Below are 124,508 nucleotides of genomic sequence, written 5' to 3'. Positions count from 1 at the left end.
GACGTTCGGCGCCGCTTTCCCGTAAGCCTAAAAGTTTGACAATGGTGTTTGGATAGTCGGTGGAATCACGCTCGACATTCCAAACACCATCGTCAAACTTCTAGGCTTACGGGAAAGCGGCACCGAACGTCCGTCCTACACGTTTACATGTTTAAAACGTCTGCCTCAACCTCTCTAGTATTAAAAAATATTTTTGTTGTTACAAACTGGAACTTCAATTATTAAATCTTTCACACATATTTAATTCTTTTTCTTTTATTAATTTTGCAATTTGCTTTATCAAATTAATTAAAATGAAAAATGTTTGTAAGTATTTATAAATGAAAATAAATTTATAAAGTAATAAATGAAAGAAGCACAAATATACTTAAATTCAATAGATTAAAAGACATAATTAATTTTTATAAATACCTTGTGTTTCTAATGAATAAAATGCTTCAATATTAAATATAATATAACTCAATAGTGTAAAAATCCCACACATAATGTAATTTAAAAGATCCCAGATAAATGTAGAAAACCAGAATATAAATCTGTTTACACCACTTATTATCTGTAAATGTTTTGCTTTACTTGAATTTTCTTTTATTACAAAAATTACAAAACTTGCCATAACAAATGATAAACCAAAAATGGTGTTTTGTGTGTATTGAAAAGCGTCTGTATTATATTCATTAATACTGACAGTCTGTAAAATATAAATTATAAAATAGCATTATTACAAATAACTAAAAAATGTATATGATTATACATGGCAATCAAATGAAAAATTTAATCACAAAAAGTATGCCTGACTGACCAACAGGTTAACCTTTTATCTCAATATGCTAAAAATTGTATAAAATCCCTCTGGCATATTGAAGCAGTGAAGAGTCTATAATAAAAAATCGACTTTGCCAAATACAGTTGTTGTTCCTGTGGTGTGAAAATGGATGAATTATGAAAACTTTGTTTTTTCTTCAGGTGAATTTTAATTATATGCTTACAAAGGTTGCAAGTCACGTTTGAGCAGCAAGGAGTAATCACTTTGAGCAATTTCTTTAGTATAAGTGAATATTTTTATTTATTAATTAATTTATTTACACTTTCAAATTTCTCCCTTGAGTCTACAGTAAATAAATGTTTGAAATTTAAATGTTTTTTCATAACATGTAGCAGCATAGTAACAAGGACAGCCATGGCAATGCCAAATCTAGCCTTCACAAGTAAACTTTTCATTTGATCACTCTGTATTTATTAAATTTATTAAAAATCTTTTATAATAATGACCAGAAATCTAATTTAGGCTTTTCCATACATTAAATAATAATAAACATAAATTTTTCAAACTAAGAATTTTTACCTTTTCACTTAGAGTTCTTGGTAATGGATGATTTATTGTTGTAATATGATAGTGAGAACTACCAAGTGTACTAACCAGTATGGCATTTTGTAATGCTGATAGAGATATTGCTGGTGAATGGTATGCTTGATTATTAAATAATGCTGTTACATTAATAATATCTGAATTTTGATCACAATAAAATTCAGCTGCTATAATGAAGTGAAGAGTGAAATTACTTAAATCTGTATTGGCGACATTTAATAAATAATCCATCAGATTGGTGTCAATTTTGTATACATTATTTTCTTTACTTAGAATTATCTGGTAATTGTTGGCAATAACTTCAATAAGTTTGTTTGAACAATTTACAGAATACGGTATGTAAGTTCTTCCAAAATTTTTCAATGTTAGTTCAAGTGGTGGTGCATGAGTTATATCAGGAATATATTTAATAATTGAAATTGTTGCAATAATCATTAAAACAGGGATGAAAAGTTGAGTAGCCGTAATCCATTTATTTCGAAATGTGTTCAATATTTTCTTTAAAAACAGCGCTCTTAGTTGTTGCATGTAGAGCATATATTTTACATTATATTTTGATACTGAAATATCTGAAAATAAAAATAATTAAAGAAATATCAATAGCAATAATGTTTTAAAAAAAAATTATTTGAATCTTTAAGATTTTAAGTAATTATTTTACATTGTTAAAAACTTTATGTAATCCAGAAAAAAAAAATTATTTGATATTTATTAAGGATAAAATTGTCATAAATAATGATTTAAATTTTATTGTTAGAATGATTTCAGAAAATTAAATGTCAATACCAAAAAAGTGATATAACTTTAATAACTTTTAAAACATTCCTTTAAAAATTATATCTAGAAACTTCACTGAAACTTAAACCATTTGGTATTTAAAAATTATTTAGTTAGAAGTTACTAAAATCATTTTTGTTTTAAATCTGTGTACTCTAAAAATAGTCTTGATGTTTTTATGATCTAGAATACTCAAATGACTAATCAGAATTACCATAGTTCAAGTTAATCAAAATATCAAATAAACTTGTTAGACTAGATGTTGCTGTTTGGAGATTAGGAAAACTGGTTAGACTTGCATAATTGGTTACGTGACAAAGGAACAAAGATTGCACAAAAGACAATATTTCTATTTGACTCAAGGAAGGTCAGTGTTAAAAAGGGGAGAGTAAAACAAGGTCACCATCACCAACAGTTCCCAAAAAAGTCAACAGTGCCACCAAGCTTTTATTACACAATAGGAAGAACATTTACAAACATCATTGCAACGCGATGCGATGTATGTATCAATATTATACAATATTTAACAATAATTTCAATCATTAATTCTAACAAAACTTACGATTTATAAAAGAAAATAGGTAGCTTGATAGTAAGATAGACAGAAAACAGAGAGAGGGAAAATGAGAAAGATGAGTAAATAATATGTTATAAGTGTACACATTTTTATTTTATAACTACCATATTTTCATGTATATAACCCACAGCAATGTATAATCCACACATACTCTGTAGAAAATTGTTACAATGAAGATATTTATAGTCTGTTCTACAAAAGCAGACATTGAACCTTCATGATTGCAATTTGAAATTGGCAGATAACTTACGCAATTTCGAAGTATATGTCAACATATGGCCCATGGATTACCGTATTAGCCCGAATATAACTCAATATTTTTCGACCATTTATTTTCCGTTAAAAAATCGACTCACGCTAAATTTGGGGTTTAAGTAATGGAATGTAATATAAACAAGGACGTTTTCCTACAGAGGTTGCCTGTGTTATTAGCTATACAGTAGAGCGTCGTTTATCCAAAATCTGGTTATCCGAAACGTCTGTTATCTGAAAGCATTCCAGTCGGCAAATTTAAATTTTCGCTAGTGCTATGGCGCTGCAATCTTCGGCTATTTCTTGGGTTACTCAAATATTTTACGTTTTTGATACTAAATTAACATCTGAAGTATAATTTTTTATTGTTTTTATATTTTTCAATATATTTATTTTGTTTGTACAAAATAAAAAAATAATTTTTAACGATACAATAGTCTTCGTTAGGCTTAACATCGACGAAAATTCAACGCGAAGCGACACGCAACGGAGAAAAATTTCAACATGGGATAAATTAATATATTTTTTCGTACATGATTCGTTATCCGAAAAATAAGTTATCCGAACCACCCCAGTCCCCAATTGATTCGGATAAACGACGCTCTACTGTAATTACATAAATAAATGCTTATCTGATTGAATTTTACTTTCTTTGAATTCTTTTATGAGTATTATTTTTTTTCTAAATATCTTTATGAAAATTTTAGAGTCGCGTTAAATTCGGGGTCGCGTTATATTTGGGCTAATACGGGTATATGCTTGAAAATATAATGTTAAATAAATTTTCTTTTTTCTATAAAATTTTGGTATATTGAATTTTAAAATTACAAATTTTTTAATTTAACTAGTTTACTTTAAACAAATAATTTATAACATTAAAATTACCAATACATGCAGTATTTTTATCTTCATATAAGGTATTTGCCAAATAATTGATTTTCAGTTTTGATTCTTCTTTTAAAAAAGGATTTATTCCTATTGAAGAGTATTCATCAACTCTGTAATCAAATTAATTCAGGTTACATAAGTACTTAATTAAATATACAAACTAATAAAAATAAAAATAATTATTTTTAATTAAAAATCATTATGCTATTTATTCATCAACAATATTTTCAAAGATATATAATAAAAGTCTCTGTATAAAACAAATTTTAACTCATTTACAACTAATGATAACAATGATGTTCTTTTAAATTTGAATCTAAAATAAATTAACTATAAAAGTATAAAATTAAACTTTTACAACTGTTTTATGATCAACATTTCTAACTGAATGCACTTGATAAAACACATGCAATTTAATTGAAGTAAATAAGAATTTCCACATAGTTTCAATGTTTAGTACTATTCAGGAACCCAGAATTTTGTATACATGTGTGCAACATCAAAATTTCATTGTTAAAAATTTTCTTTACTAAACTTATAATTTCTGTTTTATTTCATTTTTTATTTTGAAGAATGAATATCGTTAAAAGTTGTTGTGTACAAGTTAATATGTTTGAGATTCTAGCAAGTTCTTTAGTTTGATATTTTCATCTTTTCAACAGGAAATTCAAACTACAGTAATAAATGTACTGTGTTTTATGGCATATAAGACACAACTTTTATTCAAACAAATGACAAAAAAAAAAGGCTTGAATGAAAAAAAAGGCACAATTGCATCTAATGTGTAGTTGTAATTGTGAGGTTGACGATAGGAATGGTTCCAATTCAGGCAAACAGAGGGGCAAGGATAACATGGGTATGACAGGCACTGAGACAGATTCCATGGTTACAATACCTGTTTTATTAAAAGTTTATTTTATGGTTTTATGTGAAGTCTTCACTACATTTACATATTTACTATACATATCTAAAATATAATTTACACTTTACTTCATTCATATTTAATACAAATTTGTATCACTGATATAAAAATTAGTAAATGTCTGTATTATAAATATTTCAGTATATCCATTTAAACTTGAAGTAAATGATAGAGAAAGGCAAATATGATGAAAAAAGAAAATATGATATTTTTTAATTTGTTGACATTTTAAAGAAATATAGTGATAATTTTCAATGAATAGATATTATTGCTGTATTTATGGCTTTTATCATTTTGTTCAAATTTAGGATCTCTTCATTATAGTAAATAGTTTACTCAAATTAAAAATACTATAAATCTACTAACTTTTTATTTTTTAATTACACTTAATACTTACAAAATTAGTTAAATAATCATTGATATTAATATACAAGAAACCACATTACAGAAACTCTTGTAAAGCAGAAACAAAATAATTTGAACTTGAAACATTATTTACTAATAAAAATTTTTTCTGAACATTTCACTAAACTAAATTAAAATTTGTTCTACAGATAATTCTTGTTAATAAACTGTATCAAAGTATTAATATTGATTTAGCTTTATTCTGTATATTATTGTTTATTTTATTATTTTATATATGTATATATGTAATTTCAGGTACTAAATTAAATTTCCTATAGTTAATTAATGCATAATTTTATGAATTTAAGAATAATTTGATATATAGTGGGTGATCGGTTAATGAACAAATCGGATAACAAACACCCCACAGAACAAACACAGAAGAAGTGACATAAACTAATGAATACCGATTGGTCTTCCCTTGTCTTCAAGCAACAATTTGAAACTTTTTGGAGTGCAGGAGTCGATATCAACGCTCAAACCGGTATATACCGATCGGATAGTATTCCTCCGAACTTTGAAACTCTCCCTTGTAATTCCAGCCTTTTATTTTTCTGACAAAAACAATTCTTTTATGTATTTGAGAGACTGTCGAAGAGATACTTGTTAAGTTTTGCATCTGTTTTTTCTTTTTGAAAGGTGAGAGTATAATAGCAAAGGTAGAGAGTGGACAGAAGATGCCTAATGTTGCTGGGCAGTATGGCTTGAACAGGTCTACAGTAGGCCGCAGTTCAATATTATTTAAGAAAGATACTGTATAATCAAGAAGACTCAAGCAGCTAAAGGAGTAACAAAAATCACATCTGAGAAATAAAGAGCATTGAAGAGTTCATAATGGAACCTGAAATGGATCTGACGACAGAAGAACGCCAAGAAACTCGGCGAGATATGTTTTCTTCTGAAAAAGAGGATTAATGTTGATATCTGCTATTAAAGATCTTTTGAAGAAGTGGGAGGATATCTGAACAACGGTCTTAGAATGGCATCCAAACCAGGTTGAGGCTTGGGGATTTCTACAATCGCAATGCTATTAATTACTTCTGAAAAATCCTGAAGAAGAGAGAAAAGCAATCAACATTAGACAGATTCTTTAACCCTTTAAAATGGAAAAAACATGACTAATAAAAATGCAAGACTGTTTATGAATGTATTTTCATTATTACATATAAATAAACGTAGTAAGAAAGTATATATTTTTTATTTTTGGGGTCTTTAGAACAAATTAATTAAATTCCCATCAAAACCTATGGTAAATCGATAATCGGTTAACGAACAATTCGGATAGCGAACAAAGTCTAGGAACGGATTATGTTTGTAAACCGATCATCCACTGTATCTTAAAATCTAAGCATAGAAAAGATACTTTTCTATTACATACTTGAGAAAAACTTCTTCCATAGTTGTAATTGAAGCACCATAACTTGATATATTAAGTTCTTTTTTATTTTTTTCAAGTTCATTAAAAAGTTTTTCAAAATTCATTCCACTTTTACGAGGTAAGCAAAATTTAAGTTCGGCTGCAGTACTGATTTTCAGTTCAGAATCTGGAACAGTTTCATAAACTAAATTGCATATTTTCTCAGAAATACAGTTTGGTTCTTTTACTACAGTTAAATTATATCCTCCACCTGAAATTAAGATATATTTTAATGAATTCTTGATTTTAAAAGGCCAAAAACAAAATTTTGATAAATATGGTAGTTTAACTAATCATTTTTCATAAAATGTTATATTTAAAAATGTTTTTGATATTATTATTAATCATTTGAGATTATAGAAATACCTAAATATATCTATAGTTTAAATTTAAATAAATCTCTAAATCTCTAAATTTAGAGATTATTGCCAAAGATGTAAAAAAGGAATTCAATGCATTATTACAAGGTATTGGTAAGATCCTTGAAGAATACAAGCTCCATATCTATAGTTTAAATTTAAATAAATCTCTAAATTTAAATATATTAAATAAACTATCATTTAAAATTTAAACAATATATATAGAATAGTTTTCTAGTAATTAATACAAAAATAATGGATCACTGGACTCTTAAATCAACTAAAATTATATTTATTTTTACAAATTTCAATACTGTCTTACTGATTTAGCCCTTAATCACCTGGCTTCTCAATTACCCAGCTTACCCTAGAGCAGCGGTTGGCAACCTATTCCACATGTGCCACCTAGTGAGATGTGAAAGAATTTTGAGTGGCATGCCAATTGTGCATAAAATTAAAAACTTCAAACTATGAACCAAATATTGATGTGTTAGTTTCTAAAATTGAACCACAAGGGAGTTGCTATTGTTTAAATATTGTAATTTTGTAATAATATCATAGTGTGTATTTTATAGTTAAATAAAAATGTGTTAATGTGCAATAAATTTTATAATTTTATTTTAGTGGCACGCATAGTGTCCAATATTTTCAATTACATGTTTTGTGGCACACCAATGCATTTGGGTTGCCAACCACTGCCCCAGAGTAATTGGATACGAGCTTCCCTTCCTGTGAAAATGTTCATGTCACTCATTCTATTTTCTTGTTTACTTGGGTTTTATGTCTGTGCACAATATTGCATGTTAGTGCACCTTATTATTTGCCTGTCTGCCTGCCTCCAAAAAAAAATCAATATCAAAGGGCACTAGGTCATGTCATTCATTTATTCATTGCCTTTAGATAGACTTTGAGCCTGCATAATCTCAGTAATCTGGCACTCTTTTTAATCTGTCATCCTTCTATGCAAGGAATGGCCAGATTAGAAGAGTCTAGTGTAGTACACCAACTTGAAGTGTTGTTTGAATTTGATTTCAAGTCTCCTTTGACCTTGTATGCTAAGGAACAAGGAATGTGAACTCTATGGGGTAAACTAATAGAAAATGGTTCAGTATTGGGTTTGATTTGCAGCTTGTATTCTCCAAGGATCCTACCAATACCTTGTAATAGTGCATTGAATTCCTTTTTTACATCTTTGGCAATACTATTTGCTCCTGAGATTACTCCAATTTGTTGTACCAACTCCAGATTTGTGACATTGTCTTTCCCTAGTGGGGGTTGGTGTAAGTTGTATATATAATAGATAGTTTGGCATACTGATTTTTGACATAGTGAGAATATAGTTTCTTCTTGGTTGTGCACCTTTAGTGTTGTGAGCCCACGAAGTTTTGGGCACAAACTGGGGGAAAAATTAACCTAAAGGAATTGTTAAATTAGTTCAGAAAATAAACATCCCAATAGAAACCTTATCAATTAGGCCTGTGTTTAGCACAAAACCATCCAAGTTGTCCTTTTACCAAATAGAGGCTTTTTTTGAGCATGCAATATTTTGAAAAATGGCCTTTCCTCTTGCATTGGTAACCGGTGGTATTTTTTGCTGTGCTTAGGCATCATTTGCTCTTCTCTCCTCCACACTAAAACACTTCCCTGCCATGTCTTGCCTTGACTTCAGAAAGACTTTTATGTGTCGAGTATACCATAAGATAATCAAGGGTACTTTTTGAACCAAACTACTTTCTGTGAAAAACATTTTTCATACCCACAGATGACATACAATTCATGCTTGGCTAGTTCATTTCATTTAGTTGTTTTTCCTCTCCTCAGAATGCATGACTATTTTTGATGCTTTCTCTAATGTGAGTTTATCATCAAGTAAAGCTTTGTCAAGCTTGAATTTTTTGTCTACCATGCCAACAATGATTCTATTCCAGATGAATTCCTCTCTTGGGTTTCCATAGTTGCAGCTTTCAGCAAAGTTGTGTAGTACTGTTATAAAGTTGCAAGCAGATTTGCCCAGTAAAGCCACAAGTGAAGCCATGCTCTTTCATAGATGATTTTTGTTTTAGGTGTGGAATATTTGTCAAATCTATTTATAACTATGTCAAAAATTCTGTGAGTCTGAAAGTTAGGAGTATTTTGTCTGCTTTCTCTCCTTGGATAAACTAATGTGTTTGACTGTTCTTTGGCCATTTGGTTGAGTGTCAATGCAAATTGGAATCTTTCAATTTTTTTTTTTTGTCTATCTAGACCAGTTCATTGGCAAGTTAAAGCTGAACATTTCTGGAGCAGCAATATTGTATGAAGACAGTGTTGCCATTGTCTAGGTTTGCTAAACAATATTTTCCTGATGTTATTTTGTGGATACTGGGCACTAATGCTAGTTTTGTTTTGTGTTTTTCTCTACTTTACCTGTGCCACAATATTGTATTATTACATAGAACTAATATCACTTGGAAGTCCACCTGGATGCAGGGGTTGGTTGATAACCAACCCTGGCATCCAGGTGGACTTCCAAGAGACAGACCTCCTACATTACAAATCTAAACCACATCTACTTAAACATCTAGAACAAGTCAAAATTTACAAGACCACCTGCCATAAACTATTGCGACATTGACTCCTTCTCCAATGCCTGGAAATCTTTCTACAAAATATAAATCCTCTCCTTTCTTCTTACATCACATACCCCTTCCCCCTACAGATATGTTTGGTTATCCCGTGTCTTCTCAGCACTTTATTGCCCAATGATGCCCATTTAACACAGGCAAAAACATTTGCACTTTGTGTATAATTTTCTCACTGATTTGTTAGGTTTTTGCAGTATATTTTTGTCAAACTCAAGACTAATAGGAACTAATCAGTACCTACAGAGGTTGATCACAAGATTTTAAATAGGACACTACCAACCTATTTTCCCAAATATTTGCACAAGAGAAAAAAGTGAGAACAATTCTATAAATTAAATGATTAACCCTTGAAAAAAAAAGAATAAATTTTAAATTATATCAATTACAATATTTATCAGCTTACCAAACTTTCCTTTTAGAAAAAGAGAAGTTCCACAACATTTAATTTCACCATTTGCCATTATAGCAATCCTATCACCAAGAATATCAGCTTCTTCCATAAAATGTGTTGTTAGTAATATGGTACGTGTTTTTTTCTCCTCCAGGAGAAGATCCCAAATAAACCTACGTGCAAAAGGATCCATCCCAGATGTTGGTTCATCTAACATCACAATCTGAAATACATTAAAATTAAGTGAATACATAATTTTGTATTATTATGAATATTTATCATACTATGTAAACATTCTATAAAATTATTTATTAAAACTGTAATATGAAATACTGTAAGGTCTCTTTTTATGCGGATTANATACATCACCAAACGATCGCCTAAATATCAGGCTATAATACGGCTAATTAAATGATTGGAATAAAGTAATTTGACACTAGAGGTAGACGTTAGGCGCCATCTCTTAAGTAAATTAATAATTAAATAAATAAATCAATAAATAAATTTAGAATCTTCTGGAATAAAAGAACTGGCCCGGCGATATTTAGGCGATCGTTTGGTGATGTATTTACTACTCGGGCTATGAGTTGTTGATATTTATATACTGTTTACTGTTGTAATTATGATATTTATGAATTAAAAACTTTTGTTTCATGGACAATATCAGCTTTGCTGTGATATTATAATCTCTTATCATTGTCGTTATATTGGCACTAATAAAGTTTCATTCAATTCCAATGCTTCCTTCTTGGTGAATAACATTTTTTGTCAATAAGTATAGATTTATTTAACTTCCTTACTTTGTTTCTTTTTGCACAAGGGAAATCTTGAAAAATTTCCTTAAATTCAGTAAAACTCTCTCAATGGGCCCTCTCTAAAGCAAACTCCTTCCCATAATGAGCAATTTTCAAGACACAGTATAAAAAAATTTTGTAATTTTATTACAATTAATCTCTCTTAAGCAGACATTCTTCATTATGGACATGGACACGTGAAATACACTATGACTGATGTCTTGAGCTCTCTTAAGAGAGACAACAGATTCTCATAGAGTCAACTTTCGTGTTTAAAGTTTCTACAGTTGAAGTCAAATTGATTCCAAAACCTTGAAACTGTACTCCCTGTTGAGTTCTTAAAATTGATTTGACTGCATAATAAAAGTTCTATAGAAAATGATCTGAAGGAAGGTGCTATGGTGTGAGTTGTGGTGTAAAAAACAGGGACCAACAGTGACCTTGTTCACATAAAACTGGTAATAAAGATTATTGTCTTATTTTTAATTGTCATTTGTTACATATTTGGCAACAAGGATCAAGGTTGGACTAAGAACCAGTGTTTTGGCTCAATTGTAAAAATGACAAGAAATGTTAGGCTTACAGAGGAAGAATAACTGGTAAGACATATGGAACATTTTTGTAAATAGTCTAACTTCAAAAATTAAAATATTGAAGAATGTTCTGAGTTAACATTGAACATATGGAACATTTTAATTTTGTCACTTTTGAAAAAGATAAACAGGAGTGAGAAGACTATCTCTTTCAGTTTGAGAGGGTATGTAAGGTGAAATTTTTAGGCAGAATTAGTCAGAGATTGTGTCAGGTCAGACAAGACTTGTTATTAGCATTTTTGAAGCTGATTTATTCAATAACAAAGGTTACTAATCTTTAAACTATGCAATCCAAATACAACAGTTTTTATTATAGAATATCTTCTATTAACTAAAATAGTATCTTATATTTGTTATTTTTCTCTATTTGCATCATTGTATATCCTTGAAGTAATTTGCACTGATATACAAGTCTGTTTTGTTGTAACAGTTCTTGAATGGTAGATTGTTGGCCATCTCATGATGGAGTCACTAATGTCATGTGATAAAGCTTCATCTAATAAGTATTAATATAAATCTATTAATATAATTTTTATAATCCAAGTTTCTATGCAATATTCTCAATGTTGCATGTGTTCTTTTAAGTGCCATGCACAAATGTTTTTACAATGAACTTCCAATAATGTATTAGAGACTTTATAATTAAATAAAAGTTTACCTTTGATCCACCAATTAATGCAATTCCAACTGATAATTTTCTTTTCATTCCACCAGAAAGATGTTTCGCCATTGTATCCTGTTTGCTTGTCAAATCAAGTTTTTGAAGCACATTACATATCTCATCCTTAATGTCACATTTTTGATAATTTTTTAACTAAAAATAATTAAAAAACATTTATCTCCTATTGAGAAAAAAACTTAAATTTTACTTTAAAATTCAAATACAGTATAAAATATTAAAAATATATTTTTTAAAATTAATTTATATTGATGATATAGCATGGATATGAATGAAAGATAACTAGATAGCTTCAATATCTGAGTAGTTATAATGTATAATTTAGTTACAATATTTCATTTAATATTTAAACAAGTTTAAAAAGTAAATAAAGCTTTACAATCAAAATGTATAATTTTATTTTCTGCTTTTTACAATTACAGTAATACCTCAACTTACACCACCCCGACTTATGCGAACCCGGAGTTACGCGATTTTCAAATCTCGTCGATTCGTCTTTTGTTTGAGCGCCACACAACTTTCCATTACTCACTCCCCCCCACACTATTGTTCAGCTTACATGTTCGGATGTGTCGAATGGAATCGACATATACTGTAGCTACAATTTATTTTGTGTTATTTATTTCTGTTTGTTATATCTATGGAGACTTGAGAAAGTCTACTATGTCATCCAAACAAAGTAGAACTGATTCTTCTGCATCAAACAAGAAAAGAAAAACTTTATCTTTGGAATGTAAAATTAACATTATTAAAGACTTTAATACATAAATGAAAATTTGTGAATTGGCAAAGAAGTTTGATCTACCGGATTCGATGGTCAGAACAATTATAAAAGGTAAAGAAAAAATTCTCAAAGCTGTGAAAAATGTTCAATCTTTAAATTCAAACATCATTCATAAATGTCACGGTAGTATTGCTGAGATAGAAACAATGTTAAAATTATGGTGTGGTAATCAAGTAAATAATTGTATAATAATATAATTTGTTATACATATGTATTATCTAAGATTTTATTAAACATTTTTTTTTTCTAAATTATTGTTTTCTTTAGTCTCCNCTGAGATAGAAACAATGTTAAAATTATGGTGTGGTAATCAAGTAAATAATTGTATAATAATATAATTTGTTATACATATGTATTATCTAAGATTTTATTAAACATTTTTTTTTTCTAAATTATTGTTTTCTTTAGTCTCCGGCCCCAATTAAAAATTATTTGTATGTATTTATATGCAAAATTATACTTACACGAATTCGACTTATGCGGTTATCGCTCGATCCCACCTATCGCGTAAGTTCAGGGTATTACTGTATTTTTGAATAACAGGACCTTAACTTAGTGTTTGTTCATAAGTTATTCTAAAGAAAAAACTTGTAGCAAAAATACCATTTACTACAAGAAAAAAATAAGAACATTTCATCTTAATTTTACATAAAGAACAAAGAAACAAATATGTGTACTTCTGTAATAGCAACATAAAATTAATTTTTTGTGGTTTAAATCAGGAAAACAATGAATCAAATGTGTCAAATAAAAATATGTGATATAAAATGATAATAAAATAAAAATAAAATCTCTTTACAGAGATAAAATAAAATCCTCAAAAGAGTCAATGGTTAATGGAACTATAACTTCAAACCAAATAATTATTTGAAAATTCTAAAAGTGGTAACAATTGCAGTTAACTTGATTATTATAAAAATAGATATGAATACTTAAAATAATTTTCTAAAGTATTTTTGTTTTTTCTTTAAAAACTGACAAAACTAAATAAGTATTTTTCTTTTTTGTTTTTTTTTGGGTGTACTTACAATATTGTTGCTTACTATTTTTTTTAAGTTTATAAATTTTAAGTAATCTTTAGGAAAAAAAAATTACTGAAGCTTAAGGAGAAGAAAAATACAATGCTGCCACAAACAAAAACCAGAGATACAAACAAAATTTCCCTTTTATTTATATGACTATGTCTACCATAAAAAAAGAAAACAATTTTTTATAATATTTTTAATAATGAATTACTTAATTCTATATTTTTTTATCTCAATGAAAATGCTTTTATATTCAAACTCAATAAATATTATAAATATTTATTACATATTGTTAGTAATAATAATATATTTTAAATTTACCTTACAAAAGAATTGTAAATGTTCCTTCACTGTAAGTTCTTCAAACAAAACATTGTTCTGTGGACAAATACCTAAACTGGTATGCACCATGTTTGAATCAGTAACAATATCATAATTATTAATTACAGCTGTTCCAGATGTTGGTGGAAAAAGTCCTAGAAATATATAACATATTTGACATGAATTTTTAGACTATCGAATCTGAATTAATTAAAAATATATATTTTATGAATTTAATAAATAATTTTATTAATATGATTTTATTTTTCATTGATACTACTATTCTCCATCATTTATTTATTCCAAAATTATGCAAGAAATATTCATAATTTTTATTAATTTAAGAATTTAAAAAAACTAAAAATGACTTTTCTGATAAGAAGTCTCTTATCTAAATTTGTATGCTATTAAAATGTTTATATGTAGAGATCATATAAAAAAAATGATTTAAAAATTGTAAATATAAATAGGTAAATGAAAAAAGAACAACCTGTGTTCAGTTAATCTTTTAACTTTTGAAAACTTTCAATGCAAAACTTTTTATAATTATAGTTTATGATAATATCTTTCAATATTTCAGGTTATTGTTATTTTTTATTTAATTATTTTTAACTCTTTCTACTCTGTAAATTATACAAGGGTTTTTTTCCATACCCATCATGGGTTTGGCCAGGTCCCCAATGGGGTCAACCAGTTGGTGGGAGACGGCTCGACATACTGGAACAGAATATCTGTAAAAAATTTCTGAAGTTTCTCAATCACTTGGATTCAATCATGGATCCTCCATAGCTGTAGGATGAAGCTATAACTATCTCAGTCATTCAGTTGTCCTTTCAATATTTCAAATTATTTTTGTTACTCTTATTCATTTTTATCAAAAGAACTTAAGCTTATTTTCTAAGATAAGTAATCATATTTAAATATATTTACCAGTCAAGATTGAAATAGTTGTACTTTTACCAGCTCCATTATGGCCTAGTAATGCAGTAATATTTCCTTCATACATATTTAATGAAATATTCTTCACTGCATATGTTTTCCCTTTATTATACATCTTAAAAAATATAAAAAGATTTATAAATGTTTTCCAAATATTGAAACAATATCTACTGAAAGAAGAAATAATTATTAGGATAATGAAATGCATCAAGTTTTATATAAATCTTTATTAAAACAAAACAAAATATAAAATTTTATATTTATAATATATAATGTGCATGTATTGGAGGTTTATAGATGCTTACATTAGAAATATTAGAATTTTCCTGTAGATCAAATTATTTAAAAACCAATCTTGCTTTCACTTAATATTTGTGATTTATATAGATTAAGTTTAAACTTAAGATAAGCACTTAAGTTTCTTGTGATTATAGCAAAATAATAAATAATTGTACATTTTAATATCTTAGTTGTATTAGTATCTCAGTAAACATCCATTTTTTAAGTGTAATATTTTAGGGAAAAACATCCTAAAGCTGAACATATAAAGAGCACCATGTTGTAAAATTCATGCAATAAATCAGAAATCTTGATTAAGATCTGCAATTGTATGTAATAATATAAAATGATATCATTTAATTAATGTAACATTGTTGCTAAATAGCTGCAGCTCATTGGTAGCACTGCATAACTGTAGCATATCTTTTTAAATATAGGGGGAGTCCTCATTTTATGAGTATTCATTATCTGAGTCTCCATAGTGAAATGGTCAAAAAATTGAGGAACATCACTTAAAATTTCCCTGCACTTATAAGGTTTTCTTGGCAGGTGGTAACTTCCTTTTGCACTAAGTGATATAAGTGCACATTGATACATATCACCATACACAAAATGCATTATTGTTCATGTGTTTGTTCTTTCGATTTCAGTTCTGGCTGGTTTTCTGTTTCATTTTCTGATTTTCTTATTGAAATTATGCCAATAAAGCATAGCAAAACTGATGATGGAGTTCCTAAAAGGAAACATGCTTCATACTGTCTAGATGTTAAAATAGATTTAATTAATTGAAAAAAGAAAGGAAAATGTATAATTGATATTTCTCACGCCCTTAACATTCCTGAGATTACAGTTCATACAATTATTAAGAAAGCCTCAGATTTGGAAGTTAAGGCTACGCCATTCTGAAGTAAAATTGACAAACTGAGGAATGATGTAATGGAGATAATGGAGAAGCATCTAGCAACATAGGATTGAAGATCTCTATCAACAACATATACCTATAAACAGTGGCGTAGCGTGGGTGTCAGCCGCCCGGGGTGGAGGAAAATTTCGACCCCCTTATTTAGGTATCTCAATTTAAAAGACTAAAATTCAGTTTCATCACAGAATAAGTAATGAAAAATTCCATGCTAGTGTTGCTACCTTATTAAAATCGCTAACCCTGGCAGCAGGTGATGTTTGTTCAAGTAGAAGTTCCTGACGTATGCATATGTCATCTTGCAATGCGAAGAATAATGTATGCTGGTTTTAAATCAGTTACAGTTAGTGACTAGGGAGACTTGGATAGGAGTAACACAAGTGACCTAGCTGTATTGGATGTTGGAGGTGTATATATATACGAATAAATCGTACAAGAAAAGAAAAAAAAACGGTCAACTGGTTGCGCATAATATCCCCGGATGGAGAGTCAATTCCCAGACTATCCTGATGGATGGTAACACTATTCCGTGCTCATTTCAATCGGTCCAAATCATAGGTGGATAAAATATGAAATAAAATGGTTCGAATTCTTACAAGATATTATTATTATTTATTGTGAAATTTTTCTTCCCCCGAAAACATAATTTTTCCGCCCCCTAAAAAATGCTGCCCAGGGCGGGCCGCCCCTGCTGCCCCCACTACACTACGCTACTGCCTATAAACATCCCTAATCTAAGAAAAGCTTTATGCGAAGTTATTCAAAATGAGATGGGAGAAAAAGAGGCAGTGAAAGCTAAGAATTTTTCTGGATCAAAATGTTAATTTTGTCATTTTCAAAAACATTATAGATTAAAAACATTAAAATTCATAAATAAATTGCTACTGCTGATATAGAAGCAACTGGAGATTTTCCAGCTAAATTGAAGACTATAGTTGATGAGAGAGGATACAGTCCAAAACAAATGTTGAATGCTGACGAAACCAGATTATATTGAATACATATGCCGTCTTGAACAAATATATCTATAAAAGAATAATCTGTTCCAGGCTTCAAGGCATCAAAACATCAAATCACTCTGCTTCTTGGTGGAAATGCAAATTGGGACAAAAAGTTTAAACCCTTGCTAATTTTTCAAAGTGAAAATCCTCAAGCTTTAAAAAATGTGGCAAAATCTTTGCTTCCAGTAATTGGAAGTTGCATCGAAAAGCATAGATGACTAGAGAAATATTTCTTGATTGGTTTGTAAATTATTTTGTTTATATCAAGAAAATACTGTAAAGAGGAAAATCTTGAATTTAAAATGATTTTACTTTTACACGATGACTCTGCTCATTATATTGACTTCATTTGTTTGTCCTAATGTAATATCCCTCCGAGAACTACATCAATTGTACTGTACAATCCATGGGCAAAGATGTAATCACAGTTTTCAAGACATATTATTTATGTTATGTTTTTAAAAAATTAATTGCTGAAACAGATGTACCCAATAAAAATAGCATGCAAAGTTTTGGAAGGATTTTAATGTTTTTCACTGTGTTAAACTTATTGATCAAGCTTAGAAGGACACTTCGCATTGTTTAATGAATGCATTTTGGAAGAATTTATATCATGAAATAGTTCATTCATTTAAAAATTTAATGTTTTTCAGATTTATACAGAAATTGTTAATCTTGCTAGAGGTGCAGGATTCAATGATGTTAAAAAATTATTCAATATTTATGGTTTGCCATTAACAAATAAGGAGTTAGCAGAGTTAGATAAGCATACAATCAAAAAAATCAAAGACAGTGATGAGAACTTGGATAAAATTCCCAATGAAAACAAGCTGTCCATTGATGGTTTACATGACACATTTGTAAGTGTGATGAAATCATGAATTATTTTCTAAAAATGATTGATCCAGTTTACAAGTGGGAAGAAAAATTTGTGTGTGGGATGAAAGACTTATTATCTAAATATATAAAATAACTTGTCCTGACTGACTGACTGAGTGATTGACTGATTGATTCATCATCACCCAGAGAAAACTGCTGAACCTAAAGAGGTGAAATTTTGTATACAGTTAGGGTATGTCATGAAAACGCACACTAAGAAGGGATTTTTTGAAATTACCCTGCGGGGGAGAGGGAAAGGATTAAGGCTTAACCTGAAGAATGGCTTCTACTGTACTATTTTACATGCAATTTTTTGTTTTCAACTATGTTTAGTCTTCATTGAGTACTTACGTGTATTAAATTGATAACATTTCAGACATTGTTATAAATATTTTTATATACTTTGATTTTTTAACCAATTGTTCAAACCATTTTAAATTCAAATTTGTTATTGCAATATTGGTTCAATTATAGAACAATTGTAAACGTTCCAGAAAATAGATTAAATTGAAAATAGTTAATTTGATTCTCAGCAATTCTCATCATTCTCAGCGGTAGGTGTTATATATGACAATTACTATGGTTGTTGAAATAATGAATATAAATGAAGTTTGCTTGCAAAATCCATGCGTGCGAAGTCGCGGGTAACCGCTAGTCTTGTTATAAAATAATATTAAATGAAAAAATAAATTGCAGGAAACAGCATGCTTTAGATTCGTTTTTCAAATATCAAAACTCAGCAGTCAGTGAAAATGATGAAACATAACCAGGCCCTTCTAAAATTCCGTTATAATTAATATTTATAAATAATTTCTAATATTCAATTAAATTAATAATAAATATTTTACATATGTGTAAACAGGGATAATAAAGATTTATTTTCACGTTTTTCATTTGGTTTTGCTTTATTGAAGTCGACCAAGACAAAACCTTTCTCACTTGTTTCTAGACATTTACACACAAGTACGTACTCATGTATAAATGGCTAGAAACAAGTGAGAAAGGTTTTGTCTTAGTCATCTTAAAATAGTTCTAGCTCCAAATGCATAGAAGTTTATTGAAGTCCCAATTAAACATTTTTTTATGTGATTTTCTATGAACTTATGATCCCCACTTTACATAGATTCACTTAAAATGGTAACTTTTTGGTCCTAGTTAGGCATATTAAATGAAAACCCCCTGTATAAGCATATTAGGAAATTTTATGAACAACAATGCTAAAGAATTAATATTTTTATTAACATATATAGTATTTAGTATGCTCAATCTTTATTTTCAATAGATATTTCAAAAGTATATGATTAAAAATACAAGATCACTTTCAACTTTAGCAGTGGAATTGTTCACTAGACTGTTTCAAATTGCTCTCAGTGGTTGAGTTAATGCATAGTCAATAAATTGTTTGAGTGACAAACGAGTGAAAAAAAGCTATGCTTCCTTTAACAAAACCTGTACAAAACTTTTCAAGTAAATATCTTGTAAAATTACAAAAAAGCAGTAATTTGTTTTTATTTATGTTTACCTTTGAAAGTTCTTTAATTTGAATTCCCATTTTTTTATTTATAGGATCAGGTTCTATAAAAGTATTGGATGCAGCAGCATCTTTGTGAATGAATTTTATCTCTGATGGTTTAACTTTACCAGTCCAATAACTTTTCTGTAATCAAAATTAAACAATTGCATTACTAAATTTTTACAAAAGTAAAATCTAGTTTTATAAATTTTTACATATTAAAGATATGCTCAATTTAATGAAAATAGCTTTCAATTAAAATGCTATTTATATGAATAATATATTGAAATAGCTTAAAATAATTATGAACTAAAACATATTTATTTCCCTAAAACCCTTATTTTTAATTCTAATATAATCAATTATTAACTTATAAATAGTTATTACTCTAAAACAATATCAGATAATAAAAGGGGACAATTATCAAAATTATTTTAATATAGTCATTTTTTCATTTGTCAATATAAATATATAACATAGTTAAAAATTTCTTTAATTTATAAGCAAAAATGTTTTAATATTTGACAAAATTATGCTAAAAGATGATTATGTAAAAAAATTATTTCATATAGTATCTTATATCTTATAATCAGGATTAGATTAAGACTTTTAGAGGCCCTAAGCAATTGCTTATTTTGCCTAATGGTTAATCCAGTAATGCTTATAATTAAAAGTAACTCTTTTGCGTCATTTTCTATAAAACAAAAACAAACTAAACAGTAATACATAATAATACAATAAAAAATTTTAGGAAATAGCATCACTATACTAGAAAAAGAAACATAATATGAGATAGTATAATGTAAGTAATGTCAGAAACATTACCTACTGTCCATATTAAAAAAATCAATTCAGAAACATCTGAAACACATTTTATACATATGTTTGCTATATTTGATAATTCCAATATTAAATGTTAAAAATCAAAAAAGAAATAGTTTTAAATTCTACTAATCTGATTATTAAATTCTACTAATCTGATTCTACTAATTATTAGCATTAGAATTTGTTTATCAGCTTAGCTGTCTATGTTCAGAACAGAAATGGCCAACTTCAGAATAACTGTGGGCCAGAAATTAATAAGTGCATTATTGAAGGGTAAAACCTTCAAATTTCGTAAGCTCTATATCTTAAGAACTGGAATTAGATAAGATGTTGCTGAAACTGTTATATTCAAAATTTAACGTTTATTTTAGAATAACCATAAAACAAAATAATTTTTAAATATTATCAATTTATGTTATTTTTAATAACAATGTTGTGAGAACTCTTAAAATTCAGAAAGTTATCCAAAGAGCAACTATGTCAAACATAAACTCACACAGTCCCATCCTACTTGTGATTGATGGGTAAATTAATTTGATACTAGTTTTATTTTATAGCAAAAATATTATATCAAATCAGAACTATTAGTTTCCAGAAGGAAATTTTGATTTTTTAGCATGGTTTGGTGAAAATCTATAATACAAAGCATGAAATGAATGTAGTATATAAGACTCATATTTAAACTTTTCAACAATAAAATTGATAAACTATGACTATCAAGTGTTACACAACTGAAATCTTTTTAGCATAAGAATAAATTAAATCATTTTAAATAACTCACAAATTCATGGATCTCTATGCAATATATGCCTAGATTTTCCTTCCTAGTTATCAATTGATTGTAATTATAGGCTATTGCACCAGCTTTTGTAATGTGAAACTATTTGATTTACTGGAGATACATTAAACTGATATTAAAATTAAAAAATGTAAGGTGGGGCAGATCTGCCTATTAGTTGATCATCACTGTTATAGAACATAAAATATATTTAACAGAAAAATAAAATTTGTTATAAGGTGTGTTCTAATAAGAGGAGTTGACAGCTAGATGACTGAGCAGTTAAGCTGGAGACCTAGAAACTAATGAATGAGTTAAAAACCTCCAGGAATTTTTCATGGAGTAATCCATCCCAGATATGTTGGTAGCTCAACCCTCACCACCCAATCACCTCTGTGGTCTGGCTGAACATATGACAAGCCTGCTAAAAAAAGCCTTCTTAGTGTCCACAGAGTAGAAAGAGTAAAAAAATTGTAACAAGAAACACTAATACTGAAATTTCTAACATTAATAGCTTAAAATATCAAAATTCTGAAATTATAGCATAATTTATAATCTGACAGGAAATTTTCCAACAAAAGAAAGTCCTGACAAGCTGATTTGATTAATCTTCCTGAAAATAAAAGTTCATCTTTATTTTTGTTAGGACTAATAATATACTACTTATCTTTTGCATTTTTTAATTTATTTTTAAAAATTTTTAAATTACATAATTTTATTTACTTAAAAATCTTAAAAATATTCCATGATAAATAAATTTTATATATTTAAATGAAGTTTTATACTGTAATTATATTAATTTAATTTATTTATTATCTTCATCATATCACACATAGTCCAAGCAGTTTGAATTCAATTCAATTGTAAATTTAACTTTATATTTTCAAATTATATTTGTTTCTCATCAAAACTTTTACATTAGTAATTATTGAGATTTTATGTTAAAAATATCACGTTCTTTACAAAAAAAATCTAGCCTAAATCCTAAAAATATGTAACAAATTTTCAAATGTATATATAGAGTATTATAATTTTCACTCAAATTAAGATTGAATAAAATTTCTGATTGTTTCCTTTAATCAATTTGATGTTTAAATATTATGTAGAAAATCATTTAGAATAATATATACAGATTAACATTCCAGAAAATACCTTATATTCTAGAAAAAAATTACAATCTAAGTTTAATTTTATATTAATAAAAAATGCTAGATTACGGAAATAAATTAATTATTGATAAGAGTAAAATGAAAGTTCTTTATGAGGTTTATTATTTATACCAAGTATAATAATAAATTATTTAGATTTTAATTTTCTAAATGTTTCTGAACTTGTCATGAATTTGCATCATTAAGGTTTTAATCATGCCAAGAGATTTACATATTCATATTTTCTTGTATTAGTTATCTCATCTTATCAAAATATTATCATGTATTAAAATTTCACAATGTCAGAGTTTTGAATTTGAAAATTCTAAACTAAAGTCTAACAAAAGTTATCAAGATATTTCTAATTTATATATCCATATCATTAGAAACCATAAATTTCAAATGAATTTCTAATTATTAACTTTCTAAAAGTTTAAAAATATAATACAATAGTTATTTTAAAAATTTATTATTCTATTATTCTTCTTGCATTTAAACATTCTTTTTGGAAGTCATAGTATTATTAAAAATCCATTGTTCATCAATTGCTTTTAAAAGATTACATTAAAAGAAGTAGCAGTTGATTACTTAACTGTAAAAAAAAAGTAATAAGATTGAGGAATCCCATATTCTCCAGGACAAACTGCATCAATATACCAAGTAATTATAAGATGACAAACAGTATCAAAAAGCATCATTCCCATTACTTCAATTAGTGTTATTGTATCATCTGGTGAAGCTGTAGAACTAAGATATTTCCACTGAGCTCCAGCACCTAAATATTATAATCAAATAAATTAATTTTTTTTAATTAAGCAAATTTATAATATTTGTAATAATGATATACTCTTAATTATATAATAATGGAAAATATATCAAACAACTATTTATGCTAAAAATTAAACATATAAATTCTTTTGTAATATTCAGAGGAAAGAATATTTTTCAAATAAAAATTTATAGCATACTACATTAAAAAAGTCTCATATATTCATGTGTTTAACCCACATGTAGTTATCTGTGTCTGAAATATTTTGAAAAGTGGATGCAGATTATGCAATGGGACAGGTTATATATCAATTTTAAATTGTAATTATAAATTCATGCCTACAAAGCAATGACTGCTTTAAGTCTATTTCATAGACACTAATGGACATACACACCGCCATTAGTGTCTATAACTTGTGATAATGCAAAGGCTTTATCTTCATTCTAGCAATTTTTTGCAGGATATTCACCATTACTAATTATACACAAGAAAATATAGTAATTTCTTTTTCAGTTCGTAATTATATTTTCTATTCAACTCATAATTATATTGAAATTTTAAGAAATAACAATAATATGATATTGTCAGAAAAATAAATTAGTAAGCTGCTATTTAATATTATAAAAATTAGTATAATCTGATTCTACTAATTATTAGCATTAGAATTTGTTTATCAGCTTAGCTGTCTATGTTCAGAACAGAAATGGCCAACTTCAGAATAACTGTGGGCCAGAAATTAATAAGTGCATTATTGAAGGGTAAAACCTTCAAATTTCGTAAGCTCTATATCTTAAGAACTGGAATTAGATAAGATGTTGCTGAAACTGTTATATTCAAAATTTAACGTTTATTTTAGAATAACCATAAAACAAAATAATTTTTAAATATTATCAATTTATGTTATTTTTAATAACAATGTTGTGAGAACTCTTAAAATTCAGAAAGTTATCCAAAGAGCAACTATGTCAAACATAAACTCACACAGTCCCATCCTACTTGTGATTGATGGGTAAATTAATTTGATACTAGTTTTATTTTATAGCAAAAATATTATATCAAATCAGAACTATTAGTTTCCAGAAGGAAATTTTGATTTTTTAGCATGGTTTGGTGAAAATCTATAATACAAAGCATGAAATGAATGTAGTATATAAGACTCATATTTAAACTTTTCAACAATAAAATTGATAAACTATGACTATCAAGTGTTACACAACTGAAATCTTTTTAGCATAAGAATAAATTAAATCATTTTAAATAACTCACAAATTCATGGATCTCTATGCAATATATGCCTAGATTTTCCTTCCTAGTTATCAATTGATTGTAATTATAGGCTATTGCACCAGCTTTTGTAATGTGAAACTATTTGATTTACTGGAGATACATTAAACTGATATTAAAATTAAAAAATGTAAGGTGGGGCAGATCTGCCTATTAGTTGATCATCACTGTTATAGAACATAAAATATATTTAACAGAAAAATAAAATTTGTTATAAGGTGTGTTCTAATAAGAGGAGTTGACAGCTAGATGACTGAGCAGTTAAGCTGGAGACCTAGAAACTAATGAATGAGTTAAAAACCTCCAGGAATTTTTCATGGAGTAATCCATCCCAGATATGTTGGTAGCTCAACCCTCACCACCCAATCACCTCTGTGGTATGGCTGAACATATGACAAGCCTGCTAAAAAAAGCCTTCTTAGTGTCCACAGAGTAGAAAGAGTAAAAAAATTGTAACAAGAAACACTAATACTGAAATTTCTAACATTAATAGCTTAAAATATCAAAATTNAAAGTAATCAGTAAAATATAAAAATTATATTAATTTATGTTTTTGTTTACCTGTTCCTTCCCACATAGCTAATATCATGCATCCAAAAGACATTGCTGTATTTGAAATTAAACATAATGATATTTTCACAGAATAAGCAAGTGTATTATAATGGAAATATATACCAAAATATGGCATAAATGTAAAAAAAAATATTATTCCTGTTACAGCCGAAGAAATACTTGCTGGAAAAAAAAAATCAAATTAGGATTATTAAATATTAAATTGATTTTCTGCTTTAAAAAATTTAATATTTCTTGTGTACTAATATTTTCTTTAAGCTTAAAATATACCATATTGGCTTGAATATTAGTTGATGTTTTAATCCAGTTTTAAAAGGGCATAAACTTGCTCTCAACCTATATACAAGCCTCAACTTATATTGGAGTCTGATTAAAATTTTCTTCAATTTCATTAACTATCTGTGGTATGCATTGTATAGAGTTAACATGATGGTAAAATCAGTGTATCAACTGTTTATTAATGCTAAATGCAGACAAATTGTGACCTATCATGTTGCAGCCCACAAATTATAGATAGGAATTAAGTGTTTGGTACAATTATAAATATTTGATTGTTAAGAAACAATAAACTAAACTAAGCTGATTGCTTTTATTGTATTCAACAGAATCAGCCAATTTTGATAAATTGTACAAAAATTTTATTTTGGTAACATTTTTATTTTACTCCTAGTGTCTCTGCTATTAAGTGTCAAAAATTGAAGGAAGGTTGATGAAAATTTACTGCAAAACTTATTCCGTGTAAAGTGTAAATTTCTAATGTAATTATAATGTATCTCAATATGATTATAGTCAAACCTTGGGTTTCAAACTTAATTCATAATTTAAATAGCACATCATCAATGATTCATATTGTGACACAAGACAATCTCAGCACTACTAACTTCCGAATTGTCCTGTTATTGATTGGTTGAGCCATCAACTTTCTTTAACATAGGAAGTATAGGGAGTTGACCATTGGTGGCCAGCTCTGCCAAGTAGCTAGTTTGGCAATTCAGTTACTGTACAGCAACCGGGCAAAAAAGAGTTCAAAATTTTGTTCGTAAACCAAATTGTTTGAAAAGCAGTGTTCAAAACCTGAGGTTTGACTGAATGTTTTAGACTTTATAAAATATATTTTAGACAGTTAAAAAAACTAATGACAATAAAACTTCTGATGAAGATAAGAGTAATGAAGTATTGTTTCAATGACTTTCTAAACTTTTTAATGCAAACCACTAACTTTTTTGCATGCAAATAAAATTAATAATAAAAGTTTGACTTATAGTCACATCTTTTTTTTTTTCAAAAAGTAAAGATGCCAAAATTGGGAGTAAACTTATATTTGGGATTGACTTATATTTAGGCTAATATGTTAATCAATGCAATAACTAATTAAATAAATGAAAATTTTATCAATTACAGATATCATCAGCTTTATGAAAGTTCACTTTATGCCACTTTACTTTTACAAAAGACTTACATTAGTACTTGTTTTCACTAACTTAAAAGAAAACCTAGGAAAAAAAATAAAAATAATGTTTAGTATTTGCTTTGCAGCAAGTCATTTAGAAGCTCTGTGTGCCCAAGCAATGAGCAGAAAGATGAATTTCCATAGTCCTTCTCCAGAAACTGCAATAAATCATCCAGAATATACAAGGGCATCAGTCCCATACCAGGAATAAATCATTGGGAGCTAGAGGGGCAAATTGAAAAAATTATGACTGGTATTTTTATTTTTTTTCAGCCAGCACTAGGTCTCTTAGCTAAAAGGTAAATAACAGTAGCCCTCATGTGTTACGATTCTGTTTTTAAGTTTGATGGCACCATTTACCAGCAGAAGAGTGGTGTACCAATGGGTACTACTGTCAGGCGACCTCTGTGAAATGGTCGTCAGACGCCTCGAGAGTAAGGCTCTCCCGCCTTTCCTTTCTAACCTCCTAATATGTAAAAGATACGTAGACAACATTCTTATCATATGAAGAGAGATCCCTGACATGACATCCTTCATCAGAACCATCAACAACAACCCTTTCGGTCTGATGGTTGAACTAGAGCAGACTAGTACAGAGGAGGTCGATTTTCTAGACATTGGAATAAAAATAGTAGGACCCAACATCCACGTGGCCGTATACCACAAACCCACAGCCACCCCCACGTACATACCAGCCGATTCTTGTGACCCTTTCCCATACAAGGCAGCCACCTTTAGAGCTCTGGTAGAAAGGGCATTCTCACACTCATCCACCAAGCAAGCCCTGACAACCGAATTAGCCCGCATCAGGAAGACAGCAACTGAGCACGGGTTTCCGAACATGACATGCTGCTTAATAGAATGATACCAATGCTGGAAACACGCCCTGACTGCAGGTAACATTGCCGACCCACAGCAAGACGGTTTGGCACGAGTCCCCATCACATTTAACCCATACCTTAAGACAGTACATAGGAGGATAGCCAGAGAACACGGGATACGGTTGGCATACAGATGTCCCACAATTTTCCGTATTCCGTGGAATGATAAAGACCCTCCCAATCGCACCAGACTTCCCGGAGTCTATTCTATCCCAATCAGGGACAACAGGAAGAACGAAGACTTGTTATAAATCGGCTTGACCAAACGTTCCTTGAACACCCGCCTACGTGAACACCAGGCAGATATCTGACACGGGAGACTAACCACAGCATTGGCCACCTATGCGTCGGATCCCGAAATCGAAGCGCGATTTGAAAAAGCTACTGTTATCATCAACACACCCCACCAAGAGCATCTAAGGTGGCTAGAGGCTGCGGCTATCTACAACGCTGGTCGGCTAACCATGTGCGTTAACCGGAAGGAAGATCTGACTCTGTCTCTGGCAATCACTGTTGGATGCCAACCCACCACTTCCTCCCCCACCGTGCGACCGCACATGTCAGAAAAGACCTACCCTGTCGGAATTGACACCCGATCCCAACAAATAGTATACACTCTGTCCAGGGAATTCCAATTGACCTGAAGAAGAGCAAAGAGATCGCTCGAAAACGTTTGTCAACAGCAATATATAGTATATACGCGTTACGCACCGATTACAGGTTCCGGATAGTGTAGTGTACGTTTCACCCTGGTGCTGAAAGTGGAATAGTTTCTGTATTTAATTGATATTATATTCTTAAAACTTTAAAAAAAGAAGTTTTAAGTTGCTGAATTGGTAATTTTTAATTAAAAATAAAAATTAAAGGTAAACTCTGAGCAGGAACCTCATCAATATCAATATTACCACATAATATTCATATCAAAATATCAAATAATCACATAATATCAAAAAAAGATTCTTTTATTCATTTTGGTACATTTTGGCTACAAAAATATATTTCAGGTCAGTAAACCTAGCCAGCCCCCTTCAGACCATTTTAAAGAATCTTTTTTGTCTTCTGAGTTATGTCTTTCCCATTAAAATCAGTATTAATAAAGTTCTTGCTCAGGGTTTACCTTTAAATTTTATTTTTAACTAATAAACGGAGTATAGTTATACCAGAAAAATTACTAGAATAATTTGAATGTTTTTAAAAACCATCAGAAATGTTTAAAAATTAATATAGTAATTTAATTATTAAACCAACCTTTATAAAACAGTGTGCTAAGCAAGAATGCCAAACTAATTGATGAAAAACTGTAGCATATTAAAAATGAATAAATTAACATTACATCAGAATTATCCAATACAGCAATACTTGCAGGTAATCGTGAACAAAGTAAAACTGTTATTAATGCTGAATTTAATGCTAAAATAATAGTATATTTTATGAAAAAGGCAGTCCAATGTAACCAAGCAGATAACCCCATCATTTTTAATGATTCCTAGAAAGGAAATAAATATCACAAAATTTAAATTATAAATATTTATTATTATTTAATTTAACTCTACTTAAAATCATAATTTTGTTAGTTTTAAAAAAATACAGCTACCATTCTAAAAAGCTTTCTCACCTTAATTCTTAATTCTTTTTCATGTACTATATTTTCCACAACATTCATAATCGGATAAATATAACTAAACATAAGAACAATTGGAAGAAAAAATCTTAAAGCCAATAAAAAATTATCATCATTATAAGGAGGAAAAGGGTACTGTTGTAATTTAATATTGATAATTCCAGTTGTATTCAAATTAATATGTTTAAAAACATCACTGTAACTTTCTATAATAGAATTAGCTAATACATTCTGTAATGCTAAAAATCCTTGAGATGCATATCCTGAAATAAGTAAATTATTTAAATAAGTTTGTAAAATTTTAAACCTAAATATAATACATGAGCAGTGATTATTATTTTTAAAAGTGAAATTTAAAAAATACATGAAAATTTGATTACTGAATAACTACAAAAAGGAAATCTTTATTTTCTAATTTTCAATAGTATTTCATCAAAAATTATAATTTAAAAATACAAATTTATTTGCACTTGTATGACAATTGATGATAAAATTATTGAAATCAATTAACTATACATGAAAATATCTCAAAATTTCATAATTAAAACTTTAAAATAGTATGCAAATTAAAATTAATATTAAAAAATATCTCTTTTATTTAAAGTCTACAAGAATTTTTTATATTAAATATTGCAGTGATAGCTTGCACTTTCAATGACTCTAACTTCAAACACTTCAGAGTTTGAATGCTATATTTGACAAAGATTTGCTTTGGAGTTAAAACAACACTTCAAAGTTCAAACTGTGCATGCAATGAAAAAATGTATTCAAAGTATAAATGCAATCTCTTATGCAACCAAGTCATTTCTCTTTCTTGCATTACACTTATATGTTTCAGTGCTGTTTATGCTTACTTTTGGGGTTTTTGGTTAGATATATTGTGTGTTATTTGTCAATTTTAACAATTTCTTCCTGCAATTTTTTTCATGAACAGCTTTTGGGCACTCCATATGTTTTGTACCCTTTATTTCAAAATTTCCTGAATGGAACTTTTTAAAGCATATTTGACAAATTCAAAATTTACGAACATCTTCCCCATGCATATTACAAATTTTGTTTTACTGTTTGTATGGTGTCATAGCCTTTCCAAAACGCATAAGGCTGATATGCTTTTTATAAGAAGACATTTCAACTTGATTTTATTCAAACAAAATGTAAAATAAAAAGATTAAAATAAGCTTCTAAACAAAAATCACAATCTCACTTTGTCACAATTTAACACATTATTAATTTATCATCATTTTTGTATATCAAATTAAATTGTTGGTTACAAGGCCTTTGTTTATAAACTTCTAGAATGTTCCATTACCCATTATTGACTGGAGGAGCAATAAACCTAGCGGGAGAGGAGAAAGAGGTATATATTGATTTGTGGTTGAGAGTGTGAAGCTTTTTTAGTTTTGGGAAGAATATGAAAATGACCAGTGACACGGGACTGTGCAAAGGAAGAGTTACGGAAGTCAACAAACTCTGCTCCAATCGACGAGATGACCAGGAGAAGACATTGATTATGTGACACGAAAATTTTAGGAACTTCACATACTAATGCCTCCACTCCCATTTTTTTGATTGTCTACAGATGGTAGGATTGTCATGTAAGAAAATTCATGGATTAGAAAAATATATAATTGTCTCAAAAAGACAAAATGTCAGAGCATAACAAGAACATAAAGTGTTGTAATATTTGAATACCATCTGAATATCATGTATATTGGATTTGATGTTAACTCAACTTTATGTTGAGAAACATGAGAGCGCAAATATCTATAAGCACCACCAGAGGGTCTTGTGAGTGGTGACATCAGCTACATCGAGAAAGTCTCATTCTTCTTTTCTCTCTGGACCTATGAGATCCAACAGCTTTGACCTGACACACACTATAGTGCCTGACAAACATACCTAACAAACACATCAGTTGTATGAAGTTCAATTTCTGCCACAACAACAAAGTAAGACAGGAGTTTCAGTGGATAGTTTTGTCATGTGACAAAAGTAAAAATGGCCACTATCTTTGGAGATGAAAATATGTCAATATATTGTTCAATGTTACTTGAAAACAGCAGTGGAACTACAATGGAGCAAAGCAGTTTGTCCAACTCAGGGTCCAGAGTCAACAGGGCCCAAATGTGTCAAGCAACAAGCTATGATTCATGATCAAAATGATTCCTCCTTTTCTGAGGAGTGGTGTAGGGAAGTGGGATCTGCATTAGAATTTTGAACCAAAGTCAGAAGTTGTTCCACCGCTTCCTGAAAATGTAGTTCTATTGCTTACAGCATGTATATGTACAGTACTATGGGTACATTTACAGGTAATGTCAACAAATAGCATTGATGTGTGTTCAACAGAATTAACCGCAAAAACAATCAAAATAGTTAACTGCTATGCACTAAAGCAATGAAGATGTGGGTTTCTCTCTCAGGATCAAACTTATAATCACATAGTATGGCTTCATGACTGATTCCACTTCTTCAGATGAGTAACACTAACACATTATGCAATTGTACATAGACATCTTCCTGAAACCAAAAACACAACAAAAGTTGTGTTTTATGGCGAGTTCCACAATGTATCTATATTTGTTTTATTGTTATAATTAGCAAATTTATCATTTGTACGTATTCTGTTTCTCTGTTCAATTAACTCTATCCCTTCCTATTGTTGTTCTTTTGGCGAGTTTTGGGCTAAAAGGAGAATCAACATATGCCACCAATTTTTTGGCATTCTTGATCAGGAAGAACAAACAGAGGAGCACATGGCAACACAGGAGAAGGAGCATGAGAAAGAAGTCTACATGGTGAGGATGTAGAAGATTAATGCTCGAAATTTGTGATTGAAGACATAAAAAAGGAAGTTATGAGTAAACTGCTTATCTCGACTAAGGAGAACCACATGGTGAGGTTAAGTTTTCTTTGTTAACTGTGGTCAACACCTTAAGTGCCCAACTTGCAGGACAAGAGAAAGGGGATCCCATACTAACACAATTTTCTTCTCTTCCTTCTTTATTTTAAGTAATATTAGTGTTAATTTAAAATAAGTTACTTTCAATCAGTAATATAAAATGATTGAAATGGATTGTCCACGAACTGGCCTCACGAGTCATTTTTGTCGGGATTTCAAAACAAGCAGTGTAAAGTAAAGGACAAAGGAATGATAGGGTATTGTAAGTTAAAGTTAAAGGAAAATTGATATTGTTATCGTATTTCTGAAAAAAGGTAGTTTAATGTATATTGTTTCTTACACATGATGTCCAATAACCTGCATCACCACAATTTAACAGCTATCACATTCTCAAACTTTTCATGCCAAAGAACAAACTTAGAATTATATTCCATGATCAATGCTATTTTAACTTTTGCTGTATGACAAAACTACCCAATGAAATTCCCAATTGCATTGCATTGCATTGTGGTAGAATTTGAGCTTCACGCAATTAATGTGTTTATTATAACACAACTTTCAAATTATCATCACCCAAACAGATCACTTTGTATATTGGATTACAATGTAAAATTAATCTGATATTTATTACAAAATAGAATTATTTTAGAACATTTCAAAATTTAATTTAAATGAATATTTACTGTATGTGCTTATACATTTTTAAAATATACTGGTATGCAAAATTAATTTACCTGGATCACCTCCTGTAGAAAAATTCTTAGCTCTTGGACCTGGAGTTTGATAAGTGGGAAAGATTCTGAAGTTTTCCAAGATCTACTTGGTTCTCCAATGGTGTTTATTAATCCTTTAGGAATAGCTCTTGGACGTATCTGAAATTAATTAATTAAATGTTATAAATTCAATATGATAATTATTATTTTATTTCTAATTAATTTTAATATCATATATTAATTGGATATTATTTTTTATAATATGTGGATTTCTCCAAAATAACACTTTTTATTTTATTTTGTTGGTCTATGACATCAGAAGTGTTCACATGAAAGTATGTATACTGACAAAAGGAAACACACAAAATTATGTAACAACAATATTTTTTCACATATGATAAACAAGGTTCTTTCAGATTCCAACTCCTTGGTCACAAAAAATATAATACAGCTTATGTTAACAATAAAAAACGAGAAATGACAATTGGTATGTGGTTTGCAACATATGTGTACTGATAATATTAAAAAACAACTAAAACTAAGGCTTATATACTATCTTAAAACTAGGAAAGAAGGAAGATAATAGGTGTGAGGCCGGTACATCAACCTCCCTCCGATGGGAAACTGGCTGTCAGGTTAAAGCCAATAAATTAGTGACATATTTTGTAAACAGGACCGGTATAGCCGAGGAACGGGATGCAAGATGATTTAATCATTGCATTCCAGACCTAATTGACAGATCCTTGATTGTACATCGTGAGAGCAAGAGAGGGGTCATCCGCTGGGGTAACTTTGGACGGTCACCTTACAGAGAGTTCAAAGCGGGACCTGATGACACTCCTGTGGAGTTGGTGGCGGCTGGGACAGCTGCGTCTTCTCCAGGACAGAAAAACTCACATTAGAGTAAAACTTTCGACCCCGCGGCCTGAATCGCGTCCCTGGCAACAGACAAGGGACCAATGAAGCGTCAGGGGACCACCGTTCAGACCAACCAAAACCTCAGGATTTTGAATAAAAATGATATAAAAGCCCAAAATCCCAAGGACACAAGAGGTTAGGAGTAGAATACTCGGTCCTGTAGACTGATACCCAGAACTCCCTCCAGAATACTGAAGACGAAAGGAAAGACCCCAAATGCTACATGAGTGCAACAAAGGAAATGGAGACTTAACTTCCCGGCAAGGACTTCTAACTACCCAACCTCCAGCCACACCTTACCCATGAAGACAAACTTTCTCTGAATACAAAAAACTCATCATCAAAGACGAACTTTTCTTCAGTGGGACAACTTCCAACGAGACAGCAATAATACCTCCATTGTAAGCATGTTTTGTCTAAATAAATGCGTTAATTTTGTAAAGATGGTCTGCATGTGAGTCTTCTTTATCTCAAAGTAAACCACTATCCCATACATAAAAAGGCTAAATCCTGACAGATCGTGGACAAAGCGAGTGTCATAACCTTTCACCTTAAGGATGATCTCTGAGGCAAGTGGCATCGGTGCACATCAATCACCCCACATTGACCCCATATTGGTGTCATGGTCACAGTTCCTCATATAGGTATAGAGAAAAAATATGTAAAAATAAGGATTAGCAAAAAGTTGGGTACCCGGGCTTTTTAGTAATTCACAACTTAGATAGGATGCCAATTTTAGTTTCCTTGGGAAGAAAAATGGTTTCTCGTTATCAATCTTACTTTGGCATCTTGTATGGACTTCTGCAGCTATCATAACCATGATAGAGTTACTCTTTAGTCTTTCAGATCCTCTTCTTGTTTCCAGTCATTACCAATCTGCGACCTGAAGCACAACCTTTCACGTCATTTCGTGTTGACATCTAAGCCAAGAGTGACCATGTCTCCAGTCCTTAGCCCTTGGGGTCTCTTTCCTTTCTTTTTGTTCTAAGAATTGGTCATCACCACCCAAGGGAAAGGATTAGAAAAGAAAATTCTAGAAGAAATATGTTAAATATATCACTTATGTGTTTACAGATGGAGACTAGGATACCTTACAAGTAAGTATAAATCATACATGACTACTTTGATCCGTTTCAAAGTCACACTGAACCAAAAAAGTGGGGGGCTTGATAGAGATGCCATCCCATGGTCATTTATTCTTTAGAAAAATAAAAATACAAACAAACGACATATAACACAAATCATTGCCACACATATAGGTAATGACAAGAGAGAAATTTAACACTCCCCCTCAATGATTTGTCCTATTTTGCTTTCAGTCAAGTCCAAGTTGTCTAGCACATTTAATGTGTTTTCCAGTACAAACTGGTTTTGTTAAAATGTTTAGGTTGGTAGGGCAGTATATAATACATACATTCCTATTCTTCACTTCATTTCTTATAAAAAGATTTTTGACATCAATATGCTTCGTACATTAACTCACACAATCATTCTCCGCCACTTTCATACAACTTTGGTTATCCTCATACATAGTTACTTTCTTATTGACGGTTTCCCCAAGGTCCAGAAACACTCGCTTCAGCCAAGCAGCCTCCTGGGTAACTTCACAAAGTGCAATGTACTCAGCTTCAGTCGAGGACAGTGTCACATTGCTTTGCTTTTTACTGTACCAGGATACAGAACTGTCTTGATATTTAAAGACATCCTGTATGCAACTTTTGATCTGTGTTATCATCTGCCCAGTCTGAGTTGATGAAACATTCCAGTGTGGTTCTGGTGTTGCTCTTCTCACCCAATTTCAGCTTCCAATCACCTGTTCCCTTCAGATATCAAAACACCCTCTTCACCTCATTCCAGTTGGTTGCTGTTGGTTCTTTAGTATATTGGGCGAGGATAGAAACTGCTGCCAATATATCTGGGTGTGTTAGTTGCTAGGTACAGTAAACTACCTATACCCTTGAGGTATAGTTTGTTACTTTCCATTCTTAGTCTCCTCTCTTTAATTTTGAAATATCCAGGATCAAGGGGAATCTTGCTGGTTTTTGAACCTTGGAGTTTAAATTATACTAGTTTGTCAGTTATAAAATGGTTTTGATTTAGATGGAATACTCCATCACCATCTCGATCAAATTTGATTCCAAAGTAATGATTGATATTTCCGAGGTTTTTCATGTGGAAATATTTATTAGTTTTTACTTCAAGCCAATCTAATGCTTCTTTGATGCTGTTGATGCTTGAGGTTGAGGCTGCGATTACATCATCAACATGTACAATGATGTACATTGTTTCATAGCACCTTTTTCCGGTGTACAGACAAGGGTCATTTATGCTTTGTGTAAAGCCACATTCAGTCAGTACTTCATGCAACTTTCTGTTCCACTCAGTAGCTCTCCCTGCTTCAATCCATAAAGGTTCTCACAAGCTTGCAAACTTTACTCGGTTCCTCTGTGTCATAGCCTTTAGGTTGCTGCATGTATAGTACACTGTGTGGTGTAGGTTGCCATTCAAGAAAGCTGTCTTAATGTCATAGTAATTCACATGCATTTTACATTTAGCTGCTAAAGTGAGCAAGATCCTAAGAGTTGTTGGCTCGGCCACTGAAGCAAACACCTGGTCATAATCCTCCCCATATTTTTGATTGAAGCCTTATGCCACCAGACAGGCTTTGCTTTGTATCTTGTCAGTTTACCATGTTAATCATCAGAGCCGTAACTAGGCAGGTGCAACAGGTGCACCCGCACAGGGCCTACTTGGAAGGGGGCCCCAAACTGCAGTTCACAAGAAATTATATTTTTAAATTTTAAATTTTACCGCCTTTCTACAGCGCGGTTTGGCGATTATATTTTGCCTTACTTAGACCCTAGATGTCTGCTCACCAGTGTTCCCAACTGTGGCGACTTTTAGAGGGACGTAGTGAGGTAGCGGAGATCTCACAAGGGAACTGTCGGAGTGTCTTCTAATAAATTTTAATAAAATTTAGTTAATAACTAAGTTAAAAGTATACAAACTCTATTTTAAATTTGTAGCATTCACTAAAAGTGTTGATCAGAGTTATTAGCAATCAAATGTTGCACTACTTTATAGTAGTTTAACACAGTTATGCAAATTTTTAGAAGTGAAAGGGTCGCGGAGGAAGACGGCGATATTACATTTAGAATAAATTCTGGAATTTTCAAAAATGGTTGAAGAATTAATAAAATTTTGTATACTTTTAACATAATTATTAACTAAATTTTATTAATTCTTCTCCCATTTTTGAAAATTCCAGAATTTATTCTAAATGTAATATCGCCGTCTTCCTCCGCGACCCTTTCACTTCTAAAAATTTGCATAATTGTGCTAAACTACTATAAAGTAGTGCAACATTTGATTGCTAATAACTCTGATCAACACTTTTAGTGAATGCTACAAATTTAAAATAGAGTTTGTATACATTTAACGTAGTTATTAACTAAATTTTATTAAAATTTATTAGAAGACACTCCGACAGTTCCCTTGTCAGTCAAATCAGCCAAAAGTAGCGACTTTTGATATTTTTTTAATTTATTTTTTGAGAAATTTAAATTTATGTTTATAGTTTTCAAATTTACAGATTTTTCTCTAGTTTATAGACCTTTCTGGCAACCACTAGTCTAATATTATTACGATACACAAACTGCATTTCTAGATTTTTCTACAGTGTGCAAAGCTGTAAATGTAACATTTTGTAACAAAAATAAATCTACCNGGTCTCCCCGCGTTTTAGGGACGCAAACTATACGTTGTATTACTTGGTTTAATAAATTGTAAATTTTCCTTATGTTATATCTGGCCTCCTCGTTTACTCGTATATCGCCTGTCATCTCACCGACGCGCTCCTCCCTCCACCACTCGACCCGTTACAACGGGAAAAAGAACCCTTAAACCACCCATCCTGACAGTGAAAGGGTTTAACAACCTGTTGCCGGATCGGGAGACCTACCCCCCCTTCCGGTGGTTTCACACTATTATCATATACTGTATTTCAGTTATTCAACATAATTTATTTATCATGAGGCAACTGAAATTCAATGATAAATGAGACAAAAATGTATACATTATAGATGTACATACAAAAATAATTAGGAAAAAAAAAATAGGCTATTTACTTTAGTGTGTGATCTGCTCCAAGATTGTACATTTATTACTGTATGGATGTTGATCAATAGTAAAAATATTACTATTGATCAACATTCAGTTATTAAATCTTATTTCATATTATTTTATACAATGCATCAAATTTCAATTGAATAATGTTATTGTATTAAATTAGAAAATATAGGAAAATGGACTTTATTTCAAATATAAGTTATATAAATGTTATTTAATTTATAGTAATTAAATTTTATATAATACCTTTACTTGTACATTGCATCCAAAGAAAGTATTGTTCACTTCATTAGGAAAGACAACACTTCCAAATACAAGAGGTGCTGCTGAATGATCAGATAAATAGACTTTTTCTAAAATATTTTCTGTCTTAAATCCTTTAAATAAAATATAAAACTATTTTAGATGAATACAATTTTTATCTTTAGTTCAGAAAGATTTTCAAAGGATAATTATTAAGCTAGTTTATAAATCGAGAATTATTTGTTTTATTAATAAAGATCTGTATCTCCACCATTATAAAAAATTTTTAACTTTTTAAAAATTAAATATAATGAAAAGTACACTGATTTAATGGAGCAGTATCCATTCTAATATTATATAAATAAATTATATAATATTTTGAGATCTTGCATTTATTTTGGAAAAATAATATATAAAGAAATTAAAATTATAATCAAATAAGCAAAAAGTTATTCACAATGACAGGCTGCAATTTTTAATCATATGTTTAATTTATTTAATTTAAAATATATGCTCTCAATCTCAAATTAGTAGTGTCTTGCCCCTGTATGGTATATAATACTTTTCCTAATAACAACAGAGTCATGCCATTCACCTATGTAACTTGGTTTTGGGGAAAGTTTTGAATAGTCATCATAGACTTCTGGTGTAAATTGGAAGTCACATGATTTCAATTCAAAAATATATACATATAAAAGAATATTAGTTGGGGCCTCCTGCCACCAAGCCTTCCATATCTCGTCTCAACTTTCATCACTCTAACACTGTTCTAAGGAAGGACAGATAAACAATGACAGTGGGAATTTATAGGTCTACAATTTTTCAAAATTGCAGCCCAATTCTTCTTATAAAAGAAATGTTTGAAATTTTATTGCTTTACCTTTAATACGTAATCCTTTTAATTTATTTTTGACATTTTTCATTATTTCAACAACATGAGAACTAGTCGGGGTAAAATATACCACGCCTGATGTATCTGTTGATGGAGTTAGATTAGCTGGAAGAGAATCTACAGAAAAACTTTCATATACAGTTGGTTCATGAATATACAATGACTTAATTTCTCCACGCATCCATAAGACGAGTGCTGAGAAAAGTAATGGTATAATAAGCTCCAATAAAGTCACAAAAGGGTGTCTGTATTGTTGAATAAAGTTTTTCCATAGTAAAATATACAGATGGTTGAGTTTTATGGAAAACCCTTTTGCAATTAATTTCATTATGAAGTTTATTAGTCAATCTGTAAAAATAAGGCTGTACTATAGATTACCACCTATGGAATTTCGGGACTTTGAGTATATATTTGAACTCAGGGGACCGAGATGAGTTCAACGGTACCCTACTTTTGAAACGGAGACGAAAAATAAGAAAGTTATCATATTTACAATTGATTACCTTTCACAGTGCTTTTTTTAATGGTTTGCAGACTTTATCGCAAGATGGCGGTACTACCAACTACGGTGTCGTCTGCTTAATTTTCTTTTTTTTTTCTATTTAGGTTAGTTATTTATTTTAATTTAATTTTATTTATTTAACTAAGTTATGTTATTTAAGTTAGTTAACTTAATTGAATAACTTAACCTAAGTTATTTATTTAATTAGTTTGGTTTGCACATTTTCACCGCTAGGTGACGTTGCTTCCAATTACGGTATCGTCTGCTTAATTTTCTATTTTTTACGCAGCAATTTTTTCAAAATGAACTTACTTAAGCTAACAATAGAAGTAGTCAAAGATAAGGAAACATGTATCGAGTGGTTTACAAGATCAAAGTCTCCTTCGTAAAGCAAAAAAAGTGTAATAGATGCGGAGAGTGAATGAAATTAAAAGTGTTCACCGAAGAGAAACATAAAGGCAAAGGATGGGGACGGCTGCGATGCCAGAAGCACGAACAGCAACAACAAATCACTGCTGGTACTTTCTTTAAGCAAGTCAGAATCTCTCCACAAAAAGCAGTCATTCTAAGCTGTCATTTCTTGCCTTTCACAGTGCATTCCACGCCATTTCAGATTTTACCGCCACCTAGCGGTGACGGTAATCTCCCGGAGGGATAGGTTAGGTTTGTTGGACAAGACGCGAAAGCGGCGCGTAGAACTAGCCGACCGCGAGCGATAGCGAGCGTGTCGGCGGCTGAGGGGCCGTAGGCCCCGAGGTCGAGAAGCGCGGGGGCGTGCGAAAAGGACTTAACTCCAACTGCAGACGATCAGTGTGCTCGTGGATCAACATCTGCCTCTGTTGAAGGTATATACGGCCGACTTGCCGGACTACCTGTTAAATACGCGATAGGCTTAGCGGAGAGAGCGACGCGACTCCCGATCATCGCGCGATATCCGGAAAAAAGTACGATAACTTTCTTATTTTTCGTCTCCGGTCCAAAAGTAGGGTATCGTTGAACTCGTTTCGGTCCCCTCAGTGCAGATATATACTCAAAGTCCCGAAATTCCATATGTGGTAATCTATAGTATGTCCAAAAATAGAATTAAAAAATTTGTTTATATGAAAAATTATGTTATTCAATGGACTCGGTCGTGATGTATTTTTAATTCATTAATATGTCAAAGCGTTCGGGAAACCAGTATATTTTTAACNCTTCGAATATTTCTGGCTCTTCCCGTTTCTATTGCTTCGTGCAAGAGCAGTTTTAGCAAGTTAAACTTAATAAATAATTATTTAAGATCAACTAACAGACAAGAACGATTATCCAATATTTCTATTATTTCAATAGAATACAATATCGTTAAAAATATTAATTATGATGGTGTAATTAATGAATTTGCTGAAATGAAAGCCAGAAAAATTCAAATTAAAACGAATCTTATTAAAAATCTATTGTAATGTATTTGTTTTATTATTTTTCCTAAACCAAATAAATTAAGGGGCCTAAATGCAAATTCTTGCACAGGGCACAGGAATGACTAGTTACGGCTCTGTTAATCATGTTTAATTTTATATATCCACTTGCTTCCAACATTTGCTTCTGGTGGTGGTTTGGCCAACACTCATGTTCCATTTTTCTTGTGTGCACAAATCTCTGCATCCATTGCCTTTATCCACTCATTTGCATCTTTTCCATTGACAGTTTCATCATAGGTTTTCAGTTCAGAAAAACCATACTTTGCATTGCCTCAATCAACCTGTCTGGGGATGACCTTTTTTGTTTCTTGTTGAGTGACGGAGTGGCAGATTGTCCTCAGATTACTTGTTAAAGATGGCTTTTTCATTTGGGTTAACTTCCACTTCACTTTTGCTGTCATCTTCACTGTGGTAATGTGGGAGGGATGAATTGTTGGTTGAGCCCATGTTGTCAGGTGGATCTCCTTCTATGAAGACAACATTACAACTTATCTTGATTTTCTTGGTTATGATATCCAGCAATCGATATGCCTTGCTGCCATTTTCATATCCCACAAATCTTGTATCATTGCCTTTACATCCAATTTCTTTCTTACTCCAAAAGGAACTCTTGTGTAAGCAACACATCCAAAACAGCAGAATTACTCAATGTTTGGCTTCTTACCTTGCCATTTCTCATATGGTGTCATTGGGTCCTTTTTCAATGGTAATCTGTTCTGGATATGATTTGCCCATTAATGCCTCACCCAGTAGCATTTTCCTAATCCTGCATTGTGCAGCATTGTTCTTACCATCTCACAAAGAAACTGATTTTTCTGTTCTGCCTTGCCATTCTGTTGAGGGCAATCTGGAGCTGTGGTCTGAACTTTAATACCTTGTTCCTTGAAAAATTTACACAGGTCTTTATTCATGTACTCAGTCCCTCTATCAGATCAGAACTTTTTCATCTTGCGTCCCATTTGTGTTTCAACATAGTTTAATTTACATATTCCTTTATTTTTACATTAGCCTTAGACTTGTGCTTCAACAGATAAACTTTGTATAACAACTATAATCATCTATAATCATTATGTAATATCTATTTCCACAGGGGTTCTCACTTGCATGGGACCATACAAGTCACTGTGCAATAGCTCAAGCTTTGTACTACTTCTATTCATAGATTCTTTTGGAAATGGTTTCCACTGCATTTTATTTTTCAAGCAACTTTTGCATCCCACAGTGCATCCACACTCATTAATTGTTACACCCTCAACACTTTCGGCAGCCATATAATGCATTACAGATGGATCACAGTGGCCACATCTCAAGTGTCACAGATGCATACACTGCTTCTTGGGCATGGATAACACTTGTAAGGCATTGTGTTGGCTCAACATAAATGAAGCTCAGACTTTGCATGTGTCTTGCCATCTCGTTTTATGTAGCATTGCATTGTTTTGTTGTCGAAACACACATCATAACCTCTTTGCATCATTTTTAAGACCGACAATAAATTCCCATTTAGTTGTGGTACACATTCAACACATTATCTAACTTTAACTTGCCATTTGAACTACCTTCATCACAAACTAGTTTACCATGTCCAATTCCACTTGCGGGCACTTCTCTTCCATCAGCCACATGAGCAATTTCACTGTTGTTGTTGTTCAATTTTCTAAAGAAGTTCCTGTTGTTTGTCATGTCAGCTGTTGCTGCTGAATCAACATACCTAATGGCATATTTTGTGTGCTCACGCATGCAGAGTGGCATTTGTATGTTTCATCATTGTCCAATAGATCAGACTCTTCCTGGACTTCAGTTAATTTTAATTTGTGCTCTTTCTTTTTCTTTCCTCTGCCCAATCCAAGACAGTCCCTTTTCAAATGGGAATCCCACAATAGTAACATCCAGTTTTCTGTTTACGGACCATTGTTTTCAAAGCTGTGGCTTCATCCATATTCATGGTATGTCCAAACAATTTTCTTGATTGCTTCTCATACACTTCCATGATCTTAATAAAGAGTGAAGTTTGTATCTGCTCTTGCCTCAAGAGCAGTCATTAATGTATTATAATTATCAGGCAAACTTCCCAACATAAGAATTCCCATGAGTCTGTCACTCATTTGTTCTCCCAAAGCAGTTAACTCATCTACTAAGTCCTCTATAGTACTTAAATGTCTTTCCATACCCTGCCTAGCCCAGAATCTGTTACTTATTAATCAGCTACACCCTTCCTCTATATGTTGTATAACTAGCATCCGCTAAGCATCTAAACTGACTTCTGTATACAGCTTTGCAAATAACATCAATAAATAAACAGGTATTGTTTATTGTTAAATTTGTAGTAGTGTCTCCATCCCAAGTCTGAAGCAACTACAAACACGACCGCTCGCATGGAAAACTGAAAGAAATGACCATCCAGGTTTTTGTGCCTGTCCTTAAAGACACAATGGTGTCAGTCCTGACAAACTAGTCATCACAAATGTGGTGTCAACCCTTCGGTCCCGTGAAGCATAGGGGCACTTCGGCATTGTCACAAAATAATGAGCATCTCAATCAGCTTGTCTGTGAGAATTGTCAAATTACAATCAGGAAAAAGATAGGTAGAGCTGAATGTTCACCTCCAAGCATTGCCAAGTTGATATTGGCAACATTGGGGGATATTGGGGGGAGTAACACCTTGGCGTATTATTAATTACTAATCTGCGCCGGGTGTCGCCGATGTCAGAACTCTGATATGGCACCATGAAGAAGAAGAAGGGGGGATATTGCAAAGTTTGTGCCAGATGAGTACCACAGATGTTTACACAGTAACAGAGAGACTATTGAATACAAATGTATCAGAATCTGCTGAACCAATATAAAGCTCAAGGAGAGATTTCCTTGATTGCAACATCACAGGTGATGAGATGTTGTGTCACCACTATAGCCTGAGAGTAAATAATAGTCCATGGAGTGTTGACATGCAAATTTCTCAGCTAAGAAAAAAGTTCAAGATACAGCTATCAGTAGGTAAAGAAATATACAATCTTTTGAAATAGGAAAGGCTTTTTCTTTCTATGTTTCCTGGAATCTGAACAATTGATCAATTCTGACTGCTACAATGTGAGGCTGACTAAGCTAAAGGCCTGAATTTCTAGAGACAGGCCAGAGAAGAAAATAATCTTTTGCTTGCAACGTGGTAATACCAGGCCCTGTACTAGTTTGAAGATCATACAGAATGTTGAAATTTGGCTGGACTATTCTACTACATTCACTATATAGTTTGGATTTGGCACCTTCTCACTTACGTCTGTTGGGGCCAATGAGAAATGGATTATGCAAGAAGAAACATTTTCTGACAATGATGATGGCAATTTCATCATAGCTGTGAAAAGTTCACTTCTATTGATTTTTACAAACAGCATACAATCTTTTGTTCATCTCTGCCATAATTGTATTCAATAAGTTGTTTCATTATTTCATTCCCTTGTATATTTATATCCATTGTTTAATAAATATTTTTGATGCATAATTCATGAATTTCTGTTAGCTTCAACTAGATAAAATACATAATTCAAGAGTAAATGAAAACTCACCAGTCACAAAGATCATAGCTTTAAACAGCAGAATAAATTTGAAATTTGAGAAAGAAAAATGTTAGAATAAATAAAAAGAGTTATCATTGTAAAGTATTCAAAAACTTTTTGTGTTATTGGTTCAAATGATTACTTTCTATGTAAGAAATGGGTATAATGTTTAAAAACTACAAATATTAAAAATAAATAAATACTGTACATTTTAAGAGTAAAAATGATTATATAAGATTTCTGCACTGAATTGTTAAATAGTTAATATCTTCCAAAATCAGTTTAAGTCATTCTTACAAAGATTTTGACCAATTCTACAGAGCACTGCAATAAATTTGATACTTCTCTCTAAGATAAATATTTTTTAAGATCTCACTTATTAGTTCTAATAACACAATGGCTGTTTGCAAAGATAATCTTGCATAACATCTTAATTTAAACTAGATAATGGCAAAATATTCCTTAATTACTATTACTTTAATGAATAGAGATAAATATTTTTGCAAATGTGCAATATGTTTTTATACGGAGTTGATAAGAAACATTTTGAGACATTGAAATTTTGCAACAATTTAGTGTGAGGTTCACTGAATCATTAGCCAGTAGAAAATGGGTTCTATTGGATTTGCCACCTTAATAGAGTATACAAAGAATTTTGTAATTTATTTTTGTAGTTGATTTTGAGAGAGTAAAAATATTTCATATAGTTCAGTCTATAAGTAACTTTTGGCAGAAATTAAATTCCAATTTTTAGTTCTAAATTAACTTTTTCTGTTTAATACCTTATTCCATGAGTACTGCAGATTGTCTGCTAATATAATTGAGCTGAAATTTGAAAAAAATTTGTTTTATTTGATTCCAAATTGGCATATAATGAATTAAAATTAAATTAAATTATAACAGGCACTTAGAAATAACTGAATAATGTAATAAGCTAAATTTTAAAATAGACTTTTTAATCATTCTATTTCAAGGACTTTTAAAAACTTTAAAATTTGAATGTAATATCTTTCTTCTACATAATAATATTTTTGTTCTATTGTGAAATCCGGAAATTTTTTGCCGACTATTTGTCGATTAATTGTCCCGTATTTGCTTAAAATCTAATTAAATTTTCCTTTAACTTATAGTGGAACCTAACGGGAAAAAAACTTTTCGTTTACATTCGACATAAACATCCGTTCAATTCGAAACTACTCCCACATTCCAACGCCAAAGTTGATAGTTGGCATGGTCCCGGGAACAACTCTGACCCATCTACATACCTTTTACCTCACAACAATCAATCACGTGACCATTCTCCCACGCCGAACTTATAAAAACCCCTTCCTTCCCCTTCTCGGGGGAGTCGTACCAGAGCAGGTGCCGGAAGAAGACCAATTTCAAATAGTGTCCTTTTTGTCTAGTGAACTTCCCTAAATCCAGGATTCAAATAGTTAAACAGTGACCTTTCCTACATCAGTGAACTTTCCTAGAAGAGAAATTTTCCTAATTCAAAGAGTAGCGTGGATAACAGATCAAGAGGTATGGAAACAAATATTGTAAGCTCTCTCTCGGTCTCCCCGCGTTTTAGGGACGCAAACTATACGTTGTATTACTTGGTTTAATAAATTGTAAATTTTCCTTATGTTATATCTGGCCTCCTCGTTTACTCGTATATCGCCTGTCATCTCACCGACGCGCTCCTCCCTCCACCACTCGACCCGTTACAACGGGAAAAAGAACCCTTAAACCACCCATCCTGACAGTGAAAGGGTTTAACAACCTGTTGCCGGATCGGGAGACCTACCCCCCCTTCCGGTGGTTTCACACTATTATCATATACTGTATTTCAGTTATTCAACATAATTTATTTATCATGAGGCAACTGAAATTCAATGATAAATGAGACAAAAATGTATACATTATAGATGTACATACAAAAATAATTAGGAAAAAAAAAATAGGCTATTTACTTTAGTGTGTGATCTGCTCCAAGATTGTACATTTATTACTGTATGGATGTTGATCAATAGTAAAAATATTACTATTGATCAACATTCAGTTATTAAATCTTATTTCATATTATTTTATACAATGCATCAAATTTCAATTGAATAATGTTATTGTATTAAATTAGAAAATATAGGAAAATGGACTTTATTTCAAATATAAGTTATATAAATGTTATTTAATTTATAGTAATTAAATTTTATATAATACCTTTACTTGTACATTGCATCCAAAGAAAGTATTGTTCACTTCATTAGGAAAGACAACACTTCCAAATACAAGAGGTGCTGCTGAATGATCAGATAAATAGACTTTTTCTAAAATATTTTCTGTCTTAAATCCTTTAAATAAAATATAAAACTATTTTAGATGAATACAATTTTTATCTTTAGTTCAGAAAGATTTTCAAAGGATAATTATTAAGCTAGTTTATAAATCGAGAATTATTTGTTTTATTAATAAAGATCTGTATCTCCACCATTATAAAAAATTTTTAACTTTTTAAAAATTAAATATAATAATAAAAAAAAAAACGAGCAATTATTTATTGTAACATTGTCACAATGCCGGATGGCAATTTTTAATCATATGTTTAATTTATTTAATTTAAAATATATGCTCTCCACCTCAAATTAATAATAAAAGAAACGAGCAATTATTTATTGTGACATCGTCACAATACCGGGCTACAATTTTAATCATATGTTTAATTTATTTAATTTAAAATANACAGTATGTATTGTATATAGAAGAGTGAATGCAAAATATGAGTTCCTATATTGCAGTTTTAAAAATAACCCTTTTGTATCACTGGCATTAATGCATTTATTTTGGAAAAATAATATATAAAGAAATTAAAATTATAATCAAATAAGCAAAAAGTTATTCACAATGACAGGCTGCAATTTTTAATCATATGTTTAATTTATTTAATTTAAAATATATGCTCTCAATCTCAAATTAGTAGTGTCTTGCCCCTGTATGGTATATAATACTTTTCCTAATAACAACAGAGTCATGCCATTCACCTATGTAACTTGGTTTTGGGGAAAGTTTTGAATAGTCATCATAGACTTCTGGTGTAAATTGGAAGTCACATGATTTCAATTCAAAAATATATACATATAAAAGAATATTAGTTGGGGCCTCCTGCCACCAAGCCTTCCATATCTCGTCTCAACTTTCATCACTCTAACACTGTTCTAAGGAAGGACAGATAAACAATGACAGTGGGAATTTATAGGTCTACAATTTTTCAAAATTGCAGCCCAATTCTTCTTATAAAAGAAATGTTTGAAATTTTATTGCTTTACCTTTAATACGTAATCCTTTTAATTTATTTTTGACATTTTTCATTATTTCAACAACATGAGAACTAGTCGGGGTAAAATATACCACGCCTGATGTATCTGTTGATGGAGTTAGATTAGCTGGAAGAGAATCTACAGAAAAACTTTCATATACAGTTGGTTCATGAATATACAATGACTTAATTTCTCCACGCATCCATAAGACGAGTGCTGAGAAAAGTAATGGTATAATAAGCTCCAATAAAGTCACAAAAGGGTGTCTGTATTGTTGAATAAAGTTTTTCCATAGTAAAATATACAGATGGTTGAGTTTTATGGAAAACCCTTTTGCAATTAATTTCATTATGAAGTTTATTAGTCAATCTGTAAAAATAAGGCTGTACTATAGATTACCACCTATGGAATTTCGGGACTTTGAGTATATATTTGAACTCAGGGGACCGAGATGAGTTCAACGGTACCCTACTTTTGAAACGGAGACGAAAAATAAGAAAGTTATCATATTTACAATTGATTACCTTTCACAGTGCTTTTTTTAATGGTTTGCAGACTTTATCGCAAGATGGCGGTACTACCAACTACGGTGTCGTCTGCTTAATTTTCTTTTTTTTTTCTATTTAGGTTAGTTATTTATTTTAATTTAATTTTATTTATTTAACTAAGTTATGTTATTTAAGTTAGTTAACTTAATTGAATAACTTAACCTAAGTTATTTATTTAATTAGTTTGGTTTGCACATTTTCACCGCTAGGTGACGTTGCTTCCAATTACGGTATCGTCTGCTTAATTTTCTATTTTTTACGCAGCAATTTTTTCAAAATGAACTTACTTAAGCTAACAATAGAAGTAGTCAAAGATAAGGAAACATGTATCGAGTGGTTTACAAGATCAAAGTCTCCTTCGTAAAGCAAAAAAAGTGTAATAGATGCGGAGAGTGAATGAAATTAAAAGTGTTCACCGAAGAGAAACATAAAGGCAAAGGATGGGGACGGCTGCGATGCCAGAAGCACGAACAGCAACAACAAATCACTGCTGGTACTTTCTTTAAGCAAGTCAGAATCTCTCCACAAAAAGCAGTCATTCTAAGCTGTCATTTCTTGCCTTTCACAGTGCATTCCACGCCATTTCAGATTTTACCGCCACCTAGCGGTGACGGTAATCTCCCGGAGGGATAGGTTAGGTTTGTTGGACAAGACGCGAAAGCGGCGCGTAGAACTAGCCGACCGCGAGCGATAGCGAGCGTGTCGGCGGCTGAGGGGCCGTAGGCCCCGAGGTCGAGAAGCGCGGGGGCGTGCGAAAAGGACTTAACTCCAACTGCAGACGATCAGTGTGCTCGTGGATCAACATCTGCCTCTGTTGAAGGTATATACGGCCGACTTGCCGGACTACCTGTTAAATACGCGATAGGCTTAGCGGAGAGAGCGACGCGACTCCCGATCATCGCGCGATATCCGGAAAAAAGTACGATAACTTTCTTATTTTTCGTCTCCGGTCCAAAAGTAGGGTATCGTTGAACTCGTTTCGGTCCCCTCAGTGCAGATATATACTCAAAGTCCCGAAATTCCATATGTGGTAATCTATAGTATGTCCAAAAATAGAATTAAAAAATTTGTTTATATGAAAAATTATGTTATATTTATAAATCTTTTTATGATAAAAATTATAATTGAATAATTATTAAAAAATTACAAAAGATTAAAACTTAAACTCTTCTCTAATTCAATCTACTAAATTATGCTCAATATTAAGTGAAGCAGTCAGTTTGTCATGTTGAGTAAATGTCCACAGAAAAACAATTGGTTGCTTATCATTACAGCTATTGTACTTTATAAAAATACTGAAATTTTATATTAAAATTTTTTATTTAAAGATGTCAAAGTCAAATCTGAATAACTTAATTAATACATTCAATTAAACCATCACAAAAACATAAATAAATCTCTACACTTTTCTGCTTTCTTAATTCCAAGCATTTTTATACTCTCAGCTCATCATTAGGAATACAAATACTATTAATTTGAGTCGGTCTAAAAATATAGCAGTTATCAGTCTCGAAAAGTGGGAAAAAAGTGCGCCTTGCAGTCGACAACACGGGCGTTGCTAAAGCAGGGCAGTTGGAGCAAACTGCTCCAGGCGCACGAATTATGAGGATGCCAAGTTAGAAAGGGAGAAATAAAACCTGTAAAAACATTTGTAAAAAAAGAAAAATTCGATTTGCCAGAATTTCTATAAAATATACAAAAAATAAAAAAAAAAATATTTTTTTAGATAAATAAACCTAAACGAAATATCAACGAGAAGGCAATGCGTACAAAAATGGTCGTTGCGAATTGGAAGTTTTTTCAATAATTAACGGTTATTTTGGGAGTAAGGCTGTGTACACATTAGACATTTTGTGTTGCGTTAAACGCGCGTTAGCAGCGACACACCGCGCGTTAGCTCGACGTTCGACGACCGTTTTCACTGGCTCAGTTTGGAAATGGACGTGAAAGTAATTGCTTGTGTGTGCCTCCTCCATCGTCGCTATAAAAGACGATGGCAGAGGCAAAGAGAATTTTGGGTGCACCCAATATTACGAGATAGGTTGAAGTATGGAATGCTTGTGACGTTGTATCCAAAACTAAGACAATGTGAACCCAAGTTTTTTAATTCTTTTAGAATATCTATAAAATAATTTGACGATGGCTAGTCTCTTAGATTTCATCAATAAATAGATCAGTATCAAAAAGAACGTTCTCCATTTCGGCCAACATGCGTCCACTCTACCCGAAAACGCGCGATCGAATGTACAATAACATGGCAGCACATGTATCTCAAAACGCGCGGCTGACGCTCGCGAAGCGCGGGTTCTAAGAAAAATCTATCAACGCGCGTTTGAGTATGTATACCTTTGCAGAACTCTTGGTTCTTTAAAACGCACGTTTATAAACGCCTAATGTGTACACTGCCTAATTCTTATTTGACTGTTTTCTTAAAACAAATCGAATATTTCGGGTAAATTTTTCGATCGCGATGAAGTGTTCCAAATCGGACAAATCCTGAAAAATTTCGTTGTATAGAACTCTAAGTGCGAATAAATTAAAGTTTTGATTGAACTTTTGAAACTCTGTGCTAATTTATTATGCGACAAAGTTTCTACGGCCATTTAGAGAAGATAAAAATATATAATTTTTAACAAATTTTCGTAATTACCTTATGCTTGCTGAAAAATATTTATTTATAGCGTTACACACGTTTTCAACCTAAAATTTGTAGGCCATCATCATGTGTAACATCGTATCGAACAACTTTTTAATTAAATGAAACATTTCACAGTGGAACGTTCAAACACATAATTTAAACGCATGAATTTAAAATAAAGAATACAGAAACGTAAAATAAAATAAATAAGTAACAAAAAATAGAAAAATAATAATGCTGACAGAAATTAACATAAAAATAATAAAATAATAAAGATACAGTATGTATTGTATATAGAAGAGTGAATGCAAAATATGAGTTCCTATATTGCAGTTTTAAAAATAACCCTTTTGTATCACTGGCATTAATGCAACCATCAATTAATTTATTTTTATAAATTTCAATTTTTTCTTTGCTCATTGCCAATGTGGGAAAATGTAGAACATTAATGGTATCAGCCTCATTCCATTTAACTGTAGAGTCTTCTAGTTGTGCCATTTTGGACAATATGGTGTGTTGCAAAGCCTTTTTTCAATGCCGTATTTTTGTTCATTGAGTCAAAACGGCTAGTTTCCATTTTGTGATAACAATATAGTCTTTTTTTATTCCCAATTGCTGGTTCTCAAATGGTATTTTCAATACGCCTGTTTTTTTCTTATCTTAGTTTATTTTAGTTTGTCACATCTTCAGCATGGAAATTCAACATTAAAAAAAATTTACAATATAGAAACTCTTAGTTCTCATCCACTCTTCTATATTGACGGCCGGATCGCCGAGAGGTCGAGGCGGCAGGCTGTGGGGGATTCGGGTTCAAATCTGGATGAGTCGATTAATCCCAGGAATTTTTCGGGGGTGGTCCATCCAGATACGTCGGGCCTCATTGTTGGCCTAGCCGAACCCATAATAGACTTGCTAAAAGAGGCCTTTTTAGTACCCACAGGGCAGAAATAGTTAAATAATATGCCTACATACTGTATCTTACTTATTTATTATTTTTGTTAATTGCTGTCAGTATTTTTATTTATTTATTTTTGTTACTTATTTATCTTTAATTTATTTCATTTTACGTTTTTGTATTCTTCATTTTAAATTCATGTTTAAAATTAGAGGAGAAGGTGGTATTATGGAACCCCAATTACATTTTAGTGAATTGTAAACAAGGTATCATAACTACACCCACATTTTTTGTGCGAAAAGTACTGGTAACTAGTAAACTAAATGTTCCTAATTGGATTTTTCGCTAGTGTAATTATAAGTATGGTTTTTGAAGGCTTTTGTACAAAAAGTCCGAAAGTAGGCTTAGAGAAAATCGGGTGGTAATATGGAACCTTACTGTATATTTTCAAAAAAATGCTTTAATGTAGCCAAAAACAAATAGGAAAGGACAAAAAATGTTAAATAATTACAAAATTATTTACTCCAATGTATTTTATCGCAAAAATGCTTTTATAATAGAAAAATATGACCTCCATCAACAATATATATTCCAGCAGCTCTTTTTCGATATTCTCGGGAAGAATTGGCTTTCTACCTAGTGTCTTTTTCACAAATTGCTCTGGAGGAATGTCTGCTTGCAAATAGAAAGTTCGGAGGAGTTGAGTTCCATATTACTGTAAAAGCACCAATGGGGTCCGTATTTCACGCATCGCCATCTCGAATTAACTTATGTCTGTCGAGACCAAAATTTAAAAAACGTGAACATCACACAGATTAATATGTACCCCTAAGTCTCTGGAACGGAATACATGCACCAGTGAACCTACAACTACACGATTTATATTTTAAAAATAATTAAATTCACTTAGCATTCAAAACTTGCGAATTTTGAAAAAAACAAATTTGCTGATTAAATGCGAACAACTGTTTAACTGAAGTAAAACGGGTTTTCCCCTTGCTATGGATGTCTGCCTAGTTCAGTTCAGCCACATTCCGCTGCAGTTCGCCTTTATTATCAGTTCGAAATGGGGTGGTTCCATAATACCCGCAGTGTTCCATAATACCACCTTCTCCTCTATACGTTTTCGAACGTTGCATTCTAAGTTTTGAAATGTTCCATTTCAAAAATTGTTCGGATGCGGTATTATATCCGAACAATTTTCTGGAGTGAATTTAAGTTTTTCGGGGCCTAGGGCTTATTGAAGTCTAATAAGTCAGAGTTGCAATATATTTATTTATGAAATGCTGTTGAATGACGATAAGTGCTCATTGTTAATGAAAAAGTATTAAAAATATATGATAATAATTCAATTTTTGTAGGCCCTTGACACTTGGAGGCCCATGGCTTAGTTACTATGTAGATCCGCCTCTGATTTTACCCGATAATGTCTTATAGAATTTAGGTTGAAAACGTTTGTAATGATATAAATAAATATTTCTCAGCAAGCATAAGGTGATTACGAAAATTTGTTAACTGTTTGTCTGCTTTTGATTGTTATATAAATATTGTTCATTAAACTGAATTTCATTAAAAGTCTCGAATTTATTCAAAATCTTCATCAATCTGACAAATCTTTACAGAATTTTCATCAAAAATTCGATTTAAAATACGTAAAATTGTCACGGGTAGGCTGAGATCTTAATCAATCGGCCATCAGGCCGTCAAATAAGCCCAGGCCTAATATTAATTAAATATAAAATTTTGATAATTTTTTTCAATTACCAGATATTTCCTTTTTTATGTTTATATATTATAATTCTTTTGGAATTATAAGAGCAATGTTTAGAATTATTTTAAAATAGAAATTAACAGGAATACAGCATTTAAAAATAGGATATAAAGTTATAAAAAATATAAACATTAATACCTTTAAATACGAATTAATTTCATCCGTAATTTATATTTCGTTCTAAAGATAAATTCTGATAAATTTGTTTAGAACCTTGTAATATTTTGTTCTTTAAATTCAAATTTTTTGATTACGTAGTTTTCTTTTTAAAATTATATAATATTTTAAATGATAATTTATTTTATTTCTACAATTATATATCGTTATTAATTTATAAAAATTTAAATAAAATAGAAAAAATAGATGATTATTTTTTGTTATATGAATAATAAAATTTACCTGAATTAGATTAGATTGATGGCGTAAGTTAACATAATGCGATCTGCCAAAAGGGATGCCTCTCAGGAGGACTTTCAATTAAAAAATGGCCCCTATTTAAGTGTTAAACACGTGAAGGAAACCCTAATTGCGGTTAGCCCGTTGGCAAGTCGCAAACCCACGACCAACTACAGATCGTTTTCATATATCTTGGCCAGGGAATGAGCGGTATTCCATTGGGGCTCTGAAAGTATTTTTAAGTTCAAGAGTCCCGTTTGGTAGCGCACAGTGACATTATCACAGAATTCACCAAACAATCTATTTCTTTTACTAAGAGCAATAGGTCTCTGCTAATGCTCATTTTTACAGATCGGCTAGAATTAGTGAAACGAGTTGTGCCAGTTTTCATCATTTTACAAACCATTGAATACTGTAGTAAAGTGTAGTTGATCTCGAATTCGCACCTAACTAACGGGATGGCTTACATGAATTTTTGTAACTTTTCTTCAAGTGTTTAACTCTTTTTGCCCCGTGGGCACTAAGAGGGCTTTTATTTATTTATTTATTTTTTAGCAAACTCATTATAGATGCTACCAGGCCCATAATGAGGCGGCCGGTTGGTGAAGGACGGGGCTCGACATATCCAAACCATCCCCTATAAATTTCCGGAGTTTTTCGCCTAGTACGGATTCAATCCCAGGTCCCCAGAGCTGCGGCCGGATGGTCGAGCGGCCAAGGTGGCAGCTCTGGGGGACTCGGGTTCGAATCCGAACGGGTCGAAAAATCCCCAGGAATTTTTCGGGGGTTGGTCCGTTCGGATATGTCGGACCCCCGTCCCTCACCACCCGGCAGCCCCATTGTGGGCCTGGCCGAACCTATAATGGGCTTGCAAAAAGAGGCCCTCTTAGTGCCCATAGGGCGGAAAGAGTTAAAAAAAAAAGAAAAAAAAAGAGCGGTAAGCTACCACCTTAACCACTCAGCCATCCGGCCGTCCACTTTAACGTATCAAGTAAATATTTTTCGCAATAATAAATTTAAGAAAAATAAAAATCCAGAAATAATATTTTAGTTATATAATTACACAATAGTTATTTTAATGAATAATACGAACAAATATTTTCTACATTCTCAATATTGGACAAAAATCACGACATAAGTTAGTTGGCAACCCGAAGCCGTAACCAGACGATTAGCACAAACGTTAGAATCGGATACCGGAGAAGCCATAGAGTGGAAGTTATTCAACCGGAATTTCAAACGAGATTACAGTCGTGCGATCGTTTTTTGTATACTTCCGTAATGACGGAAGTTGTCGTTAGTAAAATCATGATAGATAGCTTAACGTTTATGGAAATGCTCAATTGTCATTTGAGGTGAGAGTGGATGGAATGGAGTTATGGCGACCGACGTTCGCTGGCTTAGAAGATATCGCCCTTTCTTCATCATTGCCATCGTCATTCTCGTACTCCAGGGCTTCCTCGCCTATAGTTTTTATAGTATATACTCTTCCGAAGCGGATATCACATGGAAAAAGAGCAAAGTAAGTTGACAGATTGATAAACGTCTTTCGTTGCCAGTGACAGCGTACGATTAGTCACTTAATATTGATTAGACCGGAGTTAAATCTCTTCAAGGTTAAGTTTTAGTAAAATATATAGGTTATATACGTTTTTAATTAGGAGAATTATCGTTTATATAAACGAATTAAAAAATTCTGCAAGTGTTAATGGAGTCTATTCAAAAATTATTCTGCAATTTAATCCCTTCTTATGTAACCTGTGTGAAAGGTTACTTAAATTTATTTATTTTTTCTGTTGTTGATAGGTTTATGTGTTTGTGTTGCAAGTAATTTTGCCTCTTCCTATTATGAAAGTGATGCTTGATTTTATTTAAATATAGAATTTTTTTTTGTGAATATAAGATTATAAGCAATTTCTTACTTTAAATTTAAATGTTTTATTAAATAATGCTTCTAGCCCATGACATAAAATTAAGTATAAATTAAATAGCCTAATGAATAGCCGTATTCATTACGCTATTTAATTTATATTTAATTTAAATGTTTATTGAGCTTTATTTATCTTGCAACGATTTGTTAGTATATGCTTACGTGCGGTGTTTTATGCGTCTTCTATACCTTAATTAAAGATAAAAAAAATCTATGAATTCATTATAATGTGGAGATATTTTTAAAAATTACAGAATTTTTTTCAAATATTCTGTTGGATAAGGCCCTGTACACACTAGGCGTTTTTCAACGCGTGTTAAACGCGCGCTTTTAAACGCACATTTTAAAGAACCAAGAGTTCTATGTAGCCGTACACACTCAAACGCCAAGCGCGCGTTTATAGATTTTTGTTAAAATGCGCGTTTTGCGGGCACTTTACGGGCGCTTTGAGATATATGTGCTGCCTTATAGCGACGATGGAGGAGCACACACAATCAATTACTTTCTCGTCCATTTCCAAACTGAGCCAGTGCTAAACGCCGAACTAACGCTCGTCGAACGCCGAGCTTATGCGCGTTAGCTCGGCGTTAAACGCGCGTTGAAAAACGCCTAGTGTGTACAGGGTCTTAAACGCGCGTTAAACGTTCGTTTAAAAGCGCGCGTTTAACGCGCGTTGAAAAACGCCTAGTGTGTACAGGGCCTAAGTTATAACAATTATACGTAACATTTGCAAAATCAATGTTGAGTAAATAAATTCAAAGTATTGCTTATTTTTTTTTTATTCAAAACTTTTGATTGTTAGAAACATTATTGTTTTCTAACTTAAATAATGATTGCGTTTAAAAAATCACTACTATTACTAAAAATATTTTAATTTTATTTGATAATTTTTTTGTTTATTAAATCAAATAGAAAATGTTACATTTAACTATTGGTTGGTGATGGTTTGTTAAGATAGTGGCTTTACTAGTTTAAGTTGGAATTAAAAAAAATTGAGTAATACAATTTATATTTTTCTAAGATGTCAAGTTATTAGCTTTCTTAATTTGTGTGTGTGTGTGTTTTAAAATTATTAGACTGCAATAATAGAATCATTTGTATAAAAAAAAATCAGCTTTGATGTATTAGAAAATTTAAGTATAAAAATTATTGAATTCTTTTATATATCTAAATTACTTTTTAAATCCTACAATGGTTGTCGGCTGCTTCTTTTCTTCTATCAAACGTCATAAAGAATTATCTAAGATTTACAGCAATAAACATCTACCAAAGAGCCTTAATTGATTCCAGTGAGATTTAAAGCAAAACAAAAAACTTTTAGAGTAACTCAATTAAGGCTGTTTGTTAGATGTGTTTATTGCTATTTTGAGTTATTCCTGTCTCCCAATTGGTGTTGGAACTCTATCTAAAATTTAATTTTTATTAAACAGATTGTTAGATTGCCTGCAATTGAATTCTCCCATAGATTGAACTTGACTTTGATTACCAGATTTTTATAAATGAATCATGTATTTTCATCAAATCCATACTTATAAATAAATTTAATGGCTTCTTTCAACCACACTATATCTTTCTAACAGTTACTAGATTGTTACATACAACTTATCTTGTCTACAAAAACCTTTTTGCAGATTTAACATTTCAAATCAATCTTGTTTTTATAAACATCAAAAAACAGCAGCATAATTATAGGATCTTTTGCACTAAGACCTTAAAATTGTAAAATTTTTTTGTAAAAAATCTTTTATTCTATAATACATAGTACAGTACTAACTTTTACTCATTAACATTTTTAATATATCTTTGTATAAAAGTAAAACTATAATGCAAAATCTTATTGTTGTATTTTACATGTTTTTAGCACTTTTATAATAATATAGTAAATTATAAACTAGATATTGGTTAAATATGTTTATTCTGTTTGTTTTATGATGTTAATGTGGAAAGCATCTATTAAGTTGTAGTAAACTCCTTTTAACGTGTAATTTTTAAGAATATAATGTGTGTAAATTCTTTAAATTAATCTTAATGTGATTATTTCTTGTTTTAAATGTAAACTTAATATCAAACAGTGTGTATTACAATCAATCAATTATTTTATTAATGCATAAAGATGCATGTCCAGCACCGCTAGGCATTGCTGGAAGTGTGTATTACAATATGAAACTGTTTTTTTAAATAAACAGAACACTTCAACTTAAAAATGTTGTTTTTAATGCTTGAATAACATGTAATGAATATAGGCAGATTGTTTTCTATTCTTAAGTTTCCATTTTATTACTACAGTTGTCAAAGATAACAAAAATAATAATCTGCTATTGTAACTTTAACCTTGATGGCTCATGATTAATGTGAAGCATTGAAAAAAATTGTAATTAAAGTTATGCTTTGATAAAATAAAATGCAAAATTGATTTTGTGTATATATTAAGAAATGAAATGTTACTTAAGTATTTTAAATCTGAACTTAAATTTCATAATGGATTTTTTTAATTTGTAGAATATAAACCAAAGCATATTAGTGAAAAGTAATAAAACAGTTTAAAAAAATGACAAGAAGAATTGTTTGGATTTGAAGAAAATTATATTTTTATATATGTAATGCTAGTGACATAATCACACATTATGACTAGATAGACATATTGTGATTTTATTTTTGATATTATATCTTTATTTCTGCTTTCAATTCTTAATATTTTCAAGTGTATAGCTTTTAGATAGCTTTATATAGATCACATTACCATCATCTATTCAAAATATCTAATAGTATAACAAAAGAAATTTCATAATATTTCCAGTTTAGTTGAATATTTTTGAAGATAAATTTGTAGTATACTAATGAAAATTTCATTATCATAACAAATATCCTAGAATTCCAATTCTACTAAGAAGACAATGCTATAAACAAGCTTCAAATTCTTATAAAATTAAAACAATTTATACATGACAATAAACATCTGCATGTAGCTTGTGATGTTGACAGTTATGGGCTGAGAAGTCCTCAGCCATTTTTCTAAGTTCAGAAAGTTTCCAATTTATGCCATTAAAGAACCCTTGGAAGGAAATTTGTGACAATTGAAACCGTGAAGGAGTGTCCTGAGTTGGCCATGACAAGGGAAAACTTTTTCCAGCATTGGAACTGAATCCTTTCCAGGATGAGGAATATCTCAAACAGGTCACATAGTTTGGATGCTGTATCTCTCATAATTTTACATTAAATAAAAAATGCATGTTAATCTTAAACCACTTTCATACTATATAATAATTCATCCTGCTTTCATAAAAAAAACTATTAAATTCAAATAGGAAGAGCTCTGCCAGTTAACCTGATTTATCAATGTCAGGTTAACTGGCAGATTTCGTTCTAGAATTTGTAGTAACCATTGATTTTTGAAATATGTAGAGAAGTCATACTAGAAGAGTATCATGATGATACGCTTAATACTATAGAAGAAAAAGTATGCTATGAATAGTTCATCAGACATAAACAATAACTCACTGGTACTATATTTTTACAATAGATCAATAAAGGAGTATTGGATTTCATAGATGTAAAAGTTGAAGTCCAGAATTGAAGTTTTGTTATATTAGTTGTTATATACAAAATAATTTACTGTGGTGTAAAATAGTAGCCTTTAAAAACATAAAAACCTCATAAGAACAATAGTATTTTCAACAACAAAAACACTAAGAATTGCAATTTATAAAGAAAAAGCCAACAAAATCTTAGATATTTGGAGAAACTTATTTTGATAAACAATCTTACAAGTTAAATTAGAGACAAGTTAATAAAAAAATGAACCGAATTTAGCATATTCATGCAAGAAAGAATAACAAAAATGAGGAAGTTGGAGCATGAACTTATGTCACTAGATTATATGTATTTGAAAAAGACATCTTCCTAGGACTTGTATTATTAGTTACTGTTAGCAGCACACATTAATCTAACTGGACTGCAAACATATTTGACATATCAATTGTAATTGATAGAAATAGACCTAATTTTAGTATGTATGGAATATATAAAATTTTTGTGGTCTGCTTCTTATGACTTAGATACAATTTGGACCACTAATCGAAAAGTTTGGGCATCATTTGTCTAGACCAAGAGTAGACAACTTTCTTAAATGGTGGCCAAATAAAATGTTAATAAAGTCTATATGTAGGCCAATTTTTTGTTTTCAATGATTTATAGGATTATTGAAATGGCATATAATAGGAAAACATAGTTTTATGCTATTAATTGTACTATTTACGCATACTCATATACTTGGGAGTAATAAAAACAAGATTCAAGTTTGATATTCTATTTATTATATGAATTTTGAAAACAGTTACAGGCTGGATTACACACAACACAATCTGTACATTGCCCATCCCTGATTTACACAATTATATATTTATAGCACACAGAAATTTGGATCAAAGGCTGAAATTAATAGCTATAGTAGAGTGCATGTTGGATGAAAATGTTAAATTGAAATGAGTATATGAATTAATAGTAATCATTTAATCTGATTTAATTAAGACAGTGGAAGAATTAGTAAAAGCTGTTTCAAAACAAGATTTAACTGTTGAAAAAAGATAGTTACCAAAGTTGATCCTTGAGTATGGACCATTTAATAGATTTATCAAAAAAGATCTATATCAGTTCAACAGTTTTAAATATATAAATTGAGATGCATTGTGTAAATTTAATTTACACAATGCATGTTGAACATTTTAAAAAATAAATTAATAACTGAAAATTTAAATTCTAGCTTTTAAGTACATTAGAATTATGAAAGTATTCATTAAAAAAGAACCTTTAACCTTACATTTAATTATAAATCCAGTAAATTTGTGTTCTGTGTTACCAACTGATGACATAAAAATATCTCAAACGTTTAATGTAACTTTTTTCTTTCAAATGTTGACTAATTTAATAAATAAGTTTTACATGATTTTTAAAGATGTTATCTAGATTTTTTTAAAACATGTTAAACCTTGTCACATTTAATTAAAATTGTTTACAATGTCTTAATGGTTTTAAAATCTTTGAATTATTTATTAAATTTGAACTTAAAAACTTTATCATAATCTGAAGTTGTTTTTAGTTAAGAACCTTAGTGTTTATTATTTTAATTAATAAATTTTAGAAACAAGACTTTTGAAGTTAATTGTTTAATTGAACTCTGTTTTCATTGGCAAAAGTAATTTTTATATTAGCACTTTTAACTTTAAAAAAAATAATAATTATTGTATTCAAAATAATTAAGTTTAATCTTTAAATTGTTTCAAACTTTGAATTTTATTTAGAATATTTTTCCTAAAGTTGAAATCAATTAAATGATGTGCATATATTTGTATAATAGTCAAATAATGTTAAACTATTTTAAATAATTTTTGGAGTTTCATAAAAAAAACAAATAAAATAAGTTAGAAATAATAAAAAAATAAATATCAGTCTGTTTCATTGAGAATGTGTCAAGAGTATAGTAAGGAAACTTTTATAATGCATGCTAATTTTATTGACTTCTTCAGTAAAGCAAGATCTTAGTAACCTTGATAGTAATGAAAATAGATTGTAATTAAAATTGCAACTTATAAGGGATAAAAAATAGTTTTATGCCTTTTTATTCTTTTATTAAATCTTTCTTTGTTGTTAACTAATATAAAATGTTAATTTGATTTTTGTTGAAAGGACAAATTTTCTATGTTTCTCAATCATTTTTGTCAATTTCTACATTATTTTCCTTTTTTTTTTTTTTCAAGTTTGTAATAGAAAATTGTAACTTCATATTGTCAAGTCAACATAATGTTTTTATTGACAACCAAATCTGCAATTAAAGATTTTTTAAATCAAGTTTTTTCCCCTGTTTATTTTCCTTATAAAATAATGGTGTATGGACTAGTTTCATGTATATTGTTTTAACTCATTCAAGGTTACACCTGAGTTGATTTTTAGAGGGATCTCTTCATTGACTTGTAACTGCCTGAGTTAATTTATTTGCCATTTAGTATATTTATTTTAAAACGAGATGGCATTATTTCTGCTATAATTATGAATGATCTGATGACATTATACGACTCAGAACTTATTGTAGTCTTGAACACAATGTACAAATTTTTATGCATATGTTGAGTGAGCATAAGCTGTTGTGTAGGAGAGTATTTTTAAAAATGGCATCTTGTAGGAAGAACTGTATATGTTAACATATATGCTTGTGTAGATATTAAATAATTTTTTACAAAAATTGATGCATTTTCATTTGTAACATAATCCAGATAAAAAAATTTTTTTTTAATGTATGCAGTATGTTAGACTTAAGTTAATTAAACAAAACGTTGCCAGGTGTTGCAACATACCTTGGCCTTTGTTGCATTAATGAAGTTGTATGTGTTATTGTATAAAGATGAACTTAATTCAATTTTATATAGTCTCCATTCAATGATAGAAATCATCTTCCTTAGGCTGGATGCATTCCTAAGGAAGATGATGTTAAATGATATAAAAATGTTTTTCAATAGCTTACATAGGTCCCAATGCACATTCATCAAACAAAACACAAAATTATATCTCAAATTAGACATTTTTTGACAAAATGTTTTGTCTAAAGATGTTTTTGTTTGATCAGTGTACATTAAAGTGTTTTAGTATCTGAAAAAATGTTTTTGTTTAAAGACATTTACCTGAGGGAAACAGTCCCTCATTGGACACATTCACACAGGTTTAAGTATGCTGAAACTTGTAGAATGTGCTAACACAGATCCTCGCTCAATGGGCAAACATTTTCTTGTCTGTCACATGCATTTATAGCTGACAAGAATCTTTCCACATGTTGTTCATATTTGCTAAGAAATACTTATAGAATATTTAAAACTGATGGACTTTTCATCTTCAAAGATATAGATCAAAATCTGAACCATTTTCATTAACAGTAAATATTTGTTAAGTATAAAATCATGCTGTAAGAGAGTCAATAAGAATTTGTTTGAACAAAAAGAAAAACATTAATTAAAAATACAGCTGCTTCAGGTAAATATTTATATTATAAAGCATTTAGTACTGTAAAAATTTAAANCCCCTTGCTATGGATGTCTGCCTAGTTCAGTTCAGCCACATTCCGCTGCAGTTCGCCTTTATTATCAGTTCGAAATGGGGTGGTTCCATAATACCCGCAGTGTTCCATAATACCACCTTCTCCTCTATACGTTTTCGAACGTTGCATTCTAAGTTTTGAAATGTTCCATTTCAAAAATTGTTCGGATGCGGTATTATATCCGAACAATTTTCTGGAGTGAATTTAAGTTTTTCGGGGCCTAGGGCTTATTGAAGTCTAATAAGTCAGAGTTGCAATATATTTATTTATGAAATGCTGTTGAATGACGATAAGTGCTCATTGTTAATGAAAAAGTATTAAAAATATATGATAATAATTCAATTTTTGTAGGCCCTTGACACTTGGAGGCCCATGGCTTAGTTACTATGTAGATCCGCCTCTGATTTTACCCGATAATGTCTTATAGAATTTAGGTTGAAAACGTTTGTAATGATATAAATAAATATTTCTCAGCAAGCATAAGGTGATTACGAAAATTTGTTAACTGTTTGTCTGCTTTTGATTGTTATATAAATATTGTTCATTAAACTGAATTTCATTAAAAGTCTCGAATTTATTCAAAATCTTCATCAATCTGACAAATCTTTACAGAATTTTCATCAAAAATTCGATTTAAAATACGTAAAATTGTCACGGGTAGGCTGAGATCTTAATCAATCGGCCATCAGGCCGTCAAATAAGCCCAGNATATAGATCATATTACCATCATCTATTCAAAATATCTAATAGTATAACAAAAGAAATTTCATAATATTTCCAGTTTAGTTGAATATTTTTGAAGATAAATTTGTAGTATACTAATGAAAATTTCATTATCATAACAAATATCCTAGAATTCCAATTCTACTAAGAAGACAATGCTATAAACAAGCTTCAAATTCTTATAAAATTAAAACAATTTATACATGACAATAAACATCTGCATGTAGCTTGTGATGTTGACAGTTATGGGCTGAGAAGTCCTCAGCCATTTTTCTAAGTTCAGAAAGTTTCCAATTTATGCCATTAAAGAACCCTTGGAAGGAAATTTGTGACAATTGAAACCGTGAAGGAGTGTCCTGAGTTGGCCATGACAAGGGAAAACTTTTTCCAGCATTGGAACTGAATCCTTTCCAGGATGAGGAATATCTCAAACAGGTCACATAGTTTGGATGCTGTATCTCTCATAATTTTACATTAAATAAAAAATGCATGTTAATCTTAAACCACTTTCATACTATATAATAATTCATCCTGCTTTCATAAAAAAAACTATTAAATTCAAATAGGAAGAGCTCTGCCAGTTAACCTGATTTATCAATGTCAGGTTAACTGGCAGATTTCGTTCTAGAATTTGTAGTAACCATTGATTTTTGAAATATGTAGAGAAGTCATACTAGAAGAGTATCATGATGATACGCTTAATACTATAGAAGAAAAAGTATGCTATGAATAGTTCATCAGACATAAACAATAACTCACTGGTACTATATTTTTACAATAGATCAATAAAGGAGTATTGGATTTCATAGATGTAAAAGTTGAAGTCCAGAATTGAAGTTTTGTTATATTAGTTGTTATATACAAAATAATTTACTGTGGTGTAAAATAGTAGCCTTTAAAAACATAAAAACCTCATAAGAACAATAGTATTTTCAACAACAAAAACACTAAGAATTGCAATTTATAAAGAAAAAGCCAACAAAATCTTAGATATTTGGAGAAACTTATTTTGATAAACAATCTTACAAGTTAAATTAGAGACAAGTTAATAAAAAAATGAACCGAATTTAGCATATTCATGCAAGAAAGAATAACAAAAATGAGGAAGTTGGAGCATGAACTTATGTCACTAGATTATATGTATTTGAAAAAGACATCTTCCTAGGACTTGTATTATTAGTTACTGTTAGCAGCACACATTAATCTAACTGGACTGCAAACATATTTGACATATCAATTGTAATTGATAGAAATAGACCTAATTTTAGTATGTATGGAATATATAAAATTTTTGTGGTCTGCTTCTTATGACTTAGATACAATTTGGACCACTAATCGAAAAGTTTGGGCATCATTTGTCTAGACCAAGAGTAGACAACTTTCTTAAATGGTGGCCAAATAAAATGTTAATAAAGTCTATATGTAGGCCAATTTTTTGTTTTCAATGATTTATAGGATTATTGAAATGGCATATAATAGGAAAACATAGTTTTATGCTATTAATTGTACTATTTACGCATACTCATATACTTGGGAGTAATAAAAACAAGATTCAAGTTTGATATTCTATTTATTATATGAATTTTGAAAACAGTTACAGGCTGGATTACACACAACACAATCTGTACATTGCCCATCCCTGATTTACACAATTATATATTTATAGCACACAGAAATTTGGATCAAAGGCTGAAATTAATAGCTATAGTAGAGTGCATGTTGGATGAAAATGTTAAATTGAAATGAGTATATGAATTAATAGTAATCATTTAATCTGATTTAATTAAGACAGTGGAAGAATTAGTAAAAGCTGTTTCAAAACAAGATTTAACTGTTGAAAAAAGATAGTTACCAAAGTTGATCCTTGAGTATGGACCATTTAATAGATTTATCAAAAAAGATCTATATCAGTTCAACAGTTTTAAATATATAAATTGAGATGCATTGTGTAAATTTAATTTACACAATGCATGTTGAACATTTTAAAAAATAAATTAATAACTGAAAATTTAAATTCTAGCTTTTAAGTACATTAGAATTATGAAAGTATTCATTAAAAAAGAACCTTTAACCTTACATTTAATTATAAATCCAGTAAATTTGTGTTCTGTGTTACCAACTGATGACATAAAAATATCTCAAACGTTTAATGTAACTTTTTTCTTTCAAATGTTGACTAATTTAATAAATAAGTTTTACATGATTTTTAAAGATGTTATCTAGATTTTTTTAAAACATGTTAAACCTTGTCACATTTAATTAAAATTGTTTACAATGTCTTAATGGTTTTAAAATCTTTGAATTATTTATTAAATTTGAACTTAAAAACTTTATCATAATCTGAAGTTGTTTTTAGTTAAGAACCTTAGTGTTTATTATTTTAATTAATAAATTTTAGAAACAAGACTTTTGAAGTTAATTGTTTAATTGAACTCTGTTTTCATTGGCAAAAGTAATTTTTATATTAGCACTTTTAACTTTAAAAAAAATAATAATTATTGTATTCAAAATAATTAAGTTTAATCTTTAAATTGTTTCAAACTTTGAATTTTATTTAGAATATTTTTCCTAAAGTTGAAATCAATTAAATGATGTGCATATATTTGTATAATAGTCAAATAATGTTAAACTATTTTAAATAATTTTTGGAGTTTCATAAAAAAAACAAATAAAATAAGTTAGAAATAATAAAAAAATAAATATCAGTCTGTTTCATTGAGAATGTGTCAAGAGTATAGTAAGGAAACTTTTATAATGCATGCTAATTTTATTGACTTCTTCAGTAAAGCAAGATCTTAGTAACCTTGATAGTAATGAAAATAGATTGTAATTAAAATTGCAACTTATAAGGGATAAAAAATAGTTTTATGCCTTTTTATTCTTTTATTAAATCTTTCTTTGTTGTTAACTAATATAAAATGTTAATTTGATTTTTGTTGAAAGGACAAATTTTCTATGTTTCTCAATCATTTTTGTCAATTTCTACATTATTTTCCTTTTTTTTTTTTTTCAAGTTTGTAATAGAAAATTGTAACTTCATATTGTCAAGTCAACATAATGTTTTTATTGACAACCAAATCTGCAATTAAAGATTTTTTAAATCAAGTTTTTTCCCCTGTTTATTTTCCTTATAAAATAATGGTGTATGGACTAGTTTCATGTATATTGTTTTAACTCATTCAAGGTTACACCTGAGTTGATTTTTAGAGGGATCTCTTCATTGACTTGTAACTGCCTGAGTTAATTTATTTGCCATTTAGTATATTTATTTTAAAACGAGATGGCATTATTTCTGCTATAATTATGAATGATCTGATGACATTATACGACTCAGAACTTATTGTAGTCTTGAACACAATGTACAAATTTTTATGCATATGTTGAGTGAGCATAAGCTGTTGTGTAGGAGAGTATTTTTAAAAATGGCATCTTGTAGGAAGAACTGTATATGTTAACATATATGCTTGTGTAGATATTAAATAATTTTTTACAAAAATTGATGCATTTTCATTTGTAACATAATCCAGATAAAAAAATTTTTTTTTAATGTATGCAGTATGTTAGACTTAAGTTAATTAAACAAAACGTTGCCAGGTGTTGCAACATACCTTGGCCTTTGTTGCATTAATGAAGTTGTATGTGTTATTGTATAAAGATGAACTTAATTCAATTTTATATAGTCTCCATTCAATGATAGAAATCATCTTCCTTAGGCTGGATGCATTCCTAAGGAAGATGATGTTAAATGATATAAAAATGTTTTTCAATAGCTTACATAGGTCCCAATGCACATTCATCAAACAAAACACAAAATTATATCTCAAATTAGACATTTTTTGACAAAATGTTTTGTCTAAAGATGTTTTTGTTTGATCAGTGTACATTAAAGTGTTTTAGTATCTGAAAAAATGTTTTTGTTTAAAGACATTTACCTGAGGGAAACAGTCCCTCATTGGACACATTCACACAGGTTTAAGTATGCTGAAACTTGTAGAATGTGCTAACACAGATCCTCGCTCAATGGGCAAACATTTTCTTGTCTGTCACATGCATTTATAGCTGACAAGAATCTTTCCACATGTTGTTCATATTTGCTAAGAAATACTTATAGAATATTTAAAACTGATGGACTTTTCATCTTCAAAGATATAGATCAAAATCTGAACCATTTTCATTAACAGTAAATATTTGTTAAGTATAAAATCATGCTGTAAGAGAGTCAATAAGAATTTGTTTGAACAAAAAGAAAAACATTAATTAAAAATACAGCTGCTTCAGGTAAATATTTATATTATAAAGCATTTAGTACTGTAAAAATTTAAAAATATTCCATTGCAATAAAATTCCTGATATGTTAGATACAGAAAGGTTAATTGTTTTAATTGAAGAAAGATGATCTTTCTTTGTAAAATCATCACAATAAAGATGTCATTGACAAACTTTTGAAAGAAATTGTATATAAAAAAAAAATGTATACTAAAGCCAATGATTACCTGATTATGTCAGACTATATTACTATTATTATTAATTATAATTAAATTAATATTTTAATAATTAATTTAGAAGATTCTGGAAGAAAAGAATTGATCAAAACTGAGACTCAAACCTGCAATGTCCACTTATCGTGCAGTCAAGTTGCCAGTTATGTTAAGCAGCCTTTGTCCAGAACTTAGTAGTAACATAGCCTGATATAATTCAGAAATTGTTTGGCTTTAATATATTTTATTGGGTTTAAGATGTTTATACAGTATTTGTAAATAATGTATACTTAATATAATGTAATATCTTTTTCTGGTGTAATGCTTGTCCACAGATTAGTATTACATTTTTGTATTTTATCAGTTCATTTTTAATAAGATTTAGAATATAATCAAAACAATCAAAGTTTAATTGAATAAAATTTCGAAATTTAATTTCATCATTTCTTAGTTCATTGTTAAGAAATTTTGAAGAATATTTCCTTCAATTCATTTTTGATTAATTGTTGTCAAACATCCTTTTTGTCGTCTTCTTGACACAGCTGCATCTATGCTACATAAAAACTGCACATGCTTTTCATCAATGTGTGGAAGATATCTTGGTTGCAATTGCAATAGGTTATCACATGCATGCATGAAAAAGAGTGTAGCAAGACATTTAGTATGCTTTGCTTGATCAGTGTATGTATATCATCTAACAAAATGAATTTGTTTGAAATTAAAATACTTTGTATAACAATGTTTTGACTTACAAATTTGCACTATATCATTTTTCCTTTAGAAAAATGTATTGAATAAAGACATTTTTTTCTGCATTAGTGTGCATTAGTCTTGCAGTAAATTTTTTTTGAAATTTGAAAGTGCTTTACCATTTTTCATCTGCTTTTGAACAGGAAGCAATTTCTCTTATGTTTTTTTATATTGTTTAATGCTATTAAAGTACATTTTTTGTTGAATTTTATTGTAATGGAGTATTTTAAAATTTTTACAGTACTGTACTAAATGCTTTATAATATATTTACCTGAAGCAGCTGTATTTTTAATTAATGTTTTCTTTTTGCTCAAACAAATTCATATTGACTCTCTTACAGCATGATTTTACACTTAACAAATATTTACTGTTAACAAAAATGATTCAGATTTTGATCTATAACTTTGAAGATGAAAAGCCTATCAGTTTTAAATATTCTGTAAGCATGTTAGCATTTCTTTCCTAATTAGTATTATAATTAACATTATTAAGATTATTTTACTAATTAAAAAAAATTTGATAATTTTGTCAGATACTTTCTATAATGTAATAATTGAATGACATTAAATATTTACATAACACAAATTTAATTAACACACAAGAAAAAACAATGTGTTAGCTTTGTACTTTTAATATTTTGATCCTTAATGAATTATTTTAAGTTTGTCCATTGATCAGTTAATTTTATAATTTTAGTAGATATTGCTTATTAATGAATTTTATATTCTGATAAGCTAAACTCCAACATTTGCATGTAAGATATTTCTTATTAAGAGTATTAAGTACTGGGGTTGGATGTCATGCCAACAGTTATCTCAATCAAAACTTCTTCCAAAACTTCAGACTATGAGGCGTTAAATATAATTAAAAATAATTTATTTTTGCGAGCGCTTTTGAATTGCCTGAAGACGATGTGCATATTTACGTCGAAAGCGCTCGCAAGAATAAATTATTTTTAATTCTTATTAAGAATTATATATTCTAAAATTTCAAAATTAAATCACAGATTAATTGTTCTTTGTATTTTTTGTATATAAAAGTAAATATTTAATGTTAATGTTATTTTAATCATAAATTTTTTTTCTTAACATAAAATATATTTTCTGAATAATTTGAAATTTTGAAAATAAATTATCAAAGAATATTTGAAAATAATATTGTACTGAAACTCCAGTATATAATAGAAAATTAACTAATAAAAGAAACACTGTCTTTTAGCATTATGTATGATAATAATTTCTTGAAGTACAGTTGGGCATTTGCCCAACTGTACTTCAAGAAATTATTATCTGAGAAATTATTATACTTCAAGAAATTATTATCATAATTCTGAAAGACTGTTTCTTCTATTAGTTGTATACTTTTTGGTATTGACTGTGTATTTATTATTTTTTTTAAAGATATATAATAAATAAGAATCAATTATAGTTAAATATCATTCATAAATAAATACAAGTTGATTAATTTATCAATTTTTTTTAATAGCCGAATCATCAATTTCAAAGAAAACAAATTTCCTATTTAGACCCATTGGTAAATAGATTCCTAGATGATTATTTAACAGATGATGAAGATACACTGAGTAATGCGTGGGATCGTCTTATGAAAGATAGCAGTAGCCGAAATATTCCACCTAAAGATGCAGAAAAACAGAAAGGAGTTGCCGATCCTGCTATACCTGCTGCAAAAGATCTACAATATATAAAAAATAAATCTTTGAAAGTGCCTGGATTGGTAGTAAATGATAAAACTTCAAACAGTAATAATAGTACTACGAATAGTAATAAAAGTGAAGAAATATTAAAATTGAATCGAGACGAATTAGATTTCAAGCCATGGTGTGAAATAACAAACAAAGAAACTATATCAGCTATACATCGAGCTACTACTCAGGCTTGTAAACAAGAACTAGTCAATATTACGTGCCTTATTCAACAAGGAAATTTGTATCCAAAGAGATTACCTAGATATTGTCCAATAGAAGGTAAGATTAAATTAAACAGATTTTTGAAATATAATTAATTATCAACATAAATAGTACTTGTAGTAGCCACTGATTATGTTGTTGTTACATCTAAATAAACAATATAATGATTTATTATTATTTAATAAGCTAAAACATTAAACCAGGACTAATTGAATATATTAAAAATAAATAAATTTGCTATTAATTATGCCTATTTAATTTTAATAGAAAGTTTATCCTAAATAATAGATAAATAGGAAAAGGTTTTAATTATATTTTTGATTATTTTTAAGAAATTGAATTATCTTTTGACTTCTCTGTATTTATTTAAATTTTGATCTAATTTCTTGTTTAAAGAAGGCTTTGTTGATACAGCACATAATGAAATACTCTAGAAGAGAGAGTAAAAAAAAAAAACAAATTCTAAGAGAATTATATTTTTTAAATGTCATCACTGCCTACATAGTATAAATGTTTGGCAGATTTCCAGCATTAAAAGTTTGATTAACTTACTTCAGCTTTTTATATTTATTTGATTCAAAAAGAAAGATGTAAAGCTGACAGAAGACACTTGGAAAACTTTTTATATTTTAACTGTTAAGACTTCTTTAACCAAGAAGTTAAATCAAACTTTTAGATCATTATTATGGACTCTACAGCAATTATTACTAATTTAAAATAAGTTTAATAATGAAATTTTACAATTGCTTTTAAAAAGTATTTTGGTTATTTTATACTTGTTCAATAAACATATTTTGTCAATTAAAAAGTAATGACCATTATTAACAATCAAATATTTTTCTTATTTTATTAAAAGCATCAATACTAGTATATTTTTTATCCCTTTATACTCTTCCTTTCTTCAACCTACACTCTTAAGTAGGCTGTACCCCTTTACTAATGATTATTATTATTATTATCATCATCATCATCTGCAAAAACAATGACCTTGGGCATCTTAAACTTGAAAATGTAATAAATTTAAAATAAAAGTAAAAATTTATTATTTTACAAATATTATAATTTAATTCTTTTTCAATTATTTACTATGTTTTGAATACAAAAAATGAATTATCACAATTGCTTGTTAGAACTAATTCTTTCTTCCTTTTACTATGATGAAATTATAACAATTTTTATTCTCTCTCATTAACATTGTTGATAAAACTAATAAACACAACTTTAAACAGTAAAATTCTTTAATATGCTAATATGTTAATGTTGACTATTGATTATATATTTTATTTTGAGTTATTATCTTTCCTAGTATTCTATGTTTTTTCTAATATATATGTAATAAGTGAAGTAAATTTAACATTCTTATAATTTTAAATGTTAATCTATATAAAAGAAAATGTTTTCTTTATCTACTTTTACATTCAAAGAATTAGTATTCCTTGAATACTATAATTATATGATATAATTAACTAATTAATTATATTCCATAAAATTTAATTTACATGTTCAAAAACATTAATGTTATTTGAATATTTGAATGTTTTGTAAACCTGAGGATGACTGTTTAAAAACTGCTGAAAGCATTAGTTTATTGTTAAAGTTTCTTGCTGGAATTTAGAAGTAATTTAAGTGTGTAGTTATTATAATTACCTTCTGCTTCTGCAAGTTACAAAGTTATTCAAAACATAAACATTTCTGTAAAAATACAAAAAATTAGAAGCAATCTTCTTGTTTGTTTTACACTAGAGGAATAAAAATTACATTTACACATTTTTAAGCTTTCTTTTGAATTAGTTGAAGGATCTTTTTTAATGTTGTTTTGTTTTGTTTTTTGCATGTTGTTCAAATTATAGTAAAAACTATGCTTATCACTACAATCATCTTAATGATTATTGTTCATTTGATTGAGAATAGAATTCAAAGATATCTGATATGGATTTTTTTGTTTGATTCTATTATGAGTGTATGCTGCTTTACTGCACTTTATAAACTGAAAAACACCACATTATCATTCATTTTATTATTTTGGGTGCTTTCGTTCTTAAAGCAGTTTTTCATCAGCAGTGCTTTCAGCTTTTTATCAATGCAGACATTGTTTTGATGGCTAAGAAAATTGGAACTGAAAGTGGAGCTTGAAGATGTTACAGAATTATAACATAAAATTATTGTCACTGCTGGAAACATATGAAAGGTCACTTTGTTGTTACCTGTTATAGAATTATTTGCTTCTCGCGATCTGTTTTTGACAAATGAACATTTTCCTATGCTTGAAGATCAAAGAAGATTGCTTTTTGAAATGGAGTCTGTTTCAGATGAAGGTTCACTTTGCATCAGTGAAATGTTAAAAAAAAAAATTTGAATATGTTAGCTTTATTGAAAAAGGAATTGGCAGGTTTTGAACAGATTGAAAATTTTGAATGAAGTTCTGTACTTAAAAGAGTAGTGTCAAATAGAATTGCATGTTATAAAGAAATACTTGAAAGGAAGTGTCAGTCCAGAAAGTAAATGTCTTTGATATTATATTTTAAGAAAATGGTACAGCAGCATAGTGTTAAATATAAATAGCATTTAACAGCAAGATAGTTATCATGCATCTTTATGAAACTTTTCACTGTCAAAATGAATAAGATGAAAGTGGAGAGCTCAGATGATGATATTTTACTCTCCTTCAACCTTTGTACAATAAATATGCAATTTTTAAGTTTGCATTTGTCAGTCATGATAAGCAAAAACCAAAAATATTTTAAGGTAAGCAATACAGCACATGCTATAATACATTTATTAATCATTAATAAATTTTACTTTTATAATATTCAAACAAACTTTTTTAAAATGAAATACATTGTCAAAAATATCAAAAATCACCATCCAATAAAAATCTAAAAGAGATTATTTTGAAAAAACAGTTGAAAATTTCACATTAATTAATATATAGCCTTGGTTATTCAGAAATAAAAAAAATCTTAATTTTTGATTATATATTTTGACCTGGCCTCGCCCTTGTCTTCTACAGCTCACATGGCCTATCTCAAAAAAAGGTTGGAGACTCCTGATGATGTAAGATACATTCTACGGCCTACATTATCTTGAATAATTAAGATTTTTCTGTATTTGGAAATTTTAGAGTTTATTTTTTGGAATATTTTTATTCTTAATTAAATGCAATTTAAGGCCATAGTTATGTGAAAATGCCTTATTTTTGAATATAATAATGCATTTTTAATTTTGAATTTGTTAGAAAAATATATTATAGTGCATACAAGATTATAGATACACATTTATATTTATATAATATCAGAAAAAAATTTTTTGTATTGATTAATATGATTAAATTTGTTTATTCCTTGTTCTATAATTGTTTTGTACATTTGCTCAATATTTTTAAGAGTTAATTTTAAAAATTTTATATGACAAATTTGTTATTTTTTAAATGTTTTATGTTTTAATTATTTTAAATATTTTTTTTTTATTTGTTTCATTGCATTAGGTGGAAAACAGGGTGAATATTTGGGTTGCTATGTTGATCGAGTGAAGAAACGCTTATTGTCTGGTTATGTTTTTAAGTTAAATAATAATACTCCTGCATTGTGTATTGATAAATGTCTTCGGTTTGGTTTTCAATTTGCTGGTGTACAGTACAGTGTTGAATGTTTTTGTGGTAATAATGTTCCTTCTAAAGAATTTAAAACTCATGCCAACAAATGCAATATGGCTTGCCCTAAGGAGCCACAAATGCGTTGCGGGGGATATTTAACTATGAATATTTATAGAACTGGTCTTCCAAGTGAGCATTTTTATTTTTTGATTCTTTAATTTTTGTTTATTATTATTTTTTTAATTGATAATTATTTTGAAATTATAATAAATTTTAATTTATTTATTTTATTTTTTTCCTTAGTTGTCAATTTTTCATTAAAACAGAAAATGCTGTCTAATCCAAGAATTTTATTTCTAGAATATTTTTGATTTATCATAATTTTAAGTTGTTTGGTTTGGTTAAAAAATAATTTTTAATCATTTTTACCATGAAATTAATTTGTTTTGGAAATATTAATTCTGAATGAAGAAATTGAATATATTAATTCTTAAAGTATGTTTTATTTATTGTAAACTGCATAATCAGTTGAAGAAATATCATAATATAAGAAGAAAATCTTATTTAACAATAGAAATGTTAGAACTTTCAACTTGTTATTTCTATTTAGCATTGCTTTTTCATCAATTTGAAAGTCCTAACATTTATTTATCATCATCATCATCCTTTATTAATCTTTAGGAAATCCTTTGATTAGAGGTACAATATAATAAACATAACTAAACAAAGACAAGTACAAAATTTTTAAACTTCAAACATTTAACATTAATTATCAATCTGTAACAATTCAATCTAACTTGACAAATCAGAAATTTCACAGTTAATGGAATACAGTGGGTGATCAGTTAATGAACAAATCGGATAACGAACACTTTTGCGAAAGATTTTTATGTTTGGACAATGAACATTCCACAGAACAAACACAGAAGAAGCGACATAAACTAATGAATACCGATTGGTCTTCCCTTGTCTTCAAGCAACAATTCGAAACTTTTCGGAGTGCAGGAGTTGACATCGACGCTCAAACCAGTATATACCGATCGGATAGTATTCCTCTGAACTTTGAAACTCTTTCTTGAAATTCTGGCCTTTTATTTTTCTGACAAAAACAATTCTTTTATGTATTTGAGAGACTGTCGAAGAGACACTCGTTGAGTTTTGCATCTGTTTTTTCTTTTTGAAAGGTGAGAGTATAATAGCAAAGGTAGAGAGTGGGCAGAAGATGCCTAATGTTGCTGGGCAGTATGGCGTGAACAGGTCTACAGTAGGCCGCAGTTCAATATTATTTAAGAAAGATACTGTATAATCAAGAAGACTTGAGCAGCTAAAGGAGTAACAAAAATCACATCTGAGAAATAAAGAACATCGAAGAGTTCACAATGGAACATGAAATGGATCTGACGACAGAAGAACACCAAGAACTCTTGAATGAAGAACGTCAAGAAACTCGGCGAGATATATTTTCTTCTGAAAAAGAGGATTAATGTCAATATCTGCTATTAAAGATCTTTTGAAGAAGTGGGAGGATGTCTGAACAATGGTCTTAGAATGGCATCCAAACCAGGTTGAGGCTTGGGGATTTCTACAATCGCAATGCTATTAATTACTTCTGAAAAATCCTGAAGAAGAGAGAAAAGCAATTGATATTAGACAGATTCTTTAACCCTTTCAAATGGAAAAAACGTGACTTATAAAAATGCAAGGCAGTCTATGTATGTATTTTTATTATTACATATAAATAAATGTAGTAAAAAAGCATATATTTTTTATTTTGGGGGGTCTCCAGAATGAATGAATTAAATTCCCATTAAAACCTATGGTAAATCGATAATCGGTTAATGAACAATTCGGATAGCGAACAAAGTCTAGGAATGGATTATGTTCGTTTACTGATCACCCACTGTATTTGGCAAGAGATATGGTCCATTAGGCTAGCTGAAATAGCCAAACCTAAATTCCTCCTACTAACACACTGTATCTTCATAATACTTTTAATGTAAATTTTCCATCCTTTAATTCAGTAAAATGTAATTCAAAAGCAGTAATATCGTGGATATCATGAAGAAAAAAACTCAGATTGTTACATAATCTGAATAACTGACTAAACCAATTGCAAGTGTATTTGTTTGGCTTCTTTGACTTAAAATGTATTTCCTTTAAATGTATGAGAGTTTGACCTAACAAAAAATTTTCACTATTAAGTTTAATTTTCTCCAAAATTTGAAAGATTTGTAAAATAGTAGATGTGATGCAAGCACAGTTCTAATCTGATCAAATAACTTTGTACAGTTCATTTTAGTTTTAATAATTTAATGAAAGCCAGTTGTATAAAATATATTTAACTGAAAGTTGACTGACTGAGAGCCAAGTTTCAGTTAAAGTAATTATTAAATTGTTATTAAAAATTACAAATGTTTCCTTTATATCTCTGCATATTCCAAAGCATTAAAATTTGAAGCATTGTCACAATGTGACAATGCTTCAAATTTTAATTTTTTTGCCTGATCATTATTTTAATTACTTCTAGTTTATTCTGCTTAATAAAAAGCTGTCCATAGCAATAAGTTTATATAAATTCTCACTCTAGGTATTTTATAAAATTAATAATTAATACATTAGTATGAAATAATACTCACCTTTTTCATTTTTCTGCTGCGTTTTGCATAAGCTTCAGCTATCATAATCATGATTTAAAACATACATATATTCTTAAATATAAATATCTTCTTGCCAAGAAAGTTTTTTAATACCTGAATCTTAACTTGGAATGAGAAAAAATTAACAATTATTAGTGATCCTTTCAATCCATTGTCAAAAATGTGGAATACTTCCTGTGTGTTGAAGACTTCATTACTGAACATAGAAGAGAACAAGGAAGTTAACTCCTTCTTTAATGCAACCTCTCCCTCTTTCTGAACATTATAAATGGCCAAATTGTTTCTCCTTGATTTATTTAATGCATTATCTATATAATAATCATTAGCTACGAATTTGTTATTCATCTCCTGAGCTATAAGATAGACTTTGATTAAACTCATTTTCTAAAACAGGAGTCTTATTCAGAATTTCCATATATGACTTTTAAATTCTCCAATCAGATCATTATCTTTCAAGTTTTTCATTAATTGAAGTGGTAGAACTAACATCTCTCAGATCATCTAACATTACCTCACAGTATTAAATTCACTTTCTAGAAAGAGTAAAAAAGACTGTTATTGTCATTCAGAATGTCTAACTGATAAATCTAAATCTTCAAGTGTGAAAAATATATTCACAGGTAAGAGGAGTAGAAGGGATAGAACAAAGCATTACATGGCACTTTCTTCTAAGTGATTGCACTCCAAAACCACTATTGACAAAGATCAATTGCACCCATCTGTTGAAAATATTTATTATGTTTTCTCCAATTCCAAGGTTTATAAAAGAGATTATTAAAATACTAGCAGTTACATTAATTCTGTTTACCTGGATTATATAAATTAGTCAATTCCTTGTAAGGTTAAAATTAATTCTAAATTTTCATGCTTTCTGTGAATAAATGATTTATCTTAGCTTTGTAGTAAATAAGCAGAAATTAATTGTATTAGTTGGCATGAAACAAACACAAGGGATTTTATTTGTAAGTTTCTGTGCATGCTATATAAATGAATAGAAAATTAATTTATATATACAGTATGTGTGTGAGAATGATCTTAACATAATGTTTACTTAATATTTTTTTCATATGTTTCATTATATGCTATGACTTTAACAATGTATACTAATAATATAAAAGCCATCATCTGTGTATGTGTAAATTCTTTATAACTTCAATTTTTGTCCAATTCAGATGAAATTTTGATTATATTCATTTTTATGTTCTGACAGAAGGTATAGGCTACTTATTTTGTGAAAATATTAGCTACAGAATAAACGTTTTATTGATTATGGATCAGTAATTACTTATCAGTAAGTTGCAGTGACATCAATGACTTCATTTAGTTCATGCTTGATAAATGAATTTTCCTTAAGTTGCATTTTAAAATACTTTGGTAAATGGTGTATTTTAAACTTATTTTATAAAATTTAAACTTTAAAAAAAGATAGTTGCTTCATCTCATTTCTATAATAAATTTTTAAAAATATCTTTCCATAGTGACCATGTGATTTTCTATTATCCAGTTGGAAGTAACGATCTATTGACCCTGTTATTTAGAAAATGTTATTGCTCATCTAACTAACATACACACAATTCATCTTTGTTTTATCAATATGGATTTAAAAATATTTGCTTGCTTTGTCCAAAAAAAAAAATGCCTAGGGGGAAAGTGTAAGAGTAAAATTTATCAGGTAAATTCTAGATCTGAAAAAGTAAGAACAACTGAAGGCCATGAAGTTTGACTTGAGCAACATCGAGTAAGAATGGCTTTGTCAAGTGCTGCAGAAACAGCATCACAACCATGTAGTATAAACTACTTAATTTGCAGAAATATTAGCAACTCTTCTTCAATTTCTTGAATCTCTACTTCCTCATAAAAAGTATTCTGTTATACTTGAAAGGAAATTTCTAGTTGAAAATAATTTTTGAATTTAATTTTACATTGCTTGCTGTTATCCCTAAAATAATAAATAGCAAGTAATATGAAATCAAATTCAAAAATTTTATTACTGATTATGTCATTGAATATGCATTAAAGTGAATAGATTTCTTCTTACAGCTACAATAAGTATAAAAATATAATTTATTAGACAATTCATAATTGGAGATTTGAAAGTCAAAAGGGTCGAAGCACCAAAAGAAATTAAAACTAAAGTAATTAATGAAACAATCTGATGAATAATATAAACTGAGCCTAATGATCAGTTTATATTATTAAAGGATTCAAGAGCCTAGCTGTACTTATCATGATAAGCATGTAGATTCTTGTTATGATCAGTTTATAGATCATTTCACAACAGTTACTTTAGTTTTTATTGTTTTTTTTTCCCACTTAACTTTCTACTCTTTAATTATTTTTTAATGTTTGCTTTAACATCAATAATTTCTACATCCTTCTGAAAATTTAAATATATATTAAAATAACTTTGTAAAAATATTTTAATACTTGAATGGTGTTATATTGTAATAAATAATTTTTTACATAAAAATTTGCAAAAACTGACTTAATTTTTATTTTTATTTAGAACCTATAAAACATGAGCCAAAATCCATTAATAGTATAAGAGCTATGGCTGAAACAGATACAGTTAGAATAGTATTTCTTTTGACTATTAATGGCCGTGCCGTCCGTCAGGTTCGTCGTCTAATTCGGGTTCTTTATCATGAAAGACATTATTTTTACATTCATGTTGATTCTGTAAGTTATATATTATTAGAATATTAAATTAATGTTTAAATCACTATATTAATGACATTAATTTTAATTATTTTTATTGTAATGATTTTTTGTAGAGATGTGATTATCTTTTTCGTGCACTTCTGCCTCTGGAAGAAAAATATTCCAATATTCGTTTATCAAGGTGGCGTCTGTCCACCATTTGGGGTGGAGCTAGTCTTCTTCAAATGTTATTGCGTTGTATTTCAAACATTATTGACCTGAAAAACTGGAAATGGGATTTTGTTATAAATCTCAGTGAAAGTGACTTTCCTGTAAAGTAAGAATTTAAAATCATATTTAGAACTTTGTGTTCATGTGTGCACACATGTGCATACATAATACTGTTTTTACATAAGAAAAAGAATATTAAAATTAATGATTTACTGTTTTCTTTTTAATATATTTGAAATGTTCAGGATAAAAATTAAATATTATGAAATTTCATAATTAAAAGTTTATTTTTTTTTAAGGTCACTTTCTTATTTAGAACGTTTTCTCACTGCTAACAAAGGAATGAATTTTATTAAAAGTCATGGTCAAGATACTCAAAGGTATTAAATTTGGAGATATTTTGAGAATTGATATTAATAAATAAAATATAAATTAATACTAAGAGTACTTCTTACTATAATTATTAAATCCAAAATCAGCATTATAGCCATAATCTTGTGACATATCATATCCATCAGAGAAATTGTTGGAATAATCAAAATTTGTTGCATTCATTCCTCTATAATTGCCATAATCATTGGATGGATTATTATAAGGACCAAAATAGGAATAATCTGTATTATCTGGTCGATATCCCATATATCTGTTAAAAGAATAGAAATATTTACATTAACAAAATAGCTCAGAACTATTGTTATTAAGTATTCCATATGGTAAATAAATAAATAGGTATAAAACTTTAATTATAGTTTTACAGAATTTACAGTTTAAACTCTTATATTTTTGGATAAATTAAAATTTTTTTTTCAATTCATAAGAATTTTCTCACCTGGTGTTTATAGGATATGATACTTCCCACTGATTTCTTGGCATCTGATTCATATTTCCAGAATACATCATATCACCAAACTGAGATGATCGGTCATAAAATCCTTAAGAGGAAATATTATTATTTTAAAATAAAATTATACAATATCTTCAAACTAATGTTATATGCATTTATATATAGAAAAAAGTTGTAAAAATTGGCATAATAACTTGTAAAAATTTGTATATTAAATTTAATATACATTTTTAATTTTAGAAATTAGTATAATTATGTATGGAATAATTTCGAAATATAATAATTTTTGTATGTATTTTGTATCCACAAAAAATTTCAGCAACTGGTTTTAAAAATCAATAAATTGTAATTGGACTAATTAAAGATTTAATAAATAGAAAACTACAGATAAGGAAATAAACTTAATTTCACTTTCTCTATTCATTCATCATAGCATTGTAACAAACTCTTCCAAATATATTGATCTATATATAGCAAACTTGTAATGAAGAAGTTATTTATGTCATCTTGATAAAATATATACAAATTATCTATAATAAAATAAATGTAAAAAAAAAAACAAAAGCAAAGAAATTAGATTCTACTGTATATGAATGAAGTTATTGATGACTGTTGATTTATAAGGAATGACAAAAAATATTACATATTATACATAAATAATTACAAGCGTATTAAAATTTATAATTAATTTGTTAATTATTTTAATATCTATCAATTTTTTTGACTTACCCAAAATACTCATCTTATATAATTAATGTATGTGCTCAACAAAAAAAATTGACAATTTTTTCCTTACATACTAATAAAACATTAAATTATGAAATTTTATAAACTCAATGTACCTTGGTTAAAATCAAAATTTCCATCACTACTTCCCCCTGCTTCCATATTCTGTGATCTGGGTCCATAACCATTACCACCCATTGTATTTCCTTGTCCAAAGTATCTTCCTCTATTTCTATAAAAGCAAAAAATTAGCTTGAATTTAAGAAACCAAGTGAATTACAATAAAAATTAGATATTTCTTAGCTGTGTAATACTTAATAACAATCTGTAATAATATGGTGAATATTGAATGAGATGATCAGAAATTCAACACAAGCATTAGTATATATTCCTATCCATCGAATAGAACTAATATTATCAGTGTTAAAAACTATGGAAAATTTTCATTATTATTAACATTTTCAGTATTATCATGGAAGATAACAAATTTGCCATCTTTTTGATTTATAAACATGGTGTATGTTCTGTATCAAAAAATCATAATTTTGACTTATTTATCTGAACTATAATTTAGTGTTACATTTATGCAAGAGAATCCTTTTTTTTATTTATAGAAACAATGTTCTATCCAGAATTTTTTTTGTTGGGTAGTCAATAAAACTGCCCCATCATATCAATAATCTTGTTCTGTCTTGAACAAGTTTAACAATGTATTTGACACCATAGTTTGAAATCAGTTGTCATTATTTTGGAATTGTTAGTTATTTTAACCATCTTTTTTTTAAGCTAATGTAAATTAGTTTAATATGACTTTTTTCTCATGTCACTTATTTAGGGATTTTTATGAATTTTTTGATAAGAAAAAAATTTTCATAAGTCTATATGAATATATTTTTTAAAACTGAATTATACCTTCAGTTTAAAAAATGATCATGGATATTATTCTTAATAATTTTGGAGATGTGGCTGTTTGAGTTACATCACAATATTTCCTGGGAGCAGATGCAGAACATGCTGATAATTTTAGGAATGCAAACCAAAGTAATATAAAGTTTGATTGACTCTTATCTATGAAACACCAAAATGTGCACTAATTTGTCATCACTTGTAGTAGAAATGTGCTCTATCAACTCAGAGATATAGCCAGAAATTTTTGAGTGGAGAAAAATTCTATGCTGCAGGGAAGGGCTTTTAGATCAGTGTAAATTTAAGTCAAATTTTGCAACTTTTCATTATATAAACATGTGTCCTAGTCAAGCAATATATAGAACAGAACTGACATACAATTATGAAGACATAAGAGCACCTTTAATTACGAATTAAACTACAGTCACTTTAGCAACTATTTCAGTCTAATGCACCTATACTTCTTATGTATCCAGTAATTAATTGCTTTTTGAAAATTAAATGCCTATACAAGTTGACCTTCTACAACAATCCTCATAATAGCATCTAAAGAAGCCTGGCTTAAGCAATTATTAGTTTTTACAATCTTAATTTGTGAAAAGGCTCTTTCACAAGTAGCAGTGTGAAATGGAATAAGTCTGTAGCATTGAGCTATTTTGCACACATTTGGAAATAAAGTTTTGTGTGTCACATTACAATACAAATATTTCACCAATTGCACAGTTGTTTTTTTTTTTCTTATGATGAACTGCTTGAGGTCATTCTACTCTCTGTTAGTTTCACCAACATACAATCCAATTCTGTGACATATTTAATAAATTGCATTCTTTCCAAAATTGTTGTAATTGAAATGCATAGAAGCTTGGATGGATCAAAAATTTGGAATTGATTAATAATCTCAGAATTAGATATGTTGAATCTTAAAGCAATATTATCAATGAGATTACTGATATAATTTGCTCTCATTACTGTAAATTTGGACTTAGATTTATTGGTACATTTAGTAATTGTCATGTCTTTGCTTTCACACATTTGAATAAATTCATCAATGTCCAGGACATCTGTATGTATGTCTTTCGTCCTTTGCAGTTGTTTTATTGTTGAAAGCACACACTCCTTCACTATTGAAAGATCTCCATCATCATTTGGAATAATTTAGATAACCTGTTGATTACAGACAAAACCTCACACATCATCAGCATTATGGCAATAAAGCTATATTCCGTGATGAATGAACAGAGCCCTTTAGTTCTCACATCCTTTTTTCACTTTCTCTTTCCAAACTTATTACAACAGCTGAATAAATTTCTTTGAGTCTTAACACAACTTCACCATGACTTAACCATCTGGTTGAGCTTGGTTCAAAAAACTATCACTGATTCACCAAACAATAACTGAATCTCTCTCAGCCCTGCAGTTTTAACTGTGCTGTTAGGACAAGACTCCACTAGTGTGAGATCCGACCCGTGGGCAATTTGTTTTTCTTTCTTCCAAATTTTAACAACTGTAACATATTTTGAATAAATTTATCACTTTAAAAGGAAAAAAAAAACCCATCGTCAGAAAAACGAAATCAACTCTCTCTCTTATATAAACATATTAAGTATCACGTTACAATTCTTTCCTTTAACGTAAATATTCGACCATCTAACAATAACAGCCGTCTGCAAGTCTTAATGTTGACGATTAACCTCATACCTGCTAAGACATGGGTCACATGACGACTTTTCTCACAGCAAAACGTATAAAAAGCCTCCTCCTTCTTCAATCGGGGGAGTTGCCAATCGAACGAACAGCGACAGAGTCGGACATCGAAGTTTTCCCCATTGCAGACCTACTCCACCTTGAGCCACACCTCGCACCGCATATCAGAAATTAAAACCGGAGTATCCATCTGATATTATCCCAGAGGTATGAAATATTATTGTGAACTCTCTCTCTGCTACGTTGAAGGAGTTTTGTGTAAATTTTCTTTAGTTAGTCAGTTTAATAAACTCTTGTTTTGTTTTTAAATGGTGTCGTTTACTCGAATGTACATCGTCTTATAGTCGACTCCTCTGACTCTCCTCCACTCACGTAACGCGTAACTGAACGTAACGCCATCCTTGACAAGAAAGTAGGTCACTGACCTGTGGCCATATCAGAGAGTCTTTTCCAACCTCCCCGGCAGCTCACACTAGCATAAAAATGGGTGTAAAACCCCTCGCTGTAAAAGCTTTTAATCACGTGACCATGATATTTTAGCCTGAGCAGGTCATAAAACCAGCGTAAAAGTGAGTTGAGCAGTGCTCAACTTTCGATGCGAATACAACTGTAAAACAGTTCCACACACCAATCAGAAGTCGATGAAATCTAGGTCACTGTGACANTTCTTCACTATTGACTATCTCAGTGTCATAATCAGTTGGGCTAGTAATGAAACCCTCAATCTCCCCGTTTAAGGTTCTCAATGACTCTTCCTTTCGACTCAACTGATCCAGTATTTCTAGATGAGTTTCTGTCTCTCTATCGTCGCTTTCAATTAAACTATCGATTTTACTAATTAATTTCGTCACACTAGCTCTTATCGAAGCGCGCTTTTTCTTTAATTTCTCGAGTTGATCCATTTTAAACTGTCTACCACGTATAACGGACAGGTAAATTCCTCCTACCTTGGATAGGTGACTTAATGAAGTTTGACCCAATCTTATTTGCTTGCGAAGTTGTCTCTCTTTTCTTCTTGATCCGCCTCGACGGACCAGATGTTTGTCGATCTTTAATGGACTGTAAAAATATGAAAGTACTGCGGTTTTGCAAAAAATAACGTTTAATGCGGAATGAAACACTGGTACAAAATGGCTGCTACAAATGACCGTTACAGAACTACTCTCGTTCACAAATTTTTTAATTAAATTTTTTTTCTTTTTATGACAAAAATACGGTGGCGCTTGAGGCGCTAACAACATTATTATTATCATCGTTAATCGTTAAGTAAAAAATGAGTGCAGGAAGAAGACTTGATAATATTTGAAATCAGTACAAACAAATTTCTGGAAATTTAGGAAAGCCGGCATGCAGGGCGCAATGCAAAATATGTAGGAAAGAAATGGCTGGATGAGTCGCTCGTATGAAAAAACATATTGAAGATAACCATATACAGGATAAGTTTTAATTTTTTAATAGCTAGCTATAAAGTTTTACACGAATCATAACACAATTTGTTGATTTTCTTTTTGAAACCGTGTCCTGTTTTATATTTGTGGCGTAGTAAACACTAGTATTGTGTTTTATTCCAAAGACACATGGCAAATTTTCCATCAAATTCCTTTATTAGTTGAGCCGAGAAATTTTTTAATTAATTTTTTATATTTGTTCTCTTCATATTGTTGATTGTATTTTATTTCTTCTTTATTTTCTAACAATCCTATCTTAGTGTTTGTCTTATATTTTTTCAGGGCTCGTTTTAATCTTCTAATTTTTACATATTTGTATTGTATTGCTGCTCTGAGAATTTTAAAGTTGATATAATTTCTTTCTCTCGTAGGTATAGCTTCTGCGATTGATTTTGGTAAAGATAGTGTTTTAAGGAGTGTTCGTTCATTGAGGTGCGTTTTTAGGTACTTCAAGTCTATAGAAAGTTTTTCTATCTCACCTTGTATTTTCTCTTCCTGTCTGTGATCTTGGTGTTGGCTTCTTTGCATTTTCATTTACCAAAATCATTTGCAGAAGCTATACCTACGAGAGAAAGAAATTATATCAACTTTAAAATTCTCAGAGCAGCGATACAATACAAATATGTAAAAATTAGAAGATTAAAACGAGCCCTGAAAAAATATAAGACAAACACTAAGATAGGATTGTTAGAAAATAAAGAAGAAATAAAATACAATCAACAATATGAAGAGAACAAATATAAAAAATTAATTAAAAAATTTCTCGACTCAACTAATAAAGGAATTTGATGGAAAATTTGCCATGCGTCTTTGGAATAAAACACAATACTAGTGTTTACTACGCCACAAATATAAAACAGGACACGGTTTCAAAAAACAAATGAACAATCTATATTGACAGGTTCATTATTGTGAATTACTTGTTTGTGGTAAAATGCATATCAGACTATTTATGCAGGTTAAAACTCAATTAAGCATAGTACAGGACTGTTATTAAAGTTATTAATTTAATACTCATAATTTAATAATTAAACTCAAAGCGTTCAATATTAGAAATGTCTTTCTGAGAAAAATTGTGGACCAAAGTTACCAGTTTAAAACTGACAGAAATTAGTTCTCTTTAAAATAGCAAAATGTATTTAAATTTATCATAATCATTGAGTATAAGGATTTTTACCAAGATAAACACATAAATAACATACTGAATCAAGTCATTTATTTGCTGTATATATTTGAATACATTTAAGATAAGATCTGAAACAATTTTAGAGATCAAAGAAAGTGTAAAATAGTATTTAAATATTTATAAAATTTAAATACAGGTATTTATAAAATAAATTTGATTGATTTCTTGATTAAAATGAATGAATTAATGCAATATAAAAATCTATTTTCTTAATAGATATTAAAATATAAAAATTAATAAAAAATAATATACTGGTTTGCAAACAAAGTCATTCCTAATTTATTTACAAAATGAAATTTATAAATAACAATAATAAACCTGAAAGCACATAATATCAGTAATGGCATTAGCATTTTCATTCTGGGAGGGCAGAGGTGGGGCAGAACATTGCTTTAGTGAGGTGGATGTTATCTGTATATTTTATCATTATACAAACTAACTTTTAAAATTTAGAATCAATTTACAGTAAAAAAAAAAAAAACAAAAAAGTTTAGAGAGAACATATAATTACTTGGCAAACAAATAATTCATATTTAAAGAAATCTCTAATAATGGTCAATACAAACAGACTCAAACAAATTATTTCAGGGTGGGTACCGATACTCACCCCACTCTAGTCCCATCCATATATACAGTGTGTGTATATATATATATATATCATTATTGTGAAAAATTGCATTGCTTTCTAATATATATATTAGAAAGCAATGCAATTTTTCACAATAATGATATATATATATATATACACACACTGTATATATGGATGGGACTAGAGTGGGGTGAGTATCGGTACCCACCCTGAAATAATTTGTTTGAGTCTGTTTGTATTGACCATTATTAGAGATTTCTTTAAATATGAATTATTTGTTTGCCAAGTAATTATATGTTCTCTCTAAACTTTTTTGTTTTTTTTTTTTTTACTGTAAATTGATTCTAAATTTTAAAAGTTAGTTTGTATAATGATAAAATATACAGATAACATCCACCTCACTAAAGCAATGTTCTGCCCCACCTCTGCCCTCCCAGAATGAAAATGCTAATGCCATTACTGATATTATGTGCTTTCAGGTTTATTATTGTTATTTATAAATTTCATTTTGTAAATAAATTAGGAATGACTTTGTTTGCAAACCAGTATATTATTTTTTATTAATTTTTATATTTTAATATCTATTAAGAAAATAGATTTTTATATTGCATTAATTCATTCATTTTAATCAAGAAATCAATCAAATTTATTTTATAAATACCTGTATTTAAATTTTATAAATATTTAAATACTATTTTACACTTTCTTTGATCTCTAAAATTGTTTCAGATCTTATCTTAAATGTATTCAAATATATACAGCAAATAAATGACTTGATTCAGTATGTTATTTATGTGTTTATCTTGGTAAAAATCCTTATACTCAATGATTATGATAAATTTAAATACATTTTGCTATTTTAAAGAGAACTAATTTCTGTCAGTTTTAAACTGGTAACTTTGGTCCACAATTTTTCTCAGAAAGACATTTCTAATATTGAACGCTTTGAGTTTAATTATTAAATTATGAGTATTAAATTAATAACTTTAATAACAGTCCTGTACTATGCTTAATTGAGTTTTAACCTGCATAAATAGTCTGATATGCATTTTACCACAAACAAGTAATTCACAATAATGAACCTGTCAATATAGATTGTTCATTTGTTTTTTGAAACCGTGTCCTGTTTTATATTTGTGGCGTAGTAAACACTAGTATTGTGTTTTATTCCAAAGACGCATGGCAAATTTTCCATCAAATTCCTTTATTAGTTGAGTCGACTCAACTAATAAAGGAATTTGANATTTTTTTTTTTTTTCCTTTTACAAAATTCTTTAAGAAATTTGAATTTACATTGGTAATATGAAAGCTATATATAATAAATAATTACATCAGAAAGAGTTATTTTTAATGACTAAAAATAGATGTGAAAAAATTATCTGATTTTTGGCATAACTAATCAGCTTTTTAAGAATCATAGATTTGTTTTATAAAAAAAAACTTGTAGATGACTTTTTCATGATTTCTAAGAATATATTGATAAGAAAGAATTCAAGAAAATCTGTTTATAGATTGAAAATCACTTTAATTGTTATAGGTTGATTTTTTTCTCACAGCTACTCCAAGTTAGGTGAAACAAGATTATTTAGTAAAGTTTTAAAGCATATCTTTACATCAAATGCATTTCAGGCTAACATAACTTTATAGACTCTCTTCAGTGATACATGAATACATATAAACACAAAAAATCTGGTGAATGTTTTCAGCATACTTTCAGTAAAAATACAGCCAAAAATTATTACAATAATATATTGATTACAATTAATTACAATACCAAAAAACTTTATTACAAAATCAGCTTTAGTATTTATTAAATTTGGTCTCTATACAGAGGTTATGGAGGTATTCACCATGGCAATTTGGTTTGTAAAGCTCAAGTGCTTATTTTACACAATATCACAGCAAAGAAACAATTTCCTGTGGCATAATAGTTCTATTCAAAACTTGTCTTTATACATGCAGTGATATGTCAAGCATGTATGCAAACAGGCACCATATGCTATCTTGCAACAGATTTGCTTATAGATGATGTGACTGCTGCTCCAAATTCTTCATACTCATAGATGGTCAAAGCTGATATCTCATCTGATTCAACAAATGCTTAATGGGCAACAAATCTGCAGACTAGGGCAGTCCGAGGAAGTGTGGCAGCATGATTGAGACATTTCTGGGAAATCCTAGCTACATATGGTCAAGCATTACCTGGCTGGAAAATGGCTGTTTGAATGGCTGCCATGAAATGCAACACATGTGATTGAAGGAAGTTTTGAATGTACTGCTATGCCATCGTTGTCCATTGTACCAATACTAAGAATAACTGACTGATCATAAGAGATGGCTCCCCAGACTAGCTTGCTCAGCAGTAAAAACAGAATGAAGGACTCACCAGTGGTCTTTGAAACACTAGCACAATCACAGGGACAGATACAATGAGAGAGGGTTACATGGGCTTAAGCCCTTCTCGCAGTAAAAGGTTCAAATTTATTTGCTTGAACTTCAAAACATTGTTTCTAAAAACATTTACAATGACAAATATTGTTTATTGTACTATCCACAGTACAATCATTGTGCATATGTTAATAAAAGGTATTTATTAATTATTCAAATATTTTTAAATTTGAATTATCCTCCTCTTTGGAACTTCTGGATCCACTACTGCATGGTAGTTGTCTGCTCCTAAACAGAACTCAATGCTAAAGATGACATGCTGCCACTTTAGTAGCCCATGCTTCTCTATTATGGCTCCATTGCAAACAAAACCAAGTGTTGGAGTGCTAATGGCAGGACATAGCAGTTTCTATGCAAACAAATTTATTTCTAGTTCTCTGCCAATGGTATGAGAAGAGATAGGATACTGTACTGAGGCTTCCATCTGTCTCTGATAGTGGACAAAGATGCATTGCAGTTGTTTGTGCTTGTCTACAATCAGACAGTTATCTCCCATGATGTTCTGTGTGGTGAATCTAAAGCCTGCTCATTGTTTGTGCATGCATTCTCTGATGTATTTGCTACCCTAACACTTATACAGTCAAATCAGAATGGTCTAGATCAGTGGTTCTCAACCTTTTTTTACCCATGGACCCCTTTTCCTCTTTTTTTTTATTTTTTTTTTTTGTGGACCACCATGGACATTGCCCTGGAAAAAACTTTATATTTTTCACTAATAAAAGAAGAAAGGAATTATATCAAAAATAAAAGAAATAGTAAATGATTATGTTTTATTTTGAAGGAAAGCCAATTTATTGCAAAATAAACATATTAAACAATTAAGTTTTATAGATCATTTATATACAATAGTAAAAAATTAAAAATAAACCATTTTAAGATAGACTTAAGTGGATAATGGAGAAAAAATGATTTATTCAATGAGATCCCTGTGTTTGATGCTGCTCAGCAAGTCTATTTATATTCGGCTCCATCGAGGTCAATGATAGTCCCTTTTTCCGCAATGTTGAGTCTATTATGAGCTTTTGATGATAAAATATCACCGTGAACCCCAATTAAGTATTTTTTTCTGTGGACGCCCAGTAATGTTACACGGACCCAGTTTAGAACCACTGGTCTAGATGATGAGCAGTTTGGGAAAACAATTATCTCCAGCTTGAAGATGTGGCCTTTTTCATATTCTGTCATCTGTGCATAATGTATTTGATCTATGTTATATATATGTGCAGTCTTTATGTAACTTTTTTGTCAATGAGTACAGTTTAGCTTTATGAATGTGTGCATAGACACACATTCATAAAGCTAAGCAAATTTTCTCATAAGAGATGAAACATTAATCAATATGGAGATGACAGTATCTGTTATCTTGTTTTTCCATAGGAGTCAGATCACATACATTATTTGGAGCCTTTCAAAGAACTGATGTCAAAATTGTCTATATAAAAAAGAACAACAGTCTTAGTGATTGCATAATCTTATAATATAATGCAATGTAATAAATTTTTATAAACTATAGGAGCGGAGTTTAAAAATTGGCAGATTACATTTACTACATAGTATTATTCTGTACGTTATTACTTTATTCTTGTATTAGTAATAATAATAAAATAAATATTATTATTATTATCATTTTAGCATATTTGTGTTTTAATTCTTTATTGTATATCTTGATTGTATCAAGATGTAAAGGTGAAATTTAGACATTTCAATTTTTTTTTAGAAATGACTGGAAAAAATGTTAAAGAACATTTCATTTGGTAATAATATAAGTAGAGTAACCAAAGGTTATTTCATCACATATTTCATTTGGAAATAAACATATTAGCAATGTCTGACAATATGAAACTTTTGAAAGAACACATTTGAAAGCTGTTGCTCTATCACTTCAAAAGTGGCCACAGCATAACAAAGGCTCACAATTTCATCTGCAAGACACTTGTTAAAGTGTTTGTGGCTGTCAATCAGCTGTTACAAATATCAAAAGGCTGATAGTACAGAAAGTGATGTGTGATGATCTGCATTTATTTGCCATAATTGTGATGGATTTGCTTCCAACCAACATCACTGTCACAAACAAACTCTACTGTGAACAACTGGACTATTTGGACACAAAGATCAAAGACCTTCATCCCAAAATTGACAGTCCAATATTACCACAAAAATGTACCAGCATATGGAGCAAAGATGACCTTTGAGAATTTGGTCATTTGGCACTGGGAGGTTCTGTCTCACCTTACAGTCCAGACTCGGTTCTAACTGACTACCATCTATTTTGCACTCTAGAACCATATTGCCAAACAGTTTAGTAACAATATCCAATGCTCAACACTTCAAAGAAAAACCCGTCATTGAATGCTCATAGGATTGAAAGTTTGCAGCAAAGGTGGCAAGATGTGATTGATATTGAGGATGATTACCTACCAGACTGAACTGTAATCATTGAGTTAATTGTCATAAAGTTTTTTCAAAATGTCTAAATTTCATTTTTACAACCTGATATAAAACCTAGATAAAATTTTTAACGGCATAGGATTTTTTTTTTTGTTTAATCTGTTATATGTATATTAAATGTTATTTGTTATTAAAACATATTTTTTATAGGTTTATAGCTAAACAAGGATTAGATAAAACTTTTTATGAATGTGATACACATATGTGGCGATTAGGTGACAGAGAACTTCCGTGGGGTATAAAATTAGATGGAGGAAGTGATTGGTTAGCATTAAGTTATGAGTTTTCTGTTTATATTACTAAAGGAGATGATGGTTTGTTACAAGGATTAAAAGTTTTGTATCAGTATACTTTACTGCCAGGAGAGGTATGTTGTTATCTGAAAAATTCAGTAACTTTTTTATTTTAATGTACTTAAGTAAAATATTTTATTTGATGAAAGATAAATGTCATTTTTATTACTTTTTTTAAAAGTAAATTATAAATATTAAATTAATATCAGAAATATTTTTTTAATTTCAGTCTTTTTTTCATACTATCATCCAAAACAGTATATACTGTGATACAATAATAGATAATAATTTACATGTAACAAATTGGAAGAGAAAACAAGGTTGTAAATGCCAGTATAAGCATATTGTAGATTGGTGTGGTTGTTCTCCTAATGATTTCAAACCAGAAGATTGGCCTAGGCTTCAGGTAATTACATTTATTAGATTATTATTTCATAAAGGATGTTCTAAAAAAATTACTGATTATTTTCAGTCCACAGAGGACCGTCCATTTTTCTTTGCTAGAAAATTTGAACCGATAATTAATCTGCAGGTTATTAATCAAGTGGAACTATGGATAAATAGTCCTTATAATAGAGGTAAATAAGAAGTTTAATTTAAAATATACAAATTAAAACATATGAAATTAAATATAACTATAGTAATTTTTTAAAATAAAATCTCTAATGCAAAATAATTTTAACATTTTCTTTTAAAATATGAAACATAAAAAGCCTAAATTCAAATTTGATGCTTTTATTTACTTTCTAAATTTGTATTTAATAACCCCAAGAAAGAGTATTAAAATCAGGTAAATGTTTTAGACAACATTCATTTTTAGTTATCTTCAATAGAAAGAATTTAAAACAAATAATAGAACTTAAGTATACAATAATATGCAGAATAAAATCAAACATATAACATTAGTAAAGATAAAAATTAAAATTAAATAAATTAAAGAAGTGTAGTAAATGATAAGTGCTGAACATAAAATTAAAAGTCAAAATTATTTGAATAGTTTAGTTTAGTTTATTGAACATAATAGGCAGTCGCCTGTTACAAGGGGGTACATGACGATGAAGAAAGATGGAAAATAAACATTCAATAACAAAAAATAAACATATCTCCGCTTTAGAATAACATGTAGTATTTAAGATTTTACATTTAGGAGTCTTCTTACACCATTATAGCAATTGTAAATTTCATTAGTGGTAGCTAGATTGAATTTATTATACATATAATTAACTAAACTTTGGCTATTAATTTGATCTTCAGTGATCTCTGATTCTTGATCTTTATTAAGATCACATCCATAAAATAAATGAAGCTTTGATAGTGTTTTGGCACACTTTGGACAAATGGAGTGTGCAAATTCCAAATANGGTTTTACTAATCATTCAATTATATTCTATATTAAATACAGTCAATTCCATTTAATTGGGCCACTGGTTAATCAGGGCAAATGCTTTATTGGGCCAGATCTCAAAGAACAGAAACCAAACTAATAAATTAATACATAATTTAATCACTTAATTGGGACAATAGCAGAGAAGGAATTTAGCAATTTTTGATATATTTTAGTAATCTTCCAAAAATATGTAGGCACTACATACATTAATGTTGTGTAGGCCTAACGGTTGGCAGAGACAAAGTGATTTTGTCTTTTGCTTGGGCAGTTCGGTTTTTCTGGAGGGGGTCAGCATAGCAGGATTTATCACACGGGGATTTCATCTGAGGCATACCTGAATGCAAGTTACTAATCCTGTACTGGATTGGACTGGACAATCCCCTTAAAAGCAAAGGGACAAAGATCACCAGACAATTTTTCGAGGTCTCTTGATTGGGTTGGAAGACAACTAGAGTTCCCTTGGAAGGTATTGTGTGTGTGCATAATTAGGTCTAGATTCAGACAGCAGCCATCCAATTGTTGAGACCAGCATTGAGTTGGCAGATTCTACGGACATTCCTGCCAAAGTGGCCCATCTCCAAGTAAAGGAAACTGTGCTCAAAGGAAGACTGTAAAATGGCTTTTGGACGAACCCTTTTCTTCCTCCCTTTTTAGTTAGAACATGTTCTAACTAAAAAGAAAGGAAAAATTGTTCAATCAGGAATGGATCGAATGGTCAACCCTTGTCTACATCACTACTAATATTTGGCAACACTAGCATTGTGAAAATCAGTTATCTATTGTTGAGTCTAGCAAATTTATAGTACAAATAGTTTCTGTATTTTGGTTCAATAAAGTGTTAAAATAGGTACCTAATTACTTGTTTTTTTACCTACTTATTTATTTACCTACATATTACATATTTTATTATAGAATTTATTATTAGTTTGTTTAATTGGGGCAGCCACTTAATTGGGCCAAAATGAATTAGTCCTAATGTGTCCCAATTAAGTGGAATCAAATTTATATATATATAGTAAAACCTGTCTTTGGCAATCACCCACGGTTCCTTCAAAAAGTGGTCTTTTAGACAGGTGGTCGTCCAATACAGGTGGTCCTGTAATAATGTATTTCCGTACATATTTTGCACACATTTTAGCCATTTCTACTAAGCAAAACTCTAGGTGAGCAAAAATAAGTGATTTTTTTCAACAATAGGGCTATATTGTGTTGTATTTTATTCTTATTGGATAACTCAATTTACAGGAGTCGTCTTGATATTATAAGACAGATTTAATACCAATACTTTACAGATTAATACAATACTCGCATTTTCTCCATTATAATGCACACTTTCTTTTTTCCAACTTAATTAATTCGACTTGGTTCTCTTCGTTCGCTCTTCGGTTACATGTATTACGTCATCGATATACAAACGCATCCTATCTCTCTATCACTTTGTTCTTGGTTTTCATTTGTTTAATCTTATTTTAACTTTAAAAATATCGTATTTTTTAAATATTTAATATTTCTTATGTACAATAAGAAAAATTATTATAGTTTAATAATAAAATGATTTTATTATTTTTTCTCATAATACGATTTCATTACATTCCACGATTGTCATTGGACAATTGCGGAATCAAAAAAGGAAGGTTGCCTAAAAACTGATTTTTGCATTAATACGTTTATTGCTTTTTGAATATTTTGCGTGTGAAAATTACTTGGATATTATTTATCTAAAAATATCATGGAAATAAGGTAGGTTGATACAGAAACTATTTATTGCACGTGTACTGTATATAAGCTTCAAAAAAAATAATAATAAAAAATAATAATAATAATAAATAAATAAATTTTATCAAATGATGAGATCAGCTAATTAATTGTATCATGTACAATATTTTATACCCCTAAGGAAAATACTGTAGGTCTATGGTAAAATAAATTTTGTTTTCCACAGTTAAAACTTCGCTGCTAATTGCCATTGTGGATAAACCATTTTCACTTTCTCTGATAATTTTAACACAATCTTCTAACGACAGCACTTTGCATTTCTTTCGTTTTTCAGACATTTTCCAACAAACTGAAATGAATTTTCTTTGTTGCTAGACTAATTTATTAACACCTACACCTAATTTCAAGGATGGGAGAAGTGCCCGGGTGGGTTCAAACAAGAGTTTAGACCAGATATATTCGTGGAAGTGGTCGCTTATTACAGTTGTTGTATGTTGTTTCAGACCAAAAATCGATGCCCGCGGTCACATTACACAGGTGATCGTTTAATACAGGTAACTTATACAAAGACTCTATGGATAAACTATTCAATGCCAGAAATTTTTGCCCGCTTTGACAGGTGCCCATCGAATGGAGGTGGTTGCCTAAGCTGTTTTTACTGTACATATTTTTAAGATAGTCTGCTGACAAAAATTATGTAATTTTGCTATTTAAAACTGAACAATCTATTTGTGGTGTAGTAAACACTAGTATTGTGTTTTATTCCAAAGACGCATGGCAAATTTTCCATCAAATTCCTTTATTAGTTGAGTCGACTCAACTAATAAAGGAATTTGATGGAAAATTTGCCATGCGTCTTTGGAATAAAACACAATACTAGTGTTTACTACACCACAAATAGATTGTTCAGTTTTAAATAGCAAAATTACATAATTTTTGTCAGCAGACTATCTTAAAAATATGTACAGTAAAAACAGCTTAGGCAACCACCTCCATTCGATGGGCACCTGTCAAAGCGGGCAAAAATTTCTGGCATTGAATAGTTTATCCATAGAGTCTTTGTATAAGTTACCTGTATTAAACGATCACCTGTGTAATGTGACCGCGGGCATCGATTTTTGGTCTGAAACAACATACAACAACTGTAATAAGCGACCACTTCCACGAATATATCTGGTCTAAACTCTTGTTTGAACCCACCCGGGCACTTCTCCCATCCTTGAAATTAGGTGTAGGTGTTAATAAATTAGTCTAGCAACAAAGAAAATTCATTTCAGTTTGTTGGAAAATGTCTGAAAAACGAAAGAAATGCAAAGTGCTGTCGTTAGAAGATTGTGTTAAAATTATCAGAGAAAGTGAAAATGGTTTATCCACAATGGCAATTAGCAGCGAAGTTTTAACTGTGGAAAACAAAATTTATTTTACCATAGACCTACAGTATTTTCCTTAGGGGTATAAAATATTGTACATGATACAATTAATTAGCTGATCTCATCATTTGATAAAATTTATTTATTTATTATTATTATTATTTTTTATTATTATTTTTTTTTAAGCTTATATACAGTACACGTGCAATAAATAGTTTCTGTATCAACCTACCTTATTTCCATGATATTTTTAGATAAATAATATCCAAGTAATTTTCACACGCAAAATATTCAAAAAGCAATAAACGTATTAATGCAAAAATCAGTTTTTAGGCAACCTTCCTTTTTTGATTCCGCAATTGTCCAATGACAATCGTGGAATGTAATGAAATCGTATTATGAGAAAAAATAATAAAATCATTTTATTATTAAACTATAATAATTTTTCTTATTGTACATAAGAAATATTAAATATTTAAAAAATACGATATTTTTAAAGTTAAAATAAGATTAAACAAATGAAAACCAAGAACAAAGTGATAGAGAGATAGGATGCGTTTGTATATCGATGACGTAATACATGTAACCGAAGAGCGAACGAAGAGAACCAAGTCGAATTAATTAAGTTGGAAAAAAGAAAGTGTGCATTATAATGGAGAAAATGCGAGTATTGTATTAATCTGTAAAGTATTGGTATTAAATCTGTCTTATAATATCAAGACGACTCCTGTAAATTGAGTTATCCAATAAGAATAAAATACAACACAATATAGCCCTATTGTTGAAAAAAATCACTTATTTTTGCTCACCTAGAGTTTTGCTTAGTAGAAATGGCTAAAATGTGTGCAAAATATGTACGGAAATACATTATTACAGGACCACCTGTATTGGACGACCACCTGTCTAAAAGACCACTTTTTGAAGGAACCGTGGGTGATTGCCAAAGACAGGTTTTACTATATATATATAAATTTGATTCCACTTAATTGGGACACATTAGGACTAATTCATTTTGGCCCAATTAAGTGGCTGCCCCAATTAAACAAACTAATAATAAATTCTATAATAAAATATGTAATATGTAGGTAAATAAATAAGTAGGTAAAAAAACAAGTAATTAGGTACCTATTTTAACACTTTATTGAACCAAAATACAGAAACTATTTGTACTATAAATTTGCTAGACTCAACAATAGATAACTGATTTTCACAATGCTAGTGTTGCCAAATATTAGTAGTGATGTAGACAAGGGTTGACCATTCGATCCATTCCTGATTGAACAATTTTTCCTTTCTTTTTAGTTAGAACATGTTCTAACTAAAAAGGGAGGAAGAAAAGGGTTCGTCCAAAAGCCATTTTACAGTCTTCCTTTGAGCACAGTTTCCTTTACTTGGAGATGGGCCACTTTGGCAGGAATGTCCGTAGAATCTGCCAACTCAATGCTGGTCTCAACAATTGGATGGCTGCTGTCTGAATCTAGACCTAATTATGCACACACACAATACCTTCCAAGGGAACTCTAGTTGTCTTCCAACCCAATCAAGAGACCTCGAAAAATTGTCTGGTGATCTTTGTCCCTTTGCTTTTAAGGGGATTGTCCAGTCCAATCCAGTACAGGATTAGTAACTTGCATTCAGGTATGCCTCAGATGAAATCCCCGTGTGATAAATCCTGCTATGCTGACCCCCTCCAGAAAAACCGAACTGCCCAAGCAAAAGACAAAATCACTTTGTCTCTGCCAACCGTTAGGCCTACACAACATTAATGTATGTAGTGCCTACATATTTTTGGAAGATTACTAAAATATATCAAAAATTGCTAAATTCCTTCTCTGCTATTGTCCCAATTAAGTGATTAAATTATGTATTAATTTATTAGTTTGGTTTCTGTTCTTTGAGATCTGGCCCAATAAAGCATTTGCCCTGATTAACCAGTGGCCCAATTAAATGGAATTGACTGTATTTAATATAGAATATAATTGAATGATTAGTAAAACCTCTGAAATAAGTTTTAAATCAGATTTCTAAATATTTCATAAATTTAAATTTCAAGAACTTTTCTAAACTAATTAAAAGTTTTTCTCTTTCCTTTTAACATAGCAAGAATCTTTAAAAAATTTTTGCTAAAATTAGTGATAATTTTTAATTTGAATAAAGGTTAGTTATCAACAATTAGAAGTAAAAAATTAATTACTTATATATAATCTTATACATCTTTGAAACTAAAAATTGTTAAAAATTATGTTTTTGTTTGAAAAAATTGTTTTAATATTTTTCAGATATTGGGAATATTTTAGAAGTCCCAAGTATGAACTCATATTGGCAAAACGATTATCATTATAGAGAAAAATCCCCTTCACCAGATGATGCTCGGTTATCTGTGTATGACAGTTTTTCCCGTTTAGGTACAAGACAGCTTCAAAATGCATTACAAACTTGTAAATTGACAGCCAAAAAAGTACAAGAAGCAACTCTTTATATGGATAATGATGTCTTTAAGGTTGAGTATTTTTGTTTGTTAATGAAAAAATACTTTTATTATCTATTACTAAAATTTATTCAAAAATTATTAATTTATATTCTGGTATTATTTAGTTATAATTTGTTGCTAAATTTAACAGGTAATTACTGCTAAATATTTGGATGACACTTTTCAAAGTATATTATCATTTCATTAAACACACTTAGATGATAAAAGTTAAATCTTTGACTTAAGCTTTAAAGAAAGAATAAAGCTTAAGTCAAATAATTTTTCCCCTATTCCTGTTAAGCACAGTTAAGATTTTATGTAGTTTCAATAGAATTAGTTTTACAAGAAATGCATTTGCTTGTGTATTTTGTAAGAAACTTTCAGATATTGTTGTTAAAATGATCAAGTTCAGCCATTAATTTTTTTTCTTCAGATAATTATGTAAAATTTTAAGAATTTAAATAAATAGTTATTTAAATTTTTTTATCTGCTTGATGCTTTTGATAAATAATGGAATTTAGTAGTTAAAATGTATACAAAATAAACTTGATTAATCAAATATTTTCAAACTTCATTAAAGGCTTGCTTATTCAGGTACAAATAAGATTTAAACAGAATGTTTTGAACAGTCAAAGATTAAATCTTATATTAAAAAAAAAGTTAAATTTTAGTAAATTCTTAAATTGTTCAAATCTGTTTAGTCTGTTTCTATTTGAAGAAGTATTTAAAGAAATTTTATTTTGAGGACTTTAATCTTTAAAGTTTCTATCAAAAATACTTTGTATAAATACAAAAGTTTATTCAAATAACAAATATTGTAGTATTCTTATTTTAATTAGAAAATTATAAGTTTAAACTTTGAATGTTGTTATTTTTATTTGAAATTATTAATAAAAAATATTAAAAAATCTTTAAAATAGATGAATAATTTAATTAAATATTTTCACAGGGAATTCTTGTTCTTTATGAAGCCACCATACCTAATGTAGAACAACCTGTGATTCTAGAAACCCATATTCAACCAATTCAGTATTATACTGTGCATAAAGCATTCGGACCAACTGGTAGACTAAAATTTTTACAGGTATTATTTATAATAAATGTTACAAATATCATATTATATTTATGTTATATTGTATTAAATTAATTTTAGAATCTATTAAATGTAAGATGATGTTGCTCAGAAATGCTAAGAAGTAGGTAGAATCCTGAGAATCTGGTAAAAGTGAGGAAAGGACTTCAGATTCTCCTCCATTTCCTACCTGAATAAAAAAAGAAGAAAAAAATTGAATTAGAATTTCTTAAAATAAGAATAAATGAACTATCAAATACCGTGTAGTTAAGAAAAAGATATATATATTTCTTAAAATAAGAATAATTAAACTATCAAATACCGTGTAGTTAAGAAAAAGATATAGGCAATGCAACCAAAAAGCACACTTAAACAGACAATTAACACAAGATGAACCAAGATGAGCAATTATTTATTGTGATGTCACCCTGTCAATCTTTAATTAAGAACCAAAATTTAATAGAATTGATTCCCTTTATACACATGCTATTGTGTCAAATTTTGTTTCTTAAACTTTACTCATTCTGAGATTTTTTAATATTTCAGAACAGAATAAAGAAATTAAACAAATTAGATGCCAACATATGCGTGACGAATTTTTCTCTTTATTTGACATTTGTTTGTTTGAGATATCTCCAAACATACAGATTTGCAAAAAACTCTGAGGGTCAAATGTGACATGATTCAAATACTTTTTTTTATATACATAACAAGTTGGGAAAGTAAAAACGGAGTCAGTGGGTTTTTTTGATGACTCAGACAAGAACACCAAAATTCCACAACTCCGACTCCACAGCTCTGTTCAGAATAGAAAAGAGAAACTAGTTTTCTTCCTATATTTATACTGCAAGAGATAATGCAATCTGATGCTTATTCTAGCTTTCAGTGATCAGTGCTGATCTGCAGAGGGATCCTTTGTTCCAATACTTTGCAATAATCTAGCACATTGCAGATCATGTGATGATCTTGGGTTCACTCAGTTCTGCAGTGATATTTTCTGCAGCCATCCTTTTGTTGGCACAAATCATGGTTTTTACTCTTTTAATGGTATTCTCTCTAGTGACTGTTGTTGACCAGCCAGGTTACTGCTTGTCTGTGAGTCTCACAGCCATTACAGAAATGCTTGCATCATTGCTACATCATTTGCTTTGACATTATATCCAGTCCACTAGCCATTTTTGAATTTCAGTGTCTCTTGTACTGTATTAATTCTTGGACAACTGCTCTCATTTTATTCTTTGTCTATGTCTACAACAAATCTGTTTGCCTTCTTGTTTCTTAGTATACTGGGTGCATATGCTTTGTGTATTCACAATAACTTCCAACTACTGCCACTCATGTACAGTACAACATGTATCCTTACAGCAAAACACAGCACATGTCAAGAAGGTTGATGTCTTTACCAGTACATGATATTTTTTACCCTATAAGTATACAAATTCCAAAAATGTGGATACAGAAAACTAATTTTTATACCATCTTACATATTTTTCCATAATATCAAAAGATAGACATGTTAAAAGTCTAAATATGTACAGATTGGTTTATTATTTATAAAGAACTCAAAACTGACTTTTATTTTTTATTCTGTATCTAGGTTGGATCACATTTTGATTTAAAAGAGCAGGTATTTAGAAATTTTGGATCCATATTAGGACCATTTTCAGAACCTGGTGCAGTTCATAAATGGGGGCCTGGCCAGGCTTTCTCAGCAACATTTGTTTGGGTAGATTCAACAAATACTGTTGCTGGCTCTTATGAAGTAAAGATTGAAACAGGTGTACAGGTAATAAATTTGTAAAATATTTGCTTTATTTTTACTGAAAATTTTTATCAGAATAGTTTAGTTGTTTACAAATTTCATTATTAAATAAAGCCACTCCTCACTTAAGACAGAGTTCCGTTCCTATATCTAGATTGTTAAATGAGAAGCTTAATCATTTTTGTTTATTCTAGAAAAAGGATAAAGGAAACCCCAACTTTATAACTTTGTTTTACTTTGCATCTCTTACATATTACAGAATATAAAAATACACTCAGCAAAAATTATAAAAATGATGTACCAAAAAAATAAAGTTTATTCATAGAAAAAAGATATTTAGATTAATATTTAAGTTATTGAATCCTTTAAATGGGATGCACAATAAAGTACAAATTTATAAATTAAATATGTAGTCTTGGAGATTGCAGATGCATAGCATAGTTGAATCATGACTGACTATGGGCACTAGACTAAGATTAAAGGAGATTCCCTGCACTAGTGTTGGTCATACCAACTCATTAAACAGATAGGTCTTTAAATGAGGAGTGGCTGTACCGTAGTTGAAAAATTTATATTTAATTTAAAATGTTAAAATTTGAGAAATTTTAGTTAATTATTCTAGTTATTGTTTGATAAGATGCTATGGAATTATATTCATAGAATCTTGTTGACAAAATATTTTTGAGATTCTACATATCTCTATGTTAAAATTCTTAAATTTGTAAAAGTAATTTTAATGCTGAAGATTTAGATAGGTGTAAACTATCAGGCATTTTGGATAGATATCTAAAATTTGTCATAACTTACATATATTGTGAAAAATATTTTTACGATTAAGGTCCGGTGAGGTAATTGCATCTTTTTGTAATATTGTGAAGTCGTTGACCCGGTGGAGATTTGGGACTTAATTTAAAATCCCACTTCTTGGACGTCAGTGTGAGGTTTGCCGATTGGGGAGAAAGTATTTCAACAGTTGAGCAGTCAGCACTGTTGTGTGGGAGTGAAAAAAACTTACTGAGACAGGTTCTCCATCATATACCGTTTAATAAATATAAAAATTTTTCTTACAACAAATCCATAAAATGGCATAACACCTATCTAAAGTTGAGCAACAAGTTCGTAACACTAAAAGTTCAACTGTTCTGACAGTAGTTTTTCTTCCGGCGATGGAGGCGTGAAGACATCGACTCTGGGCTACACAACACTATTTGGACCAAGGTCTTCTATCTACAAGGTGGACTTTAGCGATCTTGATGACACGGGAGGGTGAAGACAAGTCCTCCGAATATCTGACAAGTTCTCGTGGGAGAATGTCCGGATGACAAGAATCCTGGAGAGGAGTACAGCAAACCAAAGGACAAGAACTATGAACCAAGAACGTCACACTTTTTTTTTGTGCAGTTTTTATAAGTTTTTTCTGGGTCCCAGATCGAACATTTCGATAGGTCGATGCCGATCTGCCCCCGCTCTCTAATTGGTCCCCCTCCTTGTTACGAATTGTAATGAGATCGGAGCCCAGATCGTGGGGTGAGTCAACTCTGACTGACAATTTGATTCCTATTGAAGATGTTCGATCTAAGTACTCAAATTCATCCATTGTTTTAACCTGAGTAGTTTGACTTAGAAATTTTTACAGATATGTCCTTATATGGACATAAAATATTCATTTTGCGTTTGACGGTTTCTTTTTACAATATTATAAGAATAATAATTATAATTATAAATTTTTTTTCATATGAAATTAAAACATTTTCTGTACACGAATTTCGACCCACTTCCAGAGCTTCACAATATCAACCAGTCAAAATTAAGCTGATACAATACTTAATTATATAAACGGCTTGCTGTATATTATATTACAATTGTAAATTTGTCTCTGTAATCCAAAAACACACTTTGGTAGACGTATCTTACAGCAATATCTGGTTAGCAAATTATCTTTTATTTTTCATTGGACTACAAATATATTTCGGGTTGGTACAATGTATTCCAACCCCTCTTCAGTGATTTTCCAATTTTGTAAATTATAAAAATTGTTTCTTTTTTATCTCAAATTATCTCAAAAGAAACAATTTTTATAATTTACAAAATTGGAAAATCACTGAAGAGGGGTTGGAATACATTGTACCAACCCGAAATATATTTGTAGTCCAATGAAAAATAAAAGATAATTTGCTAACCAGATATTGCTGTAAGATACGTCTACCAAAGTGTGTTTTTGGATTACAGAGACGAATTTACAATTGTAACTGATACAATACATTGATTTTATAGCTGAATACATTTGATAGTATTTAAGCTAGTTGCAACAGTGATTTGAAAAGTCTGAATAAGTTTGATCTTTTCTTCTGACATGGTGCATGTATTGTACAGTAATCTTTGTATTTAAAATCCAGTATTTTTGATTTTAAGATACAATGTTTAGATGAATAGTGTAGAATGATTTGTGCATCCACCTGCTTTTTCATGTCAGACTCAGAGTGTTGTAACTACACTTGAAACTTTGATCATTAGTGTAAATGAATCTATGCCAGTGAAGTTAATGCCTCCTACGTTGTGGCTCTACATATAGACACCTTGACTTGAGTCTGTGTGGAGCAGAAGAAAACACCATTAGCATTATTGTGATATTGTGAAGTTTTCAACAAACTCAAATGTCTGCAACCATGTTATGTTGAACAAGTTGTTGTCAACTTTGATAAACACAAGTAGAAGTTTATGTACCTTGTCAAGAAGAAATCTAGGTGAACACTTGTGTTTTCTGAGAGTCAGATGTGAAGGATTATGCAGACATTCCTCTCCAAGACATTATGAAGTCTCTTGGCAAAATATACCAGCTTAGAAGACATGGTTTTATTTTTTTGTTGCAACTTCAGATCTTATTATAACCTGGAGTAAGGTGTTCCAAAATATTCTTAGGCTATCTTTTCAAGGGAAAGTTACTCTCAGGCAATTCTGTCTTGTTTTGAAAAATCACTTTACATTTATTAGGAACTTAAATTATAATAAATAATGCTGATTTTATCATTGCTGTTTAGTGTGCAATAATTACATAATTTGCTACAACCATACTTGCTATGGAACATACTGAAGTCTGTTTACAAAATAAAGGTTACTGTCACAGCTTTGACCCACTTATCTTTGCATTTGCTTTTATTTGGATCTTCCTAGATGCACTTACCCCCATTAGTGTGGGTAATTAAACCCTCCTGTATTATTTTTTAAAAAATAATACTTGTGATATTCATGACCTGTTGCTATAGAACCAGGTAAGTTATTCCAGCAATTGTTTTTTGGAATCAGGTAATCTCTTCCTCACTGGCTGAATCTTTAAAATTCCAGAATTGAGGGTGCATTTACCAAGCCTGAACTTAACTAATTCTTTAAATTGATAATTTTTCATTTATGAATTTTAACATTTTGTTTAAAAAATTAGATCTTAATATAATAATTAAATAAATATCATTTTCTAAAACTTTAACCTTAATTCAGGTTCTCTATCATAAACCTATCTTTCGCCAACCACTTCGCCCTGGAATCTGGACATTGCAGCTGTTATATAATTGGGTAATAGTGGCAGAAGCACAATTTCTAGTAACACCTTTATCATATTATAATGGTCACAAAGTAGGCAGTGAACAAGCAAAATTTCTTCACAACGGGCCCGGACAACGATACGTCGATCACGATTTTTCCAGCGTAGAGATTCTTTTGGGTTACACCAATAAAAGTACCGTGTTGAGACAGGCATCTGCCAACTCTCGTCGATACGGCAAAGACTTGGAGGAATGGATTGATTCGTTGGTGGCACAATTTTGGACGGTACAGAACACGTGTTTTCTCGCACAGCCGCAACATCCGACGGGTGGAGCAGTGTGTCTTCGGCTGGACCTCGATCCCTGCCACATGACTACTTGGAGTTCAAGATCCCCGGATCCAAAGTCAGATATAAGGCCATCCGAACAGAAGAATAAAAGCGAGAAGAAAGTTAGCTGAATAGAGTAATAATAAAATTATCACATGTACAGTTTTTTAATCACAAATTGTTTATATAACTATACACATTTAAATATATTATTTACATATAATTATACATATTAAAAAATATTGACTTTTGTATATCATCTCGATGTGAATACACAATGAAATTTTCTCTTATACATAATTTGTAATGACACAGATAAGAAGTTTAATTTAGTTCTGTTTGTCTGATACTATTCATATCACTATAGTAGACAATCAAATATTTGAAATAATTCAAAATATATGTTCCTTTTGAAAATTTGTTGGTTTTATTGCAAATATAGTACTAAATTTATTATTATTATTATTATTATTAATGCAAATTATAATTTTGTTAATAGTTTATCAGAATTGATATTTCTTGTTGTTGATGGCACGTAACCCACAAGATTTGCTATTATTTTTTAGTGAAAGATTTAATTTTAAATATTTGCTATTCTCCAAATATAGTGTGCAGGTAAGTGGGATGCCTGCAAATAATTTGATTCTTATGTTTCAAACAATATTTTCACATTTAACTTTTTCAAGTTGAAAAAATTTAAGATTTTCAATTTTTGAAATAATTTTGTTTTATTCTAGTAAAAATACTATTTTAAAAAAGTACCGAATTTAATTATAATTTAGAAAATAGCTCATAATGCTTTTTAAAATGTGCCATGTTTATTATGAAAGTTTTCCTTTTTTATTATTTGGATAGAGGAATGTGCCATAGATTAGCCAAGAATAAACAAGCTATTAAAAGAAAAAAAAAAATACAAATATATCAGGGAATAATAAATTTGCGATCAGCGTTTTCATATTTTTCAAATAAGATACGAATAATTGGATATGACAATACAAATGTAAAAATGTAAATAATGCCATAATGTATGTAAAAAAAATTGTTGTATTTTTGTCTTACGTTTAAAGTTAGTTTTTAAATTAGATTATTAGAGAAAAACATTAAGGAAAATGTATTTAACTTAATAATTAAATTTATAAACAATGATTTATACGAAGAGGGGGGAAATGTTAAAATTTCAAACTGTTGAATCCAAGAATTGCTTTAAATATTAGAATAAAATATATTTATAAATAGAAACAGTTTTTTAATATTGCATAATATATAAAATTGAATATAAATTAGCTCAATGCTTTTGAATTTTGTGCGAATTGGAGTAACTTTCTTCTATAAAGAACAATTTATAGAAAATACTTTACATTCACTTAGCTTACAATCACTTGAAATGATTTATTTCGAGGTGTTTTTTCATTTTCATTTATTATTTCCATTTGCAATAATGTAAGCTGCTAATCTATCTAAAGATATAATTAATTGGATCATGTTTAGCTTGTTTCAAAAGTTTAATTTTTGATAAATTGACCTTTAAATAAATCAGTCACAAAACAAAATAAGAATGTAAATTTGAGGTACTGTATATTTGAAATTCTTCATTTTTATATTTTTAAATCTTATCTGCTAATTATTGAGATGAAATACAATAAATAAGATTTAAAGGAATTGAATAAACTGAATATTTTAAAATCATTTTCCACATTCCACTTGATCCATATTTGTGCCAATCTTTAGTTAATTGCTCCAACTGTTTTAGTAATTGAAAATTATTAGCAAATTCTTCATTTTTTGTCATGTTTTCAAAGATCTTTTATCTTTATTGTCATAGAGTTTAATGTGATTTGGATGGTTATGAGAACTGATTTGAAGCAACAAAGTTTTAAGTTTATTAGATATTGTTATAATTAATAAAACATTAACACTACTTTAACTTCTATGTTTATATATATATATATATTTAAATTAGAACAAAGTAGAGGTTGGATTTGTAATTAAAGAATGATTTCTGAATGTTTTCTGGGAGGTTTATTTAAGAAATCTTTTGATATTTATCATTTGTAAGGGCAGTTTTGCATATTTAAAAGTTAAAGTGCATTTAATTTTATTTCCTACTCAATCTTTAATTATGTTTTATTTGTATTTAATAATTATTTATTCAATAATAATATGTTTATATTCTCAGAAAGAATATTCAAATGTTTTAAGAATGGAAATGGGGTTAGATGGCCGGATCAGAATTTTTATTTTCTTGTTTCTGTACGGAGCAGTATCTTAAAATTAAACACATTGAAGAATAAAAATTTAAGAAAAGAATCTAGTCCGACATCTATTCATCTGCTTAACAATATTTTTTCACTGTATTGGTGAGCATATCCATTTATTATTATTCAAATATTGCTTTCTTATATTTATCAGTTAACATATTTATCATATCTTTTTTCTTACAAGTATTTTCAATTAGATCTGTGTTAGTAATTTTCATCTCTCTTTCAAAGATTCTTTTGTTATAGTGATAAATTCTAAGAAAGATAATGAAAAACCGTGAATTAAAATGTGAAATTAATATGACAACCTTATTTTTCCAGCAGGTACAGGTTTCTTACTGTGTACAGTTACTCTCCATGTATTTACTATGTGGAATTATGTCCTAAGAACGTAATAGTCTTGTGACACACCACAAATAAGGAACCTGGGCCCAAACTTGGGCAGTGAATTGGCATGAAAACATTTGTCATTCAATTAAATATTTTGTGCTGGAAGAATAAGGTGGCCTTATTAATTAGTGTTAAAAAAAACACTAACTTCAGGTATCACAAATTTCTCTAAGTTGAATTCATTTATATGCTACTTAAAGAAATTTGCAGTACCTAAAGGAAGTTTTCTCATAATCTTTCTTAGACATTTTTCATCTCGGTATTGCCGAATTTTCTTTATTAACAATATGCTTTGTAATTATTTATTGTTAATAGTTTAAAAGTATATTTTTTTAATGTATAAGAATGATATCCAAAGCAATTATACAGTTAGAAAGTATAATTTTGTTTGTTAAATACCATATTTACTCAGTCAAATTTCGTTAAGAAAAATTTAATTTTCGAAATGTTTTTTTAGCCAGCAGAATGTGAAATTAACTTTCCTACTTTAATTGCATCATTAAATTTGAACGAACAGATTTGTATTTAATTTTCGCTAGAATTATGGCAGAATGATGCTATAACACAATAAAAAAAATGACAATAAGGCCAAAATATTTTGAACAAATCTCTGTTTCTCTTCCTGTATTTCCCAATTAAATATCATTTTAAGATTCTGTTAAAGCAGCGCTTCGATTATAAGAATCGACGTGGTGTAAGCTCTCATTATGAGAGTTTAATTTCAATTTTTAAAAATAAAATTTTGTAATCTGTAAACTCCGCACATCACTTCTCGTTAGGTTAAGTGTTCTAAATACTGTTTCTGATGCATAATCCACTACAAACACGCAATAAACTTTGTGTATCACACACTAAGTTAAATATCCCCGAATAATCCGAACAATTTTTTTCTACATGTGACTCGATTTAATAATGATACGTAATTGTAATTAATTAAATTTGCTTTCTAAGTATGTATTTGTCTGTGTACATATAATTACATGTGGAGAAAATTTGGTGGGAGTTAATAATCCCGGAAAAATTTGCTCAAAACGTATGCATCCGATTTAAATCGCTTTAAGTCTCCTTTATCTCATCACTCTGTAACGCTTTTTTCCTCCAGAACGTTAATAAAACATTTGTACAATGTTAAGGTATTATAGATTCACCTTCCAGAGATTGTGTTTAATTAAGAAAAATGGAATTTTATTATTGTTTCGGATTATTTTCTAAGATGTTTATATACATATATAACAATATGTGGTTTGTTTCCGAAAACGATGCGTATAGAATTTTCCATGTAAATATTGTACGTACGAGAAATTGTGATGTATCAAATATGGTCACAAAATGTAAGAAGTTTTTACATAAATAATGATTTAAAAAACAAAAAGAAAGAAGAGAGAATTAATTTTACAGAACTGCGTGCACGTTTCTATAAATAAAAGTGCCTTTTCTGTAATGGCATCGTTTTACTTTCCACGCTGTGTAACATAGAAACTTTTCGCAAACAATACAGAAAACATTTCGAATGTATTGCAATAAAAGAAAAATTTACAAAAAAAAATTTCGCCTGTTTTTGTTTCTATATCAGTTCAATTTTCAGCTTGTTTACCATTCTCTTGGCGTGAAGATAGGCCTCTTCCTCCTCCTGGCTAGGCTCGTATCTTCTCTTTTTCCCCTCCTCTACGCATAAACCAGATTGGTAAACGTTCAAGAATCTTTCCGCCTCTTCTAGAAAAATTCTAGAATTTTGGTCCTGTCGGAATTTTTTCCTGGTAACCAATTTAACTGAAAACGTTTCCCGAAATTTAATTCCTTATCGAAAATTAATCATTAAATTAGAAAACAAAATACCAATCTTATGGAGGAGGAAACAAACGAAAAATACACCAGCAATTACGGCCATTCCGGTTAACGTGTAGTTAAAGAAGTTGGATTGTCGGAATCGATCCATCGTGGTGGCATTTCGTTGTAGTTCGAAAAACTAGAAATCCAAGACCGGAAATGTATTGTTACAACATTGACTTACTTAAATGTTTAAAAGCGGAAGTGTGACAAACCTTTTCTAGAATATCCTTGGAATCGGGTTTGTCGGGTACCACCACAATGGGAGTCGCGTGACTTTGGTAATACTCCTTGGCCCATTCTTCGTACATCTGGTACTCCGGAGACCATTCCACCGATCTTTTACTTCTTACGTTTAAAAGTTTGTCATTATCTGAAAGTATCGCGGGCGAGATTGTCATCTTTAGACTTAATTTTTAAAGTAAATCTTAGCCCGACGGAGCTACTAGCGGGTTCGATCCCGGATAATTAGTTGGCCACGTGGAATTTTCCGGGTTTTCTTCGCGTTAGTGGCACCTAAATAGAAACCAGTTTCCGGTCGTGGATTCGCGCTCGATCAACGTTCTTTAGGTTGTAACACTTAAATAAGGGCCAGTTTTCCGTAAAAGGCCCTCCCGGGGCATCCCCCTCGACGGATAACCCACGCGTGGCATTAACGTATACAAATACGTAAACTTTACCATTCGTAAAATTGGAATGAAAAACTTTCTTGTAATACGATACCCATTTAGGATGACATTCTGTAAATATAAAGGTAAAATTTATTTATTTATTTAATAAATTTAATTATAATTAGGTTAAAACATCAAGAAAATTAATAAAATAAACAATTATTGCCCTATTTAAACGCGAGAGGACTGGTGTTCATGATGATCAAACATGATCATCACGAGCTTCAATTAATGCAAAATGAATTAACTTCTCCATTTTACAAAATAAATGTATTTAAAATAACCTGGAAAAATGCAAATAAACGCCATTAAAGTCCGTAACATGATTGCTAAACGCGATAAACTAAGTTGGCAACAATGTAATTGTTTATTATTCGAACAATTTTCGAATTGTTACGTCGTAATAATTAATGAAATTTAATTATTTTCACGTTCCTACGGCGTTAATGAATTCGAAATTTAACTAATTTATGGAATGTTTGCATATTTTGCATTTGTTTATAAATTCTGCTGATGCCAGATTTGGATAAATTTAGTCGGAAAAGAAAAGAAAAAATTTAATGTTTTATTTCAGAATTTAAAAAAAAAANCTATTAACAATCAATAATCGATGCTTGCGTATCCTTCGTGCCTAACACTAGCAGGAGCAAACACTTGTAGCGCGGAATTTACATATAGATGTATCGTTAGTTAAACAAATACGTATATTCTATTCTCTAATAATACTAATTTTGATGGTCAAAATCATGTTGTATGCAGTATAAGTGACGTATGTATAAATTTTAAATGTAACCAGTTTCCTTCTCCTTATCTAGAGATGCTTTCAAAGTGAAACTTTTGCATTAGATAAAATGAATTGATAGATAATATATTTTCGCCACCAGATGGAGACATCGATTTGGAAAATGATATTTTTTCCCCCGTCCTACTAACGATTCCTACTGAAATATTACTGTGTAATAATAAATGCATGATGGAGGAATAACGCATTTACAATTTAAACTAAAAGATTTTACTCACGTAACGTAAAATCATCAGATAAATATTTTCCTGTTTACACAGAACGGAATTTAATTTTCGCTTATTATTACAGTATTTATTTTTATATTTAATGAGTATCGCCGCTACATAGAGGGAAGGAAAAGGGGGAGTGGCAGAGAGAGACTTTTCATCTTTATAAATTATAGATTCTATATTTTGTTTTAATGTAATTTAATTATATTAAATAGCTTTTCTCTCCCCTTAATTTTCTATTTTTAAATTAAATTGTTTCCGATTTTAACGAAAATAAATTTAAATTCGAAATTAAAAACACAAAAATAAATTCATAATTGAATGTTTAAATGTGGAAAATGCTTTTTAAGTCAAGAAAAGTATAAAATTATCTAATTTTAAAATTAATATAATTTTTTTTTGCTATTTTTAAATTTGTTTAGCGTAAAATTACCCAATTAACTTAAACTTTTTTCGTATTTTTAACGCCGCCATATTGATTTTATTCTTTATTTACGCGAGAATTTATAGTTTTTTTTACGCCATATTTTATTTTGAATTTTATATTTATAGAATATTTCTCTAAAAATTTGTTAATATTTAGGTAAATTATGTTACCTTTTAAAGTTATCGAGTGAAAGGATGATGAAGATGAGGATGAGGATGCTTTCGCTTTCCTTAAACTACTATTTATATTTTATATTAAAGAAAATTGCAGTTTTTTTTTTAAATTAAGAAATGAAGATAAAGATTAGGTTTGATGATAAACTAAAATCTGATGATAAATCATATTATTTTTTAAAATATCCAAATGAAAGGATGAAGCTTTCATTCATTTCTTGACCTAATTTTTATGATTCTAAGTAAAGGAAAGCTAGTAGTTTTTAGTAAAGAAATGATGATAAATACTAAACTCTAATAGTANGCTTATTATTACAGTATTTATTTTTATATTTAATGAGTATCGCCGCTACATAGAGGGAAGGAAAAGGGGGAGTGGCAGAGAGAGACTTTTCATCTTTATAAATTATAGATTCTATATTTTGTTTTAATGTAATTTAATTATATTAAATAGCTTTTCTCTCCCCTTAATTTTCTATTTTTAAATTAAATTGTTTCCGATTTTAACGAAAATAAATTTAAATTCGAAATTAAAAACACAAAAATAAATTCATAATTGAATGTTTAAATGTGGAAAATGCTTTTTAAGTCAAGAAAAGTATAAAATTATCTAATTTTAAAATTAATATAATTTTTTTTTGCTATTTTTAAATTTGTTTAGCGTAAAATTACCCAATTAACTTAAACTTTTTTCGTATTTTTAACGCCGCCATATTGATTTTATTCTTTATTTACGCGAGAATTTATAGTTTTTTTTACGCCATATTTTATTTTGAATTTTATATTTATAGAATATTTCTCTAAAAATTTGTTAATATTTAGGTAAATTATGTTACCTTTTAAAGTTATCGAGTGAAAGGATGATGAAGATGAGGATGAGGATGCTTTCGCTTTCCTTAAACTACTATTTATATTTTATATTAAAGAAAATTGCAGTTTTTTTTTTAAATTAAGAAATGAAGATAAAGATTAGGTTTGATGATAAACTAAAATCTGATGATAAATCATATTATTTTTTAAAATATCCAAATGAAAGGATGAAGCTTTCATTCATTTCTTGACCTAATTTTTATGATTCTAAGTAAAGGAAAGCTAGTAGTTTTTAGTAAAGAAATGATGATAAATACTAAACTCTAATAGTAAATTGATGATGATAAGTTCTTATAATAGTCGAATTTTTAATTAAAGAAAAACTTTAGAACGAATCCAAAGCATCATCTTTTCACTTGACTATTATAAGAACTTATCATCATCAATTTACTATCAGATTTTAGTCTTTATTATCATTTATTTAATTAATTAAATGAATTAATTAAAGATTAAAGAATTACTCAATAATTAATGATGCTAAAGATTAAATTTTGATGATGAACTAAAAGTTTGATGCTAAATTCGTGACAATAATTTGTGTTAATTTAAAAATAATGGAATAATGATGATATTTTCACATCCCTTCTTAACCCACTTTTATGATTTTTCATTTACAAAAGTGCTGTTTGTTTAATAAATAAAGATGATAAAGGTTAAATTTTGATGATGATAATCAGTTTAAGTTATGTAATTTAAAAAAATAATCGAATAAAAGGATGATGATGACGATGCTTTCACTTTCCCTCAAACCATTTTTAAAATACTTTTCATATATGAATGGGGAAAAGTACTGTTTTTTTAATGAATAGATGATGATGATAAAGACTAAATTTTAATAAGTTATTTTAAAGATGATAAAGATCGATGATGCTTCCACTTCTCTTCTTAAAAGTACTTTCTATATCTTGTAATGAAGAAAAATGATGTATTTTTGATAAAGGGAATGATGATAAGTTGTTCTAAAGATGATTAAAGGTCGATAATGCTTCTTAAAACTATTTTCTACGTCTTGTAATAAAGGAAAATAATGTATTTTCGTTGAAGAAATGATGATAAAGACTAAATTTTGATAATAAACTTTATTGATAAAGGACATGACAAGAATTTTAATACTTTTTTTTACAGAAAATTTATCATAAGTTTGATACAAAGAGAAAAGAACAGCTATTGATAAATCCTTTCAAACGAAGGGCAGTGCGAAGACCAATTCCAAGTGGGTCTATAGAAGGCAAAAAATATTTTGTTTTTTATTTGTTTGCATGGTTTTGTGTACATTCGTGATGAGGACACTTGGTGAAGTGACGAAAAAATGTAAAGTTTACTCATTATTTATTTACTTATCTTATATTTATTTATCATCCTTTCCGAGTGCTGGCCAAGAAGCGCATTTAATTATATCTAAAAATTTACTATTCTAAAGAATAAATTAAAGCCAAGTATAAGATTTAATGGTTGAAAAATACTAAAGTAAATTATCCAACTGCATAGCATCATAAATATTATGAAATTAATGGCTGTTGGAAGCGAAAGATCCTTGTCGTTTCTAGACCAGATAACGAAGAAACGTGTGGAAAAATTCACAAATTTTCCTTTTTATTTTTTTTTTTTAGACCTTCTACACCTGGTAATTGGGCTTATAAACAGCGATCCGATCTTAAAAAGTATATGTAAATCACAGAATACAGTCAAACATAGATGCATATATAGTTTATAGAAGCCAATCAATAATTTTGTAAACGTACTCCAGCTAAGTTATAATACGTTTTGTATATACATATAAGTATCTTTATATATATTTTAATCGTACAAAAACGATTTATTTCAATAAAAATTTGTCTGCATAGTCCTGATATAGAACGTATGCTCTAAAATAGAGCGAAACAAAAGCGAATTTCTTTTTACTGTACACTGCATTTAAGAAACCTTTCACATTTAGCACCTTGAACACATACGAGGAAGATATCTTCTTGTTTAATTATTTGGCTTTATAATGCTTTAAATTAAACATTTTTAAATGCTTAATACTGTATAATAAGTGTAAATCTCCATAGTATAATCTGCAATTAGAATATATTTTCAAAGAAAAAATTAATAATAATAATAATAGTGTTTTAAGAGACGATTCGAAGCTTCTCCATCTTTTTTTCTTCCCTATTTAAATTGCTTTAGAGAGTTTCTTAAGTACTTCTTTGCACGATAGAAGGTTATTTTATATTATTATCTACTTTTTCTTTGTTTTCAGATAGATCTTTTTCCTTTCAGACGAAGTTTTTTTCATTTATTATTATTATTTTTTTAAACATGAAACTCGTCGTGTGTCGTTAATGTGCGTAATGTAATGTATTTTGTCTGTCCTGTCACGAAATTTGTTCGCATATGTCGAGATAATGTTTATACTGCTTCAGCACTAAATAAAAAAATTGGAGAAAATAAAGAAAAGGAGAGAGAGAGAGAGAGAGAGATAAAAGTACAAAAAGTTCCCTTTGCTTGGAACAAAATCCCTTTGCAAAGATTTATGAGGTGAAGGCACTGAAGCACTTTCTAATATATATATATATACACATGTAATATATATATATATATTTGTATTTTTTGATGCTGAATTATGATTTTACAAATGCTCATGTTAATAATAAATTAATAACATCTCAAATGAGATTATTAAATATTCGATACATAATTATAGAAAGACATATTAAAGAAGGCTTCTTGTCAATCACAAAAATCCGATTATTTTGTACATTTATCGATTCAACTTGATGTATTTTTTTTTCTTATAAATTTAAATTATTATTTATGATTTTTTTTCTCTTCAATGTATATATATATATATATATATTGTCATAAAAATCTTTCGAGTTAAGTTCAGTAACGTTCTTTTAAGTTATCAGTTATGAGTACTTGCATCTCAGGCACTGTGTTTTTGACCGTTGGAGAATTATTTGCCACAATCGATTCTCTATCCCCCTCTTCCACATCGGATAAAGGTAGAGTTTGAACCATAACAACCGGTGGATCCGTGTTTTCTATTAGCACAGGTGAAAGGTATGAAGGTGAGACCGTAGATGATCCTTCTTGCTGACGTTTCCTGTCGTCACGTCCCTCTCTTGGAGAATTACCACAAAATATTTTGATGAGGCACAGTAAACTTCCAAGCCCAATGAATAACAAACCGACTGATTGAAATGCGGAAGCGTTTGTTCCTACTCCAATAAATACTAAAATAAGTCCAGAACCCATCAGAACAGTCCCTCCGTACACTAAAATACGTAAATTCTTTTTATCACGTCTAAAAAACTCACGAGTTCGTGATCCGTACGATGCTTGAGCTCCCGTGCTGCTAATTGTGCTGAGGCTACCTTGCCTTCCCCCCTTGGTTCCTGCCCTTTGAGATTTACTCTTCTTCCTCTCCCTCCTCACTGCAACTGCTGGCATTGCAGAGATCATATCGAATCTGAAAAGATTTAGTAAAAATAAAATAATATAACTGAATAAAACATAGAAAAAATAAATTGAATTTTAATCTTAATTCCATAAATAATTCATTCTATTAAATATTTTTTTTTTTTGGACGTAGATTTATATCTTTAAAGAAAAAAAAATAGAAAGTTGTTTATGTATAGAGAAGCCAATATTTATACTAGATTTAACATTGATTGAAGTAGTTGCTAATATGTTTAAATTCAATAAATTCGTTTAAAAATAGATTTAGAAAAGCGTTTTTGTTTATATTTTAATTTATAATGGAAACAAAGTTTCATTAATTTATAACGAATTCTACATTTTCCCATTGGACGTGACGATAACTTAGATAAACAGATAAGAAGTTTGAGCCTTAAAATTTCATTTTAGGTGATTAATTACTCTTTCCTCGCTTAGGTGTTAACATGATAATCCTACAGGTAATCAATTTAATATATTAAAAGGGAACCAGAATAAATTTAATCATTAAAAAATTGCGCCGACATCAAAATTGACCTTGAAACTATTCCAAAATTCAAACCCTATTTTATCTGTAACTTGCCAAAAATTCGTAAAGAAGAATCGATAAACAACTCAAGACGTGACCGAGTTTTGATAATATTTGAGTTAAAAAAAAGGAGACAATAACAATAGAAACGATCAGATAAGTTGATATCCTCTTATCTCGAGAGAGAAGTGAAATGAATAAAAAAAGGAGAGATATATTTGCTACATAAGCATTTTTTAAAATACTTTTATTATTAATAATTATCAAAACTTCCTACGGAAGTTATAAAGTATTTATTATACTCACTTTTTAATTAAAGTATATTGAAAATTTATTTTAATTTCTCTACGAGGGAGGGGGAAAAATTATTGAGAAAAATCGCGAGTTCCCCTGTAAATGTCACTTTTCCTCATAGCCAGCGAGCCGAGCAGTGAAGACGAACACAACCACTTGGGAATAATAAGACGACGTTTTAGTCGCGGCACATTTATGAAAATTGCAGGATGCACTCTGAAATTCGAAACTATTCGGATAATTTACTGTAAATGATATTCCATAAATAATTTTTATTATATATTTATTTTTATTTCTATTTTTTTAAAACTAAACTCCATCCAGGAGTTAGAAAAATTATTCAGAAATTACAAGCCAATCGATACGTTTTTCTCCTTCTCTTCGTTAATTTATATTTTAGTAAATTTATTAAATGAAAATAATACTAAAACTTTTGACGTTCTTTCTTATTCTACTTATACATTTTATTATCTTTAACGATAATTAGTAATAAATGAGCAAAACATAAGTTTCTGTTTAGTTTATATTCATTCTCTGTCAAGATAAAAATTAATGGATTGTTGTTAATTAAGTTTTACCTAATGTAGATGTTATCGTTTTAAATTATTTAATTTTATTCTTATTTTATTTCTCAATCGAAATTTAATTGACAAATGACAAATTGAAAGTCTCTTAAACGTAATTTCAACCATCTGCTACCATTAATGATGTTATTTAGAAATCATCTCGTATCCATAAACATTCTGATAGAACTATTAAAGCTAATATTATTTATAAAAAAGGGAATTAAAAATCAATCATTTCTTTAAAAGAATATATAAGAATAATTCAAATATATATATATATATATATATTCTTTAAGTTAATAGTCGATTCTAGAAAGCAGAAATAGTCTCAGCAAGAATTCGACTGAGATGCTCAGTAGGAAATTAATCCTCTATTAACTTCTCCATACTATTTCTGGTGTGCTTTCAGAGTTTGTTAAACAGTCTTCCCGACTTCCTGCATTATTACCTGACATTAAGCAGTTAGAAACTGACTTTATAATGATTTAATCTTTATAATTAAATGCTTTAATTGTAATTATTTTTTTTAAATCATCATTTAGCAAAGGCAGAAATTACTTATCATCATCATCATCTCCTAGTAATTTTTAAATAGATAATTTTAAGATTTTTAAGTTAAAATTCGTTTCAAACTTATACTTTAAATGTTTAATAATATACTCGGATCGATCAGAAAATAATTTAAAAAAAATAATAATACAGTAAAAGTTTGTATGTTTAACGTCTTACATGAGTAAACACGTATACGAAGCATGTATACATGATTAAATTTTTTTTTTATATACGCCTATATTTGAAGTTTAAACAATAAAAAAGAATTATTTTTTATAGGGTAAATATAATTATTTTTAAAATATTTATAATAACGTCAATAATAAATCGTAAAATGTGAGTAATGTTTCTTATATCTACGAACATTATATAGCATCTAATAGTAATATTTTCGCTTACATGATCCTTTTTTTATAGCCTCACTATATAAAATTACAGTATTTAAATCCTTACATCACACCATTCTACCTCTACATTTTACTATATACACATCTTTTGATGAACTTATCAACGTAGATATTTTAGAAAAATACGTCATTTATGAGTAAAATATTCGAATAATTTGATAAAAACATGCTTTTTTTAAGCATTAACAACACTAAATAACAATTCCCTTCGGAAAAATAGTCAAAAAAAATATCAGAAATCTTAACATTCAACAAAAATACATCAGAATATTATAAAAAAATTAATATTTTATTATCTATTTTCTTTAATTATTAATAAAGGTATTAAGTCATGTATGTATATATATATATATATTCTAAAAGCCCCTTTAACTATTTATCATTACTCTATCAAGATTTTCTAACGTCTCTCGCGTGTGATGTTACACAAGAGAGTCATAGAAACATTTTGTTTTACAGGAAATACTCTTCGTGTCATCCACTAAGTACGTTTTTTTTTTATTTGATTTTTTACAAAATTTTCGTTTATTATTAATATTTTTAAGCACGTTAAAAGTCGAACATAAAACTGCAACACCTGTTAACAATCAATAATCGATGCTTGCGTATCCTTCGTGCCTAACACTAGCAGGAGCAAACACTTGTAGCGCGGAATTTACATATAGATGTATCGTTAGTTAAACAAATACGTATATTCTATTCTCTAATAATACTAATTTTGATGGTCAAAATCATGTTGTATGCAGTATAAGTGACGTATGTATAAATTTTAAATGTAACCAGTTTCCTTCTCCTTATCTAGAGATGCTTTCAAAGTGAAACTTTTGCATTAGATAAAATGAATTGATAGATAATATATATATATTTTTTGAATACTTAAGCATTAAATATGTAAAGTTAAGTGCTTTTTTACGATATTAAAAAACTTTTCTATCTAGAAAATTCTTCATTAAACGCTAACTAAGTTAACATCTCCTTCTCCTTCTTCTTCTTCTCTCTCTCTCTCTTCCTCTTTCTGTCTGCTTAATTTTCGCTTCTATCGCATCACGTCACGATACTACGTCAAGTCACGCTATTTATTAGCAAATATACGTGCCAGACTGAGAGAAAAATGTTCTACATTTACCTTATCCCTTAAAGGTTATAGCGCTTTTATATTGACTTTCTAGTGCGCATTATAGTAGATAAAAGGGAGAAAATCCGTTTTTCTAATCGTCTTTCGTGTGTAAAACACCTTTTCTCTGTTAAAATATAAAGGAAGGAAGCTTATAGATCGATTAAGTACAATCACTGGCCTATGGGCCGGTTATTATTCAAGATTTCGACCTATTTATCTATCGAAGAAAGGAGACACTTTCAGCGCTCCTATTCGCATCAACCAGCGTGTTTAATTAATAAAAGCGCGGATATATCGGTCCGTAGAGGTATAAATTTGGTATTTTTATGAATAAATCGACGAAATTTTGGCAATTTTATTATATTTTTTCATCCAGAAAGCCACGTAACTCGATTGAAACAAACACTTTCTGTAATGGAAACACGTTAGCCATGTTACCGCATTATCTGTTTTCATTCAATCTACCAGCAGATACAATGTTTATACACTGATTTAACCTAATTTTTTTCCATATAAACAACGAATTTATTTCATTCTCATCAAGAAAATGGCATCCTCTTCATATATTTATCTTTATGTTTGTTAATAATAATTTCCATAAAATCGATCGGATTAGAACGTAAAAAAATATTTAAAAAAATACGCATTTAAGCCCCGAAAACTTCTCACAAATTTAAATTTAATTAATTAATTTACTTCTATGGCTCTTAAATATATTTTTCGGGGCGAATTTCGGTGTTTTCTGGTGTGTTTTCGCTCGCTCGAAAGAGTTTTTTTGGGGGGAAATCGAAGGAAATTAACGAGGAAAGGGGGATTTTCAATTGGAAAAACGTATCGGCGAGGGGATGCGTTTGAAAAACATTTAAATAAATAAATAAATGATTGATAAACATTAATATAAATATATTTATCTAACGTTACGTTAACTTATGCGCTTGTTTTTTACTTTATTATACGCGCCTACGCGTTAATTATAGAGAAAATTAACGCTTACCTGTTACGTTATTGATGTTTGCACATGATTCAAGTAGTCTTTCTCGCAGCTTCTCTCTCCCTTTCTCTCTCCCAATTCGTCTCTCTGTCATTTATCCTTCTCTCCCCTTTCCCGTTTTGGTACCGATCCCGTTACCTTAGTTACCGAATCACCTTGTGACATTTTCCTAGTTACGCCCTCTGCTGGGACCATTTTATAACTTTATAAAAATATATTATTATTATTTTTTTTTGTTTTTAATTTTAAATGTTGTTTTTTTTTAAATTAATTCCATTTTGTTTAATTAAGTAATTAATTTATAATGAAAAATATTAATTAAGTTTGTAAGATTTTTAAAAGTTTTTTTTTTTTTTAATATTTAAATTAAAGTTTATTGTTTAGTTAAATTTTATTATAATTTATTTATATGTGTGTTATATATTTAAAAGATTGTAAAATAGTCTATTATTTAATTTTTTTTAATGAAAATAATATTTTAAAAGTTTTTCTTAAATGAAAAAAAAATAATATATTAGAGTCGCCATCTGTTGAGATCGTTTGAAATTAATTTCTTTTGCTGACGATTATACATAGATGGCGCTATTATAAATTTTCCTTTCGCGACGAACAGAAGATAAATATAAATAATATTTTTTTTTAAATTAAAAATAAATAAATCAAATTAAAAACGTTTAATTTTATATATTCAAATGAAATATTAAATTAATGCAATGTGGAATTATCAAAACGAAAAGCCGCCAGTGGGCGTGATCGGTAATTTCAAAAACGATTTTGATTAACTTGTAAGATGTTAAGAACGAAATTATTTATACAGTAAATAAAAAAAAAATACAATAAAAATTAAAAAAAGTTTATGCTAATTATTAATTAGCATCTTTGTTGTACAATCACGTCGCGTCGCTTCGTGGCGCGTCAAATTCCGAATTGTTAATATCGCAGCGTAAAATAGTAATCTTTTACTCTGTGTTTTAGTATTGTGTCGCAACGTGTCATTGTCTTTTCCAGTTTTTAATGGATAGTTGTGTGTTGAGCATTCGAATAGCGGCCATTTAAATTTACAATAGAGAGTATCGCGTCGCATCGCTTCGCAGCGCATCCGATTCCGAATTGTTAGTATCGCAGCGTAAAATACTAACCACAAGAGTTGTATCACCTCGCGTTGCATCGGGTCCTTGCATTTTCCAATTCTTAATGAATAGTATTGTTTCGCATCGAGTCGCGGCCGTTCAGTTTACAGTAGAGAGTATCGCGTTTCATCGCGTCGCATTTATATCCTTGTTTTTCCAATTAAATATACATTTAAATAAATGAAAGTCTGTATTTTTGCTGTTTAATCGAGTCGCGTTACGTTTCATATCGATTGGTTTAAAATTAACAAATTAATTGTTAGTTTTTTTAGTGAATTTCTTGTAACTGTTCTTATTAAACTCCTCTCAAATTAGTTGCGAAACTTTCCCGGCCAAAATTTAAAGTTGAGTGCGGCGCCATCTGTTACGAGATTTTATTTTAAAAACTTTTTATATTATTAATTATTACAAAATGGCAAAAATTTTTGATATACAGGTTGAGGTTTTATACGATCCCCATTCGAGATACGACACGTAACCCCCCTCTATCTCCCCACTCCTTCGACCTTTAACCTCCAAAATTTAGTAGCATCAATTTCACTAATACTCAAACTTCCCTGAAAACTTTCAGGAATTTTGGATAAAAGGCACGGGGGTTATTAAGCTTCAAAGTGAGTGAAGAAAATTGTTTTCCCCCCACATACACAGAAATAAATCCAACTTTTTTTGCATTTCTCGACGTTTCAAGGTGCCCCGAGTCCAAAAATATAAAAATCTTGGGTTGTCATATCTTGACCGATCGCCATACTTTCTCTCAATTACATAAAGTAACCGGGAAAGTAATATTTAATAATTGAATTTAATAATCATCACTATCAGTGGCATAAAATTAAGCTTTTATGCTTGGTTTTTAAGCATGTTGTTTTTCACCCATCATCATTATCATATGCTTTATCTTATGATGATGATGATGATGAACAAGGAATGTTGCATTGTTCAGGTAGTGAAGATATGATTGAAAGCTAAGCACAAAAGCTTAACTCTTATACAGTACTTCTTGTTTATCATCATTACTATATCATCATATGCTAAGCTGATGATGATGATGAACGAGAAATAAAGCGCTGTTAAGAGAGGAGCGAATGAATACAAGATTGAAAGATGCTCAAATTCATGTTTAACTTCTATATTTCTCGTTTATCATTATTACCGTATCAAACCAAGCAGTAGGGAAGAATGTACTAAAAAGACTCGAAAATTATTGAAAAATATTACATTTTTGCCAGAATTTCTCATAATTTTACATTACCTTTTATGATCAAATAAAAAAAAAGTTTTTAAGGATTATTTTTTTTTGTAAAATAACTCAATAAAAATCTGTTTTACGTGTATTCTCTACAACATATATATTTCTTCTTCTTAAAATAGCCTTTATTCTTTTAATAAGGCTTTTTACTCGAGTGTAATATAACGTGACAATACGTCAGAATTGGTGACACGTGAGTTATGATTTGTCTCATGAGATTTAAAAGAAAACTTTTAAATAATTTGATCGAATTTATTGATATGTATAAATATAGAAAACACAATTTTTATACTCGTAAAGTAAATGATAATTTTTATATATTAAATCTACAATGAGATGAAATATGCTATAAACCTGTTAAGTGAATTTATCAATAAATTTTGTATATACAACATGTTGCTAAGCAACTATAACCTATACAATAAAATAAAGCTACTTTTTTTTATATATTTTTATTATTATTATTTTATTATTTTTTTTT

General features: G+C 29.5%; 5 protein-coding genes across 14 annotated transcripts in view; 1 reads left to right on the top strand and 4 right to left on the bottom strand.

Annotated features, from left to right (window-relative positions):
- Positions 1–40,366, bottom strand: part of LOC111624316 (ATP-binding cassette sub-family A member 3-like) — a 60,229-nt gene extending 19,863 nt beyond the window's left edge. For 2 of the 7 annotated variants that reach the window (XM_023367133.1, XM_023367163.1), the window contains exons 1-16: positions 38,815–39,316; positions 37,938–38,068; positions 32,667–32,804; positions 29,028–29,296; positions 28,661–28,898; positions 25,070–25,243; positions 23,049–23,230; positions 19,714–19,848; positions 15,105–15,228; positions 14,175–14,329; positions 12,024–12,179; positions 9,991–10,201; positions 6,566–6,815; positions 3,858–3,970; positions 1,343–1,935; positions 412–688 (exon numbers count right to left, since the gene is read on the bottom strand). In XM_023367133.1, coding sequence (XP_023222901.1) covers positions 412–688; positions 1,343–1,935; positions 3,858–3,970; positions 6,566–6,815; positions 9,991–10,201; positions 12,024–12,179; positions 14,175–14,329; positions 15,105–15,228; positions 19,714–19,848; positions 23,049–23,230; positions 25,070–25,243; positions 28,661–28,898; positions 29,028–29,099 — 2,680 coding nt within the window. In that variant the 5' untranslated portion in view covers positions 29,100–29,296; positions 32,667–32,804; positions 37,938–38,068; positions 38,815–39,316. The other 5 variants (XM_023367144.1, XM_023367150.1, XM_023367156.1 and 2 more) reach the window with 5 other exon arrangements.
- Positions 40,367–46,505: 6,139 nt separating this feature from the next.
- LOC111624356 (ATP-binding cassette sub-family A member 3-like) lies at positions 46,506–53,753 on the bottom strand. 2 transcript variants are annotated; one of them, XM_023367188.1, is made up of 3 exons: positions 53,623–53,753; positions 47,642–48,001; positions 46,506–46,669 (listed from the first exon to the last, which is right to left on the bottom strand). In XM_023367188.1, exons 2-3 carry the CDS (start codon positions 47,979–47,981, stop codon positions 46,521–46,523), a joined length of 489 nt encoding a protein of 162 aa, XP_023222956.1. In that variant the 5' UTR covers positions 47,982–48,001; positions 53,623–53,753; the 3' UTR covers positions 46,506–46,520. The 2 variants fall into 2 exon arrangements, with proteins under 2 accessions (XP_023222956.1, XP_023222961.1); XM_023367193.1 differs by lacking the exon at positions 53,623–53,753 and adding an exon at positions 48,157–49,187.
- Positions 53,754–55,038: 1,285 nt separating this feature from the next.
- Positions 55,039–107,093, top strand: LOC111624290 (xylosyltransferase 2-like). Of its 2 annotated transcripts, XM_023367104.1 has the most exons (13): positions 55,039–55,402; positions 70,329–70,827; positions 74,255–74,551; positions 79,526–79,698; positions 79,794–79,996; positions 80,190–80,270; positions 92,340–92,556; positions 92,712–92,888; positions 92,955–93,060; positions 99,235–99,455; positions 100,375–100,509; positions 102,095–102,283; positions 105,752–107,093. In XM_023367104.1, exons 1-13 carry the CDS (start codon positions 55,259–55,261, stop codon positions 106,253–106,255), a joined length of 2,946 nt encoding a protein of 981 aa, XP_023222872.1. In that variant the 5' UTR covers positions 55,039–55,258; the 3' UTR covers positions 106,256–107,093. The 2 variants fall into 2 exon arrangements, with proteins under 2 accessions (XP_023222872.1, XP_023222880.1); XM_023367112.1 differs by lacking the exon at positions 74,255–74,551.
- Positions 107,094–110,182: 3,089 nt separating this feature from the next.
- Positions 110,183–111,783, bottom strand: LOC111624306. Its single transcript, XM_023367123.1, has 5 exons — positions 111,555–111,783; positions 111,280–111,339; positions 110,815–110,972; positions 110,609–110,738; positions 110,183–110,542 (listed from the first exon to the last, which is right to left on the bottom strand). Exons 1-5 carry the CDS (start codon positions 111,592–111,594, stop codon positions 110,337–110,339), a joined length of 594 nt encoding a protein of 197 aa, XP_023222891.1. The 5' UTR covers positions 111,595–111,783; the 3' UTR covers positions 110,183–110,336.
- Positions 111,784–114,855: 3,072 nt separating this feature from the next.
- LOC111624042 lies at positions 114,856–121,784 on the bottom strand. Of its 2 annotated transcripts, XM_023366823.1 has the most exons (3): positions 121,655–121,784; positions 117,057–117,208; positions 114,856–116,957 (listed from the first exon to the last, which is right to left on the bottom strand). In XM_023366823.1, exons 2-3 carry the CDS (start codon positions 117,199–117,201, stop codon positions 116,620–116,622), a joined length of 483 nt encoding a protein of 160 aa, XP_023222591.1. In that variant the 5' UTR covers positions 117,202–117,208; positions 121,655–121,784; the 3' UTR covers positions 114,856–116,619. The 2 variants fall into 2 exon arrangements, with proteins under 2 accessions (XP_023222591.1, XP_023222582.1); XM_023366814.1 differs by having other exon boundaries at positions 114,856–117,208.
- Between the last annotated feature and the right edge of the window lie 2,724 nt (positions 121,785–124,508).

Source organism: Centruroides sculpturatus, unplaced genomic scaffold (genome assembly GCF_000671375.1).
Source record: "Centruroides sculpturatus isolate CEXI.00-Female unplaced genomic scaffold, Cexi_2.0 scaffold27, whole genome shotgun sequence".
NCBI lineage: Eukaryota > Metazoa > Arthropoda > Arachnida > Scorpiones > Buthidae > Centruroides > Centruroides sculpturatus.
This window is presented reverse-complemented; position numbering and strand designations above follow the sequence as displayed.

Bases quoted from the DNA above. Each gene is read 5' to 3' on its own strand.
- LOC111624356 (XM_023367188.1), bottom strand. From the start codon at position 47,981: ATGAAATTAATTGCAAAAGGGTTTTCCATAAAACTCAACCATCTGTAT. The intron at 46,670-47,641 runs GTAAAGCAATAA...TTTTATTTAAAG, and splicing joins AAAAGGATTACGTATTAAAG to GATTTAAGACAGAAAATATT.
- LOC111624290 (XM_023367104.1), top strand. From the start codon at position 55,259: ATGGCGACCGACGTTCGCTGGCTTAGAAGATATCGCCCTTTCTTCATC. The intron at 80,271-92,339 runs GTATTAAATTTG...TATTTTTTATAG, and splicing joins CATGGTCAAGATACTCAAAG to GTTTATAGCTAAACAAGGAT. The intron at 92,557-92,711 runs GTATGTTGTTAT...TTTTAATTTCAG, and splicing joins ATACTTTACTGCCAGGAGAG to TCTTTTTTTCATACTATCAT.
- LOC111624306 (XM_023367123.1), bottom strand. From the start codon at position 111,594: ATGTTACGGACTTTAATGGCGTTTATTTGCATTTTTCCAG. The intron at 110,973-111,279 runs GTAAAGTTTACG...CGATACTTTCAG, and splicing joins TCATTCCAATTTTACGAATG to ATAATGACAAACTTTTAAAC. The intron at 110,543-110,608 runs GTATTTTGTTTT...AAACGTTTTCAG, and splicing joins TTTCCTCCTCCATAAGATTG to TTAAATTGGTTACCAGGAAA.
- LOC111624042 (XM_023366814.1), bottom strand. From the start codon at position 117,201: ATGATCTCTGCAATGCCAGCAGTTGCAGTGAGGAGGGAGAGGAAGAAG.